The sequence below is a fragment of the Trachemys scripta genome, chromosome 1 (genome assembly GCF_013100865.1).
Source record: "Trachemys scripta elegans isolate TJP31775 chromosome 1, CAS_Tse_1.0, whole genome shotgun sequence".
NCBI lineage: Eukaryota > Metazoa > Chordata > Testudines > Emydidae > Trachemys > Trachemys scripta.
This window is the reverse complement of record NC_048298.1, coordinates 85035125-85179303: the sequence shown is the minus strand read 5'-3', so window position 1 is coordinate 85179303 and position 144179 is coordinate 85035125. Positions and strand designations below refer to the sequence as shown.

At 46.0% G+C, this 144179-nt stretch overlaps 3 protein-coding genes across 5 annotated transcripts in view; 1 reads left to right on the top strand and 2 right to left on the bottom strand.

The window, feature by feature from the left end:
* The window catches only part of WDR91 (WD repeat domain 91), a 23061-nt gene extending 3948 nt beyond the window's left edge, over positions 1-19113 (bottom strand). Inside the window, exons 1-12 of the mRNA XM_034773904.1 lie at positions 18891-19113; positions 14785-14964; positions 13701-13908; positions 11654-11736; positions 9918-10048; positions 7967-8144; positions 7517-7675; positions 5101-5300; positions 4580-4730; positions 2581-2675; positions 1528-1696; positions 426-534 (exon numbers count right to left, since the gene is read on the bottom strand). Coding sequence (XP_034629795.1) covers positions 426-534; positions 1528-1696; positions 2581-2675; positions 4580-4730; positions 5101-5300; positions 7517-7675; positions 7967-8144; positions 9918-10048; positions 11654-11736; positions 13701-13908; positions 14785-14964; positions 18891-19013 — 1786 coding nt within the window. The 5' untranslated portion in view covers positions 19014-19113. The remainder of the gene's footprint in view (positions 1-425; positions 535-1527; positions 1697-2580; positions 2676-4579; positions 4731-5100; positions 5301-7516; positions 7676-7966; positions 8145-9917; positions 10049-11653; positions 11737-13700; positions 13909-14784; positions 14965-18890) is intronic.
* Positions 19114-19920: 807 nt separating this feature from the next.
* Positions 19921-53241, top strand: STRA8 (stimulated by retinoic acid 8). 3 transcript variants are annotated; one of them, XM_034756995.1, is made up of 9 exons: positions 19921-19985; positions 23901-24098; positions 25966-26041; positions 27523-27607; positions 28050-28202; positions 36863-37133; positions 39721-39797; positions 42937-43048; positions 52961-53241. In XM_034756995.1, the coding sequence occupies exons 1-9, from the start codon at positions 19953-19955 to the stop codon at positions 53033-53035; spliced, it is 1080 nt and encodes a 359-aa protein (XP_034612886.1). In that variant the 5' UTR covers positions 19921-19952; the 3' UTR covers positions 53036-53241. The 3 variants fall into 3 exon arrangements, with proteins under 3 accessions (XP_034612886.1, XP_034612949.1, XP_034613033.1); XM_034757058.1 differs by lacking the exon at positions 19921-19985 and adding an exon at positions 21317-21390; XM_034757142.1 differs by lacking the exon at positions 19921-19985 and adding an exon at positions 21409-21492.
* Positions 53242-74720: 21479 nt separating this feature from the next.
* LOC117881721 (solute carrier family 23 member 1-like) lies at positions 74721-135828 on the bottom strand. Its single transcript, XM_034779746.1, has 12 exons — positions 135772-135828; positions 134315-134467; positions 132477-132634; positions 105306-105465; positions 102035-102216; positions 88365-88485; positions 86898-87054; positions 86365-86618; positions 79433-79597; positions 77033-77141; positions 76114-76209; positions 74721-75287 (listed from the first exon to the last, which is right to left on the bottom strand). Exons 1-12 carry the CDS (start codon positions 135826-135828, stop codon positions 75022-75024), a joined length of 1878 nt encoding a protein of 625 aa, XP_034635637.1. The 3' UTR covers positions 74721-75021.
* Between the last annotated feature and the right edge of the window lie 8351 nt (positions 135829-144179).

Below are 144179 nucleotides of genomic sequence, written 5' to 3'. Positions count from 1 at the left end.
AACAGCTGACGGGAAGGGGAGAGAACAGCTCAGCTGGCAGTCCTCATCTTTGGACCAGATGGTCATGCCCTACTCCAGAGCCTGGGCTCACACCAATGTGATTTTGTTGCTGTGTTAGGGGTAACTGCACTGCTTGAAGTGCCACTCTCCAGATGAGAGATTAAACTGAGCTTCCTCCTGTTCTTAGGGGCAGGAGGGGAAGGAGAAGGATTCTACGACATTTCAAGAAGCATCCAACTTCCCCTACTAAAAACCGGTTCCAATAAATCATGCTTGCCCTGAACAATAGCTCCCAGACAAGGGGCTGCCACATCTGCCTTTAGTCATGACACTACCCACGTGTACCTCATCGTGCTGAGGAGTACTCTGGGGACAGTTCAGCTAGGAAAGGCTGGAGAAAGTTGTCATCTGAGACCCCTGCTTACCAAAGAGACGAATTATTCCATCTGCTGCTCCAGTGACCAACAGGTTGCCATTGTGGTTAAAGGCTGTGCAGTTTGTGGCAATGGGCTCTGGTTCAAGAGAAAACTGGAGCTAAAAGATAAAGTCACCATTAGTGGATTTCACTCTGTGCTTATGTCCTTACAAACCTCTTCCATGGGGCAGATACCACCCACATATCAAGTTTGTTTAGCCAGACTTCAGAGTGACAGCCCTCCCTCCACAATCTGGTATCCCACTCCCTCACTTCCACCCTACCTTTGCACCCCATGACCACCTCTAACTGCACCCCAGGATGGTAGCTGCATTTCGTCAGGACATGTTAGTTGACAGCCAAGCTGAACAGTTGGTTCTGAGTCAGAGCTTTCTTGGTCATGGGCTCCAAGACGGTGGAACCAACTTCTGCCAGTTATTAGACAGAGTCTGAGCATAGCCTGCTCAGACTGGTCATTGGGGCAGGATGACAGGGCCCATGACTCCCCTTTGAGTCTTACCCTTCCATATAAAAAGCTAGGAAGCAGACAAGCCAGGAGAGCTATATCCCCTCTGGGAAGCTTCCCTTACACAAATACGTCAATAAAAGCATCCAGATGCTACAGGCACTTTAGAAATAAAAGGAATAATGTGTTGTATGTTGATCCCTTTATGTTCAGCCTGACAACCAACACAACCAGCCAAGGCTGTGGCACTGAGCGTTCACAAGACTGTGGTTTGCTGAGCTACCGCAGCACCAGTGCTAAGTGGAGAATGTGAATCTTGAACATGTCCCTCACATGCTAACCAGGCAGCACAGGGGGTGGCAGGAGCAACCTGACTCTGCTAATTATACCTCAGACTGGGACAATGGAGGCTGGAGAAAGCAACATTCAACCATATAAACCCTCGCAAGGGCTGGGGAAAAGAAGAAAACAAGGGGCTGGGGTATTCTGAAGGAACCCTCAAAAATAAGCCTGGTTACCCACCCAGTTGTGGTTTTATTTGGGAAGTGGAGGAAAGTGAGATTGCTAATTAAAGAGGGGGCTAGGAGAAAAAACACTTCCTTGTTCTTAGTGAGCAGATTCAAAGAGTGAAGACACAAGACAATACCTGCTGCTTCATGGTTTTAGTGTCCCACAGAAGCAGCTTCCCTGGAACTTGGTTCATGCCTCTCCCTCCAGTATCAGCAGCTGCAAGGTCCAGCTGGGTGATCAGGCTTGGCGCTGCAGCGGAACAGACAAAGGAGGCACCACTTGGGCTGCACGCAAGTGAGAGGATCCTGAAATACACAGCACCCACAGTCAGCTTGGTTCCTCTGGATAAGAAACCCAGAGAGGGAGCCTGGAGTGGGCACCTTTCCTAGCTCTCTCCCTCACCCAGATAGAAATCCCCCCCAGAAAGGCTGCTTTGGCAAGGCCTTCAGAGCAGCAGCAGGTGGCCATGCAGGGTTAGGACTTATGTGTCTCATGACTACCTGACATGGCAACCACACCACGCCCCCAACCCAAGACAATTCTTGCTGCTAACAAAAACAATCTGTGCTGAGGGGGTTTGGTGCTGCTAGCCAGAACGCACACACATTAGCGTGCCTTCAGCAGCATCTGCTCACCCACTGGAGGAGGGGGTTATTTCCGTGTTGGGACAGAACTTGATGTTGTGCATAAAGAACATAATTAGTCATGGCAGAATGGGGTGGCCACCAGGGTTAGTACTAGTTAAAGGAAATTCATACTGGACTAATTAAAAGAAGCACAAAAGAGGTCAGACTTCTCAGTTTAGGGATATTAAAGCCCACTAACACACTTTGGATTACAATAAGTGTCCTGCTTGTCTGCTGCTAGACTAGACCACATGCAGAGTTGATTTGTCACTTCAATGCTGTGTCCATCTTCTCGGCAAGCATCTATGTGATGACTCAGACTTAATAAGCATCCTGGAAAAAACTCTACAGAGGACTAGAAGCAGGTTGCTATCAAGAAGTAGTGTGCAATCAATCATCATCAACAATTCCTGTTACACAAGGCAGTTGTTTCACACAGGACCAGACAGAGACTGCCTTCGGAAACAGGGGCTGGGTAACAGAGTCATACGAATGCAGGAAAAACTTTGAAAGCCCATCTACTCTTCCACACACTGAGGAATGCAAGAGATTTTCAGGATTACCTGGGCATGTCTTCATCAATGTTAATTTCACAGAGATTCTTCTTGGCTTCGGTATCATAGAGACGAACTGTCCCAACCCCGCTGCCCAGCAACAGCTTGAAATCAAGCATGAGGGAAAGAAAGAGAAAGTAAGGAAGGGAGGATGATGGCTCTGTCCCTGAGCCACCACACCACATGGGAAGTCTTCTCTTTAGAACATTCACTTCTGACTACATATCAATCCATCAGAAAGTATCCTATCCCCTTGTGGATGTCCACAGGGGACTGGCTATAGTCCAAGGGAGTTTACTCTTAGAAAGCCCCTAAAGCGTGGTGTCAGTGAGAGGGGTAAGTTTATGGCCACTTAGGAAACAGGACTAGGTTAGGACCCTGGGGAGGAACAAGTCATCTTCCAGAAGCAGGATATACATTGCAGGGTGGAGCTTGGGGAGGAAGAAGAAATGGTGTCAGATTAAGAATAGAGATCTGGTGTTGAGGGAAAAGGTCATGGAGCCAACAGAATGAGTTAAGGAATAAGCAGTAGAGACTTCTAAGCAAGAAAGATTGCATTTGCATGAAAAGTCTCAGTAAGAACAAGGGAAGTGAAACGCCCAATTAAAGCTAGTTCTGCTGTTTGGGTAGCATTTCAGACCTAGCCGTGAGACATTAGCCACTCTTTAATAAGAACAAACTTTTCTCTGTCACAGGACCATTTCCCAACCGGGATGATATAAAATCCCATTACTGTGTCCCATAGAATCACAGATAATAAAAGTTATTCAGGTAAATGGACTGCACAGAAATTAAGCCTTGTCCTATTATCCAGTAGGATAAGGAGTAGTGCTCTTCACTTCCACAGGGCCTTTCTTCTGAAAGTCTCCAACCATTTAATGAAAATTAAATAAGCTTTAGCGTCCCTGTGAGAAAGCTGTTATCCACCCAACTCTGGAAAGTGGATAACTGAATTGGCCAAGGCCACACAGCAAGTCAGGAAACAGGAGCAGGCACCCCAACTTCCAGTCCTTTGGTCCACCTACTAAAGCAGGCAGCATTGAATTTCTGCTCAGTTGTTCCAGATATACTCCCACCCTCCCCTCTGTTTCAGCTCCTAGAGGTTTCTGATCTTCATCCCCTAAATTTACAACTCCCTTCCACTATCATAGATTCCAAGAACAGAAGGGACATTTGTGATCATCTCCTCTGACCTCCTATATAACTCAGGCCAGAGAACTGCCCCAAAATAATTCCTAGAGCAGATCTTTTAGGAGAACATCCAATCTGGATTTAAAAACTGTCAGTGATGGAGAATTCACCTTGGTAAATTCCTCCAATTGTTAATTATTCTCAGCATTAAAAATGTACACCATATTTCTAGTCTGAATTGGTTCATAATATACCTTTCACTGCTACATTGAAGAGCCCATTATTAAATATCCCTCCCACTCCCGATTACAGTCCTTAAGTACCTACAAGTTACCCTTTAACCTTCTCTTTGAGTCTATTTAGCTTAACAAAGACCACAATCTATCACTATAAGGCATGTTTTCTAAGATTCCTATAATTTTCGTGGCTCTTCTCTGAGTCCCCTCCAATTTATCAACATCCTTCTTGAATTGTCAGCACCAGAATGGGACACAATATTCCAGCTGTGGTTACACCAGTGCCAGATACAGAGGTAGAACAACCTCTTTATTCCTACTTGAGATTCCCGTCTATGCACTGCAGGATCGCATTAGCCCTTTTGGTCACAGTGTTACACTCAGAGGTCGCATTCAGCTGAATAGACCACAAGCCCCAAATCTTTTTCAAAGTCACTGCTTCCAAGGACAGAGTCCCCAATCCTGTAGGTTTGGCTACATTCTTTGTTCCTACATGTCCATGTTGACATGTGACGTTATCCTGATTTTATTTTAAGTTCAGTTAGCATGGATACCATACAGAACATGTCCGTGGATGCATAACCCCTATTTGTTAGGCATCAGTAGCAACTCTGTAGTACACAAGTAGATATGCTACTCACCAGCCTGTCCCGTTTGGTTGCCCATTCTAAAGAGAGCAGCGGAGATTTGGAAATAGACGAAGCTTTGGTCTGCATCATGGGGTTAAAAGACCACACCTTGATGACCCCGTCTACGTCCAAGCTGGCCACCCTCCGCCCAGAGCAATCCACCCTATGCACAGAAGAAAACATCAACGAGCATTCTCCTTCCTACGCCCATGGTTAGATATGCCTCCCTCTAAACACAGTTCAACAGTCTTCCTTTGCTAGAGCGACCTGCACCAATTTAAATGAAGGTGCCGAGATACCAGGTGCAGTACAAGAATGTGGACAGAATTTCAAAGCGTAATGCCCTTTAATGACACCCTCCTGCTTTCCCATGGGATTTAATTCTCCTGTGCATCACTGGCATTCCCCAGGAACAGAGGCACTGACACTATGCCAGCCACCTCAAAATGCTACCTTGGAGTAGCTCCTATACCCCCTCCCAAGGAGCTGATGATCCTATCACACCTCCACTGCATGAAAAGTGCCCCCACTACCTGCAGTGCATGATGGATGAGTGGTGCTCTCCGTATTCTTCCTGGCTCAGGACAATGAACGGCTGCTCCTGTCTGACACCTCCAGCCTCTGTGCTGAATGCGGAAGCTTTTGTGAGGGTTTCCGATTGCTCAATATGCAGCTCAGGTGAGGTTTCTGCCTCTGTAGCACCAGTCTCAGTCTTTTTCTCCACACTCTGCCCCTAAAGCAGGGAAAGAAGCCTATATAAAGTATAGCCAGGCAGCAGTACTGTGTTAAGCGACTCACATCCATCCTGACAAACTAGAGAACCAAGGAGCTGCACTACTAGAAGCACAGTTGCTGGTCAGTGGCTAAAATCCTTTTGCAAGAACTAGAAGGTTCTTTTGGAGAGAATAGCATTATTATAGTCACAGCATGTGCCTCTGGTGCTTTTCTACAACTTCCCTTGAGAAAAGAGCATCTCACACGGCATGTCAGGGAGCTTTACAAAAAGGGTTTGGAGTTCTAGTTTTAAACTGATATTTTTCTAGTGAAAGCCTATCAAAGTTGCAGATTAACCAGACAAGTTTGTGAAGGTTTTAAACACCAATGTAGATATGTCACCTCATGTTCCTCTTCATGCCCAGTTCTACCCGGCTCAGTTTTTATTAGTTATCCAGATCATTGTTATATTTGGATTCATTATTGTATGCAGGTTCTAATCAAGATTCCAGCTACACGATGGGAACACATGGGCACAATTCAAACACTTAAAGCCAAAGAACCTATAATCTAAGTTGACAAGATCGAGAGAGGGAAGGAGAAAGAATATTATGCCCATTTTACCGACAGGAAATGGAAACATGGTGATTAAATAATCCACCTATATTCACACAAGACGTCTGTGGCAGTCAGGAACTGAACAAAAGGTATCCAGAGTCCCACAAGACCATCCCTCCTCTCATGACAAGAGATGGAAAGCAGAAGAGCTGAGATACCTGGAGACAGCATCTTGTTACAGCATTATCTGGAGAGGTCAAGATATTCAAAAGTGTAATTGGGGATTTTTTTTTGCATTTATACTATTGGCCTGCTTTGGGCAACAGGAGAGAATCAAATCCCATCTGCAGTCATGTGGTTGCAAAGAGCTTGTGAAACAGAAGCCTCAGAACGTCACCCTTGTTCATGTTAGTTAGCTTGGAAGGATACACTGCTGAACGCCTGTGAAAAAACACAGCATCACCTTTCCTTTTTACCCAAGCGTGTCAAGAACACATTATACCTAAAGCAACCAGCTAAACAAAGCCAGGGAAAATAGGAAGGCCAGAGAAAACTTGTTGAGAAGCCAGCGGAGGTGCACCCAGTACTGCCAGGTTCACATAGTAATCTGGATGATCTGGCAGTGCCACCTCACCCAATCAAGTGCCACCTGGAAGGACTGATAAGCACTGCTGTCCCTACCATGTCTTCATAAGGGCCCTCAAGTCAGGGTCTCAGAGATAAGCAAATACAAGAAGCTGCTGTCATGTCCCTTTTACTGTAGGGTTTGCACCAATAACACAAGGCTGTTTTATGTGGCACTACTGACCTACAGGTTTTCTAAAACCTAAAATGTAGCTTTTCACTGAGTGGCTCCTGTTTTGCAACCTGCCTACCCACAGCAAATCCGCTCTTCTATACAAGAGATGTTGCTAACTCTTACAAGTAAGTATCAGAGGGGTAGCCGTGTTAGTCTGGATCTGTAAAAGCAGCAAAGAGTCCTGTGGCACCTTATAGACTAACAGACGTATTGGAGCATGAGCTTTGCATGCATCCGACGAAGTGGGCATTCACCCACAAAAGCTCATGCTCCAATACGTCTGTTAGTCTATAAGATGCCACAGGACTCTTTGCTGCTCTTACAGGTAAGGCCTCAAGCCTCTGCATTTCTGCCCAGGAAAACCCGTCAAACTGTTCTCCACAGCCCAGGCTGTTACAGTGAAGAAAGAGTTGTCACTGGAATCAGAGCTGCTAGCTTCTCTGGGACAGCACCACTTTTTAAAGATAGGGATTTTAATTCTGGCTGACAGCTGGTCACCAGCTTGTACTGAGGTCTTATCACTAGGTATCACTGCTGATGAAGTGCGATCAGAACTAAACATCATGCATTTGAAGATGCAGAGCTGGGGCCCACTGAAGATGGTGGGGACAGGGGAAGAGGGGGGAGACAGGAGAGACCACTCTTCTAACTCCTGCTTTACACCCAGATCCCTCCTCTATTCTGCTAGGAATCTGCAGAAATACTCTAAGAATGGGAAAAGAGTAACCGATTAGCGAGAATAACTGACCTTTCATACAGCTGAGCAGCATTAGAATATCAGGCTAGGGATTTTACAAAAAACGTGCATCTGCCTTACTAAGTTCTACTGCACTGTACAACAGTACAATGCCAAGACCACCTGCGATATCTCCAAATACCTGGGAAGTTACTTTTGATAAAAGCTCCTTTCTTTCCTTCCCATGATCCTGCAGACGCCTCTGACGCTGCGGTACTGAGCTAGGCTCACTTGCTGTCAGCCCAGTGAAGTGACTCTTTACATCCTTGCAGCCTGTTGCCACCTCCTTTCCTTTGGTGCTCTGGAAGGCAAAGAGAAGATCTGTAAAACCTGAGCCCTGTTAATACCTGTGCCAGACCTTTGAACAAAAAGCAAAACGGAAGGCAAAATTCCAGCTGCTCTCAGACTAGAGCAGCTGGTATTTTGCAGCACTAGAATGACTGCCATTCAGTCCTGGGATCCAGATGAGAACAAGACGGTAGATAGTAGGAGGCGTTTTCCAGGTTCAAGGATAAGCCAATAGCAGACGTGGCACAGGTTAGCTCCTTGGCTATTCAAGCATCATCTTACAATGAACCCACTGGAAAATTACCTGATGGTTTGATGGTTCTTTCTTCCCTAACAATATCCCACCAGCCTGCGTTGGGGAGACTCCAGTTGTCAGAGCTGATCTAGAAGGGCCCTTCTTACCCTGAGAGAGCAGGGAGGATAGGAAGCCCCCTCGGGATTGAAGGGAGTGTGCGGTGCTCCTCTGGCTGCGTGTCATATCACTGGTTTAAAAAAATAAAAATAAGAGACACCTGAAAGGGGTGTAACCAGAGCACCAACCTGGACAGAGATCTAATAACCAAGGAGTGGAGACTGCATTGCTTCTAGTTTCCAAAACACAGAGATTAATTCCCCAGTGACTGAACCACCCTCTGCTAAAATCAGGTTTTAAAAACAAAAACAAAACAAACACTCACAGTGTCAACACTCTCAGCCCAGGGGAATTCATTCAGAATTCAGCCAACAAACTAAAGCTGCCTTTCAAAGACCCTGGGAGGCACTGTGCCCATGTCAGGCTTTTACGGAGGTGTTTTCAGGGTTGGGAAAACCTTTAAGAAGATTCCAATCAGGTACTTAAGAGAGACTCTTGAAAACACTAAGGCTAAAGTTTTCAGAAGTGCCCACTAATCTTGGATTCCCAATGCGAGACGTCAGTGGGCCTTCCCAGCAGTGCTGAGCACCCCCAATTCCAACTGACTTCACCAATAATATTAATAAATAGCTCTCATAGCCAAATTCATGTTCCTAGGAGAATCTTGTAAAATGTAAACATGCAAACTGAATTCAAGTTTGAAGACTCGGCCTCACAAAAAAAAAAAAAAAAAAAAAAAAAGTTTAATTCAATACACGCCAGCCAGCTAGACAATCTTGCATCATCATTTGCATAGCCATAATCTCCACTAGGGCTCACTGGTTTCAGACTGGCCAACAGGCACACACTTTAAAATAGCATTTCTGGAGCCAGCTGATTGGTCTGGTGGTTCTGAGTGTCACTATGCAGCTCAGAAGAGAGCCTTTTGCTCACGTGAACAAGTGCTGCGAGAACTGTAAGGTCACCCCCTTGCAGCAGGGAAGTGTCTTAAGAACACAAGAACAGCTATATTGGGTCACACTAAAGGTCCATCTAGCCCAGGATCCAGTCTTCTAACTGTGGCCAATGCCAGGCGCTTCAGAGGGAATGAACAGAACAGGTAATGATCAAGCGATCCATCCTCTGAAGCCCATTCCCAGCTTCTGGCAACAGAGGCTAGGGACAACATCCCTGCCCATCTTGGCTATTAGCCATTGATGGATCTATCCTCAATCACCTTATCTAGTTCTTTTTTGAATCCTGTTATAGTCTTGGCCTTCACAACATCCTCTGGCAAGGAATTCCACAGTTTGACTGTGCATTGTGTGAAGAAATAAGTCCTTTTGTTTTAAACCTGCTGCCTATTAATTTCATTGGGTCACCCCTAGTTCTTGTGTTATGAGAAGGAGGAAAAAAAACAAACAAACCACTACTTCTTGCTCAACAGCAACCTAAGTCACTTAGGAACAGCATTCATATTATAGGCAGGTGCCAAAGGGTGTCCCCAGCTAGCAAGATACGTAGATGTGAGGCAGGAACTCCGCCCCTCAGAGACTACAGTCATGGTCCAAAACAACATACCTCACTGAGGTAAGATGTGGTTTTGGACCATGACTATAGAAAAGTCATTTTTATAATTTAAGGGCAGAATGGCTGCTGGCATGGGAATATCAGAGCTCTGACAGGGACACAGGATAATGGGCCCCCACCAAAAGGGAAGAACAGGAGAGACAATCCATTGCTTCACACAATTCATTTCGGAGAGATGAAATCCTATCCAAGCGGGATTCTATATGAAATCTCATCATTCCACATGCTAGGTGCAGAAAGGAGGGAAAGGGCTCTCATCACAGCACCAAAGCACAAACAAAAGTTTAAGAGGCTGTCATCCCCTGCAGCTGCCTGACCCTAGCGACACACTCACAGCTCACAGTCCCCCAGTCGATCCATGTTGGACACATAAGCAGGCAGTCTGTGGTGGACAACTGACTCCTCCTCCTCCTGCTGCAGCTCCTCTTTCTTCATTCGGTAGGTCTCAGCCTGCAAGGCAAAGAGCTACAACAAGGGAACAGAGCGGAGTTAGTTTAAGTTTCACTGGATTCCCCTCCATGTCAATGACAAGCAACATCAACACCATGTGCCATTTCTTAGCCCAGCAGCGCTAGTCCAACAACTCTAGTAGGTTGTGAAAAAAAGTGGAGTTGTTCTGACTGGCTCAATGTTGAATAATTATTCAGAGCAGCAGAGAACAATCAATGGTTTGTGTGCATGAAATCACTGCCTGCTAAAACCCCTCACTTTTCTCCACAAGCAGCTGTTCTAGTGTCACTTTCCCCTCTGCCAGCAAGAATTATGAAAGCAAACTAGCTAGAGTGAGCCAGTACTTCACGAAGCTTCTGGTTTTTCAGGTATAAGAGGGACATCGATAAGAATCATATTTAATTTCTCACCTATTAGTAACATCCTAAGTGACTGAAAATGAAGGGATCTTAGGAGTCTAGTTTTCTTATCATACTGTTCACTTATCATATGTCGCTCAGCTTGGACAGTGAAATCAGAGTGATCCAGATTCACTTCTTGCTCCCCATAGATTTCAAAAGAAAGCTGCCATTTATTCACAAAAAATGCAAATTAAATCTTAAAAAAAAAAAAAAAAAAAAATTTAAAGCTGTCCCCTTTCTAATTTGAATATCCCAAGCCAGAAAGAAGGGGGGGGGAAGGAGTATGGTTTTACTAAGTACAATTTGAAAGTTGACACTACTTCAATCTACAAACAAAGCCAAGTAACATGGCAAGGATAAAAGACAGCTTCAGTTTGGCTGACAAAAAAAGTGCAAGATAGTATGAATTTTAAGATATCAAATTGGAAAAACACCTCTATTACTCCCTGCACATGCACTAGCCATCTTCATAAATTCCTAACAGTAAAGGTTTTCAGCCCTTGTACTGTGCATAGTCACAGGCCTTCCTTTCCCCAGGAATGGCAGATAAACAGCAGTGTCAAAAACGACAATGTTTGGCATCCTTCGGAATCTTAGGACAAGCAAACAATACAGTAGATCAGCTTCCAGTAGAACAGGATATGCATATCAGGAAGTGGAACATCTGATCATAAAGCTTTTGTGAGGCAGAGGGTAAAGTTTGGAGCTTAAACTCCTAGACAGTGTTCCTTTAAAAACTAATTTTATTTAGCACATTTGGGGAACTAGACTACACTAAAATCTTGCAACACAAGAAAGGTTTAACTTAAGGTGTGATTCTAAACCAGTTTAGTGGAACTGGTGCAAAAGGCTATGTGGACACTTACTTCAGTTTTGCTTAAATTGACGGGGACCAGGTTTAAGCTAACCCAAAATAAGACATTCTTAAGCCAAAACAACAGTACTCACATAAGGGCTTGCAATGGTTTAACAAAACTAATTTTTTCAAAAAAAGTAAAACTGGTGCAACTTTCTCAGATAGACAAAGCCTGAATAAATCTTTTGAAAGCCAGAATCTTGTCAACAAGAAGCAAAGTTAAACTGAAGCAATGGTAGAACAAAAGTAGCAAGAGTCCATTAACCCACCTCAAAATAATACATTTAAGTATCTGATTTTGGCATCCTGTTAAATACAATACACACACACACACACACACACACACACACACACCCCTCTGACCTTTTGACGCAAAATATCATTTTCTTCCTGTACGAGAGCGCTCCTCTGACATTCGGCATCAAAGTTCAAGATTACTGGGACAGGTAAGGAAGGTTAAAGAGAAACCCAAGACAACAGTATTTGCACATCCTATTTAGCCAAGACATTTCCACATAAGTTAATGCACAGAACTCGTGTGGGTTTTGCCTGATAGGCAAGTGGTAGACAGAGCAAGTGTGCTAGTCCTTAGAGCAAACATGGATAGCTAGGGGCATGGCTAAAATCATGGATTGTTAATGGGCTTGTGGCCTATTCAACTACACCTACTTTGTACTTCTGCAAAACGTACTTCTCCGTCTGGGGATCTGCAAGTGTTTTTAAAAAAACTAAAGAATTAATCTCACAAAACCTATGCAAAGTAATAGTATTATTATTCCCATTTCTTGATGGGAAATGGAGAGCCACTGAGGTTAAGTGACTTTCACTCACTCAAACAAGTGTATGGCAGAGCTAGAAAAAGAAGCCAGCTCTTCCAACTCTGGCACAAGGCAAGCCTTCTCATCGCTCTATGAAGGGGGATTGGGATTGTAGCTTGTGAACTGTGTTTACTTTCTCTCCCATGATGCTTAGTTTTTCCAGACAATATAGCGAGGCTGTGCCTAGACCAAAATCCAATAGGCAATTCTAGTTTTGTTATGGGCAAAGACCAACTCTTTGTACATCTATTCATTTGTTCAGGATCTTAATCCCATGCACACAGACCCTAACATCTTGTAGGAGTTTCAGTGGTCTCTTTCCAGACTGAGGGTGTCTCCTGGAACAGTATAAAGAGCTGTTTTCCAAAACCAAAGATGGTCTTGATTTAAATGTGGATATTTGCTTGGAATAGTCTTAAAATGATGGTCGTTTTTAATAGAACTCCTCAGTCCTGCAGCCTCTTCTCCATCCCCCCCACAGAACTGTTATGCAAAGAGACACACTGTTAATATAAAAAGAACAGGAGTACTTGTGGCACCTTAGAGACTAACAAATTTATTTGAGCATAAGCTTTCGTGGGCTAAAACCCACTTCATTGGATGCATGTAGTGGAAAATACAGTAGGAAGATATATATACACACAGAGGACATGAAAAAAATGGATGTTGCCATACTAACTATAACAAGAGTAATCAGTTAAGGTGGGCTATTATCAACAGGAGAAAAAAAATTTTGTAGTGATAATCAGGATGGCCCATTTCCAACAATTGACAAGAAGGTATGAGTAACAGTAGGGGGGAAACTTAGCATGGGGAAATAGGAATTTGTTTCCCCTACTGTTACTCACAGGTGCCACAAGTACTCCTAGTTAGTCTCTAAGGTGCCACAAGTACTCTTCGTTCTTTTTGCTGATACAGACTAACACGGCTACAACTCTGAAAACTGTTAATATACAAATTGGAAGGTGACTTACAAGAACAATCATGTAACATCTCAACTATCATTTTTTTCCTTCCGTGTAAAACTGCCCTCAGCCTGATGACATGACAGTCTTCTTCACACTGGAAAAAGAGTGGATGGAACTCCCCAAAAAAACCAAAGTCACATGAGCAGAGGGTTGTACATCCTCCCAATGAGCCATCATGAATCACCTTGCAGCAATGCCAACCTCTGCTAGTCCAGAAAATGAGGGAAAGGGCTCAAGAACAAAACCTGCATCTCACAATAATTCTGTGGTCACTACACCCCCAGCCACTAACACTGGGCTAAACTCAGCTCTGACTAACTGGGAGTTACTTATGCGAGGGCCAAGTTTGGCCCTGTAAGTATAACACTAGTCTTCAATATAAAATCATTTTGTTTAATGAACTATCAATTATCTCTCCAACATCCATTGATGATCACCAAAGATATGGATTTATTTTTGAGCCTCCAATCTTAGCAACTGTCTTAAGGCAGCATTTAAAGAATTCTATACCATTAGATTCTTGGCAGTGTTGCTGTAATAAGCAGAACATCACTTTTACCCAGTTGAGGGGGTACGAAACTTAGCTACAAAACGGCAAGTATTCTTCTGAAACTAAAAGGATATGCATGCACTGAAATAAGACGCTAAGAAAGTTGTGCAGAGATACGATGAATGTGTCTGCCCACTGTCGTGAGAAATATGTGGCAAAGGCAGGGTTTGAATCTGGGGTGGGGAGGAAGGGCAAAACAAACCAATCCTTCCACTCCACTTGGTTCTGGAGTTCTGAGGCTTGCTTGAGAAAGAACTCCTGTGCCTTGTCGTTCCGGTTTGTCTGAAACATATGAAGCAAAATGTGACTTCAGTGACTTCTACTACAAGAAATCCAAAATATAGTTACCCTGAGCTCAGAACAGAGAGCAAAACCATACACCAGTCACACCATCAAATGGAGCAGTGGAAAGGCAACTCAAGTTAACACAAACAAAATGGAAACTATCATGTCTAAAGAATCCCAAATCTATACACTAAAAAAAATGCACTGAATCAGATCTCCTTTGTTACAATCACTAAGGTCTTGCCTATACATGGTTGGGTTTACACCCATTTAATTAAATTGATTTGAGTTAAACCAGTGCAGCTTGTGTGTTTAGACAAGGTCTAACGGCTTAAGCCCCTAGGGCAAGGAAGGGCATGTCCCAAGTTACTCAATACCTATACCTACAATTGATAGAACCCAAAGAGAATCCCATCCAGTGCTCTTTCACCAGAAGGATGGTGCCATAACATGTGTCCAGAGCAGGGGATTGGAGTGGGAGAGAACAGGTCTCCTGAAGACTTTGTTGATGGTTCTGACATCCCCCGCCCTCTCATCATCCAATTAGCCTACTGACAAGGTTCCTCATGAGCAAGTGATGTAAAGTTCCTGGTGTTGTCAAATGGAGTCACAGGGGAAGCATCACTTGTAACCTAAATCCATGAAAAAAGCACCCAGATACTACAGTGATAGGTGCCACAGAGATGCTTGTAATTAATAAAACCAACCCTTCTGCACATTGACTGTCTCGTTACTGACCTCACTCAACCCCTCCACACCTAGAGCCAAAACACCAGGGCCTCTGAGTTATCAGGTCAAATATGGTAATTACTCTTTTTATTTGCATGAACACTGTTTAAGCAGAATCTTGAAAACAAATGGACTAATAAGTACCTGAACAGTGTAGACGAGGTAGTAGCGGAATAAACTGGTTTTCAGCTTGTTCACCGTAGGCCGGTATACATCCTCCAAACGACTGAAAAGGCGCCGGTCGAGATAATTCCAGTAATCCCGAAGGGCAGCCAGATCATAAGTCTGAACAAACTGCTGCAGCTGTTCCACTATTTTATCCACCTGATGAAGGAAATGGGGAACCAAAAAAGTCTGTTTGTTAGTTTCAGTCATGTGACAGTTCCACTTACACAAGAATAGATACACAGCTTGATGCTTGAGGTTTAACTACAAAAGTACGGTTGGAATCAAAGCATTTTTTGCATTAGCTATTTAAGCCAGTAAACAGATAAATGTTTTCAATTCTATAGTAACATTCTCCCCTCGACAGTATCTTTCAATTGCAGAGGGGGTAAAAGGAATACTGCCAATCTTTGGGACAAAGTTCAAATTTTGTAAACACATGCTTTTCTAAAACCTATGGCCATCAGAAATGTTTCCACACTTTTCAAAATTTCATTGATAATGTTTTTAAACAAAAATATTGCCCTATAGTTTGAAATACAAATACAAAAACCTGAAAATGAAACTAACTTTATTTATCCAAGACAAGGAAAATGCAAAAGGTGAACGAAAAGCATCGTATCAAGTAAACTATATTTTTAACCTTCTTTCACTTTTAAATCACCTAGCACAAAGGTTCCCTAGCTGTGGGGCACGTCCACCTGGGGGGATCGCAGAGGAATATTCAGGGAGCTCGGAGGGAGCACCACCCAGCCCCGCTGTCCCCAGCTCTGCTCCGGCCCCAGCCTGGGCCTCTAGCCCAGACCTCGGCTCTGCTTCCAGCCTCGGATAGATCGCATTACTGGTAAGGGGTGGGGCGCAACGGAAAAAGTTTGGGGACCACTGACAGCATATTAGCAACATAGGCACAGAAGCTCATTTGTTTACAACATAGGAGCCTTATGTTGACAGTCCCTTTTAAATTGCTTCTGACACTTGAATGGTGTGGAACAATGATGTAGGACCAGGATTTCAGTGTGCTAATTTTTGATGGCCAACATGAGATTAAAAGAAAGATTCTATGCTGGTTACAAAAACACAATAACTGAACCTGCTTAAATTCTTGTTTACTTTTCACCAGCAGATATCATCACTTTACTTTTTGCACTTTTTTTTAGCAGCTGGACAGTAACACTTCAATCACAGTTGCTTGCTGGGTCCTTATGCTTGGATTTCACCTACTGCAGGAGGTTTTAATTTTATTCAATAACTTTATTATACGTGGCTATACAGTTGGTTGCAGAGAAAGTTGGTCATCTATAAAAATATCTAGATTTAGGACCTAGAACAAGGTTGCAGTGTCACTTATGCCTCAGGCAAACAAAGATAGACACTCACTAGCATTCACAGAAACCGAGCATGTTTAGTCCTGCGGATCACAGTAAAACTGTATCCAATACTGTGTTTTCAGAGATAAGTTCTGTATAAGTATCTATATTGTCTATCTAATGCTTAAAGCTTCCAAACTGTCCGTATAATATAATTTGTTAAAACGTCATGAACAAGAATGGCTTAAGTCAAAGTTGTTGATTCTCCTCCAGATCTTTCTGCCCATCTCGATTACATGGAAGGTTTGCATAGCAGGTGGCTGGACTCAGTGACTCAGGAGGTCCCTTCCAATCTTATGTCCCCTGTCATATTAGTACCGTCTCCAACCACAGCTCACTATGAAGCTATGAGCTAGTTAGCAGTCAGCTCAAACAGATGATAAAGTGATGGGGAGAAAGTGGGGCATATATTTATTACCTGAATGCAAATCAAATTATCTAGATTACAAAGCATTTATTGGGAACCGCAGCTTGTCTTCCAATTGCAATACAAGTATCATAATCATAACAACGGCATTTCTATAGCATCTGTCACAGAAGAATATTGCGTTCTGCAAAGGGTTAGTGCACTGCAATATAGGCGGACATCTACAGCTTTCTAGGAAACTCGGCTCCTATCTGCCCAACAAGGCTTTGGCCACAGCAATCCATAAATCTGACACCTCCAGTCTAGATTATTGTACTGTACTGTGTCCGGGAATTAATGTCAACAATAAAGAGGCCACACCATGGACAAAATGTGGCTGCCCACCTCCTCAGTGAGACAGAGCACCACTGGCTTGCAAGGTTCAGACTCTGATCCCGCCGCTTGCTCCCAATTCACTCCTGTTGCAGTACAAAGCCTTGGTCTTTAAAGTCCTTAAAAGATCAGGACCTAGGTACATAAGCAACCATATTTCCACCTGTGACCTGCTAAAACAGTTACCTCTCTCTGGAACAACAGAGTTTACAAAACCCCAGCTGAACCACACAGTAGCTGGAGATAAAGTGTTCTCAGAAGAGACGAATAAGCTATAGGAATAAGCTTCCAAAGGAAGTCAGACTAATCTAGAATCCAGTGACCTTCAGGATACATTGCAAGACCCACCTCTTTAAGGAGACTAGAAAGACAGATAGGTGAGGTAACGCCTGTTATTGGACCAGCTTCTGTGTGTGAGAGGGCTTGTCTACACTTACAGCGCTGCAGCTGCACCTCTGTAGTGCTTAGTGAAGATGCTATGCCAATGGGAGAGTTTCTCTCATTGGTGTAGGAACTCCACCTCCCCCAAGTAGCTAGGGTGATGGGAGAAGCCCAACACAGCACTGGCTACACCAGGGTTAGGTTGCTATCAATATGTCACTTAGTGTGGATTTTCCATAGCTCTGAGTGGCACAGTTATATCAACATAATTTGCTAGCATAGACCAAGCCAGACAAAAGCTTTTGCACTTACATAGAGCTCTTCTTCAGGTCTGGGAAACATACTCAGGTCATGTCTACACTAGCAATCTTACAGTGGCACTGCTTACCAATGTAGCTGTGCCGCTGTAAGATCTCCCATGTAGCCACTCTATGCCAACAGGACAGAGCTCTCCCATCGACATAATTAAACCACTCCCAACGAGTAGCAATAGCTATGTTGGTGGGAGAGCGTCTCCCGCTGACATAGTGTGTCCATACCAGCGCTTTTGTTGGTGTAACTTAGGTCATTCAGAGGAGTGTTTTTTTCACACCCCTGAGTGACATAAGTTATAGTGACGGAAGTGCTAGTGTAGATGTAGCCTTAAGCCTTGTCTACACTCCCACTTTACAGCACTGCAACTTTCTCGCTCAGGGGTGTGAAAAAACACCCCCAAGTACTGCACGTTTCAGCGCTGTAAAGTGGCAGTGTAGACAGTGCACCAGCGCTGATAGCCACTCCCTTGTGGGGGTGGTTTTTTTACAGCGCTGAGAGTGGTCTCTCCCACTTCTGGTGCCGCAACTACCCAGCCATGTTAAAACACTGCCGTGGTTTTGCTAGAAAAGACATACCCTTAGAGTGTCACTGCTAAATACACAACTGGAACAGAATTTGGCATAAGTAATTAGCACATATTTCAAGGAACCATTCAAGGTGAAGTTAACACCCCTTCAGTCATCCCTCTTTAAGGAAGCATTTCCACTAAAATCAGCATTATGATAAAAGAAGTTACTCCCTAAACAGAGCCTCTACCAGGGAGTGAAGAAGAGTAGAAGACTCTACAAAGTCCATTAGGGATCTCATTGTACTGATTTATACATCTCTAGCATCTCAGGGAAGTACTCACACACTGCAGTGATGGATGCTAAAAACTCTAAAATAGATAAGGATCTCCCAACACTAAATTCCCCAAATGCCACAATCCCACAGTAGCAGCAAACTGCCATGGGTCTGGCCTACCCATTACTCATGTAACCCACCTTGTGGTAGGTCACAGGGACACCCATCCCCTCACTGGCATTCCCTGCTGCTCCTGACACACCCACACCTTGCACCCATCACAGAGGGTACATGGCTAAGACATTGTTATTTATTACAAAGCATTTAACCTCACACCAAACCAAGAGGGCACGCTGGGCGTCCCACATTCAGGAGCTAACGTCCCGTCCTCGCCTACCTGCCCTCAGGCACCAGCCCCACTCCCTCCTTCCTATCTGCTCCCCCCGGCGCCGGCCCCATTCCCTCCCCAGCGCCCCCAGCCCCCGCCCAGGCGGCCTCACCCGGAAGCCCTTCTCCCTGTCCGCCTTGATCTCCGCATCCAACTGCTTCAGGGCGCCGGTGAAGCCGCGGAACAGCAAATACTCCCGCACCAGCTCGTCCGTGCGCTCGGCCGCCGCCGCCATCAGGCCGCTGAGCCACCCAGGCAGCCGGGTCGCGGTGCAGAGGAACCTGCCCAGGCTGCAGCGAGCCGGCGGCTCCAGACTACACCGCCCGGCCCGGCTCCGCCCCTCCCCGGGTAGCCACGCCTCCTCCCTTACACCCGCCCCTTGTCTCTCCCTGCCCCCTCCCATTCAAGTTCCGCCCACCTATTTCTCCTCCTGTCACATGCCTTCTTCTCCCTGAGCATCCTGGCGGGCACCGGGCGACAGGATGTGTTACCTGATAACTGCCCTGCTCAGTTCTTTCCCAGCCGCTGTGAGATGACAGGATACTGGGCTGGAGGGACCATTGGTCTCTGACCCAGTCTGGCCAGTCTTATGTACAGCCCCAAGGGATAGTTCCATGGAGCCAAAGAGCAAAATCAATCATTTATGCTTAGACACTTGACATCCCTCATGAGTAAGAGAACCTTTTAGTCACAGCTATGTTAAGCAAAGTCATGGACAGATCACAGGCAGTAAACAAAAATTCACGGCTCATGACCTGTCCATGACTTTTACTATATACCCCTAACCAAAACTTGGGCCAGGGGGCTTGGGGTGCTCTCGGGGGGAGGGGGGTGATCCAGGGGCACCCTGGGTGCTGCGGGGGTTGGCCCAGGACCCCTGCTGGTGCTGGGGGGAGGTGTGTGGGTGGCGTCGGGTGGCCCAGGACCTCTTCTGGTAGTGGATGGGGGAGGGTTGGCGGGACTGGCAGGCTCCCTTCCTGGTTCCCATCAGCATGTCCCTGCAGCTCCCAGGACGAGGGGTGGCCAGGGGGGCTCTGCACGCTGCTCCCACCAAAAGCACCTGCTCCGCAGCTCCCATTGGCCAGGAACCGCAGCCAATGGGAGCTGCAGGGGTGCCGCCTGTGGGCACGTGCAGTATGCAAAGCCCCCTGGCCCCTCCACCTGGGAGCTGCAGATGGTGGGAACTAGGGACCCCCCTCTCCCCGAGGTAAGTACCATCCCGCACCCCAAACCTCTGCCCCAGCCCTGACCCCCCTCCCACACACCCAAACTGCTGCCCGGAGCCAGCACCGGCTGCTGCAGAAGTCACGGAGGTCACAGATAGTCACGGAATCTGTGACCTCCGTGATAGATATGCAGCCTTACTCATGAGTAGTGGAACGGAGGAGGCAAGAAGACAGGAGCTGATCAACGTCCTTCTCCAAACTACTCCTGACACTAACTATGCCAATGTGACTTGGGGGGAGTGGTGGGGGCTGAACGTGACCCACAGAGTTCTAACATAGGGACTAACCACCCTCATTCCCAGTAAAGAAGTGTGGCGTACAGAGACTACAGTTCCCAGCATCCAATAGTTCACAATGCACACTGCAGGCTGCCACACTGCATGCTGGGATTTGGAGTATCTGCTGACCATACACCTTGTTGTTTTTGCTGACCATACTTTCACACAGCAAGCTGCTCCGCTTAATGCCAGTTCCGCACACCCTTACAGATCCCAGGAAGATGGCAGTGTGTCTTTCAGTGAGACAAAGCATGGGCACCCTCTTTCATCTGCCACATCCTTCAGCCGATCACAGTGGCAGAAAGAAAGAAAGAAAGAAAGAAAGAAAGAAAGAAGCACCAGCCTTTTAATTATTGGGCTATCTGTAAAATGAAGAAGGGGACCTTTGACAGCTCGAATAGGGCACAAAGGAGCACATGGGGGTGTTCATTTCTCCCCCGCCGAGTTTACACCCAAACACACGGCTCTGGTGTGCACAAGAACATCGATGTACACAGCCACGGGGCCGACAAGCTCCCGTGGAGACCTGACCACACTGAGCTATGAGTGGGATGGTGGCACAGCTCCTGACATGTCCTGACAGACCCATGCAGGCTCCCACTCATGCACATCGCCCCCTACTGTGCGCCCCAATACTGCAGACACCCCAACACTCCTCGCTACCCTCCCCCCCCGCCGTTCCTACCTCACCTTTCTCTTCAGACCCCCTTCCTCTCCCCTTTCCCCTCCGACTCCCTCCTCCTACCAGTTTCTCCCCTTTCTCTTCTGACCCTCCTCTCCCCCCACCTCCTCCCCTGTCCCCTCAGACCCCCTCCTCCCACCTCTCTCCCCTTTCTCTTCTGACCCATCTCTCCTCCCCGTCCTCCCTTCACTCTTCCAACTCTCTCCCCCACCTCCTCTCTCCCCGGCTCTTTCCCGCGCTTTTGTTGCCTTCTCAGGCAGTCGCTACAATGCCAACGTTCTCGCTCCCGTCGCAGGCACCTTCCTATTGGCCTGTGGGGCGTCCCCCGAGCTGTGATTGGCTACCTGCCACGTGCTGCCGGTGTTGCTGGGCCGTGGCGGCAGCGCAAGCGAGCTGGCTTGGGGGAGCCGCAGCAGGAGCTGGGCGGTGGGTACGGGCGGGGAATGGGCGGGCTATAGAGCCACTCGGGCCGGAGGAATACTCCGCAGAGATGCCTGAGGCCTCCAGCCGCTCGGGGACTGTCTGACTGTAATTGAAGAGAGCTGGGGAGAAACCGGGAGCAGAGCCAAGAAGGGGGAAGAAGCCTATGGAAGGGGGGCAGAGCTAATAGGAGAGAGGGCAGAATTCCCAGAAAGGTGGCAGCGCCTATAAAAAGGGGGGCAGAGCTTATAGTGAAGGGGTAACGCCCATAGGAAAGGACTGAGCCACAGAAGGAAGTACAGAGGCCAGGGAAATTGGGGCAGAGTCAGAGAAGGGGGCAGAGCTCACAGAAATGAAGGAAAGGCCAGAGCCTGTATACATAGTGGGGCAGGACCCAAAAAGAAAGGACAAAGGCCATAGAAAAGGGAAGCCAGAGCTCTGAAGTTGCGAAGGTTGTTGCTGAACAGTTCCTAGGGAGCCTCTTGCTATGCATTTATATGGTTTAAAATCATGTGAAGAGCAGACTTAAAAAAAATCCCTCTTTGATTCTTTAAAATGTCTCTTTCTGGGAGGATCTGAAGGAGGGATTCAGGCTTTTTATAACGATGACAGTTCTGTTTGATCTGATCTTTTTCTTTCAGTTGTGGAACTTCTGGAACCATTAGTGATAATAAATAATTATTAATAATCTCTCCCCCCTGACTGGTCTATAATAACAAAAATGTCAGCAAGATTCTAATCAGGATCTTCACCCACAAATTTAAGGGAAGGGTGAAAGCAAGGGCAAGCTAGTTTCCCCTAAATGAGTGGAAATTTAGAAATTACCCTATACATAATTTGTTTTTTTTATTATTTTAAAATAATTTAAAAGATGGAAGGAGATTTTAAGGAACAGAATATGTAGGGGTATGAAAATGTGAGTGGTCGGTACTTTAGAGACTGCTCAAAAAGGATGCTTATTATGGCTCCAGTCTGGCAGTATTTAGAGAAGGAAAACTTCTAATGACTTCCAATAGTGTAGTAGTTTTGCCTGTGTAAAGATTGTGGGATTGAGTCATATTAAATTGCCTAGTTCACGTTTGCAGGGTAATTGCAGCAAGCCTTTTCAGACTTTTTTCTGGAGGATATGTTATGTCCTCAGTATGCTTATTTCTGTGCCTAAATCTATGTGTAAAAGTCATTGATAGTATCTGGAAAAGAAAATGTGAACTTTGTTTTTGATATTCATTACACATTAATTTTTTATTTATCTGGCTTTTGCCATGACTGAGAAATTCATACAAATTCATTACATCAGAAATAATAAATGGGTACCTTAAAGCATGGATACTATTCCGTAGTACAACACAAAATCAATATACCAGATATTTATTCCATAAGGAAACCAATTACCTTAAATATAATTTCCTACATGTCAGTATTATTTATGACCACCCTAATGCAATTTTAAACTATACTAGTCTATTTTAGCAACATAGGGTCTGCTCCAGCTTTCACTGAAATCAATGGGTGTTTTTCCAGTGATTTCAATGGCAGTTGAATTGGGCCTTTAAAAAGCAGATGACAGCATAAAAAAGTCATTTCTGCTTCTGTTTAATATAATTTCTGTAAGTATTTTCCTTTTTTCTTCACTACTAGCATTTAACTTAAAAGGGTATTTAGGTGATTTTAAAAGGTCTGCTTCTATTGTGTATTCTCCCACCCCCACCTAACATCATAATTTACTGTGACATCCCACTTGACTGAGAAAATGATTATGATGTCACAAAGAACAGTGTCTTCTAGTGACTTCAGTGGGAATTGAGAGCACTCAGCACATTGCAAGATGGAGCCCAGCGCATGTTATGGAAAAAGATTAACCACATCATTTCAGGGCAAGAAATAACTGCCTGCCTGCCTGCCTGAACGTAGTGTGTTTCAAGCCACACTGTACAACTAGCCCACCATTGTGGTAGATCAGCAGTTCTCAAACTGTGGGTTGGGACCCCAAAGTGGGTCACAATCCCATATTAATGGGATCACCAGGGCTGGCTTAGACTTCCTGGGGTCCAGGGCTGAAGCCTGAGCACTATCGCCTGGGGCTGAAGCCCAAGGGCTTTAGCCCTGGGTGTTGGGACTCAGATTACAGGCTTCTGCCTGGGACTGAAGCCCTTGGGCTTAGGCTTTGGCCCCTCCCCACCTGGGGCTCCAGCTGGCTCAGGCTTCGGTCCCCCCTTCTGGGGTCATGTAGTAATTTTTATTGTCGAAAGGGGGTTGCGATGCAATGAAGTTTGAGAACCTCTGTGGTAGATCAAGTTTTACTACATATTGATAGTTTGCTTTCATAGGGAGAGGAGAAAATCATTTAACATTCCCTTCATAACCTCCTGCGGGAAATGAGCTGGATTGTTCTGCTTCAACACTCTCAACTTTACTTGTTCATCAACCCAACACACATACTGTAGTGTAGACTCACTCTATTTTTAAGTGCTATTTATTTATTTATTTATTTCATAAAACTTAATGTTCCATTGCAGCTTTTGATGGAGACATCTGGCGACTGTAGCAGCCCATATGTCAGGGTGACTCCTGGGTTCCTGACACATCTGCAAGATTTGGAGCCCCAAGTGGCAAGAAGACGCTTATCTCAGGCACGACACCGGGCTACGCTGGCAGGACTCTTCAACAACCTGCGGGAAACTGTGTTTTCTCAGTCAGACAATTCAGCATCAAAGGTATGGAGAAGAAACTCGGTTTACCGATAAATATTTGAAATACAAAGTGTAGTTAACCAAAGTAATCATTCTGATCACGATATCTTTTGGGGTTCATGTATGTGTGTAATCTTATCATGTGCAACTTTCCCTGTGTCTCTTCTATTTGTATAAATATTCTCTTCAGAGCAAGAAAACTAAGTGCCTTCTATTGTTACTGGCATGAGTTTATCATGTGACTTGTCTCCACTTTGTAGATTTTGAGCTTCTTCATAATGGCAGTATTTTGGAAGCTAGTCAAGGAATACCATGATTAAATTTCATCCTTGACGGACAGCTGTGAAATCAAAACTAGTGGGTTGTGGTTAGAAAGAGGGGAAAGTAGTTAATTCAGCCTCATGAGTTAATTTATACAGAGGGGGGAAGCAAACTGGGGAAGTATGTAAAAATAAAAAATCAAGCTGTAACATTTACTGTGTTTTACTAGTTTTAGAAAATGTTTAAGCAAAATGGACTATATAAAAACAAGTGAAACAGCGCTGGTTTGGCACTAAAATGCTACCAGGGAGGAAGAATGTTATTGTGGTCAAGGCACAGGAAAAGGTATCAGGAGTCTTGGGTTCTGTTCCTAGCTCTGCCACTGACTCCCTTCAATAAATCATTTAGGTTATGTGTGCTTCAGTTTCCTGGTTTGTAAAATGGGGATGGTAATGCATATTTCAAAAGGGTATGTCCTTGTAAAGAGCCTTGAAATCCTTGGATGGAAGGTGCTTGAGAAGTGCAAAGTATTGTTATTTAGGGATTTCACCTGTTTGGACTCTAACTGTAACTTAGAGTGAGGTAGGAGCTCTGATTGTTAAGTTCTGATGCAGATGCAGCCAAAGCTAATAATCATCATGGTCTCAGAAGCTAAATCCCAAACAGGATTATTTGTTTTGTCTAACAGGATTTACCATTCATTTATTATTGCTTGGAATGGAGGACTTCTGACTCTCTTTTAGAACTTTGATGAGTCCCATTGGTTTTTCCCAGCTTTACGCTGCTACCTTTGGAAGTATCACATCACAGCCATGATCCTTTTGAGTCAAGGAAGACTGGATTTCTTCAAGGGCCTGTGCACTGAGGAAGTCATTTCCTAATCCTTGTCAGTTAGTGATTGGCTTATGCCCTGAAGCATTGGATTTATATCCCCTACAAAAAAAAATATCTCTAAAGTAATTATGGATGTTCTCATTAACCATGTAAATGTTTAATCCTTTCTTGTATCCTCTGTGTGTTTAGTCACAAGTAGACAAATTCCACCTGGAATAATTGCACTGAAGGTTGTTAGTTTACTCCAGTTTTAGATCAGTGTAACAGAGCAGAATTTGGCTAAAGAGGTCTCCTTACATAGTTCCCACTGGAAATGATCAGGAAAAATGTATGCCTACAGTCAGAAAACATCCAACAATAAGCCATAAGGTGTAAAATAGAATCAATTATGTTTTTATTATTCATTATTAATTTATTATTATTAATAATAATAGTAAATATAGCACCATTGATGTACATGATATTTTACAGATATACCTCAAAGAGCAAACAGTCCCAAAAGGAAGGAATTCCAAAAAGGAATTGTTGACTGTAGAGAATGGTCAGAGTAAACCTCAAACCTGTATGTGAATAGGTACAGCATGTAAATTAAAATCTTCATTTGTATTTGCCCTGATTCTTGGTTTCTTCCCTTTTTTCACATTCATCAGTGCAGTGGGCCACTTAATTGTTTTTATGGAGACATGGAGATAGCTAGTCAGCAAAAGGAAAAGGTGTAAAAGACACTTAAGGCATGTTAAAATGTCAGTCCAATCTGAACACAGGAAGATTGGTTCTGTTTTCTCTTTGTATTTAGTGTCAGGTTTTGCGTAAAGCTAAGAATTATATCCAGGAGCTGGAGCAAACCTTGGGTACCTTGCTGAAGATGAAAGGTACTGTATGGAAATATATACCTGAAAAAGTTTCCTTGGGCCTGCCTTTCATTTACTTATTAAGTAGGAACAGCTAGCCAAGTGGCTGAGCCAGTATTAAAGGCAAGATGGGTGCCTTTAGGCATAGCACCAAGCAAGAGATAATGCATAAACTGTATCACCCAGGAATAGCCCGAGGAAGCATTGTGCTTCAAAGATATCCCTCTGACTCTCTGTTTCCTCCCTGCTTCCCCCTTGAACTGGTGGGCGAGGGAGGGCGGATTCAAATAGTAGTTTGTTGCTGGCCTACATCAGCAGCAAATTAAGGCTGCTCCTTTCTTTCCTCTCCGCACCCCATTTATTGCTGGCTCATCTGCACTGGCAGTGGATTGGGGAACTGTGCCCACTCCTCCTCACCCACATATTCCTGGGGTCAGTAACAGCATAGAGTGCCTTTATACAGCTGTGCACCCAAAATCCAGCTAATTAACAAAAGAGACAAAGGGAGCTTCTTCCTCCCCTTATTTTCTCTGCATAGGTGCATAGTTCAGCACACAATCTGGCCCTAAGTGTACAGCTTCTTGATTCACAAACATAGCTGGGGTCCATGTTTGGACTGGAGGGCACAGAGAGAATCTATTCTGGGCTAAAAGTAGGGTAGGAGGGGGACAGAAATCCCATTCAGGGTTTCCTCACAAAAATGTAGGAAGTGAGAAGTTTTAGTTAAGGAGTTACTCCAAGGGAAATGATTAAGACAGGTAATGGTGGGTTTGTTAGTTTTTTGTTTTTGTGGCTTATTGGGTCCTCCACACACACTTTTCCATTAGCCTATCCCAGCACTTGGAAACAAACACATTTTTTTCTTCTGAATGAGGACAGTACAATGTGACTCCCTTCAGTACCTGTCACACCCTTTAATCAGCTGGATCAGTTCCTGGTGAGTGGTGTGAGGTACTCCCTCCGCTAGGTCAGAATATGCTGGTTCTGCAGTGTTCCCAGTCCCATTTCCTTGCCGCCTCACCTGACTGAGGATCTGGGAACCAGAACTAAAAATCAAGTATGTTTTCTGTTTTCAATGGTAGAGATTTGAACTCCATGGTGATAGTTTAAAGCCGCTGAACACATTTTTCATGTTTTAAGTGGTGTCAGAAAGACTCCCAAAAGCCTGAAATATCAATACTTCAAAGAAAGAAAATAACCACAAAATATAGTATTGACTAGTAGTCACATGGACTTTGCTTCACTGGCTGTTATTACTGAAAACCAAAGTTATCAGTTCATTGATGAGGCCAGCATTATGAAGATATCAGTGCTCATAAACTGCTGACACAGCTGGTCATGTTATAAGGAAGGACAGAATGTCCCATCCAGTATTATTTTTGTCTAATCAAAAACTCTGTGTGACACTCAAATTGTCACCATTACTCTTTTTGATTGGGCTGGACGGTGAGTGAGATGCCAAATGCTCCAGTCTGTGACAGTTATCTTTCTGCTGACAATAGAGTCCTTCAATCTGGAGGATGGGAACCCGTCCAGCTTAGAGGAAGTCAAGGAGGAATATGTCAAGATGTACTTCAGCGATCACAGGTAAGGACTCACACAGATCAAGAAATGATAATACTTTGCACTAGCTTCTAAAGCACAAAGCATCTCAAAGCACTTTGCAAATATTACGGAGCAATGGTTGTCTGTCCTTGTGAGGGAAGAAAATCACAGATTGAGATGAAGAGGTTTCAACTGGCAGGCAGGAAAAAAATTATTAAAATTGGACCCTTACAGTAGCTCAGTGCGTGTAAGCTCTGAGCACGTTGTTGGTCTCATTCCCAGTCAGTGCATGTATTTGCCTTTCTCTCCCCGTGTAGATCATCTCCACTTAGGGGCTTTCATTAGCCCTGCAAAGCAACAACAACAACAAAAAAAGTCACCTGCTCCAAAAGAATCATTGCGACTCCAAAGTGTTCCTGGCAGGGACCGTTTTAAATTGGTTGGGAAGCCATGCATTTGGCCTTGTCCCGTGTTTTCTTTCCAGTACTGCATCCCCTTCAGATGCCATGAGTGAGAGTGGCTCTACGGTCTGGTATTTGATTCAAGAATATGAAAAAAACTCAGTGGAAGAGGATGGGAAGCCAAGACTTATCCAGTCCCCAGCCACTTCATCTCCTGATCTGATGGAGTTTGAACGGTAGGAGTATAAGTGTGTAGTATTTTAGTAGTCTTCATGTGAAACAACCCATTCAGTCACTGCATATCATGTAGCTTTCCTGGGGTCTGACTTTGGATCCCAGGATCCCCAGGCCAGCAGAGACATCAATCTCAGCCCCTGTTGGTGTGGAAACTGAGCATCTTCCATGACTCTCAGTTGATTCCCTCACTCCTGGCTGGCACTCGGCGCCTGAATACTAGCATGTCCAGCCCTCATCAGCCACAGGGCATCTCCCTGCTTCACAAGCCTTTGAAAATCTTTGAGGGTTCCCCATCCTCAGGAAAGAGATGTAATGTTCTTTCAAGTATGTCAGTGTTCTAGCGTGAAGCATGAGGGTTAATATCCCTTCTAAAATGTTATAATTAATTATAAGAAGTCTGAGTATTCTTGTTATCCACATAAGTGTCTGTTCTTTTTTGAATCTTTAACCTTCTGCAATCTGATCTCACTGTCATGTTGTGTATTGGGCTTTTTATAAAATTTCCTGTTGTTGCTGATAATGGTTTCATAAAATTGGGAATGCAGTTGTGCCAGCAGGTGGCACAAGTCTGCTGCTTTCATTCTACAGTTTTATCCTTTACTCCTGTAAGAATCAGAAAAAAACAGTGCTTGTAGGCAGGTAGTGTGTACAGTACCTTGAAATATGCTGTTTAATGATTTTTGTGGACTAGTACCATTAGCTCCTCATGGGTTTCCCTTTCCTCTCCCTCACTGACATATGCAGAGCAAGACCTTTGCAGCAATATGTGGGATCTGTGGCATTTATCTTGAAGTGTCATGGCAGATTACAACTGCTGTATATTGAATCCTTCTCATGGGATCTCTCCTGTCTGACACAACACAGCAGTGATCTGTCCTTTAGGAACAACTTCACCCCTTTAGTAATGTGATACCGTAGCCACGTTTTCCATCCAACACCAGGAATCACAGCTTTTTTGAATAACTGTTTGTGTCCATCATCTAAGTCATCTGAACTGGTCATCCGGGGCTGATAGCAGCACAAAGTACTATCCCCTCCAAAATGTTATCAATTCTTGCCAGCCTCTAAAGAGATTGGCGGTCCATGATTCACATTTAGGTTTTTAACACAGCCGCCTGATCCTAGTTCATCCGCTCATAAGGATCTACACCAGCCATTCCTTACCAGTCAAGATCAGGACCCCATTCTGTTAGGCACTGGACAAAGGTATAGTGAGGGACACAGTTCCTTCCACTTAAATCACACAATAATAGGCAAAGGGTAGGTAGGAAACAGAGGCACGGAACAGTACTATACAGCTGGCTTCCGGGGCATTTGAACCCCAGCAGCAGCTACTTGTAAGTGCTTCGGCTCAAATATCCCTGTATAAATTGTGCATATAAAATAAAAAAAACACTTGAAACATATTACAGTATTATAAGGGGGTCTGGATGGTTCCATGTCCGTGGTTGTTTGAGCAGAGACAATGTGATTAAGTGGCTAGGGACCTGTAGTGGGAATCAGAGGACCTGGATTATATTCCTAATTCTGCCACTGTTCAGCTGTGTGACCATGGGCGAGTCACTTCTCTGTGCTTCTGTCTCCCTGCCCACCAATCACCTACCTCATCTATCTAGACCAGCGGTTCTCAAACTTCATTGTACCGTGATCGCCTTCTAACAGCAAAAATTACTACATGACCCCAGGACAGGGGACTGAAGACCGAGCCCGCCCGGGGCAGCGGGGCGGGGGAGGGCAAAGCTGAAGCCCGAGGGCTTCTGCCCTGAATGGGGGGCAAGTAACCCTAGCACTGAGCAGTGGGGCTTGGGCTTCAGACTTGCTGGGGCCCAGGCCCAACACCAGCCTTGGTGACCGAATTAAAATGGGGTCGCAACCCACTTTGGGGTCCCGACCCACAGTTTGAGAACCCCTGATTTAGACTAATGTTTTTGATGCAAAGACTGTCTCATTGAGGGTGTGGATGCATACATATATATGTTATCAGTGCCTAGCACAATTAGGCCTTGATGGGGCCTCCAGTCATTATTGTCAGGAACCGGGGTGTGGACAGTCACACAATCGATTGGAGCAGGAGTCAGGAGCTGGGAAACAGAACCAAGGGTCAGAACCAGAGTCAGAAGCTGGATGCCTGAGCCAACGGTCGAACCATAGTCAAAGCCAGGAATCAGAGCAGAGCACCAGAACCAGGGTATCTGGAGTCAGAGAAGGCAGGAGCAGATCTGAGTCGAAGGCAGGAGCAAGGCTGGGACAGGGCGAGGAAACAGGGACCAGGAACAAGGCAAGGATGCAGGAACAAGGCAGGGTCTGTCTCAGCAGCAGGTCAGGGATCTACCTTGTTGCACAGACAGGTTTCTGGATGCTTAAATAGTGTGTCTGAACCAATCAGATGTTACAGGGGGTGCTTCCAATTGAGTTTCCATAGGCGGCACTTCCTGTGGTGCCTAGTCTCCCAGGGTTTACAACTCATTGGTCATGGCTCTGCCATGGCTGCTGGGGGGTGGCATGAAAGCACTGGTCATCGGGTGCCCTCCAGACCTGTATTCTAGCTCACTGGATCCTTGTATCACTCCCCCCACCCTTTAGGGGTGCTCCTGGGGCATTGTTGGGCCAAGCTTCTCTGCATAGGCACCGACTCCGTGGGTGTGGCAGGGCTGGAGCACCCATGGGGAAAAATTAGCGGGTGATCCATATCCATCGTCAGCCAAGCTGCCCCCACTCCCTCCTCACCTGCTCCTCCCCTGAGCGCACCGTGGCCCCGCTCCTCCCCCTCCCAGCGTTTCCCACCCGCCGCCTAACAGCTGTTTGGCGGCGCTTAGGACTTTCCGGGAGGGAGGGGACGCGTGCTTGGGGGAGGAGGTGGTAAAGAGGCAGGATGGGGACGGGGACTTGGGAGAAGGGGATGGAATTGTGGTGGGGTGAAGGTGGTGCAGAGGTGGGGGGGGGAGGTTGAGCACCCAGGGGGCAGAGGAGAAGTCAGCACCTATGCTTGTCTGAGTGATCCTTTTGAAAGCTCTGTACAAGTTCAGGTGTGTGAACATTACTAGCAGATTCCCAGAACTGCTCCTTGTGGTTGCAGCCTCCCCAGTCTTTGTGCTACCATAGCCTGCCCTGTTTCAATTTGGAATCCAATATGGTATGGACTTCACATTATTTGTTGTCTTGAGCTGTTCAGAGGTGGGCCTTGAGCGACCAGACAAGTTTGGCGGTTTTGCGAGGCGGGCTGGCATGCAGGCTATTCGCCCCAAGAAATATGGGATAAAATGCTGATAAAAATTTGCAAAACATAGGAAGCGCTGTACCTCCTGAGTATTCCAGAGTACTTCCCAGTTGCAAATGGCTTCCACCTTTTTTTTGGGTCCATCCTAATGCCTTCCGGGGAGAGGATGTACCCCAAAAACTCAGTGGCAGTTTGGACAAAGATACCTTTCTCTAATTTTGTATATAGGCTGTGCTGTCGCAGCCTCTTCAGTACATACCTGACAAGGCATTTGTGCTGCTCATGGTTTTCTGAAAAAGACAAGTATATCACTGAGGTAGATGACTACATACTGGTCCAGAAAGTCTCTAAACACATCATTAACAAAGGTTGAAAGGTTGCAGGGGCATTAGCCAGTGAAATGGCATCACCACATATTCAAAATTCAGGTCCAGAAGGTGCACTTATCCCCCACCCGGATACACGCAAGGGTCAGAGCCAGGAATCAGAGCCGAGAGTCAGAACCAGGGAATCTGGAGTCAAGGAAGACAGGAGCAGAGCTGGGTCCAAGGCAGGAGCAGAGCTGGGACAGGGCGAGGAAACAGGGACCAGGAACAAGGCAAGGACACAAGAACAAGGCAGGAGCCTCAGCAGAAGGTCAAATCTGCCTTGTTACACAAATGGCTTCCTGGAACTTCCTTCATGCTTAAACAGTGTGCCTTGGCCAGTCAGAGGTCATGCGGGGTGCCGCTTATTGAGTCTTCCCTGGGTGGCATTTCCAGTGGTGCCTTGTCTCCCAGGGTTTACAGTGCATTGACCACAGTTCTGCCAGGTGGTGGCATAGAAGTGTTGGTCACCTAAAGACATGGGTCCTAGCCCACTGGATTCTTATAACTATTGCAATACAAATACATAATGATAATATATAGTCTTTTCCTTCTTTAACTCTCATTCAAATTCAGCTCAGGTGAATAGTCACTGAAAGTTGCTATCAACAGGTGGCTGTTCAGTGCTTATGTCTCTCTAATCTATCTAGGTTTCAGAGTAGCAGCCATGTTAGTCTGTATCCGCAAAAAGAAGAACAGGAGTACTTGTGGCACCTTAGAGACTAACAAATTTATTAGAGCATAAGCTTTCGTGGACTACAGCCCACTTCTTTGGATGCATATAGAATGGAACATATATTGAGGAGAGATATATACACATACAGAGAGCATAAACACACATACAGAGAGCATAAACAAGTGGGAGTTGCTATAAGTATGCTCACACTTCTTATCAAACTGTCTGTACTGGGCTATCTTGATTATCACTTCAAAAGTTTTTTTTCTCTTAATTAATTGGCCTCTCAGAGTTGGTAAGACAACTCCCACCTGTTTATGCTCTCTGTATGTGTGTATATATCTCTCCTCAATATATGTTCCATTCTATATGCATCCGAAGAAGTGGGCTGTAGTCCACGAAAGCTTATGCTCTAATAAATTTGTTAGTCTCTAAGGTGCCACAAGTACTCCTGTTCTTCTTTTTGCTAATCTATCTAGACATCTACACCGAGTTCATCACCGTGTCATGTCTCATCACTGGGCCTACATGAAGTGAGTTTGGTGATGTTATTTCAGATTCCAGTAGACAGGTGTCCAAACAACCACCCTGTTAAGTGGCCATCTTATTGGCAGTCTAAGCAAAAATAGCAAGGATTGAAGGGACGTGGAAACTGAACTCCCTTTCATCTATAGACTGGTACCTCTTGGTTTGGTTAAAGAACATCTGTTTGGGAGCTATTATAGCCATCAGTCTCCAGGCTGACAAACCAGCATTTTCTATGAGCATAACAAATTATGTGAAAATACTCCAAAATTATAAAGCCCCTATAAGTACTGCTACCTCCAGGAACAGTGGAACAACCTTAGGCAGTTGAGTGATTGAACACTGCTGGTCTTAGGTTTTGGTGGATTTTTTCCCTCAAGCTTTACTATCTTGGTTTGTCAAAATATCAGTTTTTAAAAGATTGAACAGCTTTGAATTGCTTTCTCATACAATACACTCTGGTGAATCAGGAAATCTGTTTAATTGGAACATCTTCCAAAGAATCATTTTAAGCCTGATAAAACTTAATAGCAATGACTGGTGCATACACTGTCCTTCATATTACTTTGAACTTGAGCCTTTCATGATCTGAGAGCTCTAAGCACTTTACAAACCTTAAATTAGGGCTTGGTTTATATTTGAAAGTTAATTGTGGATCAAGGTAGCGTGTCAATTTAAAGCACAATAGCTGTTCTTGATTAACTGCATGTGCGGACAGGCTTATTCTGGAACAAGAGCGCCTTGTCCCTGTTTATGGTAATCCACTTTGAAAGTGGATAATGCTGAACACTAACAAGGCACTCTTGTTTCAGAATAGGAGTGTCCAAACATGGAGTGAATCAGGAACGGTTGATCAGAAATAATTCTAGTGTAGATGAGCCCTATGCTTTGCAGCTCCTTTTTGAGGTGGATATTATTATCCCCATTTTACATTGACAAAATGGAGGTCCTAAAGAAGAGGAAGGATTGTGTAGGAAGAAAGACAGTTGTGTGGTTCAGACAGTGGACTAAAACTCAGGAGCGTTGGATTCAACTTTCAGCTTCACCACAGATTTCCTGTGTGACCTTGCACAAGTCACAGTCTCACTGTTGCATTATGATATAGTCTTTATTCACATGACATTCCACGGGACGCCTGCCTCATTCAGTGCACAGGATGGATGGTGCTCAGCTAAGGAGCAGCTGTTCAGTATTTTGTTTTGTCCTTGTTCAATGTGTGTCCCTAAGCTCTATTTACTGCGCACTATTCAAACCTTGCTTTGCAGACAGAATTATAAATTTCCCCATGAGCTTTTCTATGGGAATCATCACTATATTGTCCGAGTGCTTCACAAACATTAATACATTTATTTTCAGAACTCCTTTTGAGATGAATACTCCCATTTTATAAAGCTAAGTAACTGAGGCAAAGAGAGATTAGGTCAAAAGTATCTGCTAATTTTTGGTGCCCAATTTGAGATACATAGTGCCTGATTTTTCAGGCTATTCAGCATTATACAGCACTTTAAGCACAGCTCCCATTGACTTCAATCACATCTGTGAGTGCTCAACACTTCTGCAAATCAGACCCCAGGTAACAAATTGGGCACCCATAAAATGAGGAACACTCAATTGGTGCCTACTTGTGAAAAGTTCAGATTAGGTGACTTGCCTAGCATCACATAGGAACTCTGTGGCAAAAGCAGGGATAGAATCTAATTTTCCAGAGCAGGATTTGTCTGCTTTAAACATGAAACCATCCTTTCTCTTCCTGCAATCTTATGCCTCATTCACTACATGCCTTCCAAATTCTGCAACAGAGGATGCATGGTCCTACAGACAACAGTCTCCTTCATTATACAGTCCTGATTCATCCCCAGAACATGTCCACCCTGTGCACTGAAAAAGAAAGGGTCCTATGGAAAAAATAGGTTGTGATCATGTAATTAAAAATGTTTCATAATGGATATGCACAAAAGGGGTGAGTTAAGATTGTACAGACAGCCTTAATTCTGGCATTTCCTAAATTTTGAATGCTTAACTTTACAACCTAATAATGTTTTTAAAAACATTTTATGTGTAATTTTCCAGATTTTTAATAAAAGCTAACTGAAAAAACAAAAATTCCAACATGTGGCATCATATTGACACCCACAAGGGTGATCAGCAGGGTTGGAACCTTTACATCCACTGCATAGGCTTCTGCCACTTGAGTTGAAAGAGTAACTTATAGCAGTAGTAGGTTGTTATCCTCTATGTGAACCACCACTAGGAGGGATGAGAGAGACATGCTTTGTTAGTGGGTTTCACAGATGTTTGCTGTCAGTAGAGGAATGGGTGTGACTCAGGAATCTTGAATTCCAGTCCAAGCTCCAGAGTTGAGCGAGTTCTATTGGGCACAGATTCTTCTGCCCATTCACCCCAAGTGTGATCCTATCCCCTCAAATCTGTTTTTTATCTTAGTCCTACCACTTCCTGACCTCTGGCTTCTCATATCAGTCCCATTCTTCTCTCCTAGCCAGTCTCCGCTATTCAGGCTGTTCATCCCTGTCTTAGTCTCCTTGCCCAGCAAGTCCTAGGATCACTCCTCCATGCTCCCCATCCCGGTTTCCCCTCTCAGTCCCATTCTCATTTCCTCCTCAGCCCCAGTTCACCCCTGCTGGCTCCTCATCCAAGCTGTCTCTCTCCCCCACTCTGGCCTCCAGCCACTCCCCCCGCCATCCACATTCCTTATCTCTACTGGACGTCCCAGTTTCAGTGTCATCTCCCCTGCCCTGACTTCTTGTTCCAATCTCTTTGGCCATCCAGTGCCAGTCTCCCCACAACTGTCGGGCTCTTGGTCAGATCTGTCTCCCTTCTCCTTACTTCCTTTCCTACACTTCACTGGTTCTCAGCCCCAGTTGCCCAGCCCAGCCTCCCCCTTGCTCCTCTGATCTCAGTGTCTCCCTTCCCCATCGCCTACTGGCTCCCCGTCTCGTTATCCTCCATTTTCTTCCCCAGTTCCCAGTCTTCTTGTCTAGCCAGCTGTAATCTCCTTGCCCAGCAAATCCTAGTTTCCCTCCGTCCCACCAACCTCTAGTCCCCATTCCCTCTCCCGTGCTCTTTGTCCCAGTGTTCTCCTCCTGCTCCTCCCGCAGGTCCAGCTCTTGTCCCCTCTGCATGGGAATAAGGTTGTTTCCTCCTACACACTGCTTAAGCCATCCGTGAGCACACAAGAGAGACAAGCTTCCTGCTCTCAGTTCTAGTGCTCAGACTTGGACACAGCAGAGCCTGCAGCAGCCCACAGCTGCAATGCAGGGAAAATCCTGCTCAACCCTGGGCTGGAGCATGCCCAGTGTGGATGGTAGCTTCAGGGAATTTAGCTGCTAAAATCTAATTCCCTACTGAGACTCATAACTTCGCCAAATTTGGGCATATTTTCATGGAGCTGGCAAAGGCCAGACCTTGCCAAATTTCACATCCCTGCTCCAAAGCACAAGAGCACTAGACTCTTTCAAAGAAAAAGTTGCCAGAATTTTTTAACATGGCCAAAACAATGTATTTTTCCCTAGCCTTGTTCTCAGAAACAGCTGAATTGTTTTGGCTGAAATTTTCCAAAACAATTCAGCCTGAAGCAGACACCCAGCATGGAAAATTTAGCCCAGTTAAAGTTTGGCAAAGTAAGCAGCAGCTGAAAACAGAGTCTTATAATAGTGAACGTTGGGCAACCTTAATAACAAGTGGTGCTTCCAGCCCCACCTGTATGAACAAGAGTAATTGTGCAAAGTCCTGTTGTGAGTCAGCAGCATTGGTTGGAATAGAATCTAAGACTTATTTCCCAATCGCTTGCTGGTCTAACCATTAGGCTGCTCCACCATAAACTGTTTTTAAGAGATGCTTCCCTTCCTCTTGTTACAGGTACCTGTATTTTTATAAACAGACCGTGGACCTGCTGGTTGAGAATGGGATTGTGTGTACCGAAGAGGTCACTCTTCCTGTGGTCTCCACAGCTGTTTCCCACCTATGGCAGAATCTGCCAGAGGAAAGGAGAGACAGCGTCTTGCAGTACTGTAGTCAGAGACAAAATATACTCCCAGATCCTAAGGCAGCCTGCACTGAAGGCAGTGTGAGGAACAGCAGAGCTAATAGTCAAGAAGCCAGTGGTTCATTGGTATCCACGCCCGAGGAGGTAGGTGGCAATTACTACTAGGCTTCCTGCTTCAGAAGTTCCAAACTGCAGGAAAGTTGCTAGCTACACTGAGTGTGCATCTCTTAAAGGGAAACACATTATTTTAATTAAACCTTTCCATAAGCAGCATAATACACAAGTGAATATCATTAACGGCATGGCGGTAAATGTTTACATTGAATTCTCTTACTCCTTAGCAGATCCGTAACCTTGCTCTCCTGTGGCTGCCAGTTTTTCAGTTTTGTTAAGGTATCCCCAAGTACACTGGGCTTTTAATGCCAGTAGTACTGCTGTTCTGCACTGAAGTGAGGAGTCTGTAGGTAATGGTTAAGTTTGCTCCAACGTATGAGAGAGGGAGCAGGGCATCACAGTTCAGGGCAACTACACCCATATTCCCCCTCTGTGGTGTAACAAGGGCATACACTCATGGGCGGCGCATGAACCAACCGTTGGGGGGAGGCTAGTCCCTGCCCCTTCTGCCTGAGGCCCCGCCTCTCCCCCACCAGTAGCCCCTGGGCCCTCCACCCCAGCCCTGGGCCGCCCGGGCACCCAGAGTCCCAGGCAGGCGGCGCAGCCCCAGCACTGGAGAACTGGGTGGGCGGCGTGGCCCCGGAGCCCCATCCCCGGTGTCTCAGCCCTGAAGCACCAGGCAGCGTGAACATCGGCCCCAGCTGCAGGCCACCCTAGCCCTAGACGGGGGGAAGAGCAGGAAGCCGGAGGCGGTATGGGAGTGGAGTGTGGGCAGGGCCACACTGGGCTGTTTGGGAAGACTTAGCCCTGGCCTGTGATACCCGCTGCCCATGCACGCACTGTAGGCTCCCTGCTCCTCAGGCGTCACCTCTCTTGGGTGAAGACGCACATCTCTCTCCTTCCTGACTGGGGGTTTTCCACGCTGCACAGTTCCCTGCCTGCACTGTGTTATTCCCACCGAGCCAGACTAACTAAAAACAGGCCATCACCAGTGCTTTGCCTCTTCAGAGGCTATAAACAGAGGTTATAAGTTACCACGCATCTCTTCCTCAGCAAAAGTTCCTATATGCATATTACAAGCTTACTAGTCTTGTGGGGTCTCAGTAGGCCAAAGTCCTTCCAGCCATTCCCAGGAAGGATTGGGGACGCCCTTGGACAGAAGGTCCTGTCCGTTTGCCGGGTCAGAAAGCAGGCCCTGAGTCAGTTTAAACTCAGGCTATATATCCAAAAGTCCATCCTTTGTTGGCCTCTGGAGAATCCAGTCTGAACCAGTCTGTGTGGGCCTCTCTGGGTGGTGGTACTTCTCCAGAGGTGTTATAGCCTGAGTGAATTTGCCTAATCACCCCCACTCTTCTTAGTTCTTGAAAGGCTGTGGTCACCCTCCCCCATGGAATTACATACAATCCCTGGCCCATAATGATATGTAAAATTAATCCCAAAAATATTGCAGGAAATGGCCATATCTGTCAGGGGGCATAAGGATAAAGATGACATACACCTACCTTCGCCTCACAAATCCTGCTTAGAACACAGCTATGCTGGACCCAACGATCAGCTCCCAGATCGTAAGGGTTTTCTTTATAATAGCATTTTGTAACAGTGGGTAATAAAACTGGTTTAACTTTCATACACCAGCTTCCCCACTCCAGTGTAGTCAATTGTACAACTGAAACTGCCAGTCCAATGCATGGGGGGGGGGGTCTCAGCTGAGATGGGAAGTCAGTGACCACATGATGGCTGGAATTTTTTAAAGAGAATAAGCAGAAGGTAATTGATTGTAAACATTTGTTGAAATGCTGTTTATTTGAGTGCTCAGCTGCTCAAAGAAAGATTGGGTACTTTTTTTAGTGGTGTTTTAGTAGTATTTACCTTTAATGCATAAGTGCATTGCAGCAATAAGTCATCTCAACTGGAAGGAAGTTAGGCCATTTATGTAACCAGCCTACTTACAAAATGGTATTGGAGGGTTATATGTACACCATGTGTCAGTATATAATGCCTGCATCTGTAACTTTCACTCTATGCATCCGAAGAAGTGAGGTTTTTACTCACGAAAGCTTATGCCCAAATAAATCTGTTAGTCTTTAAGGTGCCACCAGACTCCTTGTTGTTTATGTACACCAGGAGTAACAATGAACATAGCAGGGTGGGTGGAGGAGCTCATGGAATTCTACAATGCAGTGTTGGAATTTGGAGCACTCCAGGCTTCGTTGCAAGCTGGAGCACACAGCTGAATGAGATTGTGTGGGCACTGGCTGATACAGCTGAGATCTTTGGCTGAGCACATCAGTAACAGCTAGCAAAATAGACTGGGAAGCACTTGTATAATCCCTGCTTTTCATTGAGGTATTTGTAAACCATGGGCCTAAATCCAGTTCCTGGAAATTAACAGTCTGGATGGAACTGATGGACCTTTTGCCCCATTGTGTAGTAATGAAAGTAATTTATTTCTGCCTTTACAATATATTATTGGTCCAGTCTAGGAAATAAGCACACCTGTCTAAAGGGAAGAAAGATTTCCTAGATTTTAAAGACTTAATTATCCAAAACTGTCATAGACTGGATAACATTGTGCAGTGGCTGATAGTTTTGACATCTAAAATGTTTTCTTTGGTAGATACTATTTGAAGATGCATTTGATGTTGCTGCTGGCTTCCTTGACAGAAACGAGACTCAACAAGCATCCAGTCCAGGGTAATTATAAACACACCCAGTCTGCTAGCCAGCATCCTCATCCTTTGATGCACGTTAATAAGGCAGCTTCCATATTTATGTCCTCCTCCCTTAGGTCTGTTAAAGACAACTGCTTGCAGCAACTTACTCATGATCATACCATTTGTTAAGGTGTAAGAATTGGTAAGCTTGCAATTAATAGACATTTTACATTAAAATGGAAAGTACCTTCTGTGCTAATCTCAAGAATGCCCAGTTAGCTAAGGATAAGTTAGCTAATTTTGAACTGTGTTCTCCTCCAGTGGAACAAAAAAAGTCTTTTTAGTAGGGTTATCGATTAATCGCAGTTAACTCATACGATTAACTCAAAAAAATTAATCGTGATTAAAAAAATTAATCGTGATTAATCACACTATTAAACAATAGAATACTAATTGATATTTATTAAATAGTTGAGATTTTTTTTACATTTTCATAGATATTGTATTCTGTGTTGTAATTGAAATCAAAGTGTATATTTTTATTACAAATATTTGCACTGTAAAAATGATAAAAGAAACAGTATTTTTCAATTCACCTCATACAAGTACTGTAGTGCAATCTTTGTCATGAAAGTGAAACCCACAACTGTAGATTTTTTTTTGTTATATAACTGCACTCAAAAGCAAGGCAATGTATAACTTCAGAGCCTACAAGTCTACTCAGTCCTACTTCTTGTTCAGCCAATCGCTAAGACAAACAAGTTTGTTTACATTTACAGGAGATAATGCTGCCCTCTTCTTATTTACAGTGTCACCAGAAAGTGAGAACAGGCGTTCGCATGGCATTGTAGCAGGCATTGCAAGGTATTTATGTGCTAGATATGCTAAACATTCGTATGCCCCTTCATGCTTCGGCCACCATTCCACAGGACATGCTCCCATGCTGATAATGCTCTTGAAAAAAATAATGCGTTAATTAAATCTGTGACTGAACTCCTTGGGGGAGAATTGTATGTCCCCTGCTCTGTTTTACCTACATTCTGCCATATATTTCATGTTATAGCAGTTTCGGATGATGACCCAGCACATGTTCATTTTAAGAACACTTTCACTGCAGATTTCACAAAATGTAAAGAAGGTACCAATATGAGATTTCTAAAGATAGCTACAGCACTCGACCCAAGGTTTAAGAATCTGAAGTGCCTTCCAAAATCTGAGTGGGACGAAGTCTGGAGCATGCTTTCAGAAGTCTTAAAAGAGCTACACTCCGATGCGGAAACTACAGAACCCAAACCACCAAACAAGAAAATCAACCTTCTGCTGGTGGCATCTGACTCAGATAATGAAAATGAACATGCGTCGGTCCGCAATGTTTTGGATTGTTATCGAGCAGAACCTGTCATCAGCATGGATGCATGTCCTCTGTAATGGTGATTGAAGCATGAAGAGACATATGACTCTTTAGCGCATCTAGCACATAAATATCTTGCGAGGCCGGCTACAGCAGTGCCAGGAGAACGCCTGTTCTCACTTTCAGGTGACATTGTAAACAAGAAGTGGGCAGCATTATTTCCTGCAAATGTAAACAAACTTGTTTGTCTGAGCGATTGCTGAACAAGAAGTAGAACTGAGTGGACTTGCAGGCTCTAAAATTTTACATTGTTTTATTTTTGAATGTAGTTTTTTGTACTTAATTCTACATTTGTAAGTTCAACTTTCACAATAAAGCGATTGCACTACAGTACTTGTATTAGGTGAATTGAAAAATACTATTTCTGTTGTTTTTTTACAGTGCAAATACTTGTAATCAAAATAAATATAAAGTAAGCACTGTACACTTTGTATTCTGTGTTGTAATTGAAATCAATATATTTGAAAATGTAGAAAACATCCAAAAATATTTTAATAAATGGTACTCTATTATTGTTTAACAGTGCAATTAATCACAATTTTTTTAATCGCTTGACAGCCCTGCTTTTTAGACATAGTCTCCTTCACCTTTTTTAATATTTGAATGCAATAACAAATATCTTACAGAGCAGAAATGTAGTTTGTTTGACCTGAATAGTAACATCAGAGAAAGGAAAGATCTATTACATCAAGTCCTTCCCTGTGCAAGGGCTGTGTGTAGTCCGTCAAGAGAGGACATGTCTTCACTCTTGATCTCAGCCAGTACCCCTAGCAAGGGCAAGGATTGTGTTTCTTAATAGAAAATCCATGTGATGGCTCAGCTCTGAAGTACTTTCGCTGCAGGTTGTGTCTTGGGTGGGATTTTCTCTCCTTGCAAGTTGTAAGTTTAGGAAAATAATTGTCCAGAAGTTTAGAAGGTCCTTTAACATGTGAGGTATGATTTGCTTTTAAACTAAAACTACACATCACACTGCTTGAGCAATGTAAATGAGAATAAATCCTTTTAGATTAACCAAAACACACTCAAATATATAATAAAACTAAATTAAATGTGTACCAGTTAAACAACAAGTGATTGTTTTTTAAAAAATGAGGGGAAGCATTCAGGCACATTGAGTTAGTGCCCAATCTGCACATGTCCCTAGCCAGCTCTTACTTTAGGACAATTGGGTCTTTTTTTGTCAGCCTGTGGTTTCAAGCAACTCAGGCCCAGAATAAAAAAGATTTACTCTGTGCATTGGCAGAGTTCTCTGGGAGCTCAGGAGAAGATGCAAGGCTGGAAGTCAGGTTCAAGATTGGCAGAGCCTGCCGGGGAAGTTGCCCAGCATATGGCCACAGAGTGGCTGTTGCTAGTTGATATTCTCAGTCAACTTGTGTGACAACATAAAGCTGTCTCATTCACTCAAAATGTAACATAAAAAATAAAAGGCCTTAATTTGAACAAGGTGATGCTATAAAACATGCAGCCTGCCAGATAAATATGACTGTTACTTTGCATTATAATTAGCATACATTTTTCTCCTGGAACAATATTATCACATCTGCCATGTATCTCTGAATTTCTTTGCTTTGATAATTGTTTCTTGTATCACATTTCTATATTTGTATAATTTATTGTGTAATGATATCCCCGTTGTTCAGTTGTTTGCTTTTATTTTATTAATCCTGAAAATAATTATTAAGGTTTGTAAATAAATAAAAAGGAAAAGAAGCGAGCAGGAAGAGACAGGAGACTGGAAATTAAATATAATTTCTGTTTCCATTTTCAGCTCCATGTTCGCAGGCTGCACCTCAGAAAATCCAGAGGATAACCACCGGCTCTACTTGCAGATCACTGGTTTCTTAAAGGGTCTTTTCTTTGCTAACACACAGTTTCCCCAGGTAGGCCTTGCCAAAGTGTTTGTTATAGATGAGGCAGCGTATTCCTCTGAATAACAGATTGGGATTTCCATTTGATGTGCCTTTGCTCATATTCCTCAGGATCATCCAAACTGGAATCTTAGGCTTCATTATTTTTTTAATTCCTTCCATTCCAAAGATTAATAAACTCACCATTTAGGGGGCAAGGTTCAGTTGTTTTATTTTAGATGCTACAAAAGACATGGGGGCCAAATTTAACTCTTGAATAACTTCACTGATATCACTGGAGTTGGCTGGCCCAGTGGACAGAAAGTCATTCAGATTGCAGGTTGTTTCCTCCCCCTTTTATCCCACTACTAGACAGGGAGATTGGGTCAGCCCCTGAGCTGCAGAACTTGCATGGGATGTGGGGACCCAAGGGAGTCCCTAAGTAAATCCTGTTTGCTCAACATCAGCTGTGCCTCTCTGATAGTTGCTGCTACTTCTGCTTCCTAATTTCTGTCACTTGATCATCCATGATATAAAAGATGAGGAAGGAGGGGAAAGAAGAAATAGCTGCAACCAAAATACATATTTTCTTTATTGGCTGTAGCTTGTGGGAGGGTAAACAAGTATAGCATTTATGTCTGTCTGTATCAGGTAGTCACAATGTGCTCTCCCTTTCCTTTTTTCAAAACAATGCTATTCGAGTGTGAGTGATTTTTGTCATGAGTCTATCTCACTGCACCCAGACTGGGGAGAATGGGAAGGGGTGGTGAGACATTTAGGTCATGAAGAGACAAGCAGTGGGAATAAGAAATGGAGCTAGAGTGTGAAAGACAAAAAGATTTGTAGCATCAGAGGAAGCTATGGATTAACCTGTAGGCAGTTGACTGAGGTTGTTCATAATTCAGCTGGCACAGCCCTCAAGATAAAACCAACACGCTGTGCACTTTCATTCCTCAGGAATACCAGGTTGTCAGTTAATAGATAATTAGAAGGGAAGCCAAGGAGAAATCACATAATAATGAATATAAACAGGCAAATTAGCCATGGCATCTGATTTAATGTAGATAACAGTACACCTAGGGAATAATACTACAAGGCAGAATACAACCTGCAAGATTTTTGGTTTGAGAGCAGCGATGCAGCTCCACATCCCAGTAGCCACAGACTCTCCACCCTGCCCCTGGCACAGTGGCTCCTGCAGGCACTCCGTTAGCTCAGGAAATTGGGCAATGCTGATGGCATAAAACACTCAGGACGGATGAGCTAGTGTCCTTAAGGTTCATGCATATGACAAAGGTGAGGTGGCAGATATAATTGTAATCAGGATGCACAATGTGTAGCTGACTGAATAATAAAATACAGCCCCTGGTCACCTTTCCCTGTAACTGTGGCACAAGAACAATACTGATCAGCTGATGGGTTTTAAAGCTGGTCAGTACAAACTAATTAGTGCTGCTTCGACCCCTCAAAGAATGTACAAATTTATGACTGTGACTATTTATACATATATCAAATGCAGCTGCTCTGGACAAGTTTCTGGTCGGGTTCTCAGTGCGGCGAAGGCACCCCACCTGAAAAAATACTTGTGAGCAAACCATGCAGAAGAATGGAAAGAACTGTGTACAACACAGTGCAGAAGGGGAGGCCTAAAACTGAGAATGGGAATGTTTAGATTACATGGAAGGGAAATATTTTTAACAGGGAGATCAGTTATGCAATTATATAACTTGTCCAGGGCTGCTGGTTTGAGGCCTTGTTGTAAGAGTTGCTCAACTGCAGATAAGATAAAACATTTTTAGATCTAGGGTAGAATTTTCAAAACTGTGTTAAGTTAAAGTCAGTGGGTGTTAGGTCCTGCTTAGGTGCTTTTGTAAACTCACTTGAAAGCTATCTAGGTGCATAGGTATGTTTGAACATCTAGCCCTTAGGAGCCTAAGTCACACTGAAAGTAAATGGGACTTAGGAACAGAAGTGCGTAAGTCACTTTTGAAAATAGGACTTAAGCTCCTAAATCACTAAGGTGCCTTTAAAAATGTTAACTTCCCCCTCCTCCCCACAGTGTACAGAATCTTGCACTGGTGCGGTAGGAGGGACTAGATGAACTATGGGTGTGTCTAGATGTAATGTAAGCTCAGGCTCAAGCCATACCTCCCTTCTGTCTGCACAGAAATGTGTCTGACTCCGGGCCAGCAAGCCCTCAGCATCCATGCCCTAAGATGGGCCCGAGTCCCATCCAAATTGCACCATTTGGCAGCATGGATGCAGTTCGGGCCCTGATCTGCCAAACTCATCCTTAGAGTCTGCCAACGCTGTCCCACAATCCCTTGTTCCTAGCCTTTCTATCCCAAGACTAGCCAATCAACTCCCAGGAAGCAGACGCAGTCCCCTGGTTCAAGTTCAGCTGCTCAGCATTTAACCCTTCCATTTTATTCTGATTGCTGAAGTACTAAGAGAGTGAACCATCTCCTGCATAAGCTATGGCCACTGAACAGAAGTCCTTGTCAAGCGCGCTGCTACCTGGTCATAGGCCCACTGTCAGCTTCTGGTAGATCTGTGGTGTGAGGCGAGCAAAATGTTCCACTCCAGTAAGAATCCCAGAAATGACCGTGTATTCCAAGAAATAAGCAGACAGTGCTGGGATTCAGCGGACTGGTGACCGTGAAGGGAGCAGATTAAACGGCTGACGAGTGACTACCAGAAAGCCAGGGATGAGAATGCACACCTCTGGGAACTCCCCATCATCCTGTCTCTTTAATGCGGACTTTGGGTGCTGGGTACTGAGCCCCCAGCAGTTCACGATAGCCTGGTCAGCTGGGATGGCAGCCTTGTGACCCCCCAAATCTAGTATAACACTGGAGGGGAGCCAGCAGACGCTGGATCAAGTGACTGGTGCTCATACCAGTCCCCAAAGAGGTTTTGCCTCCAGAGCAAACACAGCACATTCTGGGTCCATACTCAGAGGAGCTGTTTGATGACACCCGGCGGCCTCCCCCCCCGTAGGAGCAGCCTGCTGTGGAACTGGCAGCAGAAGCAGAAGAGACAGACTGTAGCCCCAGAGACTGGTAAGTGTTTGGCTCCATGTTTGTTGTTAATATGCCAATAGGAGGGGTTTCTGGGTTATGACCCACTGCAATTTTTATTACAAGTTGTGGGTAGCTGTATGTGTCCACTAATGGCAAAATGCACACCAGCATCTTGGCATCAAGATGTAATTCACCACCATATGGTGAATTCAGAATGGATACCGGAAAGCGCAAACCATAGTTAAACAAGCATTTAAGATTAAATTTGTACTAGTTTCTCACACATTCTTACAGAGATGTGCTGGGATGTTAAAAGTAAGAACCGTCTATTGCTTTCCCTTTTAGTACATCACACTGTACAAATCAGCCACAACACAGCATAGTGAGCCGTCTGTAACCAGTAAAACGTATAGGGAAACGTAGTGCATGGGTGATGAAATCAGTGGCCAAAATACGGCAGGAGATTGTATGTAGTCAAGAAATTGCCAGGGAAGGGGGGGCTGTCTGTGCAGTTTTATGAGAGTTTGTATTATTGTATGGGCTTGCATGTAGTCCATGGGTCGATGTAATTAGAATAGGCTGTATTGTAAGCAATAAGAAGGCAGTAATCCATGTGGGTGCTAAATTAGCATCCTGTTGATTCCCCCCATGAATTGTGACCCAGTCTCTGATGGTGATAGCTGCAAACTTTTCCTGTAGTAGGAACGCCAGATAGGGGAAGAGCATATTTTCCAGGCCCACCTTTATAGGACAGCAGCTCACACCACTCACAGATTTGTTGCTCAGTCACCATAAGCTTGAAAATCTGTGGCATACACAGCTGACTTGCCACCAGTGGCATGGACTAGATCAGCAGTTCTCAAACTCTGGGTTGGGACCCCCAAAGTGGGTCTCAAGTCCATTTTAATGGAGTCGCCAGGGCTGGCTTAGACTTGCTGGGGCCCAGGGCCAAAGCCAAGCCCAAGGGCATCAGCTCTGGGTGGTGGGGCTCAGGTTACAGGCCCCCTGCCTAGGGCTGAAGCCCTTGAGCTTCGTCTTTGGCCCTGGGCCCGCGAGGCTCGGGCGGGCTCGATCCCCCCTCCTGGGATCGTGTAGTAAATTTTGTTGTCAGAATGGGGTCATGATGCAATGAAGTTTGAGAACCCCTGGACTAGAATGTCTCCTTGCCATTCAGGACCCTGCAGGATTGTTAAGTCCTGCAGAATGTGGAAAGCCTGAAAGCACTGACAAACCCCCAAGCTACAGTCGTCTGCATTTTTTAAACATACAGCATTTTAAAATTATACCTCACAATTGTGTGTCTGCCCTTTTCACTCTGTTTAACTGAGTTGTGTCTAGGGAGTTTCTGGGGAACCAAAGCATTCCGCTGAGAAGATATTGGAGCTGAGTTTTACAAAGGGATTAATTTTGGCCTTGATATTTCACAGACACTTTTTCTGAGGAAGCACCGAAGCTTTTTTGAAGTACTGAGACGATATGTACTGTTTGATGTCTGCTTTCAGGCCCTTCCACCTCTGCAGCCCAGCCACAGTCTAGCAAGCGCCTGGGATTTTGAACAGTCATGAGTGGCGAAAGAGGAAGCATTTCCATGATGAACTTACGGTGGACATCCTGGACAGAGCCAGCCATCAGGACCAATACCAAAGGGAAAAGGATTCACGGCAGATGGAAAGACGCCAACAGGTTGCAGAGCACAAGGAGAGAATTGCAGCACATGAGGAGAGACTTCCAGGACAGTTTGTGGCGCAAGAACGGCCCTTGAGGGAGGAAGATAAAGTGCAGCAGAAAGACATGTTTGAGAGGCTGCTTGCGCCAATGGCCGCAAGACTTCAGGCTCCTGCCCCACCCACACTATGTCCTTAGTGCCCTCCCTGGTACCATGTCGTGCAGACCAGAAATACATTAGATAATACCGTGGTTGGGTGGCCCATGCAACCAGGACTGAATTCTAGTTGGGCAGGACAAATGTACCCCCAGCAGTCCTCCACACTACTGCAGTCCTCCAGCCCCGTGCAGTGGCACCAAGTGCACACTAAACAAGCTAGAAAGGGAAAGGAGAATGGGCAGCTGGGGACACGCAGAAGTAGGGAATGTAATTGTTTGCACTTATTTCACTGTTTTGCACTGTTCCATGTTGGAGTTATGCACTTTATTTTATCACCGGTTTTGATGTTGGTTTATTACTGGTGTTTTAATGGCAGCGGGCCTGCCTGACAATATTGTTTTTTGGTAATACTGCCAAGTTCACAAATAAACACTTATTTTATTTTAACTTGTATTTCCATCACTGCATCACATCATATAATGTGTATTTCAAAGAATAAAGACGAGACATGATAAGACATAGCTGAGAAGTTGTGTTCAAGCACAATTTCTCGCTATATATATTCAGATCAATCCATAAAGAAAATCCACAGTTTATGCCACACAAGCCTCCGTCCCCCGCCCATGTTGTATAAGTAGTCATCTCCTCCACAATTAACAATTCATGACAATCACACACACGGCCATTCATAGCATACAGCATCCGTACTTCATTTATGTACAAATTGTTATACCTAACAATAAATGTACCAGTCTCCCTCTTCCATTGGTCTAGGCAAGTCCATAACGTGGGCTCACACAGCATCCCTGATTTCTATTGCCCAGGTGCATCCTGCTGCAGCTGTGACAGGCGCACCTTCTGGCTGAGTGTACCAGTTCAGCAATCCATTACTGTCATAGGTCCACTCAGTGGCAAATGGCTCACCTTTGGATTCACAGAGATTGTGAAGAGCACAGAAAGGCACAATAATGCAGACAGCATTGATGCCACTGTAAACAGCGCTGGCGGGATTTCAGTCTGCCAAGCACACATTCAACCACCATTCTGCAACTACTGAGAGTGTAATTAAACCTTCTTTTGCCAAGGCCTTTGAGATCAGGATACAGTTTCATAAGCCAAAGCAAAAGGTGGTACGTGGAATCCCCTGCAATAACAGTGGGGACAAATACTCCATAGGACAATGTCATTTGATGGCAATAGTATCCTGGCCTGTCCATGAAGACAGACTCCCAGGGAAGACCCTAGCATCATCAACTTTTCCGTGCAGCCCACATTGGTGTTCATAAATCAGCCTCTGTGGTCTACAAGGACTTGCATAACAATGTAGTAGTACCCTTTGTGTTTATGTACTCGTGTGCTTTTTTGAGGAAGGCAAAGAAGTCCCTTCAAAGGCCCCAGCACAGTTTGGAAACCCCATTCTCTCAAAACCAGCAGTTACTTCAGGGACATTGTTTATGCCTACTACCTGCCTGATTGCCTCAGAAACCTCTGCCACCACTTTAGTCTCAGTTGACTTCCCAACGCCAACCTGGTTAGCAATGGACCTTTAGCAATCTGGGGTAGTCAGCGTCTATATGGTTATAACAACCCACTTCTGGACCGGCATGGTCACCTTCATGCATGTGTCATGACACTGGAGGATCAGGACAAGCTGTTCACTTGCTCCAGAAATGTAGCTTTCTTCATGCAAAAGTTTTGTAGCCATTGCTGGTCATCCCAGGTCCACATGACAGTGTGCTCTTAGCAGTCTGTGCTTGTGGTCCTGCTCTGAAAATGTCAGTCTACTGAGGGAGCATCAGAGTCACATGCAGCCTCAGCCAATGTGAGTCTGCCGTGTCTGTATTGTCCATATCCTCCGATAGGTGCCTTCAGTCGTTCAGAAAACACGACCAAACTTTCCACTACTGTCTCATGGATGCTGTGCCTGTTTCCTCAACCGGGTGAAAGCCCAAGCAGGACACCTTCTTCAAATGCTGATGCCTTCATGTTGCTGGCTCCAGTTGTTGGGGTTCGGGGTGGGTGCAGACCCAAAAGACGGCTTGGCTCGATGAGTTGGCAGGCCATGACAACTTCCTGTAAAGTGCCATGGGAAGGACAGTCATGTTTTCCCACAGTGCATCATGAAGAAGAAGCTTGAGTGGCTACAGCTGGGGAGGGTGCTAAGAAGCCTGAGATGGGCTGGTTTGACTTGGGTCTGAATATTGCAGTGTGGTCATGTGTGCACAGGTGTGAGATCCAGGTGCAGCTATTCTAAACCTACAGTCAGTCACTATGGACACTCAGTACCAGGCTTACAAACACCAAGCCTGTGGGCTTGAGTCCCATAGACCCTGGGCTCACATTGCAGTGTAGACATATGTCAAAAGACCACCAGCTTTTTCACCTCTGCTTCACTGACCTCCCAAAAGGCACTCACTTTCCTTAAGTCTGTCCATCTCTTGAGTTAAGGGAAGTAGGGCCTGATCCTGAGCTACTGAAGTCAGTGGGATCCACAGAGCTAGGTGCCTTAGTCCCACTTTTAGGCACCACTGCGATCCACAGAACCTCGCTCAGCTGCTGTCTATTCCTGTAGGCGCCTACGTTTTTACTCTGGACATGCACACTGCAGCCTCATACTAGGCACCAGGCTACTGCCTGAGCACAGCTGCCTCACCGTGGTGTCTAGACAGCCAAGCGCCAGGGGAATTCACTGAGACAGGTTGGATCACAGAAACCCCCTTGGGGCTGCCAACTGGTATTCCAAGACTACTTCTGCCCCTGCTTTCCCTGCCAGCTTGGGACTCCAGCACCCTGTCTTGTTGAGCCAGACACACCAGTCTGCTCCAACACAGACCCAGGGGCTGAATCATGTGCCCCAAAGCTGCAGACTTAACTGAAAGCAACTTAAGAAGTGTTCTTGTCTTCAATACTCAGATGCTCAACTCCCAATGGGGTTCAAACCCCAAATAAATCCGTTTTACCCTGTATAAAGGTTATACAGGGGTAAATTAATAAATTGTTCACCCTCTATAACACTGATAGAGAGATATGCACAGCTATTTGCCCCCCCTCCCCAGGTATTAATACATACTCTGGGTTAATAGGTAAAAAGTGATTTTATTAAAAACAGAAAGTAGGATTTAAGTGGTTCCAAGTAATGACAGACAGAACAAAGTGAATTACCAAGCAAAATAAAATAAAACACGCAAGTCTAAGCCTAATACAGTAATAAAACTGAATACAGATAAAATCTCACCCTCAGAGATGTTTCAGTAAGTTTCTTTCACAGGCGGGATGCCTTCCTAGTCTGGGCACAATCCTTTCCCCTGGTACAGCCCTTGTTCCAGCTCAGGTGGTAGCTAGGGGATTTTCATGACTGCAGCCCTTTTGGGTCTGTTCCACCCACTTATATATCTTTTGCATAAGGCGGGAATCCTTTGTCCCTCTCTGGCTTCTCACCCCTCCTTCTCAATGGAAAAACACCAGATTAAAGATGGATTCCAGTGCAGGTGGCATGATCACATGTCACTGTAAGACTTCATTACCCACTTGCCAGCATATATGTATACAGGAAGATTTGCAAGTAAAACAGAGACATCTACAGTCAATTGTCCTGGTTAATGGGAGCCATCAAGATTCCAAACCACCATTAATGGCCCACACTTTGCATAACTTCAATAGGACCTCAGAGTTATATTTCATATTTCTAGTTTCAGATACAAGAGTGATACATTTATACAAGTAGGATTACCACACTCAGTAGATAAGCTTTGTAATGATACCTTACAAGAGACCTTTTGCATGAAGCATATTCCAGTTACATTATATTTACAGCATTAGCATATTTTCATGAAATCATATAGAGTGCAACATCACATTCACAACCCGGGAAAGATGGACTTTTGGCTGCCTAAGTTGCCTGTAGGGACCCAATCTGGAAAGCAGCCTCTGAGCACACCTACCAGATTGGGGCCTCAGGTGAGTTCACACAAAACAGGTGGCGGGGGGGGGGGGGGAGAGGAGGGTATCAACCACTGTTATATCTTTGTGGATAGAGTACTTAACCAGGCTCTGTGAGTCGTCTGTCCCCTGCAGTTCAAGTTCCCCCTTCTGAGGGAAGAAGGGATGTGAACAGGGATTGCCACATTGCACGGGATTGCCATAACCACTTGGCTATGGAGCCATCTTTCTCTAGCCCAATCAATATGTAAATATTGCATTGTAACAAAGTGGAACAACTTCAGCAGGAGAGCTTGAGGGAGACCCACCTCCGACTATTCATAGGCTAGTGGTCAGGGCAGTCTCCTGCTATGTGGTAGATCCCTATACAAATCCCTTCTCTCTTCAGGCAGAGGTGGTACATGAAGTGGGGGTCTTCCACATCCCAGGTGAGTACCCTATCCACTAAGATGAAGATTGCAAGGGAGCAGTTCCTCCTTCCACCCCACCTTGTTTTGTTTCAGGTCCTGCACCTACTGCCTAACTTCCCCCAGTTTGTGGATCACTAGCAGAGCTCCGCGTAGCCTAGACTTAGACACCAATCTTCAAGAGAGGGATGGGGCTTAGGATTTATCCCTCTGGTCGGTGTCTCCCATTGGCTAGTTTAGGTAGCTTGCATGCTAGCTTTGTCAATCGCATTCTTAGGTGCCTGTCTCTCCCCATTCAGTGTATAAGTGCCTAGGCACCTAAGAGGGCTTTTGGATCACAATGTTGTTCCAGTGATTGCTTAGGCAGTTAAGCGCTAGGCAGTGTGACCCCGAGCATTGTAACACCTATGTCCCTTTGTGAATCTTGCCCACAAAATCTTGTGGGATGTACTCAGTCCGTCGCAGATTAAGGACCTAAGAGGCAACCATGTGCCCATTGCACTCAGTGAAATCTCTAAATGATGTCAGCTGGACCAGGACTGACCCCTACTTCCTTAGCAATTGGTTGAAACAGATAGACTGTTGTCTTCAGACTGCCAACACACTTCTGCTGGCATGTGTCAGTGGCTGACTGAAAAGGGAGGGAGTGCTCACTGTCCCTTTGCTGAAGTATGCAGGTGCCAGATCACCAGGTTTTCTAATGACCACAATCAGCTTCTATCTCCCCCATTACCCTGCTTGTGTTTTCCAGGAAGAAGCTCTTCAGTTTGACTATGAGACCGTGATGCTGCAGTGCACGGAGACCTTTGATGATGAAGATTTGTAAATACAGGTGTCTCCGTTAATGAAAACATTACAGAGCATTGTTTGACGTGCCTGGCCCGTGAAAAGATGCTGCACCCGTTTCAGTGAGCTGCTTCAGGGCATGGATGGAGAAACTGTGTTGAAATGATTTGTTACTGTTTACTGTACATTCCCTCATCAGTGCTTTTGTGCATCAGTTACATAATTTATATGTTAAAATGTTTTAGGTTACAGCTATTTATAAAGTTTTAAAGAAAAGAGATGGTGTAGTGCATCTGTTTTCGTTTGACTGGTTTTGTTTGGGGGGGGGGTTGTTTTTGTACAGTGGACTTTGCATTTCATCAGCAATAAGGTTTTGTCAGATCTCTTGTTTTTACAAACCAAGGACCAACGCCAAAATCAAAAAGTATTACATGTGCAGAAAAACTTTCATGTCATGTACAAATGGGGGGAGGGTAATGTGTACTGATCTAATATATCAACTTGGCCACTAATCATGTCTCATATTCTTAGCATTTATGGCCAGAAGGGACCATTAGATTATCTAGTCTGACCTCCTGTGTATCACAGGTCATTAAATTGCACCCACTTACCCCTGTATTGAGCCCACTAAACACATTTGACTAATGTATAATTTGTGTTTGGTCACAAGGCATAAGTTCTAGAAAGGCATCCTGTCTTAATTTGACAACATCAAGAGATGGAGAATCCACCGCTTCCCTTGGTAGTTTGTTCCATGGTTACTTACCCTCACTTAAAAAAATTGTGCCTCATTTCTAACTTGAATTTTTCTGGCTTCAGCTTCCAGTCCTTAGTTTATGTTCTGCCTTTCTCTGCAAGATTAAAGAACCCTTTAGTACCTGGTACTTTCTCCCTGTGCTTATACACTATAACCAAATCACCTCTCAAGCTTCTTTTTGATAAATTAAACCGATTGAACTCTTAAGTCTCTCAAGATAAGGCATTTTCTCCAGCCCTCTTAATCATTTTTGTGGCTATTTTCTGCACACTCTCAAATTTTTCAGCAGCTTTTTAAAAACGTGGAAACATCTTTTTTTGGAGGGGCTGGGAATGCATCAGTAAAAAACTGCAGCCAGTGATGGTTGGGATCGTCAGCAATCTCACCTAACGATGAGCTAAAAACAAACAAAAACCAAAACAGGATTGGCCAAATGTGCTCAAGCAATCTGCTCTGTTCGGTGCATCATTGACAGGTTGCTGAAGAAGAACGATGCATAGAGATCTTCTCTCAAAATAGTGAAGAAATAATTCTCTTTTGCACTTGCAAAGCACCTTTCAGTCAGGGATCTCAAAGTGCTTTACCAACATGTGAATTAATCATCATCCAGTTCATACGTAACCTAAGGCCCAGAGCAGTTAGGTGACCTTGCCCACAGTAAGTCTCTGGCAGAACTGGAAATAAAGCACAGCAGTGCCATCTCCTAGGTCCCTGCTCTAACCAATAGATTAGTAGTTCCCAAACTGTGGCCCTCAGCAAGCACAAGGCACATCATAACATGGAGACCCACCCATGACTCCACATCTGTCTCTGTGCCCACCCCCACAACTTGGAGTGGCAATGGGCCCCCCCTTCCAGCAGCATAGGGCCCTTTCCCCCTTCAAGAGGGACAGTAGCTGTGGTCCCCAACTTTCCCTGAAGAGGCAGGGGTGGTAGCATGGGGGGTCCCCAATATCTTAGCAACCAGAGTGCATCAGCCTGGGGGGGGGGGGTGAGCCAGACCCACTACACACATCTACCACACATGGTCCTGTCTACTGGTGTTGGCAGAGGCGCCCCAGAGTAGTGGGGTCTTGGAGTTAACATCCCATTAGGATAAACAGGGCACTCACAACTCTCTGAGCTATTGTTTGAGGCTCTCTGCAAATTCAGGCAGATGTCACTCAGTTCACATTTTTGAGTTTTTCGTTGCAGCCATGAAGGCTAAAAATCATTTTTAAAAAAATGAAACCTGATAGAGTTTACTCCTGGGGGAATTTTGTGCCACTGTACAAATGCAGAATTAATGTCCCCCACAGATCCCCCTACCCCCTGCAAAATAATTGATTCTGACGGGGAGGCAAAGGGAAGTTGCAATTACACCTTTTGCCCACCAAAGGCTGATGTGCCAGAAGAGAGGACAGCTGGCTATGGGCCAGGACAGGCAACCGCTGCAAGGGAGGGGGCAGAGGCTGCACCCTGCCTGCGGGGGCCAGATGAGGAGGCATGGGCTATGGGGGGGAGTGGACTGAGTGGGGCACACAGGACTGCTGGGAGGGTCACACAGAGTGGTTCACAAGGACTAGTGGGGGGGGCAGACTGAGCAGGGGCACAGGAGCTATTGGCGTGACAACATTGAGCCAGGGCTGAATGGTAGTGCGGGGTGCAGAGCCACATGGGGACAGGGGCAGCAAAGCCTGGCTGATTGAGGGTGCAGGGACACCTGGAGACGGGAGGTGGGGGTGCAGGGCCACATGGGGATAAGGGCAGCTGTGCCTAGCTAAATGGTGAGTGGAGGTGCAGGCACACACGGGGATGGGGGCAGATGTGCCTGACTGAATAGGAGAGGCTAGGGGTCAGCCAGAGGCTGCATTGGGGAGGCTCCCCCACCCCCAAAAAACCTGTTCCATAGTTCTCCCTCCACACTCACACCCAACAACCATCCAGATTAACTCCCAGGCTCTTTCCCATCAATCACTTCCCTCTCCCTCAGCTCCTCCATTACTCCTGACTCCCCCAAGCCTTTGCACTGCTTCTGAGGTATGCAGGAAATACGTTTCTTCTTTGAGTGATTGCTCATGTGCATTCCACAATAGGCGTGCATGCTCACCACGTGCACCAGCGCCGGAAGTTTTTCCCTTATCAGTACCCATAGGGGAGCACCCCAGCGACCCCTGGAGTGGCGCCACCATGATGCGGATAAGGGGCGCTGCACGCTCGTCCCACCCTCAGTTCCTTCTTGCCACCAGTGAAGGTGCTTCGGAACTGCTCTGCTCCAGCTCTGCTGTAGCTTTCCCTCTTGGACTCTGTTAGTTCATAGTTATTAGTGCCTGTAGTTTAAAAAAAAAAAAAAAGTTTTAGTTAGAGTTAGTTTAGTGCGCCTGGGTCGGGGCATGCCCTGTGCCCCGGACTTTAAGTCATGCAACACTTGCAAATGGCCCATGCCCGCAAGTCATCTGCACACAGACTGTTTACGCTCTCTGGGGGAAACTCAGCTCAGCGATCGCTGCAAGATTTGCAAATCCTTCAAACCTCGGACCAAGAAGGAGCGGGACATTTGGCTCCGAGCCATTTTGATGGAGTCGGCCCTAACCCCAACACTGCTGCACCGCTCTGAGTCGGCACCAAGCACCACGGCATCAGTGCACGGTGACCCAACGGTGCCCTACACCAGTCGGCACCGCTCCCTGTCCACGGAACACTCCAAAAAGGCAAAGAAGAGGTCTTCACCATAGCACCAGAGCAAGAGTGGGGCAGAGACTAGACCCATGTTGGGCAGCTCTCGGTCCCCATCGGCCTCGCAGCCTCCAACTTAAGTTGAGCGGAGTAGCCCGGCCCACTCCGAGCCGGCCTCCCCGGATGCCAGTGGCCACATTTGGGTGCCCTCCATGCCATAGGCCCAGGTGGCTCGAGACATTATGTCTTTGCCGGTACCGGTAGCACTGCCGTTGTTGGCTCTCCAGTCCAGAGGCAAGCCACCGCTCAGACCCCCGCAGTCGCCGCCTGGATGGTACCGCTCATGGTTGAGGGAAGGTTCCCAGCGCCATTCCCCGCTCAGTGACCCCCATGCGCAGTCTGCGCTGGTCCCTGTCAACCCCCACCAGGTTGTCTGGCTGGGTACCGACTGGCAGAGGTTCCAGGCACCACTCCGCCTTGAGGGAACGTAGACCTCACAAAGAGAGTGTGCCCCGTCGAGACCAGGACAGATGGCAGGTGCAGTGGCACCGGGCTCCTGGCTCGCTCAGTGGCTGGAGCCTCGGAAAGACCGTCGGCCTCCCTTTCTCAGCCTCCAAGAAAGGAGTCGGTGGAGCATTCATCCCTGGTCCCGTGCTCAGAAGGGGTCCAAGTGGTGGGACCTGCGGCACCAGTGGGGATGCAGAGTACCACACCCCCATCCTTGTCCTCCTCCGATGAGGCAATCACAGCCCCTCCTCCGACTGTCCCGCAGAAGGACATGAAAGCCCACCAAGAGCTGTTGAAAAGGGTGGCATCAAGCCTCAACCTACAAGCTGAGGAGGTGGAGGAACCCTTGGACTCCCTCTTCAACATGCTCTTGGCTCCGGCACTGGGCAGGGTGGCTAAGATCTGGAACACCTTGTGGCAAACCTCGGCTTCCTTGCCCCCCATCTCTAAGAGGGCGGAACAGAAGTATTTCATGCCCACCAAGGAGTGCGAATATCTGTATACCCACCCCATCCCCAACTCTCTAGCGATCGAGTCGGTCAACCATAGGGAGTGGCAACGTCAACCCACTCCTACTCCTAAAAATAAGGACTGAAGGAGACTAGATCTATCTGGTAGAAACGTTTATTCATCCTCGAGCTTCCAACTGAGGGTGGCGAATCACCAAGCCCTGCTGGGTAGATACGATTTCAATTTGTGGGGCTCCCTGCCCAAATTTGCGGACTCCCTCCAGGAGTATGATAAGAAAGAGTTCAAGGCTCTTGTTGAGGAGGGCACGGCTGCTGCCAGGGCGGCCCTTCAGGCAGCCTCGGATGCCGTAGATACGGCTGCAAGGTCTATGCCTCCGCGGTGTCCATGAGGAGAGTGTCATGGCTCCTGCTGTCTGGATTGCCTAGCGAGGCACAGAACTCCTTACAGGACCTTCCGTTCGATGGCAAGGCCCTGTTTGCGGAACAAACAGACGTGAAGTTACATGGCCTGAAGGACTCCCACATGGTATTAAAAATCCCTGGCATCTATGTCCCGGCCCCAGCCAGGACCAAGTTTAAACCGCAGCAGGCTCCCAGTCAGGCCACCCACTCCAGATATGAGCCCTCTAATAAAAAGTCAAGGGACTTTAAAAAGTGCCCGCAAAGTCAATCCCGGCCTGGACCCTCTAAGGGTAAACAGGCAGGAAAGCGCCAGTTTGATGGGACGCCTGGGGGCGACTTCCCAGGTCATACCAGGGATCCACCCGCAATAAAGCTTCCCTTCTCCAACCGGTTGTGTGCTTTTCTTCTGGAGTGGTCGCGGCTGGACTGATGGGTCCTCAACACCGTCTCCCAGAGCTACACCCTCCAGTTTACTTCTACCCCACCCACGCACCCTCCATCCCCATCCCTCTTCAGGGACACCTCTCACAAGAGCCTACTCAAGCAGGAGGGGAGGCAGCTCCTTGGCTTAGGAGCAGTGGAGTTGGTGCCAGCGCAGTTCAGACACAAAGGGTTCTACTCCCACTATTTCCTTATCCCGAAGGCCAAAGGGGAGCTCAGGCCCATTCTGGACCTGAGAGGCCTGAACCAGTACATGGTAAAGCTCAAGTTTCACATGGTCTCTCTATCCTCCATCATCCCCTCCCTGGATCCCGGGGACTGGTACGCCGCCCTCGATCTACAGGACGCGTACTTCCACATTCATATATTCGAGGGACACAGGCGTTTCCTCCGTTTCACAGTTGGGCAGGAGCACTACCAGTTCACTGTACTCCCGTTTGGCCTATCCATGGCTTCCAGGGTATTCACAAAGTGTATGTCTGGGTTTAGTGGCCTACCTCAGATGTCAGGGGGTCCAGATCTTTCCCTACCTCGACGACTGGTTGGTCAAGGGCAGCTCCAGGTCGCAGGTACAGGATCACGTATCACTCCTCCCATTCACATACACTACACTGGGCCTGTTGGTAAACGACACCAAGTCCATGTTAGTTCCAGTGCAGCGCATAAAGTTCATTGGGTCAATTCTGGATGCAACGTCAGCCAAAGCCTCCCTCCCACTGGACAGATTCGAAACCATAAGGGAGCTCATCAGAACAGTCACAAGGTTGCCCATGACCACAGCCAGAGCATGCCTCCAACTCCTGGGTCATATGTCAGCATGCACATACGTGGTTCATCACACCAGACTCAGGATGAGGCCCCTCCAGCTCTGGTTGGCCTCCGTATTCTCCCAGTCCAAAGACAGGATGGACAAAATCCTCACTGCCTGAACTGGTGATAGCCTTCCTGTACTGGTGGCCCTCCCCGGGAAACATGCTCCAAGGGGTCCCATTCAGGGGCCAACCCCCGTCTGCGGAATTGGTGTCCGACACATCAGACCTAGGGTGGGGAGCCCATGTGGGAAACCTCCAGACCCAAGGTCTGTGGTCCGCACAGGACCTTGCCCTGCACGTACATGTCAAGGAGCTCAGGGTGGTCCATCTGTCATGTGTGGCCTTCCACTCGCACCTGGCAGGCAGAGTGATCAGGGTTCTCACGGACAACACGGCCTCGATGTTCTACATCAACAGGCAAGGCGGGGCCCCCCTCAGCCCTCTGCCAGGAAAGTGCTCAGACTGTGGGACTTAGAATCATTGAATAGAATCATTGAATATCAGGGTTGGAGGGGAGCTCAGGAGATCATCTAGTCCAACCCCCTGCTCAAAGCAGGACCAATCCCTAACTAAATCATCCCAGCCAGGGCTTTGTCAAGCCTGACCTTAAAAACCTTTAAGGAAGGAGATTCCACCACCTCCCTAGGTAACCCATTCCAGTGCTTCACCACCCTCCTAGTGAAAAAGCTTTTCCTAATGTCCAACCTAAACCTTCCCCACTGCAACTTGAGAGCATTGCTCCTTGTTCTGTCATCTGCTACCACTGAGAACAGTCTAGATCCGTCCTCTTTGGAACCCCCCTTTCAGGTGGTTGAAAGCAGCTATCAAATCCTCCCTCATTCTTCTCTTCTGCAGACTAAATAATCCCAGTTCCCTCAGCCTCTCCTCATAAGTCATGTGCTCCAGCCTCCTTAATAATTTTTGTTGCCCTCCGCTGGACTCTTTCCAATTTTTCCACATCCTTCTTGTAGTGTGGGGCCCAAAACTGGACACAGTACTCCAGATGAGGCCTCACCGATGTCGAATAGAGGGGAATGATCACGTCCCTCGATCTGCTGGCAATGCCCCTACTTATACAACCTGAAATGCTGTTAGCCTTCTTGGCAACAAGGACCTCCTTCTCTTTTGGGTGTACAATTACAGTACATAATACAATGGGGTGCTGATCCATGGATAAACAATACTGCAATGCAAAGAAAGAGTACTGAATAATAATTATACCGGTGAATCGGGCATGTCTGGCCAACTGATTAGGGAAAAAGCGGTGAGGTTGCAGAATGCTGCACTGAAGTATATTTAGATGTCCATGTCTCATGAAGGCAAAAGAATATGCTCATTTGATGGACATCATCTGTCAGCTCAAAACACTCCTAGCGCTGCTTACATAAGAATACGTGAAATAGGGAGGGAAGTTGAAGTTGAGAGGAAGAAGAAATGGAAACAGCTTGCTCTTTTCCACCTAACGCAGCCTGGAGTTCTTTACGGCCAGCGAGTCGGGAGCTTGCTAAAGTCAACGTTTTCCAAAGCTTTGGCACAAATGTAATGCTGACATAGCAGGTGCGACCCCACTGACGTCAATGAAGCTGTGTCAGCTTATGCCAGGGCTACATTTGGGCCTTAATCTTTGGTAGGGAGGGAAGCTCAGAGAGATCTTTCATTCATTATACTCTCCTGACAGAGCCACTTTTATAACCGCTAGCCCACGCTGAAATGGGTTTATCTAGCATACACAAACAGCCTCTCCAGATATCGCTCAGCACAGAGCCCCTGAGCAAAACGCTGCCACTTTCATCCCATCTAAAGTCACGATTTAGCTCTTCAGCAAGGCATGGCCAATAGGGTCACAAAGTTTCCCATGGATTATGTTTGGCCGCCCTTTGTGTATGTTCTCATTGTGATGCCAGGACGAGACCCTTGCAAAACCCTGATGCATCCAGAGGAGGATGTACAGTATATGCCCCTTTAGGGCACCCTCACCCAAAAGGTCAGACTAAAAAGGCATTCATTTCTATTTAGATTGCATGGCCTGTTCCCTGCTCAGTCTTTGGAGAAGATGGTCTCAGAGGAAAGACATGTTTGCCGACAAGAAGCAGCTTCTCAAGGAACGTAGGCACAGCAGGGCGGCGGATGGCTCAAGGGGCGGTTGGTAATGGGATATGAAGCCTTTCATCTCTAAGTCACTAGTCTAAAATTGGCCCCCGGTTGTTAGTAACGGAAAGTTACCATCTGACACTGGCTCGGTGACCTAGTATATATGAAACGAGTTAGCAGGTCTCTGCCCAATGCCTGCATAGCCCATGATATTTACCTGGAAGCCCATCACTTACTGGCCATCTGGAACTCTCGGGCAGATCGGCTGAGCCGGGACTTCTCCTCTCAGCACGAGTGGACACTGCACCCAGAGGTGGTGCACAGGATTTTCCAAACGCGGGGCACTCCCCAAGTGGACCTGTTCGCGACCCGGCAAAACCCCCGGTGTCCCCACTTCTGCTCGGGGTGGGGAGGGGAGTGTGGGGGCGATCTCTGATGCCTTTCTTCTGCCCTGGTTGGGCCAATTTTTCTATGCCTTTCCCCTGATTCCCCTGATCGGCAGGGTCTTGGAAAAGATAAAAACAGACAGGGCCCGAGTCCTCCTGATCGCCTGGGCATGGCCCAGGCAACATTGGTTCGGGACTCTCACGAGCCTGGCAGTTGCCCTGCTGTGGCGGTTGCCAACCCGCCCAGACCTGCTCTCCCAGGACCAAGGTTAACTTCTCCACCCCAACCTACCGGCACTCCACCTCATGGCGTGGCTGCTCCATGGTTAGGCCGGGAGGAGAGGACTTGCTCAGAAGGGGTTCAGCACATGCTCCTGGAGAGCAGGTGTCCCTCCATGCATCAGGCCTACCTGGCAAAATGGTCTTGGTTTTCCCGGTGGGCTGCTGATCGGGGCGTCTCACTCGTGGCTGCTCCGATCCAGATTATATTAGACTACCTCCTTCATCTTAGAGCCCAGGGCCTAGCGTCCTCGTCCATCAAGGTACACTTGACGGCCATATCGGCTTTCCACCCGCCAGTGCAGGGTTACACGATATTCTCTCATGCCATGACTGGCCGATTCCTTAAGGGTTTGGATCGCCTCTTCCCGTATGTTAGGCCCCTAGTCCCACAGTGGGACCTGAACTTTGTGCTGGCCAGGTTAACTGGACGTACATTTGAACTGTTGGCCACATGCTCCTGGTCACACCTCTCATGGAAGATAGCCTTCCTGGTGGCAATCACGTTCACTAGATGGGTCTCGGAGCTCCAGGCCCTGACCTCCGAACCCCCGTACACAGTGTTCCATAAGGATAAGGTACAGCTCCGACTACATCCTTCATTCCTTCCTAAGGTGGTCTACGCCTACTATATGGGCCAGGACATCTTCCTGCCGGTGCTCTGTCCCATACCTCACGTGTCCAGTGAGGAGTGCCGCTTCCACATGCTAGATGTGAGACGGGCTCTGGCTTGTTACCTAGAATGTACAAAACCATTCAGGAAATCTTCACAACTGTTCATCGCCTCAGCCGAACGCATGAGAGGCCGGCCGATTTCCACTCAGCAGCTCTCCAACTGGATCACCTCGTGTATCCGTACTTGTTATGACTTGGTAGGAGTCCCCCCACTGCCGATTGTGAGGGCACACTCAACCAGGGTGCAGGCCTCGTTGGCTGCCTTTCTGGCCCATGTCCCTATTCAGGACATCTGTAGGGCTGCCACATGGTCATCGGTTCACACGTTCACCTCGTATTACGCGATCATCTCCCAAACCAGGGGGGATGCTGGGTTCAGCAGGACTGTGCTCTGTCCTGAGTGTCTGTGAACTCCTACCCACCTCCAACAGATATAGCTTGAAATCACCTCTTGTGGAATGCACATAAGCAATCACTCGAAGAAGAAAAGACAGTTACCTTTTCCGTAACTGGTGTTCTTCAAGATGTGTTGCTCATGTCCATTCGATATCCCACCCTCCTTCCCCTCTGTCGGAGTTGTCTGGCAAGAAGGAATGGAGGGTGGGGGAAGCGCGCAGCGCCACTCCAAGAGTCATTAGGGGCGCTCCCCTACTGGTACTGCTAAGGGAAAAACTTCCAGCACCGGTGAACGTGGCGAGCATGCACATCTATTGTGGAATGGACATGAGCAATACATCTCGAAGAACTCCAGTTACGGAAAGGTAATTGTCTTTTCTGTACTGTAATTTAAATGAATTATTACTCAGAGTTCTGTATTAATATGCCTAGTAAGGAATCTATTTGTCAAAAAACATTTCCTGAATCTTTTTTGTTGTCTGTATTGTTACAGACATACTTGCTGACAGGCATTTTGAAATAAATTACCAACATAATTGAAACTACCATGATTATATTGTGTTATTTTGATAAATAAAATATGCAGAATTTTGCAGAATTTTAAAATATTGTGCACAGACTTTTTAGGCACAGAATTTTTAATTTTTTGGCACAGAATTCCCCAAGAGGTTCCTGCTTGACAACAGGAACAGGGACCCTAGGCATTGACTATAGGCCTAGATTCACAAAGGTGCTTAGGCATGATGCTGAGCAATGCACCGCCTAACTTTGGGGGCCTACGAACTCACAGGAACATACTGATTCACAAAGCCTGAGTTAGGTGGCTAGGATCCCTATATACTGAATGGGGAGATAAGTGCAATGCACAAGAGCCAACACCGTAGGCACGGAGCTGCCTAAGCTAGTCAATGGGAGATGCCAATCAGAGGAATGTGTCCTAAGCCCCATGCCTGCCCAGAGATAGGCACCGAACTCTGGGCAGCAGGGACGCGTCTATTTCTGCTAGCGATTCATGAACAGGAGCCTCTCTCCTGGAATCAACTGGCTTAGGCATCTAAATAATTTCTTGAGGGAATGAGTTAGGCTCCTACCTCACATCACACAAAATGTCCGGGGGGGGGGGGGGGCCCACATCATAGCTTTCAGCCCAGTGGTTTGAGACACCTGGGTTCAAATCCTCTCTCTCTTCCTCAGCTGGAGAGAGGAGGAAATTGAAGCTGGTGGATGCTCTAGCTGCTAGGCTGAAAGACCAAAGCAGGTCCCGCATGCGACTTAGGCAGACAAATGCCTATCTTGCCCCTGTTCATGGATCACACTAGGGTTTAGGCAGGAGATGGGCACCTGGCTGCCTAAGGGGAGGTAGCAGAGCACATGCCCAGAGGCAGAAACTTAGGCACCTAGGGAATTTTTACCCTGGGCGGGCAGGGGGAATAACTTAGGTGCTGAGTGAGTTTAGGCACCTGAAGAGTTCAGTAGTTTTGTGGATCACAGCAGAGCCAAAACAGGGACTTAGGTGCCTAAACCCAGACTTAAGCAACTCAGTACCTTTGTGGATCCAGGCCACAGTGCATGTGTGTTAATCCAGCACTGACAGCCAGACATGAAACACACTGCATGCGGCTGAATACTAAGCAAAGCTGAATGAACAAGAACTGCTTGCATGTTAGTAGCAAATGGAGAAGTTCTGTCCCATACCCTTTTTTTTTTTTTTTTTTTTTTTTAAACAGAGCATCTTACATACATAGCACCACACACTGCTTTACAGGGACAGGATCAGTTTTAAGGTAAGGCTTGAAGGTGAAGTTTAAACCAAGGATGGACCTGGGTAGGGAAGGAGCTTTGTGAAAGGAGGCTAAAAACAGTAACGGACACCACAGAAAAATGAAGAGAAGGTTATTTTGTTTCTCCAACTGAATGATTATCTATTGAGCACCAATAGTGTGTGGTCTGTATCTAACAAGCAGGAGGGACAGTCCGTATCACACAGAGCCTACAGTGTAAATGGACAGCACACAGTGCTAACATACAATGCATCAGGTGAGCTGAGGGTCACTATCACAACAGAGGGAAGGATTTTTAGTTTCTGTCCTGGACATTTTTGATTTTTTTACAGAGAGTCGGTTTGGCAGATGTGAGATGGTCGATTTCACAAGAGATGCAAGGATCTGAAAACATAGGGTGGCAGGCTGGGACACTTGGGGAGGAAGGGAGTTTGAGGCAGATGGGCAGCAGGGAAGAAGGCAGGAAGAAAACAGTGGGCAATGCAAACAAAAGTGGGAGGGTAGGTTACACAGCATGCATTCGAAGAAGTGGGCTGTAATCCACGAAAGCTTATGCTCTAATAAATTTGTTAGTCTCTAAGGTGCCACAAGTACTCCTGTTCTTCTTTTTACAGCTGCAAAAGGTTATAACTGGAGCATATGATGATGGCCTCTAGAAATTAAACACAGGGAGAGAGTAATAATTCATTACAGCTCTGCTACAGACTTAGAGTGCGGAGATTTCTCTTTGTAGATGTGAGAATTAGCTAACAATAAAGCCATAGAAGCTAGAACACAAAACGGGACAGCTAGTTACATGCAAACACATTTCATGGCCTGTGTTATACAGGAGGTCAGACTAGAGGATCACAATGTTCCTTTCTGGCCGTGAAATCTATTTCTACAAGGCCAGCAACAGTCTTTGCCTATAGCTCATTTACTAGATGCCTGTACAGTGCCTAATGGCCTCCCACCTGGCTGAGGCCCTAGGCATTACCACAATATAAAACAATAAACAAGAAGAGGCAATATGTTTGACAGTGAAGCTGGTGTTTCACAGGCAAGCTAAAGCTCTGGTCTAGATCCAACAAATTCTGTTTTACTCTGAGGATGCAGATTTCAATTTACAGTATGTATCATATGTCTACACTACAAAATTAGGTCGAATTTATAGAAGTCGATTTTTTAGGAAGCGATTTTATACAGTCGATTGTGTGTCCCCCCACTAAGCACATTAAGTCAGCAGAGTGCGTCCACACTACCATGGCTAGCATCGACTTTCAGAGTGTTGCACTGTGGGTAGCTATCCCACAGTTCCCGCAGTCTCCGCCGCCCATTGGAATTCTGGGTTAATGCCTGATGGGGCAAAAACATTGTCGCCGGTGGTTTTGGGTACATGTCGTCAGTCGCCCCTCCCTCCGTGAAAACAACGTCAGACAATCGTTTCGCACCTTTTTTCCATGAGGACGCCATACTGCTTTCAGCAGATGGTGCAGTAGGACTGCTAACCATCGTCATCAAACGACTGCTTCCGCTGCAACTCTGCTGTCCTGGTGCCATGAATACACCTCACAGATCCTCTGGTCATTCTGAATAAATATCTATTCTTGTGGCATCCACTGCAACTCTGCTCTCCAGCTGTCCTGGTGCCATGAATCCACCTCGCAGGTCCTCTATATGATCGTCATCATCCACCGCTTCTGCTGCAACTCTGCTCTCCTGCTCTTGTCTCGCCATACCACAGTGTAGCAGGGTGCTGGTGTAAAAGCACCTAATTACCTCTGCTCAGCCAGCTCCAATCAAGAGAAATAGGTTGGGGCTAGTGAAACAGACCTGATGCCTGGCCTGGGGATTGGCTCCACCTGCGGGCCTGACAAGCCAGCAGTTATAAGGGCTGGGAGCCAGAAGAAAAACCCAGCAAAGGAAAGGTCAGTCTCCTAGCTGCGGGCTGACTGCTTGGAAAAGAGGGAACTAACCCTGTAAGCCTTGTATATAGCTCAGCACTGGTGGTGGGAGAACTGTGTGTGTAAATAAAGCCACGCGTGCTGCATAACTGGAAGTCTCCCTGCACTTTATTGGGACAGCCAGCGGGTTCTGGAAGAGGGGCATGACAGAGAACCTGCCACACACGGCAAGCGTGCAGCCCACTCAGCTAACGGACACCACTGCTGTTGTGTCCTGGTGCTGCTTGCAGCAGATGGTGCAATAGGTTTGCAAAACTGGTCTTCCAACCACTGCTTCCGCTGCCACTCTACTCTCCTGCTCTTGTCTCGATCGATAGCGAATTTCTCCATGTTGGCTGTCATGGGCTCCCACTTCCTCTGCAACTCTGCTCTCCTGAATCCACCTCGCAGGTCCTCTCATTGTTCTCTATAAATGTCTATTCTCGTGGCATCTCTCTATAACTATCTATTCTCGTGGCATCCGTCGTCAGCCACCGCTTCCGCTGCAACTCTGCTCTCCTGCAGACGCCACACCACGGCAAGCATGGAGCTTGCTCAGATCACCGCAGCAGTTATGAGCATTGTAAACACCTTGCGCATTATCCTGCAGTATGTTCAGAACCAGAACCTGCAAAAGCAGGTGAGGAGGCGAAGGCAGCGCAGTGACGAGAGTGATGAGGACATGGACACAGACTTCTCTCAAAGAACAGGCCCCAGCAATGTAGACATCCTGGTGGCAATGGGGCAGGCTCATGCCATGGAATGCTGATTCTGGGCCCGTGCAACAAGCACAGACTGGTGGGACTGCATAGTGTTGCAGGTCTGGGATGACTCCCAGTGGCTGCGAAACTTTTGCATGTCTAAGGGCACTTTCATGGAACTTTGTGACTTGCTTTCCCCTACCCTGAAGTGCAAGAATACCAAGATGAGAGCAGCCCTCACAGTTCACAAGCGAGTGGCAATAGCCCTCTGGAAGCTTGCAATGTCAGACAGCTACCAGTCAGGCGGGAATCAATTTGGAGTGGGCAAATCTACTGTGGGGGCTGCTGTGATCCAAGTAGCCAATGCAATCACTGAGCTGGTGCTATCAAGGGTAGTGACTCTGGGAAATGTGCAGGTCATAGTGGATGGCTTTGCTGCAATGGGATTCCCTAACTGTGGTGGGGCGATAGACGGAACGCATATCCCTATCTTGGGACCGGTGCACCAAGGCAGCCAGTACATAAACCGAAAGGGGTACTTTTCAATGGTGGATCATAAGGGACATTTCACCACATCAATGTGGGATGGCTGGGAAAGGTACATGACGCTCGCATCTTTAGGAACTCTGGTCTGTGTGAACGGCTGCAGCAAGGGACTTACTTTCCAGACTAGAAAATAACCGTTGGAGATGTTGAAATGCCTATAGTTATCCTTGGGGACCCAGCCTACCCCTTAATGCCATGGCTCATGAAGCCATACACAGGCACCCTGGACAGTAGTCAGGAGCTGTTCTACTATAGGCTGAGCAAGTGCAGAATGATGGTAGAATGTGCCTTTGGACATTTAAAAGCGCGCTGGCGCAGTTTACTGACTCGGTTAGACCTCAGCGAAACCAATATTCCCATTGTTATTACTGCTTGCTGTGTGCTCCATAATATCTGTGAGAGTAAGGGGGAGATGTTTATGGCGGGGTGGGAGGTTGAGGCAAATCACCTGGCTGCTGATTACGCACAGCCCGATACCAGGGTGGTTAGAAGAGAACAGCAAGGTGCGCTGCGCATCAGAGACGCTTTGAAAACCAGTTTCATGACTGGCCAGGCTACGGTGTGAAAGTTCTGTTTGTTTCTCCTTGATGAAAACCCACCCCCTTGGTTCCCTCTACTTCCCTGTAACCCAGACGACCTCCCCCCTTCGATCACCACTTGCAGAGGCAATAAAGTCATAGTTGTTTCAAATTCATGCATTCTTTATTAATTCATCACACAAATAGGGGGATAACTGCCAAGGTAGCTCTGGAGGGGTGAGGGAGTAGGGAAGCACCGGGTGGGGTGGGGGAGGAGGGAAGGACAAGGCCACACTGCACTTCAAAACTTATTGAATACCAGCCTTTTGTTGCTTGGGCAGTCCTCTGGAGTGGAGTGGTTGGGAGCCCGGAGGCCTCCCCCCCCCCACCGTGTTCTTGGGCATCTGGGTGAGGAGGCTATGGAACTTGGGGAGGAGGGCGGGCGGTTACACAGGGGCTGCAGCGGCGGTCTGTGCTCCTGCTGCCTTTCCTGCAGCTCAACCATACGCCGGAGCATATCAGTTTGATCCTCCAGTAGCCTCAGTATTGCATCCTGCCTCCTCTCATCATGCTTCCGCCACCTCTCCTCTTGCTCCTGCCACCTGTCCTCGCATTCATTTTGTGCTTTCCTGGACTCTGACATTGTCTGCCTCCACGCATTTTGCTGAGCTCTTTCAGTGCAGGCGGACTGCATGAGCTCAGAGAACATTTCATTGTGAGAGCGTTTTTTTTTGCCTTCTTATCTGTGCTAGCCTCTGGGACGGAGATGATGGGGGAGCATTGAAACATTTGCAGCTGCGGGAGGAAAAAAAAGGGAGAGTAGTATTTAAAAAGACATTTTAGAGAACAATGGGTAGACTCTTTCACGGTGAACCAAGCTGTTAACATTACATAGCACATGTGCTTTCGGTACAAGGTCACATTTTGCCTCTTATATTGAGGGCCTGCCGGTTTGGTGTGAGAGATCACACACACAGGGCCAGGCAACAGAATTCGGCTTGCAGGCAGCCATGGTAAGCCACAGTCTTTTGGCTTCTTTAACCTTCATTACATGTGGGAGTGAATGTCACCTTAATAAAATTCCCCTATTTCAACCAGGTGACCATGAATGATATCACTCTCCTGAGGATAACACAGAGAGATAAAGAACGGATGTTGCTTGAATGCATTCCAATAGCTATACCGCAAATGCATCCCAAGTCTTTAGGGCAAATTAATCATTAAACACGCTTGCTTTTAAACCATGTATTTTATTTACAAAGGTGCCTTCTCTGCCTTCAAGGTCCAGGAGCCCGCCTTGCGAGGGTTGGGAGGGTATTGTCTCCAGGGTGCTAAACAGTTCCTGGCTGTTGGGGAGAACGGTTTTTCCGCTTGCCTGCTTTCCACTACCCTCCTCCTCCTCATCTTCCTCGTCCCCAAAATCCTCATCCCTGTTGCGTGAGACTCCCTCCTTGCAGGAGTCCATGAACAGGGGTGGGGTAGTGGTGGGGCACCCCCTAGAATGGCATGCAGCTCATCATAGAAGCGGTATGTCTGGGGCTCTGACCCGGAGAGGCCGTTTGCCTCTTTGGTTTTTTGGTAGGCTTGCCTGAGCTCCTTAAGTTTCATGCGGCACTGCTGCGGGTCCCTGTTATAGCCTCTGTCCTTCATGCCCTTGGAGATTTTTTCAAATATTTTGGCATTTTGTCTTTTGGAATGGAGTTCTGATAGCATGGATTCGTCTCCTCATACAGCGATCAGATCCAGTACCTACCATTCGGTCCATGTTGGAGCTCTTTTGCGATTCTGGGACTCCATGGTCACCTCTGCTGATGAGCTCTGCACGGTCACCTGTGCTGATCAGCTCACCACGCTGGCCAAACAGGAAATGAAATTCAAAAGTTCGCGGGGATTTTCCTGTCTACCTGGCCAGTGCATCTGAGTTGAGAGTGCTGTCCAGAGCGGTCACAATGGAGCACTCTGGGATAGCTCCCGGAGGCCAATACCCTCGAACTGCATCCACACTACCCCAAATTTGACCCGGTGATGTCGATTTCAGTGCTAATCCCCTTGTTGGGGAGGAGTACAGAAATTGATTTTAAGAGCCCTTTAAGTCATCAAAAATGGCTTCATCGTATAGACGGGTGCAGGGTTAAATCAATCTAACATTGCTAAATTCGACCTAAACTCGTAGTGTAGACCAGGGCAGAGAAACATATACGAGATTTTGCTGTGAATTGAAATCTATGCTTATGTATCTCAAGTAATTTGAATCAATAATAGGGAGTGTTTTTGACAGAGTTTACAACTGGCAGAATTTGATTTTTTTAAATAATTTTGATGGATAATGTCAATGTTTATTTTTAAAGTCTTTTTATTTTTATCAATCAGTTTTCACAGTTGAGGGAAATTATGTGGCATGGCAGACAATTATTTAATGACAATAGAGCTTGAGATTCAAAAAGTTAAAGCTTTATAAACCATTAAAACACAAGTTTTCAACATCACACCAAAAATACAAAGTAAATATCCTTAAATCAAACTCTAATTAGTTCTCAAGCAGCATTTTTCTTATTTTGTCTATCTATACATTTCAGTTATCAATAGAAACATTTTGTTGTTGGTTTTCTGTGTATGGTGAAATTGACATTTACCAATAAAAATCTAATCCTTCCAAATCTAGCTCCAACAAATATAACATCAGAGACTGAAAATGAAAAATTGCCTGATTAAAAATAAAGAAGTCTCCAGAGGTTTTACTCTGAAACAAGAGAGGAGATTTTCAGATAACACACACTAAATACTAATAGGACCAGATGAAATTTTGAAACCCTCTAGCATTCCATACCAAGAGTTTTCTGCCTCTTTTTGAATTCTTTTAAATAAGATCTAGGTTACATTTATTATTTGTAGTGCAGTAGTTCTTTAAAGGCCCAGTCAGGGATCTGGGCCTCATCGTGCTAGGTGTCATACAAACATAACAACAAACAACAACAAAAACAGGTGGATACAACAGACAGAATGGGGAAGATCAAGTTAACAGTGAGACAGTTATGCTAAGTGATACACAATGATCACAGCAGTGTTCATACAAGAAGAGTGACTCTCCGATATCATATTTTCTTTCTATCGGATCTAAATCAAATCTGTACCAGATTTTTCTTTCACATCATGCTATATATAAGCTCATTTAAATTAATGTTGCCCACTTCATGCCTACACTGCACACATAATATGCCTCCCTAAAACACAGTCTTCGAACTCTAGACTTTCAGCTCAATGAATTGTTAGGAAAACAAACTCTCATATCTGCAGTCTCCAAAATTACAAGGAGCCTATATAAACACTGAATCCTTACAGTACATTCCTCGTGTTCTGTTTCCATTCTATATGGTTCTATACGGTGATCCCAGTTTAAACAATGGCAGTCCTGTAGGAAAATATCTCACACTGAAGCTTCCAAGATGTTAGTAGACAGTTTATCTAATATATCAGTACTGGTCTCCCGCCTTCATGATCTGTAGTACGCCCTTCTGTTCTAGTCTTGGGTTCCCCAAACAGCTTTGCCAATGCACCTCAGTTTTGACCTGCAGCACCTCTGCTACTCCATCCTGAGCAAAGGCCTTGTGAGATTAATAGATTTTAAGGCCAGAGAGGACCACTGTGATTGACTCCTTTGACCTCCTGTTTAAGACAGGCCATAGGATTTCATTGTATTAATTCATGCGTCAAATTCAAGGGCAGTTTTTTAAAGGAAAACAAACACCCAATTTTGATTTTAAAGTTTCCAGTGGTGCAGAATCTATCACAAACCTTGTTCCAAAGGTTAATTACCCTCATTACTTAAAATTTGTGCCTTATATCTAGTCTGAATTTGTCTAGCTTCAACTTCTAGCCATTGGTTCATATTATATCTTTGTCTGCTAGATTGAAGAGCCCACTATTACCTGATTTGTTCCCCATGGAAGCATCTATAGATTGATCAAGACATCCCTTAACCTTCTCTTTCATAAGCTAAATAGATTGAACTCCTTAAATCTTTCAATATAAAAACATGTTTTCGAATCCTTCAATCATTCTTGTGGCTCTTCTGTGAACCTTCTCCAATTTATCAACATATAAAGATCTTTTAACTTTTAAAACCTTCTTTTAACTGTGGACACCAGAACTGGACACAGTATTCCAGCAGCGGTGGCAGCAGTGCCACATATATAACCTCCCACCTTCCTACTAGAGATTCGCTTGTTTATACATCCAGTGACATTAGCCCTTTTGGCCACAGTCTTTACACTGGGAGCTCATGTTCAGCTGATTCTCTTCCAGGAACCCCAGGTCTGTTCCCAGGATACAGTTCCCATTCTGTAAGTATGGCCTGCCTTCTCTGCTCCTAGTCTAGTCTTGGGTCCCAGTCCTGCAAAGACTTATGCATGTGCTTAACTTTACATACTGTGAGAAGTCCCATTTTTCAACGGGACTACTCACAAAGTTAGACAGATGCATATGTTTTTGCAGGATCAGGGCCAGGCCTGGCTCCAGGGCTTTTGCCACCCCAAGTGGCGGGGAAAAAAAAAAAAGGCCGCGATCGTGATCGGTGGCAGCTCCACTGCGGTGCTTTCTTCTTCAGCGGCAATTCGGCGGCAGGTCCTTCCCTCCGAGGGAGCTGAGAACACAGCACTTAAATAATGAATGACGATGTTTATGTGATCTGTACCGTGGGACTTTCATCAAGACTTGTAAAGAAATCTTTTCCATTCACAGTTTGATCTTTATATGCTGCTATTAGGCCCTGCATTCACTATTGTGTCTCTTTTGTCTGCCCACACTCCTTTCAAAGATCACCAATTCCACAGCCTCCCTAGATTCCCCTAAGCCTTTTGGGGGGGGGGGGAGGGGTTGCTTTCATGGAACCCAGAAAGTCCAAGCACATGCGTAAGTTTTTGCAGGATTGGGGCCCAAGACTAGACTCCTAAAAGCACCAGAATTTCTCCTCTAACCAGAGAGCAGATACAGCCCCTTGGATGATAATACCAACAAGGAAACCAAGAGGAAAAGTACAATCATCTGTAGGTTGCAAACCAAAACACATTTTATGACTCCTTTGCTTTTGTCAAAACACTTGAAAATCAAACTGAAAGGTTTCATTTCTGTATCACCGACACATTCCGTTCATCTGCTTGACTTTTCAATTCACCCCACAATTTTGAAAAATGTCATTTTTGGTTCGACCAAAACAATTCCCTCCCCCTGCCCTAATTTTTTAAAACTGCTTGGAAACTGAAAAGTCTCTTCTTCAGCCAGGTCAGTCACAAGGCCACCTTTCTCTAGAGCAGTGTTTCTGAACCTTTTTGATACCAGGGACCAACTTGCTGCCTCCTAAACTTTGTCAGGGAGATCTCAGGGACCAGTGCCAGTCCATAGACTTGTTGTTGAGAAACACTGCTCTAAGGGTACGTCTAAGTGTTCGATGTATCGGGGATCGATTTATCGCGTCTCGGCTGGACACAATAAATCGATCCGCTAATCGACGCTCATACTCCACCTCGGCAGGAGGAGTAAGCAGAGTCGACAGGGGAGCCGCGGCAGTCGACTGGCCACCGTGAGGACGGCCAGGCAAGTCGAACTAAGATACTTCAACTTTAGCTACGTGAATAGCGTAGCTGAAGTTGCGTATCTTAGTTCGAACCCCCCTGCTAGTGTAGCCCAGGCCTAAATCACACACACAAATGGAGCTAACTGCCTTTTTGTTCTTTCTCTGTCCCTTCCTTCATTTTATACTGGAATTTTCTTTCCCAATTCCCTTCTTCTCCTGTCTCTTCCCCATACAGAGACATCATACGACAAAGTTCCCCTTCCTCATGGTAGTACTGAGAGGAGCCCATGTAACACCTGACAGTCCTGGTTAGGGCCCAAGTAGCATATGCACTTTTCTGTCACTCCCAGTGATCAGCTAGGGATGGAAGGGAGCTGTCACAGCTCCCAAACAGCTGATCAATGGGAGAGGGAAACACTGCTGTGTATATGCTATTCAGAACCTGATCAGGGCTGTCATGGCTCACAAAGAGAAAGTCTGGGGCAGGGCCGCCCAGAAGGGGGGCAAGTGGGGCAATTTGCCGCAGGCCCCGCAGGGAGAGTTTTCAGGGGCCCCCATGAGAGTTTTCGGCGGGTCTTCGGCGGCAGGTCCTTCAGTGCTGCCGAACACACCTAGAGTGAGTGAAGGACCCGCTGCCGAAGACTCAGAGCTTCTTCTGCTCCAGGTCTTCGGCGCAAATTTGGTGGCGAGGGCTCCTTCCGCTCCAGGTCTTCGGCAGCAGTTCGGCGGCGGGTCCTTCACTTGCTCCGGGACCTGCCGACGAAGTGCCCCGAAGACCCAGAGCGGAAGGACCCCGCCGCCGAAGACCCCAGGCCCTCTGAATCCTCTGGGTGGCCCTGGTGTGTGTGGGGGGGTGGGGGGAACAAGCTCCTTCATAAGTGCTGATGGCCTCTGGCCAGGCTGTTCCCCAGTCAGTATATTTTTTGCTACATCTTGATAAATGGAGGCAGAAAGAGGTGAGGTACTTACTCAAGGTCACATAAGGAGTCAGTGGCAGAGCAGGGAATAGAAAACAAGTTTTATCACCTATTCTCCTGTTCCAACCTCTATCAGGTTGTCTGTAAACATGGTTTTCATGGCACGTGCTTTGCAAATGAGTCCACCTCCTAACCATGGGCTTATATCTTTGTATCAATGTCTAGCTCTGGTTCTCTTTCTGAGCTTATTTTGAAACTGTTTTCCTGTTTGAGGCTCTTTGGTTCTTCCTTTCTCTTGGATCCAGATAGCCTTTTGGGGCAAGTTGGGAGGTGCTGAACCCAAGAAGAGGTGCAGAACTTGGTGCCTATCCCAAATGGAAGACCGTAGACTTCCAAAACGCGCGCCTCATCACACTCCTCCTGGCAGGTCTCTTTCCATGCTAAGAGTCCTCGCTCTTCCTGGCTTCCTACCAAAAGGAAGTGAGAGGAAAGTTACTGAGGAACCATTAACACAGACTTAAGCATATATTTAGCGCAGTTTCCTAATTACACACAGTTCTGGAATCGTACTACTCCCAGCCTAGTCTCTCAGTGCAATACGATATATTGATACTTTACACTTCACTAGCTCTTCCTATGTTCAAAGCATTCAACAAACATTAACTAACACTATTAGAAGATACTTTTCTTCCTGATACAACAGCATTGTAAGCTGGATTCTCCATTGATTACAATGTGGATCTATCACATGCCATGCATGTTGTCTACAGTTAAAATAATCCCTTTTAAAACTAGCCTGAGTGCACATTTCCTCTCCCCATGTCCCCAGCTCCCCCCTTAAGCTTGCTCAAAACAGAAACCTTTCTGTTATCAGTAGACATTACAGCCTATCTTGCCAGGGCTTTGCGCACAGTAGGTATTTTTCCTAACATGTCCCACCATTTCCATTGTAAACCCCTAGTGGGTGTGTGTTACAGGTCCTCCTTTGTGTTGGTGCACAGAGAATATGAGTTGTCACAGCCTCCTCGCTGTGGAGGTTTGACTCTTTAGCTCAAGCTGTAGCAGCTCATGCTTTTAACTCTGGAGGTCCCAGGTGTGTCCGGCAAGATGGCAGCCATGATCACACTACCCCCAGCTCTGCCTCAGATGGCTGTCGGCATTTTAAATGCCAGCCGCACCTGGCGCCCTATACGAGCACTCCCACCGTTATTCCCACCAGTGGAGCTTAATTGTTGGTGATTACGGTGGGAGACTGTAGGAAGCAGAGCGCTAGACCGCTACAGCTGATCAGACCTGGAATCGTGTTATCAAGGATAAACGCCAGGAATCCACCCACAAACATGCCAGTGGTGAGGAGCACTCGGATCACTTGGTCTAGCTGGAGAATTCCTGAAAGAAAAACAAAACCTCATTATGGGACCCAAAGACACACATTTGACCAACAATAGAACCAACGACAATCTGCCACAAGTCACTCACTTGCCAAGGAGAGACATGAAGCTCAACAGCAGAAAATACCATGCTCTCTTCCAAACCAGGGCATGAGATTTTGCTGCTTTACAATTTAAAATAGCTTCATCCTGCTGATAGTTTCATGTGTATGTTTTTAATCCATGTTACTAATTTATATAATGGCCAGAGCATACAAGGTGACTTACTAATTCATAAAAAGACACTTGTAAGATCTTGGGGGCAGACACATTAACTGCAACAGACACAATGTGTGGGCTAACAGTTCAAGGACAAGAAAGGGACTAGAGTCACCCTCTTGTAATCAGCAAGAGGTTCTGGCCCTTTGTTTTTCCAAAGGCAGTATTTTACTGCAGGGAGATAGCCACAAGGATGTTCCAAAGACAGATATTCCAATCAGAATTCAGCCATGATAATAAGCCAGTTCTTCCTCTTACTAATTGCTTCTCACACTGGAGTATTCCAAAAGGAATGGGAGCCATGGATTCCTTGCATTGCAAAGTCTGTATTTGTTAACATGTATTCATTTAGCAGTGAGAGATTGCTACATCTAAAAATTCCTTACAATGAAAGTGCTACAGCAGCACATCCAGAAGGCAGGATTGCCAGCCGCTAGGCAACTTTCATGGGTTTAACCCATAACATTTGTAGGCTGTGTTTCAGGTGACTTCTCTGTATCAGTATTGACTTTAGTTTCATATTTGGGAGGATGGTCCCAATAAATGAGGATGCTCATTTTTACCTGTTTCTAGCACTTGAGAATTTTTGTTTACCCAGTTGGGAATTGCCAGACCCGCATATATAGAAAATCCAAAGATAAACAGGTTTCTTGAGGAGTTCATGTCCACATACTGTACAGAGAGATTACATATGTTAATACATACTGCTCAAGATGATCAAAATCTATAAACTGCTTGGACCTGCTGATGAATCCTTGTACCCGCATACACATATGCAGTGACAGTTACTAGGGGCAGAATTTCATACGCTATTGCAGAAACAGCTGTTTAAAGTAGAATTGAAATTAACAAATGTATACAGAAATACACTGATATACACAGAGCCATGTCATCAGCTGGCATTTATTAGTACTGAATCAGAACTCTAGGACTGGAAGGGACCTTGGGAAGTCATCAAGTCTAGTCCCCTGTGCTGAGGCAGGACCAAGTAAACCTAGACCATCCCTGACAGGCATTTGTCTAGCCTGTTAAAACCTCCAGTAATGGGGATTCCATAACGCCCCTTGGTAACCTATTCCAGTTCTTAACTACCCTTAGAGTTAGAAAGTTTTTCCTAATATCTAACCTGAATGTCCCTTGCAGCTGATTAAGTCCATTACCGCTTGTACTCCCTTCAGTGGACATGGAGAACAATTTATCACTGTCCTCTTTATAACAGCCCTTAACGTATTTGAAGGTTGTTATCAGGGCCCCCCTCAATCTTTGTTCCTCAAGACTAAAGATGTCCAGTTTTTTTGTTTTGGGTTTTTTAGTCTTTCCTCATAGGTCAGGTTTTCTAAACCTTTTATCATTTTTGTTGCTCTCCCCTAGACTCTTTCCAGTTGGTCCACATCTTTCCTAAAGTGTGGCACCCAGAATTGGACACTGCTCCAGCTAAGGCCTCACCTGTGCTGAGTAGAACAGGGCTATTATCTCTCTTGTCTTACGTACAACACTCCTGTTACTACAGTGCAGAATGACATTAAACTTTTTAGTAACTACACCATATTGTTGACTCATATTCAATTTGTAATCCACTGTAACCCCCAGACTGTTCTCAGCAGGACTACCACTTAGCCAGTTATTCCTCATTCTGTAGCTGTCCATTTGATTTTTCCTTCCTAAGTGAAGTACTTTGCATTTGTCTTTATTTAATTTCATCTAGTTGATTTCTGACCAATTCTCTAATTTGTGTAGGTTGTTTTGAATTCTAATCCTGTCCTCCAAAGTGCTTGCAACCCTGCTGAGCTTGGTGTCACCTGCAAGTTTTATAAGCACACTCTCCATTCCATTGTCCAAGTCATTAATGAAAATACTGACTAGTATTGGACCCAGGATTGACCACTGTGGGAACCCAGCTAGATACATCCTCCCAGATCAACAGCAAACCATTGATAGCTATTGTTTGAGTATAGTCTTTCAAGTGGTGGTGCACCCACTTTATAGTAGTTTCATCTAGAGCACTTTTCCCTAGTTTGCTTATGAGAATGTCATGTGGGACTGTACCAAAAGCCTTACTAGCATCAGGATATATGATTCCAGTGGAACTAATGGAGTTAACCAGAAAAAAAAATAGGTCAAGACAGCAGCAATCCAGGCTTCCCTCCTCCCTACACCAATGTGCTTCAAATCAACCAGTCAGGAAAGACTGCCTCTGGGGTGACGGTAGGGATCACCAGTAGTGTAACCATGCCACTGTAACTTTGACATCACTGGCCAATTAGGCCTGGTCTTCACTAAGCCCCCACTTCGGACTAAGGGTATGTCTTCACTTACCGGAGGGTCCGGCGGCAGGCAATCGATGTTCTGGGATCGATTTATCGCGTCTGGTTATTAACGTAGCTGAATTTGCGTACCTTATGCCTGGTCTTCACTAAGCCCCCACTTCGGACTAAGGTACGCAAATTCAGCTACGTTATTAACGTAGCTGAATTCGAAGTACCTTAGTCCGAACTTACCGCGGGTCCAGACGCGGCAGGGAGGCTCCCCCGTCGATGCCGCGTACTCCTCTCGCCGAGCTGGAGTACCAGCGTCGACAGCGAGCACTTCCGGGATTGATCCGGGATCGATTTATCGCGTCTTAACCAGACGCGATAAATCGATCCCAGAACATCGATTGCCTGCCACCGGACCCTCCAGTAAGTGAAGACGTACCCTTAGTAGTACTGCAGTCCCACAACAAGTTAACCAGGGGACTCAGTTTCTGGTGACTCCACTACAGTTGAGCCTTCTTCTGGTCCATTCATTGGCCTCTTTGATGAAATTGCCAACATGACTGCTAACTAGTGTGAATTACAGCAGTGGTTTTTGTGATGAGGCACTTGTCTCAGTAAACAACTGCACTGAACGGGAACCTGACTGCAGACCAAAACTCTCTCTCAAGAGTATTTGGTCTTGTAAATTAAATCCTTTGAGGCCGTTACCTGCAAATTGGAAACTCCCACAGCAGTGATGATTCCAAACATCACAAGGAGCAGTCCTCCAATCAGGGGTGTTGGTATGCTGGCAAACACAGCGCCGATCTTCCCAAACATGCCTATCACAAGCAACACGCAGCCACCAGCAACGATCACTATTCTACTTCCTACCTGTGTCAAGAGGGACAGCACAGAATCACTGTAAAAAGTACACCGAACTGGAGGATGGAAGGCTGTAGAGATTGCATAGTCTGACCATGCCCAGATTTACAAATTAGATTAGATCGTTCAATATCAGGTTAAATTCCAGGACTCAAACTGCAGCCTGAGAGGTTTTTACTGACATAGCCACCTCACAGGATCTGGTACACAAACTGCACGGTAATTGCAGATTTATAAAGAATACTGTATAATTAACACAACCTGGACTGAGAACAATCATGGATTTACCTTGTTGCATGAGATCCTTTAGCCTGGAAATACCCTACCACCGTCAGCCACTCTATCATGTAATAACAGTGAACCGTTACTGTTAGTTTGGGGCCGTGCACAAAAAGATAATAAATAAATTACAGTGTTAATGACTTTTGCTGGAGGCTTTGCTATGACACCACTCTAAAAACTCCAAGGGCCAACTGGAACTTACGTTGTAACTGTTTATTTGGTTTTTTTGAGTCTAGTTTCACATGAGCACAGAGCGATGCTTACGAATTGCTTCCAAACTTGGCGGCCAACTCTCCTCGCACTGATGTTAATGGCCTTTGGAGAGCCGCGTTTGGACGCTGGAGAGAGTGTCTGCTTTGATCTCTCTCTTTCAATGACAGATTGAGCATTTGTTAAAGAAAACTGGGTAGGTACTTTGGTTTGTCCATATACACCATAACCCAAATATATTAAGTGAGGAAGCAAGATTTCTCTCACTTTTCACTGGATAAAGCCAGGGAGATTCCTAGTCAGGCAATGCACCAAGCACTAAGAGTTTCTCCTCTCACGCATATCTGGCAAAGTATGTGAATAAGAAAGAAAAACAGAAACTGTGGAACAAACTTTAAAGATGTTCAGGAGAAGTGAATGGTTATGTAAATTAAGGGAGAAAGACTACCAAACCCTTGTTGGACCTTCAACTAAAAGTAGCATGTTGCTTCATGGAAAGTTTTAGAGAACCACACTAAGATATGAAATGTTCATGTTTTAAGCAGAGGAATTATATAATCCTTGTTGGCATTTTAAAATTAAATGAATAATTTTACTCCTCCCCTACTAATATGTGAAGAATTTCATGTTTCAGACAAGAGGGTTTTTTGGCTAATGATGTCGGCAAAACCAGTTTCAGGAACTATTATTGTCCCTTTTCAAACACCTTTTGGTGTGTGAGATATTAGTAAATCCATTCTGGGGAGGTGGTGATACGGTGTTTCAAAATAAAGCAATCCATATTTTTCTGTTCATCTTTCAATCTGATTTTTCTGTCCCCTGGTTTTAAGGCCGCAGTATTCTTTCCATTTAAAAACAAAAAAACACAAATCTATCTAAGTAAAGGCCCAAATAATTATTTATACTAGATGTGACACTGACAGACCAGCCAAGCCAACCTGTCTATGATCCATAACAACTTAACAGGAGGCCTTACAATTGTAATCAAGACAATCCACTTATGTATGGGTATCAAAGAAATGTTAATTAGGGTAGCAAGCCCTAACTCATTCACTTTGTATTGATAAGAATCCAAGGGTAGATGCTAAGTGTATATGTTTGTGTTTACCTATATCTTGTTAGAAGTATAACATAACAATGTAAGCAATGTTTAACAATGTTAAGTCCCTTTCATATCTTAATTATATATGTGACTATGTCCAAGTAACCTTAAGATCAAAGATGTGTAGACTGAAGGAAACTAATAATATTATCTACATTGTCTTCAGCTTAACTGGTTTCAGAGTAGCAGCCATGTCAGTCTGTATCCGCAAAAAGAACAGGAGTACTTGTGGCACCTTAGAGACTAACAAATTTATTTGAGCATAAGCTTTCATGGGCTACAGCCCACTGCATTGGATGCATAGACTGGAACATACAGCAAGAAGATATTTATACATACAGAAAACATGAAAAGGTGGAAGTAGCCAGACCAACTGTAAAAGGCCAATCAATTGAGATGAGCTATCATTGGCAGGAGAAAAATCAAAAACTTTTGAAGTGATAATCGAGATGACACATAGAAGGTGTGAGGACACACCTGTCATAACTATAAAGGGAAAGGTAACAGCCCTCCTGTGTACAATACTATAAAATCCCTCCTGGCCAGAGACTCCAAAATCCTTTTACCTGTAAAGGGTTAAGAAGCTCAGGTAACCTGGCTGACATCTGACCCAAAGGACCAATAGGGGGACAAGATACTTTCAAATCTTGGTGGGGGGAAGGTTTTTTTTGTGTGCTCGTTGTCTTGGGGAGAGTTTGCTCTTGAGACTAAGAGGGACCAGACATCAATCCATGCTCTCCAAATCTTTCTGAACAAGTCTCTCATATTTCAGACTTGTAAGTACAGCCAGGCAAGGTGTGTTAGTTTTATCTTTGTTTTCTCAACTTGTAAATGTACCTTTTACTAGGGTGTTTACCTCTGTTTGCTGTAACTTTGAACCTAAGGCTAGAGGGGGGTCCTCTGGGCTCTTTAAGTTTGATTACCCTGTAAAGTTATTTTCCATCCTGATTTTACAGAGATGATTTTTACCTTTTTCTTTAATTAAAAGCCTTCTTTTTAAGATCCTGATTGATTTTTCCTTGTTTTAAGATCCAAGGGGTTTGGATCTGTATTCACAAGGGAATTGGTGAAGAGTCTCTTAAGGCTACCCAGGGAAGGGAATTAGCACATTGGGAGTGGTGGCAGTGGACCAGATCTAAGCTGGTAGTTAAGCTTAGAAGTTTTCATGCAGGCCCCCACATCTGTACCCTAGAGTTCAGAGTGGGGAAGGAGCCTTGACAACACCATACAACATAAACACTAACCCAGGAACCTATCCTTGCAACAAAGCCCGATGCCAACTCTGTCCACATATCTATTCAAGTGACACCATCATAGGACCTAATCACATCAGCCACGCCATCAGGGGCTTGTTCACCTGCACATCTACCAATGTGATATATGCCATCATGTGCCAGCAATGCCCCTCTGCCATATACATTGGCCAAACCGGACAGTCTCTAAGCAAAAGAATAAATGGACACAAATCTGACATCAGGAATCATAACATTCGAAAACCAGTGGGAGAACACTTCAACCTCTCTAACCATTCAGTGACAGACTTGAAGGTGGCAATTTTGCAACAAAAAAACTTCAAAACAGACTCCAAAGAGAGACTGCTGAACTTGAATTAATATGCAAATTAGATACAATTAACTTAGGTTTGAACAGAGACTGGGAATGGTTGGGTCATTACACTAATTGAATCTATTTCCCCATGTTAAGTATCCTCTCACCTTCTATGGGTCATCTCGATTATCACTTCAAACGTTTTTTTTTCTCCTGCTGATGATAGCTCAATTGATTGGCCTCTTACAGCTGGTATGGGTACTTCCACCTTTTCATGTTCTCTGTATGTATAAATATCTTCTTGCTGTGTGTTCCAGTCTACGCATCCGATGAAGTGGGTTTTAGCCCACGAAAGCTTATGTTCAAATAAATTTGTTAGTCTCTAAGGTGCCACAAGTACTCCTGTTCTTTCAGATTAACTATCAATGCTATAATGAAGTACTGGCTAATTGCCTTATGTGAATGAATGCAACTAGTTTACCTGTGTATGCATAGGAAATAGGAGATTAGCTTCAAAGCAAAGAGCTGTATTGTCTATTTTTTCTCAGGGGAAGGCCCTGCTTTGCTTTGACAATTTCTGTGAGGAGTTTTGTCAGCCTGCTTAGAAGAGCTATAAAGGAAAGCTTTGAGCCTGATCCTGTCATCTGTAATCTGCTTAAACTTTTAACAGGGAAAGTCATAAGACAGATCTTCGCAATTATTATTTGGAATAGCCTGGAAAATGCATGGAAGGACTCTAGCCAGACTAACAGACTCTACATCTGGGCTGCTTATTGACTATAAACCTTTAAATTGATTCCAGAAAGACTATTACAAATTAATAGCCTCACCATCTCTCCTATGAAACAGACCTAAGGACTGTACACATATTTGTATGTATGTTGATCTTTTAACCATTTACAACTCTCTTCTTTCTTTTTCCTTTTATTATTAAACCTTTAGTTTTTAGTTACTAAAAGACTAGCATCAGCATGCTTATTGGGTAAGACCTGAAACTCATATTGACCTGGGGATAAATGTCTGGTCCTTTGGGATTGGTGAACCTCACATACGGTGAATCAGGTTTTCAGTAACCCTTCACTACAGGCGAGTCTCATCTTACACGGGGGTTCTGTTCCACGGTTAGCGCGTAAAGCGAAAACCGCGTATAATCAACATTACATTGAGTTGAATGGCGGGCGGAATCGCCCACACTACACATACAGTATTAAAATTGTTATTTTTCTCTTTTTTTTGTTTTTGCCGACCGCTTAAAGCTGAAATCGCGCATGTTAAATGCTCGTAAGATGCAACAGACCTGTATATTACTTGGCTGTCTAGGTGGGAACCAAGGGCTAGGATGCCTAAAGGGGACTGTGTTTGCCCTCTTGTTACCCAGTGTGGTACTGCAGAAGCTGTATTGTTACTAGCTTGGTGAATCCAAGTATAGAATAATCTACCAGTTTTAGGAACTTCCTGCCCTATTTCTTGCAGTCTGCCCTGAGTGAGGCACTCAGTCTGGCCCATCCACACACCCCAGTCACACTAGGATTATTGTGAAGCCTAATATTTTTAATATACTTAGGTGACATATTATACCGTGTATGAAGCTGACACCAAGGTCAACAATCTACTTCACTGGTGCCATGAGTTTGAGTGCTTGATTCCAAAGCCCGTTAACAGTCTGTTTCAATAGTGTCAGGGAAAGAAAAAAGAAGAACAGGAGTACTTGTGGCACCTTAGAGACTAACAAATTTATTAGAGCATAAGCTTTCGTGGACTACAGCCCACTTCTTTGGATGTCGAAAGCTTATGCTCTAATAAATTTGTTAGTCTCTAAGGTGCCACAAGTACTCCTGTTCTTCTTTTTGCGGATACAGACTAACACGGCTGTTACTCTGAAACTTGTCATTATGCAAGGGAAAGAAAAGAAAGCCCAATCATCTTGCTGAAGTGAATATTTTAATGGGGTGAAAACATGTCTAGTTTACTGTTTGTTTGCAAGGTGATTCTGAAGTCTTCATCAAGACTCTGAAATCCTATTTATGCTTTACAAGAAATATGGCTTGACACTGATGTCTTGTTTCTATATTGATTACTGAAAGATGTATTTCCTGTGAAATGATAAACACATAAAAACCAAAATTCAAAATATGCCTTAAGGGCCAGCTCCAACTCCCACAGACATCAATAGAGCTTTTCAACTGACTTCACAAAGATTTGGATCAGGCTCGAAATTAAAGTGGTCCCCAAATTTGTGAAACTGACTAACCTTACAAGAAATGGGATCCCAAAGGAAATTTCTGCCCTAACTCAGAAGGGCTGACATCACTGCACTGAAGCTAGATCATGGTTATGAAGAGAGGGAAAGTGGGCTACTTGATAATATTTTGAGTGTATTTTATATATTTTCAAATATGTTCATATCCCATATATACGACGCATGCACAAATCACACATTTAATGAATCATTTAGCCAATGCATAGGAAACATCACTGCATTGACCATCTAGTAACAGTGTACACTGGGATACAGAGCAGACTGCTTCCATGCATGTGCCCACATATCAGCTATGCTGAAAAGAACCAGCAGCTGGTATCTGTGGAAATGACGATTCTTCATGGGGTTTATAAAATGCAGTGAAATAAACTAGTTTGTTACTGGCCAACTTCTGCCTCTACTTCCCCTATGCAGCTCCCCTGACAGCATTACATAATTTGTTCATGAATGATTTAAGAGTGGTCACCACAGCCAGAGTTTTCTGATTGGCTGTCAGATGTATTAATCCCATAATATTCTGAATAACTCAGAGCTGACTGCTAAAGTGAAATATATCCACACAAATGAGTTTAAGAATGCAGTGTAGTTATAGCTGTGATGGTCCAAGGTGACACTTGGAGTACTTTTCCCTGACCTGAAGAAAAGCTCTGTGTAAGCTTGTCTCTCTCACCAGCAGAAGTTGGTCCAATAAAAGATATTACCTCACCCACCTTGTCACTCTATAAGAATGGGAGTAAAACAATTCAGAAAATAGTGCCAGTTCAAAATGATTAAAAATGCTTAACCTTATGGCTTGACATTTGTAGTTATCAAGAAGTGTGCCACCTTTAATATCCCTGTCATTGCTTAGTTCTAAGTATCATGGAACATGAGCAGTTTTTAAAGACTATATATTGCTTATTTCCATTTTTTCCACAATATTTTTGTTGAATTTGGCTCTCAGGGAAAGTCCCAGATTGCCAGCCTCACAGCATGAAGGCCTCTCTTTATCCCCAGAAAGAGTGCAGAACAGATAATCACCATGTATGCATCTCATGTACCATCCCCAACAACATGCCTCCCCCAAACTGGAGCAACCCCCTGCCTCTAGGAATGGAACAATAGTTCAGGTCACGTGGCCCATTTGAGCCTTAATCTCCCTGAGAGCCAATTAGAAATGAATGTGGTAGTGTTTTTTGTGATGAGGACATTTGTACTTGAGATGGACTGAGATCACTTCATAGACCCAGCAATAAGACTTGTTGTAAATGTGTGTAATATATTTATTAAAACCACAAGTATAGCCACCCTTTGAAAACTATTGCATTTTTCCATACCGGTGACCTAACCCGGTGCAGCATTGCTGTGGGCTGGTGGCACTGCAGTAAATCTTACCCGGGTGATTCCCAGCGCTCCAACGTTCTCACTGTAAGAAGTGGTGCCATTCCCTGTTCCCCACGCCCCAGCCAGAAGACAGCCAATTCCCTCAACTCCAATTCCACGGTTGATAGCATGCTTCGGAGGGGGCGGGGCACCAGACAGTCGGGCGCAGGCATAGTAATCGCCTACCGACTCCACCATAGAGGAAATCACTCCAGCTATGATGCCAAATATCCCAGCCAAACTGATTGTTGGAACTCCCCATTGGCCTGCAAATTAAAAAAAAAAAAAAAAAAAAAGCGAGTCAGATCACTGGGGTTAGTTTTGCTGTAAAATCCATTCAAGTAAATCACTAGTGACTTTTCTAAGTGTGGGACCATGCTTCTAGGCCAGCCTTCCCTGAGCTTTACCATTTGGGTTCCACAGTGTCCTCATTTTCCACTATCATTCAAGATCCTTAAAAGCAAAAAGCATACACACAAAGCAACACTGGGAAAAACAATGAGAAGGAACAGTAAATAATCCGCAACATGCTACTACAACTATACCTGGGTATGGGAACCGGAACCAGGGTGCTTGGGACAGAACATCTCCTTTGATGTCAGTCCGAGCCAGATAGCCATAAACTGCAGAGTCCGAGGGGAAGGCATTGGAAACAGTGAGTGCAAAACATATCAGCCAAGTAATGGCGAGGCCAAGAAGAACCTAGACAGTCACATAAAGTGCATTCTGATTAATGGCCATCCTCATTTCCTTTATAGAAGTACTCTGCCTCCTGGAGCACAGACAAACAAGGCCTCCATTGCATTCTGAAAGCGTATTCTCTTTTTTGTTCCCCCATTTGCTTGTTCATTCAATAAGATGAAGGTGACATGGCAGAGTGTCGTTCCCCCCCCGACCCCCTTGCAGGTTTTTGTCTAGTTTAGAAGCTTCACTGGAGCAGTGGCTCTCAACCTTTCCAAATGACGGTAGCTGATTTGTCTTGCGTACTCCCAAGTTTCACCTCACTTAAAAACTACTTGTTTACAAAATCAGACATAAAAATACAAAAGTGTTGCAGCCACACTATTACTGACAAATTGCTGACTTCCTCATTTTTACCATCTAATTATAAAATAAATCAATTGGAATATAAATATTGTACTTACATTTCAAGTGTATAGTATTGAGAGCAATATAAACAAGTCATTGTCTGTATGAAATTTTAGTTTGCACTGATTTAGCTAGTGCTTTTTATGTAGCCTATTGTAAAACTAGGCAAATATCCAGATGAGTTGATATACCCCTTGGAAGACCTCCGCGTACCCCCAGGGGTACATTAACCCCAGGTTGAGAACCACTGCACTAGAGAATCCAATTTTCTCTGTTATCCAGAAAGTTTTATTGGAAGCAGCTGTGAATATTGACAAGCGATTACTAGCCAGGCTTACCATCTTCACCTTGGAACAGACTCCCAGAATCCTTAGCTACATTGCAGTGCATTACATCATTACTCAGACTTGGTAAAAACATCAGTCTTGTGAGCACGGTCATGGCAATGAACTGCTGCTGACTATTGTTTTAGAAAGAAATAGAACTGCCCTTGGTTTGTGGTACAGACCAGTCGGGATCATCAGTTACTGGTAAGGGTCAGTGTCCACAGTATGGTGACCAGATATCCTGAGTCAAGAAGTAGGAAGCACCTATTTTCGTGGTTGCAAAGATGGTTGCGTGGTTGCAAAGATGGCCCTATCTTTGGGCACTTACACAGCCAGGATAAAAACACCTGCACTTTGGGGGAATTCTACCACAAAAATGAGTTTCTAACAGACTAAACCAAATGCAAAACATAGTAGGAGCCTAACTGTGAAGCTCTTACTCCCAATGGGGAGCAGTTACTCACCCAAGTAATCTCACTGACTCCAGTGGAAGTGAATGGGAATAGGATTATTTGGGTGTCTAAACTGAACATCATTTAGTCCAGTTCTCGTAAAAGTGGATCATCTGGTCACCCAAGTCCAAAAATGATAACTCACGGGGAAGATCTGGAAGAGGTAGACCTTAGAGAAGTGGCACTTCCTGGATCCTTGGTAAGATGGCAGTGGCACAGGCACATTTTTCAGGTACTGAGAGAACAGAACTATGAAGAAAATGGTCCTGGAATGAGACAAGAAACAGAGAGAGATTATCTGGGCAAAAGAACAACTGCTTCGTTCACTTTATCCCACTCGGAGGACCCGACTTTCAGAAGTTCTGAGCATCTTCAGCTCCAACTGATTTCAAAGCACCTCTGACAATAAGGCTCTAAGCGCATGTCTGCACTGGAGCTCAAACTGTGTCAATCCCAGCTCAAGAAGACACTGAGCCATTTGAGCGAGCACACTAAAAACAGACGTGTAGTGCTGCAGTGGTGTGAGCAGTGGGAGGGGCTAGCTGCCTGAATACATACCTAGGATCTCAGACAGGATCTTACGTGAGGTGGCTAGCCCCTCCCACCACTGCACCACCATGACTACACTTCTATTTTTAGCATGGATATGTCACCATGTAATTTATAAGATGTAATTTATACCATCCACCCCTAGTGTGGACATACTCTTAGTGTCATGGGAAGACACATACCAAAGTTGAGATTGAACCAAGCCTTTGGTTATATTTTAAATATGGTTTTGTTGAGGGCTTTTTTTCAATTCTGATTTTTTTTTGCCTCAAAAACCAGCCAAACATAATTACATACTATGAACCACTGAGTATGACACATCTGCCAGAAGCTTAAATGTGATGTTGAATAGAATAGAGGCAGAATAGAGAGATCAGTTATGTCCAGGCAGGCTGTATAGGAAACTATTCTTGGGCGCCACTATTTTCACTATTAGTTTCATGATTTAAAGTTTATTCAATGTCAATTTTTTTTAAATGGCAAAGTGAACCCATATGGAAAGGAGAAAAGGATCAGTCAAGAGAGAAATCTCAGGCTTTCAGTTTCCCACCACATGCAGGTATGGCCCACCTCTGACATCACATCCAGATGGTCCAATAATACCTGTTCAAGTTCTTGTTTTGAAAGAAACACAAGAATGAAAACCAAGTGTCCGTATGCTCTACCCGGTTACCGCTTTTCTTCAGCGAGTGAGTTTAGTTTGATTTCCCATTTTTAGGTCTATATTTGTGACAACTGAATGGGGTCTGCCCATTTATAGATGTTTTCTGCGGTGTGATCTGCACTGCTGGATTTATGTAGCTAATTCTCCAATGGGGCATACAACCTTGCAGGCCATAGCTCTCCCAATTAGATGAGAACGAACAAACAAAGATATTTATCAAACAGATGCTGAGCAGATGGGATACGCTGGTAGACAGATGAAGACATTCTGTTACTATGTGTTAGTTAAACCTTTGAAGAGTCATGCAGTTTTTTATACCCAAATTTAATGTATTTAAAATTAAGGGATTATTCTAGATAGGAATCGGTGGGGAGTTGATAACATTACCTGGCCCCAGCACTAGCACCTGCTGCAGTTGAATTATTGAGGTGCTATTAGGACCTGCAGCTGTGATGCAGCAGCATCAAATGCTGGCCTGGAAGGGAATAGCCAAAGGGACAGTAGCTTAAGCTGCGGCAGGGGCTCAGATGATGGTGGAAGGAGAGGCAGTTGAGACAAGCTGTTGGAGAAGAAGAAAAATCTAGCTACTGAGTTAGCAGATGAACTGGAGCTCGGTAGGAGATGAGGTGATAAAATAAGAGAACAGGAGAATAGAAGTAGGGGATTTGGAAATGAGAAGGTTAGGGTACGTCTTCACTTACCGGAGGGTCCGGTGGCAGGCAATCGATGTTCTGGGATCGATTTATCGCGTCTGGTTAAGACGCGATAAATCGATTCCGGAAGTGCTCACCGTCGACGCCGGTACTCCAGCTCGGCGAGAGGAGTACGCGGCATCGACGGGGGAGCCTCCGTGCCGCGTCTGGACCCGCGGTAAGTTTGGACTAAGGTACTTCGAATTCAGCTACGTTATTAAGGTAGCTGAATTTGCGTACCTTAGTCCGAAGTGGGGACTTAGTGGGGACCAGGCCCAAAACTAGGAGAGGTTTCTCAAGTCAGTAGAAGCAGAAAAAAAATTGAACTGGGTAAGCGAGTGCCACTCTTAGAAATGGGAAGTAGTGGGAAATAAAATCTACAGCCGTACTGGAGAGAGTGACTCAAGGGAAAGAACTGAAAGGAAATATAACTGGTGGAACAGGGAATTGATCAGAAGCTGTGTTAGATTAAAAAGATCCTGAAAACAGTACACGAGAAGCCCACCCACAAAGGAGCTAAAGTAAATGAACAGAGAGAAGGACTGTTTGAACATCTATTGAAGGAACAGAGGTCAAAGGCACCTACTGGACAAGTGAGGGCTACTAGGTGAAGAAACCCCTCTTGTAGAAAAACTCAGCGAAGAGAGGGACAGCCCCAGGAACATTGAATCTAAGGAGCACTTCAAGCCAAAGAGACACAAAGGATAGGACAGCAGGAGTGGAGCTGGACTTAGAACCAAGGAGAGGATAAGTTGATTCTTTGCCAAAATGACACAGTATATTAAGTAATTTCCTTTGTTCTTGGTAATAACAATGCATTTGTTATTAACTGCACAAAGGAAGAGTAGCGTGTACAAGCTCGCAAAGCTTAATGTGTTGGAAACTTATAATTAATTAATATAAGAAGTCAGTACTCAGTAATATTCTATATTATTTATGCTTCTGCTATAAACTTTGTGTTTTCCCTTATAAAGTTCTAAAAATTCAAAATTCTCTCTTTTGTCTTGGTTTGCCTCCACACAGTTGGCACAGCCTAGTTTAGTCTGGGTCACTGCAATAAATGTAATAATGTTCTAAGCACTATGAAGTGCGCGGATGTAATGAGATGAAGAAGTTTTCTAAGAGATAAAACGTGTAGAGAAAACACTCAAGATAAGGAAGATATTTAAAGCACATATAGGAACCACTATACTTGTTACCATACAAAAATATGCCACGACACAGTCAGAGCATTGAATAACTGGTTAGGCATGAAAAGCTCTCACAGACACTGGTTTCTTTCTCCCAATTTCTAAAGCTACAGAACCCAACATATCTGCCCTTTTGTTCATGGACTTCTTTTGTGCACTTGAACCAATGAAGATTGTTGGCAGGTTTATGAATTGTTTGAAAAATGGTATTTTAGGTGGGGCTGGTAGTACTTCCTGTTAAGGTTACCCAACACCTCCTATTATAAGACTGGCCAAGTTTTATAATCAACTGAAAACAACCTACAGTCATTCAGGCTGAAGTTTTGCATGATGGTTGTCTGACTCAGGATGCCTATGTTTGAAAAATTTCAGCCAAAACAAATCAGCCATTTCCAAGAATGAGGCTAGGGAAACTTAAGTTGTTTTACCCATAGTAAAAAGTTCTGAAGACCTTTTCTTTGAACAACTCTAGCACAACCATGCTTTGGAGCAGGGACTTGAAATTTGGCCTTTGGGTCAGGAATGTGCCTTTTGCCATCCTGTGAAAATCTACCCAAATGTAGCCAAGTTATTAGCCTTTGGGGGGAAAAGATTACAGTCTGCATATGCTCATTAGAAAGTTATTTGATTATATCCTCACTGAGCATGCTCCAGCCTCTCTCAGCTCTTAGTGCTGACCCAACAGCATATACACTATTCCCACAGAGCAGGCTTTCACCTAGGCATACAGGGACAAAGATAAGACTTGCCCTGAAAGGATGCTCCCAGCTGCTCTGGGCCAGGGTGAAGCTGGGCACCAGATTGGAGAGAAGGGAACCTGTCTCTCCTGTACTCTCAGTGATCCCACCCCCCACCGGCATTCAGGCACTGTGGAGGAGGAAGCCATCTGATGCGATTGTAGAGGGGACAAGAGCCATACCTGGGGGCAGAAGTGAAAGTAAGCGGGTACGGTCCGGTACAGCATACTTGCAAGAGCCGGTACGGCGTGCCAGACCCGACCGGCTTCCCCAGGCTGGAGATTTAAAGGGCCCGGGGCTCCCTTCAGGGCCGGAGCCCAGGGCCCTTTAAATTGCCTCCCAAGCCCCACTGCCGTAGCCCTGGGGTAGCAGCAGCGGGGCTCAGGTGGCGCTTTAAAGGGCCCAGGGCTCCCTGCAGCAGCCGGAGCCCCTGGCCCTTTAAATCCCCATGGGAGCCCTGCTGCCACTACTCCAGGGCTCCGGTAGCTGGGCTCAGGCGGCTATTTAAAGGGCCCGGGGCTCCTGCCACTGCGGGGAGCTCTGGCCCTTTAAAGCACCACCCGAGCCCTGCTGCCGCTACCCCGGGGCTCTGGTAGCGGGGCTCCAACGGCGATTTAAAGGGCCCGGAGCTCTGCTGCGGTAGCAGCGGCCAGAGCCCCGGGCCCTTTAAATTGCCCCTGAGCCTCTGCAGCTGATAGCTCTGGGAGTGATTTAAAGGCCCCGGGGCTCGCAGCCACAGCCGGAGCCCCAGGGCCTTTAAATCTTGATTTAAAGGCCTGCCTCTTCTGGTTGAGGCCATGTCTCTGCCCAGGACTCTGGCATACTGGTAAGTTCTTTAACTTACTTTCACCCCTGCCTGGGGGGAGGGAAAGGAGTAGATTGGGACAAGGGGGTCTAGTGAGACTGACACTAGGGGGTGGTTGGTAGACTGGGAGCCAGTTAGGGAAACAGAGGAAGGAATAGGAGCTAGTTGGCTTGGAGGAAGGGGCAGGAAGACCAAAAAGAAACTAGGAATTTGAGGGAGGTTGGGATTGGCAGGACAAGGAGACTGGGGCTAGGAATGTGGTGGAGGGAACTGGGGTGGCGGGGGAGGGAACGGGACAGATCTAACAAGGATCTGGGCTGTGCAGGGAGAACTAGGACTGGCTGGACAAAGACTGGGACAAGGATGGGGAGGAGGTATGGGCAGGACAGACTGGATGAGGACCCTGGAGAGATAAACTAGGACAGAGCCAGTCTGTGCACATGAGGGAGAGAGACAAAGAACCAGGAGTGAGGGGACTAAGACTAGCTAGGCAAGGAGTCTGGGCCTGGGATGAGAATCCTGAGGAGTGGCGCCTGGTACTGGCTAGGTGAATGGGACGGAGACAAGGAGCCAGGGGTGGGGAAGAGACAGGGACAGGTTGATGGGGACAGGGCAGAATATTAAAACATTAAGATTGTAAATTTAAGCACTTAGAAGTTAGGAAACGCCAGCAGTAAGGCTGCCTGTGCAACCTTAATTCAGCCCCTTAGTGCATATACGTTATGATACAGCCTATAGTCACATGATCACATGCTCTTTTTTTTCCATAGGACCCCAGCCGCATTCAGTGCACAGAGTGGACCTGTTCTGGGGATGAATCAAGGCTGTTGTCTATAGGACCCCCTTCTACAATGGCTGCACAAGTTGGAAGGTGTATATCTGGGACAGGTGGGTCTCAACCTGCCCAAAGCTAAAGACCTCCCCCCCCCCGAGCTAAGGGGGAGGCGCCGCTAAGCCCAAGCTACAAATGAGGGAGTGGGACAATGCAGGGGGGAGGGGTGGAGAGGAACAGGAGTGAGGTCATTGGTTGAAAATCAGAGAACCAAAAGGAGCCATCAAATAGAGAATTCCGGACGGCACCCACTGCTCCTCAAAGGCACCAAAGGACTCAGTGGACACCAACCAGAGGAACTCAGCCTGGAGACATGATCGAACAAGGAAATGGGAATAGGTCCCACAGATGCAGAGTATTGCCCCCATCCACCTTCCTCCTCCTGGCAGGATGGATGGCCATCTTGGCCAGCCCCAGGAAGAGGTCGATGAGGAGGTTCTGCAACTTTGTGGGGGAGCACACATCAGGAGGTAAGGGGAAAGTACAGCTAGAACCTCAGTCAGAGGTTCTGAAGGAGTCGGAAGAGGGGCTGCCACCTGATGCACTCTGCATAGATTTGTGCCAGGGTCTCCCTCTCGCTGCAGAAAGGACAGGTGTGGCAGAGCCTGTGAACCATGCCAGGTATATACCTATGCTCTCAGCTCTGTGGAGGAGCTGCCAACTAATATCCCTGGTGGGCCATGGCACCAGAGTGGAGTATAGGCTAGCCCCAGGGGGTTCTTTGCCTTCCTCAGGTGGCATCAGGTCAGGAAACAAGGGAGAGGAAGTGGATAGAGTGAAACATGAGTTCATGAAGGTGTTCTCTGGGCATGGTACAAGATGGACCAGCTGGATTGCAAGATGTGTCCCGTCTCCAGAATCCCCACACTGGACCCTGCTGTGAGGGGGACCACCGCCACCTCTCAGGTCAACAACTTGACCAGACGCCTTAGCGACCTCATAAAAACCATCCAGCACAACACGGACACGAAACGCTGCAGCGCTCCCCCACAGGTAACCTCATGCCGCCCTGCTGTAGGAGCAACTAGCATCGTTCCCCAGGCTGCACGGCGAGATCCAGCCAATGGAGGAGCCTCCTGTAGCCCCCAGATCCCACAGCCAGACCCCACCCCCAGGAGACCCAACACCTCCTCCAAGGTTACCCAAAGAGCCTCTGACTGCCAAAAACCCCATGCCCCACCGAGGACCCACCAGCCAGATGCCGCCCGCAGAAGAACCAGAACCATCCCCAGTGCTTCCAAACACGACCGCGCCCCAACAAAGCCCAGCACCTGTGCTTCCAGAACCTCACTCCCTCCCGGAAGATCCAGTGCTGTCTCGGAGACACCGAGAGCTGCCCTCCCCCCACCACACCAGGACCCCTGCCTCAAGACCCACCTGAACACCGCTCCACAGTCCGAGGGACAACAAGGCCACAAACCATCCCCGCAGCACCTGAACCTGCAGAGACAATGCAGCAGGAGGAGCGATGGCCATGAGCGAGGGTGGCGCACCGTGGCAATCCGCCTGGATGGAGGAGCTGGCAAAGGCTGAGGACTTTGAGAACTTCGACACCCTGATGGACAGACTGACTGCAGAACTGTCTGCGGAAATTATGGCCAGAAGGAGGGAACCCCAGGAAGCCGCACGGGCCACTCGCAGATTCCCTGCGCCGAGCCATAACAACACTGCCAGAGAAGGCAGGAGAGGGGACGTCGGCCGCCGCTACGATCCGGCGGCTGCATCCCGTATTCAGAAACTATACAGGATGAACCGGATGAAAGCCATGAGGGAGATCCTCGACGGGACCTCCTCCTACTGTGCCATCCAGCCCGAGAAGCTCTACTCCTACTTCAAGGATGTGTTTGATCATGAGGCCCAGACCAACTTGCGACACCCAGACTGCCTTTCCCCGCTACCCCAGATCAACCCCATGGAGGACTTGGGGCGAGATTTTTCCCCGCAGGAGGTGCAGGAGAGGCTGTCAAGGATCAAAAACACCGCCCCTGGAAAAGATGGCATCCGCTACCTCCTGCTGAAGAAGTGAGACCCCAGCTGCTTGGTGCTCGCTGCCATCTTCAACAAATGCAAGCAGTTCCATCGCGTTCCCCGCTCCTGGAAAAAGTCCATGACCGTGCTCATCCACAAAAAAGGCGACCGAGATGACCCCGGCAACTGGAGGCCCATCTCCCTCTGCTCCACCATCTACAAGTTGTATGCCAGCTGCCTCGCGGCAAGGATCAGACTGGTCAGTGTGCGGGGGCCCCGTCAGCTCAGTGCAGAAGGGTTTCATGTCCTGCGAGGGATGCTACGAGCACAACTTCCTCCTTCAGACGGCCATCCAGGAGGCCAGGAGGTCCAAGAGGCAGTGTGCAGTAGCATGGCTTGACCTGACCAACGCCTTTGGGTCCATACCCCACCCTCACATCTTTGCCACCCTGGGAGAGTTCGGGATGCCAGAAACCTTCATCCAGATCCTCCGGGACCTCTACAAGGACTGCACCACCACCATCCGCGCCACGGATGGAGAGACGGACGCCATCCCCATCCACTGTGGCATGAAACAAGGATGCCCCCTTAGCCCCATCATCTTCAACCTGGCCATGGAACCACTCATCTGAGCCATCTCCAGTGGCCCGACCGGCTTCGACCTGCACGGCAAAAAACTCAGCATTCTGGCCTACGCGGACGATCTGGTCCTGACCGCGGACGACCCAGAGAGCCTCCAAGGTATGCTAGATGCCACCAGCCGAGCTACTGACTGGATGGGGCTCCGCTTCAATGCGAAGAAGTGCGCAAATCTGCACATTGACGGCAGCAAAAGGGACTCGGTGCAGACAACGGGGTTCCAGATCCAGGGTGAGCCTGTCATCCCCCTGGCAGAGGGGCAGGCATACCAGCACCTGGGCACGCCAACAGGGTTCCGTGTCCGGCATACACCCGAGGACAACATCCAGGAGATCTTGCAGGACGCCGCCAAGTTTGATACCTCCCTGCTGGCACCGTGGCAGAAGATAAACACCCTGAACACCTTCCTGATCCCATGCATCTCGTTCACCCTAAGGGGATCTGCCGTGGCGAAGGTGCCCCTCAACAAACCAGACAAGATCATCCGGAAGCTGGTGAAGAAGAGGCTGTTCCTTCCCCAGAGAGCCAGCAACGAGCTGGTCTACATTGCCCACAGGCACGGCGGCGCCAACGTCCCCCACATGGGTGACCTGTGCGACGTCACGGTGATCACCCACGCCTTCTGCCTGCTGACATGGCCCGACACCACGGTGAGGAACATTGCGGCGAACGCCCTGCGTGATGCAACAGAGAAGCGGATCAGCAGAGCCCCCTCGAACCAAGACATCGCCACCTTCCTGAGCGGCTCCCTGGATGGGGAATTCGGACGGGACGGGCGCGACATCGCTTCACTGTGGTCCCGCACTCGCAACGCCATGCGTCGCCTGGGGAAGCGCATCGGCTGCCACTGGGAGTGGTGCGAGGAGCGCCAGGAGCTGGGAATCCGGGTGCCGCAGATCAGGTCCGACGACGATACCGTCATTACCCCGATGGCCAGGGGATTGCGGGAGAGGACTCTGAAGGCCGCCATCCGCTCGCTGTACGTGGAAACCCTGAAGCGTAAACTGGACCAGGGTAAAGTCTTTGAGTTGATCAGCAAGTGGGACGCCAGCAACCACTTCCTCGCCGGGGGCGGCTTCACCTGTTTCACCGACTGGCGGTTCATCCACCGTGCCCGGCTCAACTGCATCCCGCTCAACGGAGCCGTCCGCCACGGGAACCGAGACAAGCGTTGCAGGAAGTGCAGCTACCCCAACGAGACCCTGCCCCACGTCCTGTGCAGCTGCAAACCCCACTCCAGAGCCTAGCAGCTGCGCCACAACGCCATCCAGAACCGCCTGGTGAAAGCCATCGCGCCACGCCTGGGGGAGATCTCCGTGAACTGCACCATCGCCGGTACTGACAGCCAGCTACGACCTGACATGGTCGTCACCAACGAGGCCCAGAAAAAGATCATCCTCGTCGACGTCACGGTCTCCTTTGAGAACAGAACTCTGGCATTTCGCGAAGCCCGAGCTCGTAAACTGGAAAAGTACGCCGCCCTGGCTGACACCCTGAGAGCGAAGGGCTATGAGGTGCAGATGGACTCCCTGATTGTCGGAGCCCTGGGCGCCTGGGACCCCTGCAACGAGCGTGTGCTGCGGACCTGCGGGATCGGTCGACGCTACGCACGTCTCATGAGACGCCTCATGGTCTCAGATGCCATCCGATGGTCCAGGGACATGTACATCGAGCACATCACCGGGCACCGACAGTACTAGGAGGCGTGAGCCAGAGTGACATCGTTCTCCCACTACGAGAAAGGGACCAAGTGACCTTCTCTGTTGGATCATGTGAACTGGAACCATAAACTCCCTGAACATTAAAACTCACCAAATGAGGGTCAATCTATCCTCATCATCATATCCACTCATTATAATCCACACCTGAACATAACCACTTTATGAACTTCATATCCTCATATCTCAATGTCTGTACTTTGACCCATCAACTTTTTACCCCCAATCGGGGATATTGCAGATTATGTATTCCTCATGCCACCTTATCTTAAACCAAACTTTGCACCCTTGATAATCTGTATATTATTCCCTGATAACCAGAAACTTCTATGCTCAAACTCTGTTCACTATTTTTTTTAACATCATCTTAATAAAATTTTTAAATCTGAAAAAAAGAGGCAGGAGATTGCAGGAAAAGAAAGGACAGTCTCATGGTTAAGGCAACTGAATGCTGTCCTAGTGAACTGGATGCTATCCCTGTCTCTCCCACAGAGTTATATGATGCTGGGAAAGTCACTTAATCCAAACTTTTCACAGGTGGGCACTAAGTGGCTGTGTCATTTTTGGATGCCTGACTTGAGATCCCAAGGTTTGTTTTGCAGAAATGCTGAGCAATCACAGCTACAACTGAAGTCACTGGGACCTGTATCAAGTCCTAGGTGTCTCAAATTGGGAACCCAGACATAGTAGACACTTTTTAATTTGATCTCTCTGGGCCTTAGTTCCCCAGCCATAAAATGGGGATAACAGCCCCTCATCTCACTGGGGTGTAGTGAAAATAGGTCCATGAGAATTTGTGAAACACTTAGATACTATAGTGATGAGCTCCACAGAAAAGTCCACGGGGAAATAAATAATTCTCTCTGCAGAGAAGGGCTTGAATAGTGTGCAGGAAATAAAGACTAGGGCCACACTATTTACCAATGAGAAGACAACACAATATTGAATAGTTGCTTGTTAAGTGAGCACCATCCTGTACAAAGAATGAGGCAGGTTCCTATGGGGAAAAAAATTGTGATCATAAGGACGGCCATACTAGCTTAGACCAATTGTCCATCAAGCCCAGTGTCTTATCTTCCCACAGTGGCCATCACCAGATGCTTCAGAGGGAATGAAAAGAACAGGGCAATTATACAGTGATCCATCCTCTGTTGTCCAGTCCCAGCTTCTGGCAGTCAGAGGTCTAGGGACACCAGAGCATGGGGTTGCATCCCTGACCATTTTGGCTAATAGCCATGTTGGACCTGTCCTCCAGGAACTTATCTAATTCTTTTTTTAACCCAGTTATACTTTTGGCCTTCAAAACATCCCTTGGCAATGAGTTCCACAGGCTGACTGTGCATTATATGAAGTACTTTCTTCTGCCTATTAATTTCACTGGGTGATCCCTGGTTCCAGTGTTATATGAAGGGATCAATAACACTTTCTTATTCACTTTCTTCACCCCATTCATAATTTTATAGATCTCTATCATATCCCCTTAGTTTTCTCTTTTCTAGGATGAGCGGTCCCCATCTTTTTAATCTCTCCTTCTACGGAAACTGTTACACACCACTAATCATTTTGTTGCCTCTCGCTCTACTTTTTCCAATTCCAATATATCTTTTTTGAGATGGTGCTACCAGAACTGCATGTAGTATTCAAAGTGTGGGCATAATGCTAAATATAGTGGCATTATGATATTTTCTGTCTTATTATCTATCCCTTTCCTAATGGCTCCATTCTGTTAGCTTTTTTGACTGCTGCTGCACATTGAGCAGGTGTTTTCAGAGAACTATCCATAATGACTCCAAGATCTCTTTCTTGAGCAGTAAAAGCTCATTTAGTCACCATCTTTTTGTATGGATTGTTCGGATTATGTTTTCCAATGTTCATTACTTTGCATTTATCAACACTGAATTTCAGTTTGCCAATTTGTTACCCAGTCACCCAGTTTTCCCTTTGTAACTCTTCGAACTCTGCTTTGAACTTAACTATCTTGAGTAATTTTGTATTATCTGCAAACTTTGTCCCCTCACTGTTTACTGCCTTTTCCAGATCATTTATGAATAAGTGGAACAGCACTGGTGCCACTACAGAACCTTGGAGGACCCTGCTACTTACCTCTGCCCACTGTGAAAACCAATCATTTATTCCTACTCTTTGTTTCATGGCTTTTAACCAGTTACTGATTCATGAGAAGATTTTCCCTATTATCCCATAACTGCTTACTTTGCTTAAGAGCCTTTGGTGTGTGAACTTGTGAAAGCTTTTCCAAAAATCTAAGTGCACTATATCCACTGGATCACCATTACATGCTTGCTGACACCTTCAAATAATTCTATTAGATTGGTGAAGCATGATTTTCCTTTACAAAAATTGCTTTGACTCTTCCCCAAAATACTATGCTCATTTAGGTATCTGATACTTTCATTCTTTACTATAGGTTCAACTAGTTTGCCCAGTACTGAAGTTAGGCTTACCAGCCTGTAATTACCAGGATTGCCTCTGGATCCCTTTTTAAAAAAAATCAGTATTACCTTAGGTATCCTCCAGTTATCTATTACAGAGGCTGATTTAAGTGATAGGTTACATACCACAGTTAGTAGTTCTGCAGTTTTGTATTTAAGTTCCTTCAGAACTCTTGGGTGAATACTCATCTGGTCCTGGTGACTTATTACTGTTTAGTTTATCAATGTGTTCCAAAACCTCCTCTGTTAACACCTCAATCTGAGACAGTTCCTCAGATTTGTCACCTAAAAAGAATGGCTCAGGTATGAGAATTTTCCTCACATCCTCTGAAGTGAAAACTAATGCAGAGGATTCATTTAGCTTCTCCACAACAGCCTTGCCTTCCTTGTGTGTTCATTTAACACCTCTATAGTCCAGTGGCCCCACTGACTGTTTGGCAGGCTTCCTGTTTCTGATGTACTTAAAAGTTTGTTGGTTTTAGTTTGTGTGTCTTTCGCTAGTTGCTCTTCAACTCCTTTTTTGCCTACCTAATTATACTTTTACACTTGACTTGCCAGAGTTTATGCTTCTTTCTATTTTCCTCACTAGGATTTGACTTCCCATTTTAAGGGATGTCTCTTAACCCTTAACTGCCTCTTTCACTCTGTGTAGACATGTGGCACTTAATACTTTTACTATTTATTTAGAAAAATTGGGTATACATTTAGCATGAGCCTCTATTATGGTGTTTTTAACTAGTTTTCATGCAGCTTGCAGGCATTTCATTCATGACGTTCCTTTTAATTTCTGTTTAACTAGCTTCCTCATTTTTATGTAGTTCCCTTTTTTGAAGATAAAAGCTACTGTGCTGGGTTTCTTTGGTATTCCCCCCACCTCCCCACACACAAGGATTGTGTAATTGAAGACTCTCATAATACGTACAAACAAGGGGGCTGAATTAAGGTTGCACAGGCAACCTTAATTCTGGCATTTCCTAACTTCTGACTGCTTGACTTTGCAACCTTAATAATGTTCTTTTAATGTAGTTTTTATGGGTAATACACCTCTACCCCGATATAACACGATTTTGGATACAATGCAGTAAAGCAGTGCTCCGGGGGGGTGGGGCTGTGCGCTCTGGCGGATCAAAGCAAGTTCGATATAACGCAGTTTCACTTATAATGCAGTAAGATTTTTGGGCTCCCGAGGACAGCATTATATGGGAGTAGAGGTATACATACATATATATACACACATATAACATAACAACTGTGACAGAGCATTTGTACATTGAAGATGCCACACAAAAATCACAATTTGTTTATTACTGCTGTGGAGTTTTAAAAATCAAATGCATTTTCTGTTTGGGGAGTGTGTGTAAGTGTAAAGGCTATAATCTCTTTGGGGCAGGGTCTGTGTTACCACCAGTGTCTTGTGCAACACTCAGGACCCTGTCAGCACTTAACTAACAGTGCATTTAGAATCTAAAGGCCATTTCCCCACCAGCTTGTAATACCTGATCCAATTTCAGATTTAGACTATTTATCCCATTAATCTGCCCCCAATTTCGCCACGGTGAAGTGTTACTTACATGGCTGATATGCCCCAGTGTGAGCCAGCCTCATCTCCTGCAGAGTTGAAGAGAGGCAGCGCAACCAAGGTTATGGTTGGGGCGATGGTCAAAGGACCGATGAATCGCATCAGAAATCCAATCAGGCCAGAAAATCCAACAAAGATTTGGAAACAGGAAGCGACCATGATGGCTCCCTGCAGCTGAAAAACAGAGGGAAAGAAAGCAGCGATTTAAAGGCTTTCTTTTTGAGTTAGTCCATTTTAGTTAAGTGGGCTCAAAAGCACTTTATGGGCCTGATTCAACTCCCACTGAAGTCAGGGGGAGTCTTTCCACAGATTTCAATGGGAGTTGACTCAAACCTTAAATGAGGGCAACACTCAAACAGGAATGCAGGCCCATTAACTCTCCCCCTGACTTACTTCCTCTGATTCTATCTCCCTAATTGCCAGCTGTCCAAGGGGAACTGGACTGTGAGAAGCCAAGAGCTCTAAACAGAATCAAGTCAACCTGGCATCCACCCATCCTTTATTAAAGCCTTTGAGTACAGGTTAGTGTTCATAAAAAAAGGGAAATTAAGTAGCAATTACTATTACTGGCATTGACCAAGGGTCAGATACTGCACAAGCATCCCTAACCCGGCTCTTCCAGCACCTTAGTCCTGATCAACCAACTCCACTGTTCTAGCCTTGGATTTTCACCCGGCTCTGCCAAAGCGCCTCATGGAGAACTAGAATGTGCACCCACCTAACTCATTTCTAGTCAGGTCCTGATCAGGGCCCTGAGCCTGCAGACGCAGACTTGCACAAGTCAAGGTTTGCAGAGTCAGGCCCAGTGATTGTGTGACAAGCCAGTGCTCTGATCTCCTGAGGACCGGTCAGGGCAGCAAAGGGAATCATCAGCTGGACACAGAAATTAAATAAAATTTTCTATTTAAATTTTCAAAGTGCTGGACGACCTGGAAATCCCTTCTGTTTCTCTGTGTGGGTTGCAAATATATCAGCAGGCAGACCAGTACAATAAACTCCTTAATTATCAGAATCAGTAGGGTAACACCAAACATGTTCAGATAATCAGGAGAAAACAGCCAGGGAACTATAGCACACCAGCAGTTAGATTAGGAGATCTGGTTAGTGGGCATGCGGATAGCCAGGCTTCTGTTTTACCTGAGTATTGCTTTCCTCTGCAGGACACATTCATCACCATGCAACCTTTGTGTGCTTCGTAAACACTGTTTAAATCAGGGGTGGGTAAACTTTTTGGGCCGAGGGCCACATCTGGGTGGGGAAATTGTATGCAGGGCCGGGGCAGGGTTGGGGTGTGGGAGGGAGTGCGGTGTTCAGGAGGGGGCTCAGGGCAGGAGTACAGGAGGGGTGCGGACTGTGGGAGGGGCCTCAGGGCAGGGGGTTGGGTGCAGGAGGGGTGCAGGGTGTACGAAGGGGCTCAGGGAAGGGGGTTGGGTGCAGGAGGGGTGCACAGGGATGCGGGGTGCAGCAGGGGGCTCAGGGTAGAGGGTTGGGGTGCAGGAGGGGTGTGGCAGGGGGCTTGTGGGAGGGGGCTTGTGGCAGGGAGTTGGGGGGCAGGGTGCAGGAGTGGTTTAGGATCCGGGGTGGCAGCAGCACGCACTGGGGCCAGGGCAGGCTTCCTGCATGCCTGCCCTGTCCCTGGCCCCGCACCCCTCAAGGAAGTGATGCGGCCCCTGGGAAGGGGGGGCAAAGGGCTCCACGTGTGCTGCCCTTGCCGTGCCTCCAGGTACCTCCCCCGAAGCTCCCATTGGCCGCAGTTCCCCGTTCCCAGCCAATGGGAGCAGCGGGGGGCGGTGCCTGGAGGCAAGGGCCCGGGGGCTGCAGGGACGTTGGGCCGGCCGCTGCTGAGAGCGGTGCGGGGCCCATGGTGCCATGGGGGGCAATCCCATGGGCCGGATCCAAAGCCTTGAAGGGCCGGATCCAGACCACAGGCTGTAGTTTGCTCACCCCGGTTTAAATACACAACAGTTATTTACCCTACATATGAGTTATTAGTTACATTCGTTAATACCACTAAATAATGAATGAATTACTAGGTACCTTGGCTCTTGTGATAAGGCTTGACCCTGTGAGGTGCTGAGTGCCCTCAACTCCCACCAGGTATAGTGAGAGATGAAGTCTTTAACACCTTGAGGCTCAAACCCCTGAATAAGGGGTTTCCAACCTGGGGTCCAGGAACCCTGGGGGTCTGCAGACTATGTCTAAGATTTCCAAAGGGGTTCGCAACTCCATTAGAAATTTTTTTAGGGGTCTGCAAATGAAAAAATGTTGAAAACCACTGACATAAATGAAAAGGCAAGAAAACAGTTACCCTGTGCCTGCACTGTTTTTACTTGGATCAATAGTGACCATAATACCAACGCTTTGCACTGTACTGCAGCTTTCAGCCAGGATCTCAAAGCTCTTGACAAACCTAAGCTGTTTCACAGCGCTCCAGCAGGCAGGTAAATAGAGGCACAAAGCAATTAAGCAACTTGTTCAAGGTCAAACAGTGACTAAGTGACAGATCTGAGATAAGATCACAGGTGCCCTGACTGCAAGTCCCCATGCTTTAGCCAGCAGAACATATTCTTTGCCTTCTTGTTTATGATCATTTGCATCCTCCATGTTCTGTTAACATGACCATTGGCTATAGTGGTCCAGATCACATCTCTCAGATCAATACACAGGGAAGGACCTCTGCAGAAGGGGATGGAGGTATCAGCCACCTCTAAAATACCTTCCTCCTTCCCTTCCTAGGGGGAAACTCCTCCCTCTGTGGAGATCTGCATAGAGGGAAGAGCTGGGGGTTGAACAAGCTAGCACAGTAGAGATTACACAGAAAGCGTAATTCAGCTCTAGGCTGTATATCCTTTTCTATGGACCCTCTTCATGCTGAAGAACCCCCTCCATTGAGGGAGGGTGTTCGAGGAAGCCACAGCAGGGGAGCAGCACAGTTATATTGGAACTCCACTGGAGAAGGGATTCCTAGCATAGATGGCTCTGTGATGGTCACTAGTTACCACAGAAATGGCCCTGACATGGAATATGTTTTCCCAGAAAATAAAATACTCTAACAGCATGTCCACAGCCTTCGGGACGAGTTCATGAGCAAAATCTATAAACCACAGATATCTGCAGCGTTGCAAGTTAGAACGTAGCCTTGTATTCACTAGTAAGCAGGGGTCTCTCCTGGGACTTGACTTCCCTCTCTGACACCTCAAGGCCCATTCAGACGATCTCAGGTTTTTATAGCTGCCCTTCTGGCAGTAGCTCACAGGGATTACCTCTCGCATCCTCGACTGCCAGACTTCGATGAACTCCGGTGAAGTAGCATTCACCTGGCTGGCATTCTGCGTCCACGCAGGGCATCTCCAGTTAGGGAGGGAGAGCATGGCAAGGGTAGGAGTCAAGAACGCAAAAGTCCCTCCTTGGAGAATGGGCAACCTGGAAACAAGCCAGATGGCAGAGACTTAAGCTATTTGATCTCTGGAAGCCCCATCCCTGTCAGGGGAAAGTATTTGGTTAGTAGTACTGTCTTCCTGCAGTGAGATACAGAAAGGATATTTCAGAGTAATTGACTTGGGTGAACGGGGTGGCTCAGTAAGCACCTCAGCATACAGAGAATCAGTGGAAATCCATAGGTCTCAGCAGAGACCTGACAACAAAGAGGTGTCTTAAGCCACCTTTATTATTTCAAAAGGGGGATTCGGCCTCTCTCATGTTTGCCTTTGGCAATTTCCTTTTCAATACACTGATGTTTCTGTGAACCCTGTCACCAACAATACCCAAGAGCCAGTATGTATTTTGACACAATAGTAGTACCCCAAGCATTGGGAAATGCTGCTTCTGGACTCAAACTTTGGGTCCCTCATCCCTATCTGCGGCACTGTTTTTAAGGAAGGAAAACAGCCATCTTAAAGCATGTGTCTGTATGTTTCGGATCAGGTCTTTGTGCTACAAGATGGTAAAAGAACAAGGGAAGAGAGAAGAGAAAAGGGAAGGAACCAAAGCAAAGAAAGAGTAACTGACTGACAGAAGTTTGTGGCTAAGTGTGAAGGGGCAGAAGGGGAAGTTCTAGGAAACAGCAAAAGGGAGGGGAAAGAGACCCAATCTGAGACTTAAATAAGGGGCCTGATTCTCCGCAAACAGGCTACAAGTAACTCACAGTGAAGCTGTGATCTACTGGAGGGGGCTGCTGAGGGTCCCTGGTTAAAATTCTGCCACCAAATTGAAGGCATGTTGGAGTGATGGCCCTTGATGGAGTCATCCCCTCTGAACGCGGTTTGTCACGTCTCCAAAGTGCAGATTGCACCAAGTCCAGATTTCTCTGAAAAGGTTTCCAGTGTTGCAACTCTCACCATTTTATTGTGTTAGCTGGGATTTTTCTTAAAAGCCCAGTTTCGGGGATCAAGAGACTGCCTGAAAATATCAGCTTTCATTGTGTTTCTGACCCTCATAGTTGCAGAGAAAAGCATGGAAACATGACGTAAGTGCACTCTAAAGGCTCAGAAAGCCAGAAGGTAACTAAATGATCCTCAATTTAACAAAAACAAAAAACAAACAAAAAAAACCTTGTGATTTTGGCAGGGCTGACATGATTTTTGAGTGTGTGGGGCTGGCAATATTGCGTTTCCTAGAGGAGGATGCCACTACCTCACCTAAGAACTCACTACAAGGGTTTCACTCCCAACTAGCATATAATTAATTCTTTGGCCCTTCAAACCTTCCTCTGCAACACCCACACTTCTGTCCATTTAAGGTACTTATGTGGCCCCCATTATTGTAGTATCTGACCTCTTCACAATCCATACTGTATTCGTCCTCACAACAGCCCTGTGACGTAGGGAAGTGCTATCACTGCCATTACTCACATGGGGAACTGAGACACAGAAAACATTAAGTGGCCTGCCCAAGGATCCCCAGAGTCTCAGACTAGAGCCCTAGCCACTGGACCATTCTCTGTATACTTCTGGCCCACAAGGCTTATCAGAAGCTAGAAGGGGAGACGTGTTGTGGTATCTGCACATGATTGCACCAAAGTGAATGGAAATTATTTGTACCCCCTCCCCACACACACACTATAGTTTTGAATAAATAATAGTACTTTGCCTTCTATAATGCCTTTCAACTTGGGATCCATACTTTACAGAGATTAAACAATCGCCAGCCTGACATACTACACAAACAGCTTAATCTTTTTTTACGCCTTTACCACCTACATTAAATTGCCTCCACAGGGACTTCATTTACATGCCACTGGGATACAGATGCTCTCTCCTTAAATCAGACCTCCCTATTCTTTTATCCCCTCCCCACCCTTCAGCCCCTTCTTCAAGTTTTATTACCTTGTTATCCCACAGAACAAGGTTGTATCCACACTGAGCTCTTTCTGAAAATCGCCCACTGATGCTGCAGCACCAGTCCAGGTACCTATTGTGGGAGCATTAGCATACACTGGGCTCAGGGAGTTTTACTACCATGTCATTATATAATGCTGCTTAGAGCAGGTCTTGACAATACGGTGATATAAATGCTCTGTAGCCCCCCCCCCCCCCCCGGCATGGCTTAAGCCTTCTTCTCTCCCTGGTGCTTGCTAAGACCAATATTTGGAGCAGCTTCTCCCCTCTTCTTGAACAGATCAGGTCCTGGGTTCTTCTTCTTGGCTCATGGTGCCTCAAGTGATTCCTTGCTGTGCCAGAGACACAGGGGCATTGTTCCTTGATAAATTAATGGCCATGTTTGTAGCTGGCAAGGGGTGCCAAGCCTAGTACACAGGAGACAAAGTAAATAAAACAAACGTCAATGGAATAATACACACCAAACGTAACCCTATAACTGGAAAGGAGAGACAGGAAAATAGAACCTGGTGAAGGAAGGGATTAAAAAGGTTAACTAATACTTAACCAACGTTTGTAATTTAACCAACTCCCCACCTCCTAACACTCACAAACTTTTCCAACCCGCCACTTCCTACCTAGCACCTTCCCCAGGTGATAGGCCAGGGCTGAACATCCTGGGATTCTGTGTCATAGTGCTGGATCATTGGCCTGCTTTTAAATAAACGTCATTTTTCTCCACCCCTGGGTGGGGCAGGGTCCTCTCTCAATTGGGATCATCTGTTCTCTGGTCTGGAATCCTCCTGTGGTCTCAGCTGGCTCTCAGTAGCTGGTTGAATCTTTCCCTGGTGGATTCTCATCACTGCAGTGCTGGAAATACCTGGTCCATGCAGCTAAAGACTCAGAGCTGTACAAACTCCCTCCAGGGAAGTGGGAATTTAGCAGGGACGCCCTGAGCCATGTCGCATCTTTCTCAGCTTCCAAACAGAAAAACTGCAGCCCTGACTTGACATTGGTTCAGTGGCCTGCTCATCCAGATCATCTCATGCAGAAACCTCCTTAACTGGTTCCAGCAGGGGTTTCTAGTTCCTTCACTCCCCACCTCTGACTCCAAGCACTCTGGGAATGGGGTCTGAGGGCTCTGGCAGCCATCTTAGTCATAACCCTTTCAACAGGGCCCCATAAGGTATGTCTGCACCGCCTACGGCAGCAAGCCTCCCAGCCCAGTTGATAGACTTGGGCTGGCAAGGCTCATGCTAGAGCTCTTAAAGCTGCATAGCCAGTGCTTTGAAGTTGCAACTTGGGCTGGAGTGTGGCCCACTTCCCCCCTTGGGCTTCAGATCCCACCCTCCAGCCCAAGCTGCAGCTTAAAAGCACTGGCTATGCAGCTTTAAGAGCTCTAGCACGAGCCTCGTTAGCCCAAGTCTATCAACTGGGCTGGGAGGCTCACTGCTATAGGCTGTGTAGACATGCCCCTAGAGGCTCAGCCCAGAGGTCCAGGGGCCAGGAAATCCCAAAAGAGAGTTATGCCATCCCCCACCTGAGAAATATCAGATGTCATTATCAAGTACTTCAGCATAAACATAAGGTAGTACATAATACAATCAAGATATACTTTTGAGCTCATACTCTGATTAAGAATACCACAAAAACAGGCAATATAACATACACAAGCACAATGCCCTACTAAACTTTGAGGATAACAGAGGGGTTTCCAGTACTGGGCAGCACACTCCCAACACCCATTTGTGGAACACAAGAGACACCATCAGGAGATGATCCTGCTTTGAGCAGGGGGTTGGACTAGATGACCTTTTGAGGTCTCTTCCAACCCTCATATTCTATGATTCTATGAGTCATAGGTTAACCAGACGATGGGCTTCAGTTCTCACCCAGAGCACCTGGGTATTGATGGATCTCCTGGGGAAAGAGGTCATGTACTCCCTACCTCAGGCTCCATGCCACTGTCTGCAATTCCTCCCTCTGTAGGCTCTTCCATGCTATCCGGGGCTGTTCCTTCTGGATATTTTGGTGGTGTGAAAGGTTTGGCTACAGGGTTCAGCACACGCCTATGGGCATCACAGATGGACTGATCAGGTATTAGAGTTCTTCTGGACCTGGGATTTCAGGTTTTCCAGTGAGCCTGTACCTCAGAACACCAAATAAGTGATGCATTCATAGACTAGCCTTCCACATGGGAAGTTGCACTTTCTGTCATCTTCAGAAGCAAGAGGTCCCCCCTCCTCAAGTGTAACTAGCTGAACAATATTAGATGATAGAAGTTTCATCAGCAGATACGCCAAAGCACAAGTCTACAGGACGTCTATTTATTGTGACGGGGGAAAGTGAGACAGAGAAGGTAAAGCTGAAATTCTAAAAGCCAAAAAAGGGGATTTAGGCACATGGCTCTCGTTAATTTCAATGGAAGTTATGTGGCTTAATTCCTCTAGTCTTCTTTGAAAATCTCAGCCTCTATTAGTGGTGTTTTAGGCATATCCAGGAGCCTAGAAAGCATTTTGAGATTAAACATGCTATATAAATATACAGAACTGTCTCCTTCCCTTATAAATTATGCATTTCTGCCTTCATGGTTACTTGCACACTGTGAGATTAGGGTTTGTTTGTTTGTTTGAACACTTCCAGAAACTCACCAGCAAGTTCTTGTGTAAAGTAGTCCACCCAAGCAGTCATTTATTGGTACTGCACTGACCCTATTTCAGACCTCAGAGAGGTTTTTCAAGGTAGTAGTTTCGTTTGTCAGTTTTATTTGTTTAAAGAAGGCCCAATAACACCCCTGTTGAATAAAGAATAGATTTGTTGCTCCGTGGTGGGTGTGTTTGCATGGCATTACAACATAGTAGTTCACAGCTAGCTCTGGTTTAGGACTGAGAACAAACTGTAATGCTGAGGCTACGCTTGATAGTTCACAGAGTTCTTGCCAGTGTGGCTTGCAAGACAACTGTCTGGAGTTTACAGGAAAGAATTGTTATACTGTGCTTATGATTAATTATAAAGCACCAAGCATGCACTAGGTATCTCAGAACAGTGACAGGCAGAGAGGGTCTCTGCCTCAAAGAGCTTCTTTGACATTCCATGAGTAATTTTATGTATGGTGCACAAAGGTGACAGATAATTTACTTGCGGCCAAACTCTAATTTTACTAGTGGAAGGATCCACTGCTTTTGGCTCCCAAGTGGGGGAAAGAAGGTGAAGGACGAGTGTTCACTCTGCAGCCTGTTCACACCACCCATTTGACCCGATCTCATGGAAGCCCATCCGTGGATGCCCTACCCAGCTTATGTTCTACTTCCCAGGCAGACTACTAGTATAAGTGGTCTCAAGCCACACTAATTGGCAGGCCACTCGCAACCTGCTTTGCCCGCACAATCCTTTGCTCATAGAGGAATTATTGCAGAAGGATAGGCCTGGGAATCCTGTGCACAATACACCTCCTAGGATCTCAAGACCTTGCACATTTGGCAAGATCCTGTGTCTCCCCATTATCATGCTTCTGGAAGGGACAAGGTTTTGGTATATGTCCCTGTTTTGCACACAGAGAACAAATCAAGGCTAAGCTGTGGGCTACCCTCTGGAGTCTGGGTGATTGTCCTGCTAAGTCCACATCTCCCCCCAAATTACATTCCATCATGGGACAGAATGTGCATGCCAGGATCTCCACAAGCACACACGCAACAGGAAGGGAAACATCCTTTTCAGCTCCCCCAAGGCCCATTAGTTTTCTTCCAGATGGTTCCTTGGTCTGTCGCACAGTTCATCCTTCAAGTCTGGGCTGAAGCCATTGCTATAGGGCAGTGGTTCTCAACCCACGGGCCACTTGCGGCCCAATCAGCACACAGCTGAGACCCATGTGATAGCTTCAGGGCCATGCAGGTAGTATGGATATATTGGTGTGTTATGTGGACTACATAACACATAGAGAACTGCATATGCAGCCCATAATAGGTTGAGAACCACTGCTTTAGGGTCTCTCTGCCATCTCAGTCTCTATGAAGCCTTCTGTGTGCCACAGAGCCCCTGCCAGCAAAGATGACTGGTGCTGGCACACCCAACTCTGCCCCCTCTCTGGCAGGCTGTCTAAAAAACATGTGAGAGCAGCTAACACCATCAGGTCTCCCAAAGAATCTGGCCTGAGCCACTTACTGACACCCCATCAGCTAATTGCTGGGTAAAGGAATTACAAGACCCCCTAGGAAGAGGGTTTCCCTCAGAGGGGATTCCATCTCCCTTATGTCCAGGTAGGATAACAATCCACCTGCCTCAGTAACTCAACAGAACCCACTTAACATTCTCCAGTTGGATCAATTCCTGAACACTCGCTAACAGCATGGGGATATTTCAGACAAACACCACTAGATAGGTATCTCCATCTAGTCTGGTATCCTGTCTCTGACAATGGCCAGTGCTTGATGCATCTGATAAAGATGTAGAAATTCTGGAATAGACAGTAATGGAATAACCTGTCCACCCACATGGGAGGTTGTTTTCCTAACCTATGTCATTTAGAGGTCACTATATGCCCTAAGGCATGAAGGATTATACCCCATCTAAATACATATTTCTCACTCATGTGAGCTCTTGGTGGTTTTATCTTCCATATAAAAGCCACCAGCCATTACAATCTTTTCAGCACCAATTGGGATGGGGATCTGTTGCTGATCTCCTTCCTGACAAAGGTTGAGTCACAGCTAGGGAGCACTGGTCTCGCACTCTCTCCTCTCCCACCAACTCCTGATGTACTTGCCCTTCATGAGCAGCCACTACAGCAATGCTGGGAGCTCCTCGAAACTTCCAAGTAAGAGTTTATCTTCCAGATTAAATGCACCAGGAAGTAGCCACTTGGTGCAAGAAGATTGTGATTAGCAGATTTCTCTTGGAATCAAAAGGGCCTTTGTGCTGTTGAAAAGCAGCTAAAACGAATCAGCCTTAAGCATATTAGGGAGCCTTGCCTGACTGTGAACAAAGAGACTCTCTGTCCCTTCGGTAGTTTTTCTTGGATGCTATAACACAAACATTGTCATTTCATAATCGTTTGTTTTTTCCCATATTCCCCTGTGTGACAGAGCGATGCTCTGTCCCCATCCTCTGATGCCCCCAAAACTGCTCAGACCCACTTCCTTTCAATGTTCAGTGTGTATTTTATTCCAAACCCTTTCACCAACACCAGGGCCGGATTAGTCTTTTGTGGGCCCCAGTGCCTGGACCATGGCCCCACCCTCCACCCAGAGGCCCGCCCCCACCCAGCCTCTTCCCTCCAAGGGGAGGGAAGGGGGCAGAGAGGAGCAAGCAGGGGGCGGGGTGTTGGGGGTGGAGGAAGAAGATGGGATGGTGCCCGATTGGTGTGGCTGTGCTGAATGAATGGTGTGAGCACAACTTGACATGACTTAAACATGGCTGAAGAATTGCAGAGGATCCTGGGATCAGGGTCCCTTTAAGCAAAAGCAGATTTGATAAAGGACTGGAAAAGCCTGCGTGTGAGATCGATATTGAACCTATTCGTTGGTAAATACAGGCCCATTCAAAAGTAAATATCACATGCACAAAGTTTCAGCATGGAGCACAGGCCGACCTGGTTATAGTGACCCTACAGCAAGGACACCACGCAGAGAGCCAGAGTGAATGATTGATGAGTGAGTAACGTGGAGTGGTTTTTGTTTGATCTCCACCCCCCAGCCCCTTCCAAAATACTAATCACCTAAAATTAATAGCTACATGCTGGGCATGCTTTTGAGACATGTGACTCCTTTGAGGGAAAAAGAGCATAAGAATCAAACAAAGTAAATTACTGAGAGACGAGAAGGAGGAGAAGAGGGAGAGGGGATTCCTTAACTGACGCTTGAAGACGCTGCTAGATAGAGTAGCCAAAACTCTGCTCCATGGGCTTGAGTAGGACTGTGACCACAGGAGTTTCCAGGCAGCCAAGGCCTTGCCGTGAGGGAATCCGAGACAGACCAGACGGCTGAGAAGATCAGACCTGGAGGGAGGAAGTTGTCCATAGACTTGGTAACTACCTTCTCTGTTTGCCAAGCAGTAACCATGTGAGGCTAGCACAGGGCCTGTTTGTGTATGTTTGTGAAAGAGAGGCTCACTAAGAGGAATGTGTAGCTCTTAATGTATAGTTCTTTAATGTCTAACAGGAGTTATGTGCTTAATGTCTAACAGGAGTTATGTGCTTAATGTAACCCTTTACCACATGTAATTCCTTCTCAAATAAACTGCAGTGTATGCAAGTTAATTACTGTGGACCTTTTTCATTGGTATGACAGTTATCTGCTCCGCTGGGAGCCATTAAAGATCCATCCAGGGATAGTAACCCCAAGGGCCCAACATTTGGTAGCAGAGGATGGTTACTGTCGTGTCCAAGAAAAAAGGTCTTTAAACTGAATCAAACTGTTTTCTGAACTGCTGGCCTTTGAGGAGCTTGGTATCCTGAATCACTGGTGTTAACCAACTAATTTAAATATTTTCTGAATCAGTTCTGCCTTATATTAATATTTGCTTGGGGGACCAGATTTAGTTACAGTACACAGAGAAGGAAATATACCAGTGAAGAGGGAAGAGGCACGCCGGGTTAAACTAGCAGCACCAAGCCCTAAAGTTCAGGTGACTGGGCCACCAGGAGGGCCCAGGTGGAAAAAGAGAGAGGCTGAAGGCCCATCAGAGGCCACAAAGAGTCGGAGCACTAAGGGAGAAGAGGATCGTGATATTAGACTGCCCAAACCAAGAGACTGGGGAACGCCTAGGGCTCCATACAGATATTATGCCTGCGGGGAGTGGGGACACATAGCTGCACAGTGTCCCAATGCTGAGGAGCCTATGCAGTGTAACCTGGGGAACTGGGCAGATCCATGCTCCCTAATTCACCTTGTGGGGGTATCACTAACCCCACATATGTATACCAGACCAGTGAAACTAAATGGGGTAGGGACCACGGCACTGCTTGATTTGGGGAGTGCTATCACGCTTATCTCAGAGAAGCTCGTGAAACGTAGTCAGCTGCTGCAGGCTAAACGTACAGGGATAACATGTGTCCATGGGACAGTTAATTACTACCTCACCATCCCAGTAAAAATCAAGATCCAAGGGAACACTACTGAGGTAGCAGCAGGTGTAGTCCCTAAACTCCCATATCCGGTGCTCATAGGGAGGGACGTCCCAGGGTTTGGAATCTTACTCCCAGTAGGGGGATTGGAGAAAGATGGGGACCCTAAAACTGGTGAGGCATCCACAGCAGACTGTCAACCCCCAATCTTCTCTGAAATATCCCCAGATTTGTTCTCCACTCCCAGACAGTGTAGAAAGACAAAAAGGGAAAGAAGGGCAGCTAAGGCCTTGGGAACCCGAATACTGACCCAAAGCCAGAGGGTCTCTCTTGTAGGTAGGCAGACCCGCGCAGCTGAAAAGAAGGCCACGCAGGAGGGAGAAGTACCTGAGTCTGACCCCCACCCTAATGCTTCTGAACCAGTAGAGGCAACAGAGACTGGGCCCCTAGGTCTTGGGCAGATTAGCCCTGGGAGAGGAAATTTTGGACGGGACCAGGCAGAAGACCCAAGGTATGACACATTAGGAAGGAGATGACTGAAATAGATGGGGTCCCTGTGGAAGGAAAAACCCAGGGACCAGGACCCTACTTCATAATGAAGAAGGATCTCTTATACCAGGTTGCACCAGTACAGGGGCAGAAGGTACAGCAGATCCTAGTACCTCAAAAACACCTGAACGCTGTATTAAGTCTTGCTCCTAGTCATCTTTTTGGGGGGCATTTGGGGGTAGAGAAGACCCTGGCACGAGTCCTACAATAGTTCTTCTGGCCCGGAGTACATGAAGAAGTGCGGAGGTACTGTGCCTCCTGCCCGGAGTGTCAGCTGCACAGTCCCCGTCCCCACTTGAGGGCACCTTTAGTACCCCTTCCCATCATAGAGGTCCCCTTCGAGCGAATAGCCGTGGACCTAGTGGGACCCCTGGAGAAGACGGCTCGGGGCCACCAATATATACTTGTTGTTTTGGACTATGCTACTCACTACCCAGAAGCCGTCCCCCTGCAGAACACGGCCTCTAAAACTATAGCCAAAGAGCTGGTGGGGATCTTTGGTGGAATGGGACTACCGAAAGAGATATTAACCGACCAAGGAACCCCATTTATGTCGAAGTTAATGAAGGACCTCTGTACGCTGCTTCATATACATACCCTGAAAACTTCGGTCTACCATCCGCAGACTGATGGGTTGGTAGAAGGGTTTAACCAAACCCTCAAGGCTATGATAAGGAAGGTGGTAAGTCGGGATGGGAAGAATTGGGACACCTTACTACCCTACCTTATGTTCGCTATCCGAGATGTACCACAGGCCTCAACTGGGTTTTCCCCCTTCGAGTTATTATACGGGCGTCACCCCCGTGGCATACTAGATATCGCCAAAGAGATCTGGGAAGAGGAACCCAATGAGGGGAGAAATATAATACAGCATGTAATGCAGATGCGAGACTGGATAGCCCGGGTTACCCCTATTGTACGGGAACATTTGGAGAAGGCACAGGAGGCCCAGTGAACCCATTACAATCGCCAGGCAAAAGTGCGACCGTTCCAACCAGGGGATCGGGTCATGGTGTTGGTACCCACGGCAGAAAGCAAGCTTCTGGCCCAATGGCAGGGGCCCTATGAGGTGGTTGAACCCATGGGGGAAGTAACCTACAAGATGCGGCAGCCAGGACGCAGAAAACAAGAACAGATTTATCACATTAACCTTCTGAAACCCTGGCACGCACAAGAGGCATGCACAATGGTCCAAAAAGACCTAACCCAGGAAAACAAGCCTTCCAAACAGGTGAGAGTATCTCCCGATTTAACACCAGATCAGAAGAATGAAACCAAGATGTGTTCTTGACAAAACTGGGTCACACAACCGAGACATATAACCACATCGTCACGAATCCTGGGGCCAGAGTAACAATGAGGTCCTATCGGGTGCCAGCGGCAAAAAGGGAGGAAATAAAAGCAGAAGTAAAAAAAATGCTGGAGTTGGGGATCATCGAAGAATCCCAGTCAGTGGTCCAGCCCAATCGTGCTGGTGCCCAAACCTGATGGTGCCACAAGATTTTGCAACGACTTCCGGCGACTAAACGAAGTATCCCAGTTCGACGCATACCCCATACCTCGCATAGATGAGCTAGTGGATCGTCTGGGTAATGCCCGGTACTTGACTACCCTAGACTTGACAAAGGGGTACTGGCAGATTCCCCTTGCAGAAGACGCAAAGGAAAAGACTGTGTTCTCTACACCAGAGGGTCTTTTTCAATATACTGTCCTCCCTTTTGGACTACATGGGGACCCAGCTACCTTCCAGCGCCTCATGGACAAGCTATTACGCCCACATAACAGTTCTGCTGCTGCCTACTTGGACGATGTGGTCATTCATACCCCAGACTGGGAAACCCACCTAGAGAAGATGGAGGCAGTCCTCAATACCTTCAGGCAAGCTGTCCTTACAACAAACCCTGCCAAGTGTGCTGTAGGGTTTACAGAGGCCAAATATCTTGGCTACATTGTGGGAAAAGGTCTGGTAAAACCCCAAGTGAACAAGTTAGAGGCCATCCAAAATTGGCCCGGACCAAGTCGCAAGAAACAAGTCCAGGCGATCCTAGGTGTGGTGTGGTATTACCGACGATTTATTCCCCACTTTGCCACAAGGACAAGCCCCCTGACAAACCTAGTGAAAGCCCGTGGACCTGATCTGGTGAGATGCTCTGACGCAGCAGAGGAAGCATTCACAGACCTACGGACTGCCCTCTGCAGTAACCCCATACTGATAGCCCCTGATTTCACCAAGGAGTTTATCCTGCAGATGGATGCATCGGAAGTAGGGTTGGGGGCCGTTCTATCAAAGATGGTCGGGGAGGAGGAACACCCAATTCTATACCTCAGTTGGAAACTCCTTCCAAGGGAACAAAAATATGCAGTGGTGGAGAGAGAATGCCTCGCTGTAAAATGGGCCCTGGAAACATCACGCTACTACCTGCTCGGGCGCAGATTTGTCCTCGTGACCGACCATGCCCCTCTTCAATGGATGCAGCAGAACAAGGAGAAGAACACAAGGGTGACCAGATGGTTCTTATCCCTCCAACCTTTCCAGTTCCATGTGCAACACAGAGCAGGGAGCCGTCATGGCAATGCCGATGGCTTGTCACCTGTGCACTGTCTGGCGTCCCAAGCTGCCCAATCCCTTGGCGTTGAGCAGGGGGGAGGGATATGTGACAGACCCAGACCAGTGGGGTACAGGAGTCTGGTAGAGGGCAAGTATACTGGTCACTGGATGAGTAGTTTTCTGTTCCCCGAGTGACCAGAGCAGGGGCTGCACTAGAGTAATCAGGAACCTGCTAGCACCAGTTAAGGCAGGCAGGCTAATTAGGACACCTGGAGCCAATTAAGAAGAAGCTGCTAGAATCAATTAAGGCAGGCTAATCAGGGCACCTGGGTTTTAAAAGGAGCTCACTTCAGTTTGTGGTGCGAGTGTAAGAAGCTGGGAGCAAGAGGCGCAAGGAGCTGAGAGTGAGAGGGTGTGCCGCTGGAGGACTGAGGAGCACAAGCGTTATCAGACACCAGGAGGAAGGTCCTGTGGTGAGAATAAGGAAGGTGTTTGGAGGAGGCCATGGGGAAGTAGCCCAGGGAGTTATAGCTGTCATACAGCTGTTACAGGACACACTATAGACAGCTGCAGTCCACAGGGCCCTAGGCTGGAACCCTGAGTAGAGGGCAGGCCCGGGTTCCCCCCAAACCTCCCAATTGACCTGGACTGTGAGTTCTTCCAGAGGGGAAGGTCTCTGGGCTGTTCCCCAACCCACATGGTGAATCTCTGAGGCAAGAAAATCCGCCAATAAGCGCAGGACCCACCAAGATAGAGGAGGAACTTTATCACAGAACATATACTGATGGGAGCATTCTAATCAAGGGACTAAGGACTTTACGATAATCTGATAATATAAATGCCTTCGTTTTTCCTTGATCCTTTGCAGATGGACTTATGAGATGTATATGGTGCAAAGTCTGTTCTAGTCTCATTCATTGCTATCTCCCTTGCAATGGATAAAGATCAGATGTCTGCTGACTTTCTCACATAAGTCAGCAGCTTTTGATACCTGTGGTACAAGCAACATAGACCTTGCTTGAGCGGGTTTGTTCTTTGCTCTCCAAATATCAAAGCCTGTTCCCATTGATCTCAATAGAAAAACCTCTTTTGATTTCAATGGGAACAGGATTTGGCCCCAAGAGATCAGAGAATGTGATTTTGATCAATTACTTATCTGTCCAGAAACAGTTCTCATGCATGTTGTGGCAGGCTGATTTTGATTGCCCCTCCTGTATGTCATACTGAGGAAAACAATAAAATAATTTGGGCTGTAGTTCTGTCAAGATGTACAGTACATAGCACACACAGTTCAATGCCTCTTTTCCATCAAACCCAGATGGCGCAGCACCTTTGCTTTCCTAGTGCCTGGCGGAGAGCAATACTTTGGCCTTGTCTACACTGCCACTTTACAGCGTTGAAACTTTCTCACTCAGGGGTGTGAAAAAACACACCCCTGAGCACTGCAATTTTCAGCGCTGTAAAGTTGCAGTGTAGACAGTGCCCCAGTGCTGGTAGCTACTCTCCTCCTGGGGGTGGTTTTTTTACAGCGCTGGCTCTCTCCCAGCACTGGTGCCATGACTACACAGCCACGTTAAAGCGCTGCTGTGGCAGTGCTTTAATGTTGGTAGGGAAGACATTCCCTTAACACACTATCAGTGCTTCCCTTATGTCCAAATTAATCTTCTGCCAGCTTCCCTTTATCTAAGGGTAAGTGGGGTGATTGTTCTTCCTATCCTTCTTTCATTTAAGAAGTTTTCAATTTGGGGTGCTGCTGGATCCTCAATGACACCTGGAATTACAGGTGACACGAGGTGCCCAAAGCATCATTTTACAACTGCATCTGTTTAACAGATACAGTTGTAACATTTTAGAGAGGTCAGGGGGATGACAGAGGGGATAGGGAGAGCGTGGGGGCCCCAGGATGGGGACGGGGTGGGGAGGAGTCACATGGAGGATTATGTGGGGAGGTCACGTGCTCCCCCGTTGTGTCCCTCCCATGAGTGGAGTACCAGCAAGAAATTATTTCTACTTGCACCACTGGGTCTAGTTCTTACAAGGAAAGTCAACTTGTTTGTTCAGCAGCAGTTGTTTGTTTGTTTCCAGAACAAGAACTGGTGATCCCATGTGAAAGGATGTCAGCCCAGAGATGCGAAGTGGCAGCAGTCAAACTGGCATTTGAAGCAACTCCCTTGGACTGTGATGTAGTCATATGCTCTGATTCTCAATGGACTGTGCAAGGAGTGAGTATATGGGCACCCATATGGGAACGACAGGAAGGCAAAGAAGTTGCATACTGGGAAAATCATTATTGATATTATTCGGAAAAGGACTGGTTCCACAGAAATCAAGCACGTTAAGGCTCATGCTAAACAGCATACTCTAGAAGGATACTACAGTGCTAAGGCAGATAACATGGCCAAGGAAGCAGCAGCTACAACATCTTCTGGTTCAAAGTGACATCAAAGCAGTAACTCAATCTCGAATGAAAGAAGCAAATCTAGAAAAACTGCAAACACTGATACAGCTGATTCAAACCTTCTGGAACACCACAAAGCAATCATACAGTATGAAGAAAAAGAATGGAAACAAGTGGGACAAAGGATAACAGGAGTAGAAGGAGAATGGAAAATAACAAGAGAACAAGAATGGTCATAGCAAAGCAAGGAGATCAAGAAAGAGGAGTACCTCCAGAACAATATGGAGAAGAAATAATCCAATTTGCACATGAACAAGGACATTTTGGGGCTAAGAGAACATTAGCACAAGTAAAAAAGGTAATGTGGTGGCCAGGAATGAACATGCATATTAACAGATTTTGTCAATAATGCTTAGTGTGTGCCCAAGTTAACTCTAAAAGCAAGAAAGAAAAAATACTGAGACACCAACCTGACACTAAGGGCCCATGGCAAAAATTACAAATGGATTACATTGGACCTTTGAAAATAACTCCTACAGGAAAAACCTTTTGCTTGGTGGTCATAGATGATTTTTCAAGATGGGTGGAAGTAATCCCCACAACAGATAACACAACTCAAACTATAGCTCAGGCTTTTTGAACCCAAATGCTCAGCAGATGGGCTATATCCTTGATCATGGATAGTGACCAAGGACCTCACTTCGTGGGAGCAGTGGTCAAAGCATTATTATTGATGATGGGAATCAAATAAAAATGGCATGTAGTCCAGCAGCCACAGAGTGCAGGAAAAGTGGAAAGGAAGAATAGAGAAATAAAAGCAGCCTTGACCAAGCAAATTCAAACACAAGACCGGGATTGGGAAACTGCTTTACATGCAATCCTAATGACCATGAAAGCCTTGGGACAAGCTGGAAGTAAGTACTCACCGTTTGAGTTAATGACAGGTCAAGCTATGAGAACCCCTGAATTCCTACTCCCACCTAGAAAACAGACACCAGAATGGATACAAAAAGAAGTTTGGATAGCAGATTTGGTACAAACAACTGAAGAAATTTGGGCACAAGAAAATCAGCGAAGACAAAGGCAAGAACAGAAAGGACCATCTGGGTACCAATGGAAGATACAAGACCAAGTGATGATCAAAGAATTGGTAAGTAAAGGTAAGCTAAAACCCACATGGAAAAAGGACCATTCCCTGTGAAATATGTGGCCAGTCCTATAGCTGTTCTGGTGGCCACTCCAAAAGTGGATGTATGGAGGCATTCTGATCAAATCAAACTGTATCTGTCAAGAAAGTTTTTCTCTTCTTAACTGCGGGAATTGATATATCATTCTCTACACACATTTTCACACTGTCATTCAAAATAGATTGAAAATATTCTGGGCCACTTCTCATCGCAGCCAAAGAGTTACGCAAGCGTTTCACCCCTGTCATTGCAGTAAGTAAGTTGAGATCTGGAGCTTGAAGAGCCTTACTCACTTTGCCACCATCTGGAGAATAGGGTGCATCATGTGAAGGGCAAAGATGAACTTGACTGAATTTAGTTCATGGATAAGGCCCCTGGCTTTTATTTTAGTGTCAGCAAGGCGAATTGTTTCCATAATCTCTTGTAAAGCTTGTAAAATAATGGAGTAGTTTTGTTTTACAGCAGCCACTGCTTCTGCTCTGCATGCCCATCTTGTGTTTGATAGTACCCTGTTTCCCCGAAAATAAGACATCCTCCGAAAATAAGGCCTACTTACAGTTTTGCCTCTCGTTGTAATATAAGGCATCCCCCCGATAATAAGACCTCCCCGATAATAAGGCATCCACCGATAATAAGGCATTTTTCATTTCTGAAAAATAAGACATCCCCTGAAAATAAGACCTAGCGCATCTTTGGGAGCAAAAATTAATATAAGACACTGTCTTATTTTCGGGGAAACAGGGTATCAGAGGGGTAGCCGTGTTAGTCTGAATCTGTAAAAAGCAATAGAGGGTCCTATGGCACCTTTAAGACTAACAGAAGTATTGGGAGCATAAGCTTTTGTGGGTAAGAACCTCACTTCTTCAGATGCAAGAAGTGAGGTTCTTACCCACAAAAGCTTATGCTCCCAATACTTCTGTTAGTCTTAAAGGTGCCATAGGACCCTCTATTGTGTTTGATAGTGACTTCAAAGTCTTCAACTGGGATCCTACTTCTTGTGAAATCTTCTCCATTACTGCATGTCACACAGGACACCCCTCCATGAAGGCAGAGAGTCTGAATAACAACAAAAAAATCAAAGACAGTTCTGTTCTGTTTACTTGAAGTGCATGCATCTACTAGGACGAGGTTCAAACAATGCACATAGCAGTGTACATAGAGTATTTCACTGTTTCTTTCTTTACATTTCATTTGAACTCACGCAGTACATCCAGACATAGTAGATGCGCCATCAAAACAGACAGACAACACTGATGACCAGTCAATTTTAAGAATGCCAAGGACATCATTTAACTGGTCAAAAATAGACTGAGCATCAACTGTTAATAGTCTCTGAACAGACACAAAATGTTCAACTGGACTATGTTTTTCATTGTCAAAATACCGCACCACAATGGACATCTGTTCATGGTGTCCACTGTCAGTAGTGTCGTTGGCAATTATTGAGACCATTTTTCCATTTAGTGAAGACACAATCTTTTGTTGCACAACATTGTGCAAGGCCACAATTAAATCATTTTGGATGTGATTACTCAGATAGGTAGCATTTCGAGGAGATTATTGCACATGCTTTGCCATTATGGGATCATATTTTTGGAGCATATTGACAAGATTTAGAAATAAACCTTTCTCAAAACTGTCAGCTTTTTCATTGTGACCCCTGCATGGTCTCCCACCTTTCGCCAAACACAGAACAATGTCAATCAGTCGCTCCATTACACTTGGGTTATGGCACCGTTTTTCTTCTTGTTTAGACAGATAAGCCTGCTTGCCCTCAACCAACAATACATCAATAGGTTTCCCTTCATTAAAACTTGACCATGAAGAACAGCTCAACACATGAGATTTTGACATGGTGGTTTTTAAAACATTCGTTAGCCCTATGCCAGTTTCTGAATCCCTTATCAATAAATTCTGGATCAGTGTGACCTTTGTTTGCTGCATCATTAGAGGAGAGGAAACGGCAGTCAGGGCCGGCTCCAGGCACCAGACGAGAAAGCACGTGCCTGGGGCGGCACATTGTAAGGGGCGGCATTCCAGCCAATCTTGGGGCGGCCAGCCCAGCCCTGCAGGGGCACGGACCCCGGCCCGGGGGGGGGCAGGAACTAGCGATCTCCGCTGCTCACTGTGCCTCCGGGGTCCCCGGGACATGCCACTCCCCGCCGCCTGCACCGGCCTCCGTCTCCCGCACCCCTCTGAGCCCGGCCGAGCATCCTTTAAAGGAGGGTCTGAGCCAGCACCTCCTGCAGCCCCTGGGAGCCCCTCTCGCCCGGCTGCAAGCGGGCTGCAGCGCCTGGCTGCCCACGGGCGGAGGGAGTGGGCGGGTGCTGCCTTTCACCCCCTGCGAGCCACCTTGACCGCCCTCCACGTGCTCCCTGCGGCTGCTGGTTTTTTTTTGCTTCGGCAATCTGGCCATCTTTTTTTTTTTTTGCCTGGGGCGGCAAAAAAGCTAGAGCCGGCCCTGACGGCAGTAAAAGCAAAATGCTGAGTCCTTTGATGGACTATATTCTAACCACCTATACTTTTCATACCATAAACTTTTTTGTTTATTCCTTATTTTACTTCTAGGAAACATGCTCAATCTAGGCTGATAAGGACCTCTAGATAATCAAGACCGGCATTCTAATCTATTTTTGGAATATCACAGACTGGGTCATCAGATGGAATGTTTGATGGCTTTGAATAGGAACTACACTGACCTGAACTAAGAGACAAAATCTGTTTCTGTTGGTCATTACTCAGTTTATTGCACGCACTGGAACTGGTGGTGGCATTATCCTCATGTAAGTTCTTAACCGAGGAGTCTGAGGTATTTGCACTACTACCAGCGTATTCATTATAATTCAGTTTGTCTGTTCCTTTTCTTATCTTAACAACGAACCAATCCATATTTTAAAATTAAAAGGGGGTATCATACCATTGAATTAAAACGTAAAGCCACAGGCTTGTTATGCTATTTCAGTAGAGTACACACGACAAAGATTACAAACACAGTAGAGACTGCGCTGGGCACGCCTGACGTGGCCACTTATATAGGCCAAAATATTTTCTAGAATAGTAGTCAGAGGGGGAAGGGAGGGCCAATGGTAATGCGGCGCTGCAGGAGGGGTGCGGCAGGGGGCTCAGGACAGGGAGTTGGAGTGCAGGAGGGGTACAGGGTGCAGGCAGGGGGCTCAGGGCAGAGGATTGGGGTGCAGGAGGGGTGCAAGGGGCCCCAGGGACATGGTGCCGGCCGCTTCTGAGAGTGGCACTGGGCCTGCGGCACCACGGGGGGCAAGTCCTACGGGCCGGATCCAAAGCCCCGAGGGTCCAGATCCAGGCCGTAGTTTGCCCACCCCTGCATTGCCCACCCGGCCCACCCCATGCACATGCCTATGATGATCAGTTAGAATCCTGAACCTCCTATTGAAGAGGTAAGAGCTTAGTTGTTTGACAGCCCACACAATGGCATAGCCCTCCTTCTCTATGACAGAGTAATTCTGTTCAGCAGGGAACAACTTTTTGCTTAGGAAGGCAATGGGATGCTTCTTGCTCTCTTCCCCTGTCTGCATCAGCATAGCACCCAACCCTGTGTCTGATGCATCAGTAAACAATTCAAAAGGCTTATCAAAGTCAGGGCTGGCCAGCACAGGCTCCGCAGACAAGAGTGCTTTTACCTTGTTGAAGCCTTTCTGGCACGCCTCTGACCAAATTACCTTATTAGGTTGATGCTTTTTACATAGGTCTGTGATTGGGGATACGTCACTGAACCCCTCCACAAACCTCCTGTAATAGTTTGCCAAGCCTATGAAGGATTGGACTTGCCTTTTAGTTTGGGGTATGGGACATTTTACAATGGCTTCCACCTTAAGAGCGTCAGGGGATATTTTGTCCCCCACCCCACCCAATGCCCCAGATAAGGGACTTTGGCTGCCCCTATCTTGCACTTGGAGGGTTTCATGGTTAGCCCAGCTTCTTTGAGCTTTGATAGTACAACTCCCAGGTGCTCCTTGTGGTCACCCCAGGTATTACTGAATACAGCAACGTCATCTATGTATGCCCTAGCATAATTCTGCAAACCATTTAACACTCTGTTGACCAGTCTCTGGAAGGCTGTACCAGCATTTACCAGACCAAAGGGTAACACCATAAATTCATAGAGCCCTATGTCAGTGATAAAAGCTGATTTTTGCTGTGCCTCCCCCTCCAAAGGGATCTGCCAGTAACCTTTGATCAAATCAAAGGTACTAAGGTACTTGGCTTGGCTCAGCACATCCAGCATGTCATCAATTCTTGGCATGGGGTAGGCATCTGTTACAGTGACAGCATTAAGTTTTCTATAGTCTACACAAAATCTAATTGTGCCATCCCTTTTGGGGACCAAGACCACAGGGGAAGCCCACGCACTGTCAGATTCCTTAAACACCGCCAGGTCAAACATGCTTTGTATCTCAGCCTGAATTTGCTCCTTCACCTTGCGGGTGGCCCGGTAAGGCCTGGAAGGGGGTGAGGGGGGCTGAGCCCCTTTCATGAGGATTCTATGGGACAGCAACTGTGTCCTCTCTGGTTTGTTGGAAAATACCTCACTGTACCTTTGCAGCATTGACAACGCTTCCCCCTTTTCGACTGGTGTCAACTCACTATAGATTTCCATACTTTCCAAAGTTGACCCATTTTGGCATTAAGCCATCAGATCAGTGAGTAGGTGTGCTCAGTTTCCCTTTCGACAAAACAAATATCTCATTGCATTTACATAAGCCACATTACTCAATCCAGATCCCCTCTTAAGACTCCTGAATTTAACCCTGTAGCTTTCAGGTGTAATCTGAAACTGTTTCAAAACCAGTTCCTTAAATTTACCATAGTTTGAAGCATCATCAATAGGCATCTTGTTGAATATGTCCAGTGCTCTTCCAGTCAATTTTGCCATTAAAATAGTCATTTTTTGATCGTCAGAAATTACATGGAGGGTGCACAGTCTCTCAAAGGTGATGAAATATTCGGCAATATCACTGGATTCATCATATTGTGGACATAGTCGCTCCCATTTGTGGATTTTTGAGGAAGTGGAGCCAGCTGCTGAAGGGTTTTGTCTCTTCCACTCCATAACAGTCAGTTCGTGCTTCTGGGTCTCAATCTGGGCCTGTATTTCTCTGTCTTTTAACTCCAGGGCTAGCCACCTCTCTCTTTCCTTCTCCTGCTGAACATCTTGCTATGCTAGCCTCTGGGCTTCAATCTCTTTGTCTTTTAACTCCAGGGCTAACCTCTGGGTTTCCATGGCTCTTTTGTGAGCAGCTTCCTCCCTGGCTGCCTCTGCCTCCATAGTCTTTCTGTGTGCAGTCTCCTCCCTGGCTGTCTCTGCTTCTTTGAGCCTCAATTGAAACTCACAGTCCTTTGCTTTCTCTTCTGCTTCCAGTCTGGCCAGCTCTAGTTTTGTAGCTGCCTCACTGGTAGTCATTTTCCTGTGTTCTTGTGCTTATTTCCTCACCCAAAATAAACAAACAGAAAATAACAAACCAGTAACCACGTTGTCAGGTCTCCAGTCACCACACTCAAAACTCACTTAAAATCACTAGTAGTATCTCAAAGCAATCAGCTGTGCACAGATCCTGCTCGACTACGCCACTGTGACGGGTTGGGTGATAGAGACCTGTGATGTTTAGATGCTGCATGTGATTATTGGAACTGGGAGCACTGGCTGTTGGGAGTCTGAAAGGACAGGAAACAGGAAGGAGGGGGGAGGAGTTGAGGAGACTGGGAGAGTTACAGAGTGTGCAGCTACAGCTTGGAAAAGAAACTTCCACTGTAAATAAAGTTCTGTTGAAGTTGTTGATACTTTGCTTGGTGGATACAACATTTTGGCGACTACAACATTTTGGCGATGAGGATGGATCTTCTGCCCCTGAACCCACCTGCACCCTTTCTGCAAAGCCCAGGTGAGCCTCCAATTGCTTTTACTGCCTGGATCCGTATGTTTGAGACTTATCTGCTTGCAATCAGTGCTACAGAAACTTCTGAAGTAAGAAAGCGTGCTCTGCTAATCCACTGCCTTGGAGCAGAAGGGCAGCGTATATTTTACACTTTTCCCCTTGCAGATGATAAATATGAGACTGCACTCACTGCATTAAAGAACTTTTTTGTGCCAAAAGTGAATGTAGTAGCTAATTGCTACAGATTTCACCAGCGTGAGCAGAAACCAGGGGAGACTATAATGCAGTATATGGCTTCCCTGAGGAGTCTGATTGTAACTTGTGACTTGGGGAATATGGCAGATGAGATGATTAGAGACCAGCTCATTGAGAAAACAACAATGCTTCATGTAAGAGAACGCTTACTTCTAGAAGCACAACTTACACTAGAAAAAGCAATAACCATTGCTACTCAGATTGAGTCAGCTACAGCTGAAGCCAAAATAATGAGCCAGGGTACAAGAGACCCAGTCCAGGCTGTGACTCCTTTGCAGAAAAATTCACTATCGCTGCAGACAAACAATTGCAAAAGGAAAACTAATGAAAAGCCACTAAATCAGCAAATGCAAAATACAGTAAAAGCATGGATCCCCACAACACCTTGCAAGCTACACAGGATGTCCAGCAAAAGTAGCTCAGTGCAATCATTGCAAAAAGATTGGGCATTTTGCTAAAGTATGTCGCAGTAGCCAGTTCAATCAACAGGTGCATGCAGTTACAATACCAGATGTTACTGTGCTGAGTGTAAACAAAATCACTACTGCACATATTCCAGAACAGATAAAGTGCAACGTAAATGTTTCTGCCATACCCTCAGGCAAATCACACTCTATTCAGCTAATGTTGGACACTGGCTTAGCAGTATCTATATTACCTGATTCCATCTATTTGCATTACTTTAAAGATGTGCCTCTTACTGAACCCAAACTTCACTTGATATGCTATTTGAAAAACCATATTCCAGTACATGGCTGCTTGCCAGCAATAGTTACTTTTGGTGATCGCTGTGTAACTGCAGAATTCTACATTGTTCACAAAGGCACTCCTATCCTTGGCAGAGATTTATTAGCTGCTTTAAATCTCAGGGTAGTTAATGGACAAATTGATCTTCCTCAGCAAAGCACTCTTGCGGTACACACACCAGTTTCAGCTGGGACCCAACTCCAGGTTGAGGAGAAACTCGGCTGTGCTTATGGGTTTCTGCATAAAGTTAAAATGCAGAATAATGTGTTGCCTCTACGACACAAATTACGGCGCTTACCATTTTCAGTCAGGGAAGCTGTTTCAGAGGAACTTAGAAAACTTGTTCAAAAGGACATTATTGAAGAGATTAACTTCTTGGAATGGGTTTCACCTATAGTAGTGACGCAGAAGAAGGGTGGAGACATTCGCCTTTGTGTGGACTTAAGGGAGCCAAATAAAGCTATTGTGATTGACAGCCATCCTCTTCCTCACATAGAGGAAGTATTTGCAGAACTCCGTGGAGCAAAGATGTTTTCTACTCTTGATTTGCAGAGCACATACCACCAGGTTATGTTGCATGAAGATAGCAGAGACCTCACAGCATTTACTGCACCTGAGGGACTATTTCGTTTTAAACGTGTTCCATACGGTCTCGCATCAGCCCCAAGTGCCTTTCAAAAAATGATGTCATTGATTCTGAAGAATCAACATGGAGTTCAGTGCTAGTTGGATGATATTGTGTTTGGAAATACTACTGAGGAGCATGACAATAACCTGCAGACTGTACTAAACTGCATCAGCAAAGCAGGCCTCAAGCTCAATAGGTCCAAATGCAAATTTAGACAAACTGAACTCTCCTTTCTGGGGCATACAATTTCACAGGCTGGACTAAAACCTGATCCAGATCATATCCTGGCAATTTCAAATGCTCCTCCTCCAACAGATTTGCAAACCTTACGTTTCTTCTTGGGTCTTACCTCCTAATATGCAAAATTCATTCCCAATTATGCTTCTGTCATTGAACCGTTACGAGAATTACTACGGAGAAGTTCAACCTTAGTGTGGACAACGGATGCACAAGTTAGTTTCTAAAGGGTGAAAAACTTGATTGTACATAGTCCAGTATTTGCATTATTCAGTCCCGCATTGCCCACAATTGTAACTACTGATGCTTCTGATTATGGACTTGGGGCTCTTCCTCACACAACTTCATGAGGACAACACAGAGAGGACTGTTGCATTTGCTTCAAGGACACTAAGTAATGCTGAGAGAAAATATTCTACAGTTGAAAAAGAAGCACTTGCCTGTGTCTGGGCTACTGAAAAATGGAGAACTTACCTGTGGGGCCGCACGTTCAAGTTGCGCACAGACCACAGCCCTTTGACAACGTTGCTCACCGCGAAAGGACTGGGAAGAGCAGGATATCATATTGCTAGATACGATCTGCAAGACTACTTTCTTTCAATTATGAACTGGAATATAAGCCTGGAAACCAAAATATGGTAGCTGATTGCCTTTCTCACCTGCCTTTGCCTTCACCAGATGGTCCACCGGAGGATAAGGATGTAGTAGTTGCGCTTATTACAAGCACTCTTACTGCAGTTACAAGAGAACAATTTCAAGCTGCTTGTTCAGCGTGTCCAATTCAACAAAAATTAATTTCTGACAAAGAGATGGCCCAGTAACCCTAAAAACCTTGACCCAGTTTTGCTGCCTTATTTTAGAGTTCGGGATGAACTTTCTTTGCTCGATGGCTGTGTGCTACGAGGTACACACCGGCTACTTGTGCCAGAAGAATTACAGTCAAAACTCATACATCTGGCACACGATACTCATCAAGGAATTGTCAGAACCAAACAACGACTATGGGATCTGTATTGGTGGCCAGGGATGGACTCTCAAACTGAAGCACTCATAAAATCCTGTGTCACTTGCCAAATGCATGATAAGACAGCAGTGACATGTACCCCTCCATTACAGCCTATTCCTATTCCTGAATCTGCATGGGAAAAAGTGGCAATTGACATTGTAGGACCCTTTGCTACTGCTCCACTTGACTGTCATTATGCCATCACTTTAATAGACTATTTCAGCAAATGGCCTGAGGTGGCGTTTACATCGCAAATTTCTTCTGCTACAGTAATTAAGTTCCTCTCTTCAGTTTTCAGCCGGGAAGGTAACCCCAAAGAATTGGTTTCAGATAATGGTAGTCAATTTACTTCCCTGGAGTTTGAAACTTTTCTAGAAGAGAGGAACATTTTACACAAGAGGTCATCCCTATATTACCCTCAAGCCAATGGGGAAATCGAATGATTTAACAGAAGATTGAAAGAGAGTTTGCAAACAGCTAAATTGGAAGGGCAATTGTGGATACCCTTCACTACTGATTTCTTGCAAGCATACCGGGCTACACGACATGCCACAACGCAAAGATCACCCGCAGAGTTACTTCATGGGAAACAGATGACTACTAAATTGAACCTTGCTGGATTGTTAAAGGCACGACCTGATGCCCCACACAAGGATGATGTGAGAAAGACAGTTGAACAGAACCAAGCAAAGTCTAAGGCTTTCACAGACAAATGGCGGGGTGCTAAGGAACCAAAGTTTGAGTGTGGTTCCTTTGTTAGGATATGAAAACCTGGAATCTTACGCAAAGTGGACCATAAATTCACAGCTCCTCTTAAAATCATAGAGAAGAAGGGACCTTACACCTATCGATTTTCTGATGGGCAGGTATGGAATGCTTCTTATCTTGCACCTGCCTATGCACCAAGAGGAGATTATGCCAACACCCAGTTTGCATTGGATGACTTCACTGTATAACCAACACAACAAGACATTGCACTGGAACCGGGGCTTGAGAGACAGCCTGTCAGACTTAGTCTTTAGTCCAGGCAGGTGGTCGTCTATGTTATGTAGTATCTACAGTGTTTTCAGTGTAATATTCCTGCCAACAGTATAGTGTCTTGTTTCATATTTGTTCCTGTGGTTAGAACAACAATGTTTATTTTAATTTGGAAAGTTTCTTAAGAGAGGAGGGAATGTGATGTTTAGATGCTGCATGTGATTATTGGAACTGGGAGCAGTGGCTGTTGGGACAGGAAACAGGAAGGAGGGGGGAGGAGTTGAGGAGGCTGGGAGAGTTACAGAGTGTGCAGCTACAGCTTGGAAAAGAGACTTCCACTGTAAATAAAGTTCTGTTGAAGTTGTTAATACTTTGCTTGGTGGATACAATAAGACCCCCTTGGGACTGCCACCTGATGTGCTGAGACTACCTCTGAGCCCATTTTCCCTGGCAGCTTGGGACTTCAGTACCCTGTCTCGTTGAGCCAGACATGCTAGCTTGCTACAAACACAGACCCAGGTCTGAAACACGTCTCCCAAAAGCTGCAGACTTAACTGAAAATGGCTTAGAAAGTACTCCTGTCTCTAGCACCCAGATACCCAGCTCCCAATGGGATCCAAACCCCAAATAAATCCGTTTTACTCTGTATAAAGCTTATACAGGGTAAACTCATAAATTGTTCACCCTCTATAACACTGATAGAGAGATATGCACAGCTGTTTGCTCCCCCAAGTATTAATTACGTGCTCTGGGTTAATTAATAAGCAAAAAGTGATTTTATTAAATATAAAAAGTAGTATTTAAGTGGTTCCAAGTAATAACAGACAGAACAAAGTAAATTACCAAGCAAAATAAAATAAAAACACGCAAATCTAAGCCTAATAAAATAGGAAACTAAATGCAGGTAAATCTCACCCTCAGAGATGTTCCAATAAGCTTCTTTGACAGACTAGACTCCTTCCTAATCTGGGTCCAGCAATCACTCACACCCCCGTAGTTACTGTCCTCTGTTCCAGTTTCTTTCAGGCATCTCTTTGGGGTGGAGAAGCTATCTTTTGAGCCAGCTGAAGACAAAATGGAGGGACTTCCAGGGCCTTATATAGTCTCTCTCTTGTGGGTGAAAACCCCTTTGTTCTCCTGTGTAAAATTCCCTCAACAAGATGGAGTTTGCAGTCATCTGGGCAAGTCACATGTCTATGAATGATTCAGCTTTTGCAGGCCGACACCATTGTTTACATGTTAGTTTGACTATTCCCAGGAAAGCTCAGATGTGGCTCAGATTGGCATCTCCCCAAGTCCATTGTCAGTTAAGTGTTTCTTGATTGGGCACTTACTGAGAATAGCCCTTTCTCAAGAAGCGGACCAAATGCATCACAGAGGCTACTTAGAATCAAACAAGGACATAGCCAATATTCATAACTCTGCATACAAAAATGATACACACATATAGACAGCATAATAACAACCAGCAAACTACAACCTTCCCATAGACACCCCACTTGGCCTTTTCTGTACAAAACCTGGTGCAACCATAGGACCCTGGTTGCAACAATGATCTATACGGTCACAATTCATGTCAATAATGTCATAAGGTTATATTGCAAGTCTTTTGCCTACCTGACTCCAAAGAGGACTTGAAGGAGGGTACAAATTCCTGAGACAAAGAAGATGGTGCTGATCAGGTGACCCTGGGTCAGGGGGTCGTGCTGCAGGCAAAGCTCTTTGGACAGGATCAGAGGGATGGCTACAAGACCACCCAGAGCTGTCAGGTAGTGCTATGAACCACAGAGAAAAGACCCGGCATGAAAAAGGGCTCAGTACTTGTCCAGTATAACTATTCTACTGTTGAGGGAATGCGAAATGCCATTTGTAGATCTGGACTCAAATGACACCAATAACACTAATTCTTGATAACCTTAATTTTTTCTTACAAGTTTCATTTTCTGGTGGGGCTGTTCTAAAGTATCTGTCAGAGCTTTAACAACCCATCCCAGCCTTATCCATTTTTTTCACCTTACCACCACTTGGCACTCTGTAGAAACAACAGAACCTAGTTCCCAAGGGCTGTCTGATGGGAACTAGCACATTTCCTAGCTTTGAGCAGCAGGTTGCACTAGATGACCTCCTGAGGTCCCTTCCAACACTGATATTCTATGATTCAGGGTCTGGAGAAAGCTATTTTGGGGGCTCTCTACCAAGAAAGGGGGGCAGGTTACTGGAGGGAAGTATCAGGTTGGATTTATGCCAAATGTGTGTTTCAAGCCGCTCTGCTTTGCTCTAGGGCACCACGAACTCCCTCAGCCTGCAGTATTCCTAATGACACTTCTCATGCTCCCTTAGGCCACAAGCCAGTACTGGGGGAAATCAGCGAAGTTGGTGCAAAATACTACCAAATTAGAACTGTCCACTCATTTACCCTGGTGGTAGTGTTTTATACTCTGTTTGCATAAGTGTAAATAGCTACGTAAGATGCAAAGAAGTGGAAAAATCAGGCCCCACCTTTTTAATAAACCCAGTATACGTATGTGTGTAAAGACCTTTAATTAGTCATCCACACTAAAAGAATCTTTAAAATCCAATTTTCTTTTCACTGTTAATGCTGATTGTGCAGTTCACTCAGCTTGGGCAATGAAAATAGAGCTTTTGTTCCTTGTCAACATCACTTTCTGCTTCCCATGCACTAGTATGGTGCTGCAACGTTTGGGGTGCTAACACTGCAGGAAATGATTACGTTCCCCCCAAAATAACTGTTGCTTTCATTAGAATCTTTTTAATTAAAAAAAAATGATGGAAATATTTCCAGTGATCTTGGGTTTCACAAAACCTTATTTTTACAGAGCCCAAGGTTTGAGTCTAAACTAAACTGACAAGATCACTTTAAGAAATGAACAAAGCACAAACTATTCATCAGTATCCAAACAAAGTCAGCATCACTATCTTAGCTTAATCATTGGTAAGCATCTTACCATACAGATATTCTACTCCATTGGCCTGCAATGTATCACCCCAGTTGGGTGTATTTCTCTCGCACAGTCCTATAAACTGATAGAAGCTGTACAGTTTCTTTTTCGTGCTACTTCTGCTTAGCTTTTATTGTAATGGAGTCACAGAGGGCCTGGAGCCTTTAGATATTTTCCATAACTCTGTAACACTGGCGTTATTCATGGGCTATCTGTTCCTGTTTGTCCTTAGAGCGCAAGCTCGCTGGGTCTGGGACTGCATCTGCCGGTTTGTACTGCATCGAGCACAATGTAAATAAATATCAAACGAAAACAATCTGGCCCCATGCACTTAACAGAGATGACTTGACATCACCAACAGCCAATCAGATGGTTTCAGGCATGGCCAGTAAATATGAGCCATTTCCTAATTCACATTTTACTTGTTAAGCAGGGCTATGAACAAGCCAATAAACCTCTGCCCACCCCATTCCACCATGTTCTTGCTAGTCGCACCTGAATCCCTAGCATGATGCAGAGGTACCATGGTGGAATGTCAGTGACAGAGTACACTAGTGTACTGCAGTTCTTGCCCTGGTCTTTCTTCTTTTCCTTTAGGCCCTCAGCATCGAGTTCAGACAAGGCACTGTATTGGTCTCCATCTTCAACCTGTAGGAACCAGGACAGAACATTCCTAGTTAGAGCCTCATTCAGAGAGTTACCCATCACCTGCAACTCTCATTGACTTCAGTCAGATCTGTGTATGTCTCTCAGGTTCCTGTCAACATGTGGGAAGGGGGGTAATTTAATTCACACTAACTCCAACCTGGCTGGGATGGGAACAAGAAGTGCATTTAAAAACAATGTGAAAACTGTGAGTGAGTGAGTGAGTGTGTATGTGTGTGTGTGTGTGTGTGTGAGTGAGAGAGAGGGAGAGAGAGAGAGGATCCAATCAAACTCTCGTCATTTTGAGATGCACAGTCCTCTGGGTTACCCCGCCCCCCCCCCACCCCGCCCATTTCTTCCTTTTATCCTTCCCCTTCTTACCAGGCCAAACTGTGTGCTGACCTACCTTTGTAGCTGAGAAAAGCCGAATGTGCTGCCCACCCCACTCCTGTGTTGGGCTATAGCAGTGGTTTTGTACCACCACAAGGCACGTTCTTCCTCCTTCCCACTCCCCCTACATGGCCAAGCATGCTATACGCACAGACAACCCAGTGCCCACCAACCCAGAACTCTGCTCAACCAAAAAACAAAGAGACCCAGTGAGGTGCTGGCAGGGGAGCCCTTGTTAAAGCTGCACCGCCTAACTGAAGGGAGGCTGGGGGCCACTACCCTGCCGCACTCCTAAGGCTCACCCCGCCCTGACAAGAAAGAAAGGCTCCCTCATGGAACATCCCTGGACAGAAGTAGGTGTGCAGAGCAGCTCACCTTCCCTTTCAGCCAGACCTCAGCATGCACAGACGGTGGGGTGCAGTAGGGGAGGGGAGTGTCTTGCACCCACGTGAGCAGCTTTCACAGTGGGAGCTGGGACTTTGGGGAGAGGAGGAGCAACAATGGCTGGGGAGGGCCTGGAGTGGGTCTTTATGATCGCAGGCATGAGGGAGCTGGGCAGGTGTGTCTGAAACAGCACCCCCTCCCCCCTCCAGAGAGAGATAGAGTCTCCCCCTGAAGGGAGCAAAGCAAATGATACTGTAGAGTGAAGAAACTGGAGCAGAAAATAAATACAACTTTTCAAATCAAAATAAAAAAGACAAATGATGCACATATTTCAAATATGTAGGTGTGACATGGCATTATTTGCATCAAATATCCAGATATCTGGACCTTCATCCTCATAGACAAGCTAGTCTACTGTAAGCGCAAAGGCCTAAAACATATTGGCTAATGCATTTTAAAACACTCTCTCTTGTCCTTATGTAGACAGGCTGGGAGCATTAAAAATAGCTGGGTCCAGACAGAAGCAAGCTCACTTTCCGGAGCTCTTGTTCAGAAAAGAAGCTTATAGCAAAGTAACTAGTACAGTGCATGTACCATTGCCAGTTCCACATGAATGCCTGATCCTGCCTGGGAACCTTGGGAAGGAGAGAGCCCGAGGCACTGCTGAATGGAATCGACCTCTCGTTTTGGGAGAAGCGGGAACAAGCAGAAGTCTCTGTGACAGGACAAGCCCTTGCCTCTTCTGCAGCAGGGGGCCTGAGCAGGACAACTCTTGGATTCTGTCTTGTTGCCTGCGGCAAAAGATTCATTACCTATCCATTACAATTATTAGCCTCAATCCTGCGAGCTCAGACATCCAGGTCGACCCCCACGATTGCCTGGTTCGCAGCATAAAATCAGAGCCATCATCATTATTTTGAACAAAAATCTTCTTGACAGAATAAAAACTGAACTGCTTGAAACACAAAGAACCCAGACGATCAAGGTAAGGGAGGAGTCAATCTTTAGGGAAGTTAGAAGCCTGAACTGAGCTGTGTCTGGGAGCATTTTAATAATAAAAAGAATAACCCTTTGTATTTCTACAGCACCTTCCACGTGAGGCTCTCAAAGCCCCTTACCTGTGTTAACCCATTTACCCTCATAGCCTTCCTGGAAGGGAGCTAGGTTTTATTTTTCCTGCTTTACAGATGGGGAAACTGAGGCACAGAGCAGTAACTGATTTGCCCAAGGTCAAACAGAACAGTTTGTGGCAGAGTACAGTATCCAGATACCTAATTCTTAACCCTCTCTCAGGAGATGAGCAACTCTTCTTGATTTTAACGGAAGTTACTTGTATCCTGAAGGAGAGAAAGTTCCCCATCTCCTTAGTTCCCAGTCCTGTGGTTTATCCACAAGACCATCCCTTCTCCTCCTCCTCCTTCTAATATGTTTTCCAGTATTTCCAGCACTGTTACACACCTGCTAGTAACACCGCATATAATTCACTCGTGAATTTGTTACTGTACTGGAAATCTGCAGGGCACTGTGCCTAGTTCACCCCAAATTCTCTCCATCAACCTCTCTGTCAATTTACCTCTTTTGAAATAGACCCATTTAAAAAGAAAAAGAAAAAAAAAACAAATCCTTCACCAGTTTTAATTTTCTCTGCCCTTGTCATCACATAAAACCTCCAACCAAGGGACACAGTAACAAGAGGCAGAAGGTTTAATCTCTTCTGAAACAGATATGTAGACTATAGTAGAATCAGGGTCAGTTCATCACCTCTCATCTTTTCTCTCTTATTTACAGAATACAAGAAAAGCACTCCAAAGAAGCAAAATAGCCTTTAAATTACTATTGTACAAGCAACAGGATTTAGTGAAGAAGATACCAGACCACGTCAGCCTCATCTTTACAAAGGACCCTAGAAAGACTGTTCAATCTGTCTTTCTTCCCTCCCCCTTTCAGTCACTCTAACACACCCCTTCTCTCTCTCTCTCTCTGCTGCTTCTCTTTCCCCTTCCCTCCCTTGCTCCTGTTAGCTTTCCTTCTCAGAACTCATACAAACCGTATGCAAGCTATATTTTTCTTAAAGCAATAAACTCACCATAAAACTGGGGTTCTCCAGCCCATTGACATCTTTGACTGCTGAGTGCATCATTCCTTCCAATTTTCTTCAGTGGCTCCCTTTAAAAAAGAAAGAATAGAGGAAGGGAATCTTCAAAAATCACTTCATGCTCCAATAAATAAAATCCTGAACAAACAACTATTCAGCAGCACAGGAAGTCTGACTTCCAGGAGCCCAAACTCAGTCCCAGCCATTCATGTAAGAAGAATTATAAAGAAATTTTCTTTTTTTTTGTCCTGCGTAAATCATTTACTGTCTCCGTTGATTAGAAAATCAGTGCTTGGAGCACGTTGATAGGCTGCGCTTCCCTGGATAGATTGCATCGTAAAAGATGACAGAAAATCCTTCCTTGCTAGGTAAGGGATTGTGTCAAGCAAAACGTTTCCTTGTCGGCAACATTGTTGATTCAGCTCAGATTAACATCTTCCACCTGGGTTGGGTCCTCTAAAAAAGCTTTCATTGTTCTTTAATAAACTCAGTTCACAGAAAGCTTCCCTTATTCTACATGATGAATAGGGTGGAATGCATTATTGTAGTTTTCGACTCAGGTACAACCCATTCATCCTGTATGTGAACCTTCTTGAAACATGAAGAGAATGAAGAACATAGGCAAACTAGATCCTATCTCAGACCACAACCAATATCTGAGACTTCAGTGGAAGATGGAAAAAACCCATAATGCACTTGGTCAATGGTGCAACTCTTTACATGGATATGAGCTCCTGACCACTGATATAGTTGATGACTTGAAGCATGAGATTTATTTACCCTGTTCTTAATAAGTGCAACTGATACATATTATTGTTCATAAATTCATTCAGCCCCTCTAAAAGTCAATATTTAACTCACTGGCTTCCTAAGGCTGTGAACTACATAGACTGACTGCTCCCTGTATGAAGCACTCCACCTAAATATACTGATCACTAATTTGGAATGTGTCTTTGCTTTTGTAAGCAGAGTCAGGATAAGCTCTACCTGGTGAATTATGGCGAGGATGGAAAAGAACTTCAAGGGCTGATCTTGTTTGCATAGGCACACCCACCCGCCTAGCCTGGGACAACAACAACTGAAAGTGGTTACTTTGGCTGGTGTGGGATCCCCAGTTTCTCTGTTACTGGGGCAGGAAGAATAAAGTGTTGTTACCCTGATTCTGTGAATCAAGGCCAGTGGAACTGTTGTATGACAGAGGGACTCACCAGTAACTAAGTAGCACTCGCTAGACAAGGGGCATGGGTTACAAAACCCAGTGAATTGAGAGAGGTTGGGGACAGGTATGTATACTGGATGGGCCCCTTTTGAGGGCCTGGGCCACCAATTGCACTACCCCCCTCACCCCCCGCACTGTTGAATAGCAGAGCTAAGTTTGCTTCCATTAGGAGTCTAGCTAGAAGTTGCTGAACTGAATTTGCTTTGGGCCAATGGTGCACCAGCACTGGGGCTCCCCTACTACAAGCTAAAATCACTAAAAGAGCTAAAATTGCTGAGCTGAGATCACTGAGTGCTGTGTTAACCAGTGGGGGAGCCTGAAGATATATTGCTAAGCAGCTGGCAGAGCCAAGCAGTTTGTGGGATGGTTGGAGCGGCCCGTGGAATGGGGAACAGAGCAGAGCAGTTTGCGGGGACGGCTGGAGGAGCGGAGCAGCGTGGCGCAGCTGGTAGAGCAGAGCCATTCGTGGTAAAGGCTGCAGCAGAACTCCACGGAGAGGTGGGGCAGTCGGCCTCGGACCACGTAAGGTGCCCCTTAACATCCCGTGTTGCCCCCCCCCATTTCCGCCCAGGCTGGGGGGGGGTAAAACTCTGCAGATAAACTTTTGAACTCTGGGGTGGCACTGACCAGGGACAGAGACTTTGGGATTGTTGGACTTTGGGGTGATTGAACTTAAGACCCTGAGGGGGAAAGGACACTGCCAAACTTACTTGGAGGTGGATCTTTTGCTCATGGCTTGTGTTATGAATCCTGTTTGTGGTGTTTCCCCAACATAATGCCGCATTGTTTCCCTCCTTTATTAAAAGGCTTTTGCTACACTACGACTCCGTGCTTGCGAGAGGGGAAGTATTGCCTCCTAGAGGTGCCCGGGGGGGTGGTATGTAATTGTCCCAGGTCACTGGGTGGGGGCTCGAGCCGGTTTTGCATTGCGTTATTGAAACGGAATCCCTAGATGCTGAACCCGGCCCTTGTTGCTGCCAACTCAGAGGGGCCGAAGGGTTACACTTTCATATTATGAAGTAGCATTTTAAAAAAGTGGTTTTGTCTGACGTTGACTATATACCGTTCATAATCATAAATGTTCAATCATGTCTCCTGTAACTTGTTTCCTTCTCCGGTTAAATAATCCTATGGCAACATTTTCAAAATTACCCACTGATTTTGGGTGCCCAACCTGAAACACCCTTGGCCTGAATTCCAAAGCTGCTGGCTGAGTATCCACACCATCTATTCAATTGGCTTCAGATAAGAGCTGTGGCTACTCAGGACTTCCGAAAACCCAGGCCTCCAAACCTTGAGGTACCTGAAATCAGGGAACACTTGTGAAAACGTTGGCTCTAGACTTTGCAATTTTATCAGATGAGACTCTCATATCTTTAACCACATGTATTGCCCTTTTCTAGAACTTTGCAGCTTGCGGATACAGCTACACCTATCTTCTTTAGAGGCCACCAAAACTGGATATGACCCCCCAGGTCAGCTCCATTTCCTTGTGCACCAACTCTGAGATCCTCAGAGGTGCCTAAGCAGCCTTGAGAATCAGAGCCCAAATAACCACTCTTTAATCATGCAAATCCCTCAAAACACCTCCTCCATGAAGCCAATCAATGCTAAACCACCATAAAAAGAGCAATATGCATATGGTGGTGGTGGGAGCATGGAAACTACACTGATTTTGAGACTGGACCATCTCCTGCACTGCATGTCTAAATCACGTTGCCTACTTCTTATTTCACACACATCAGGTACCAGGGCCGGCTCCAGGCACCAGCCTAGCAAGCAGGTGCTTGGGGCAGCCAACGGTGAGGGGCAGCATGTCCGGCTCTACGGTGGCAATTCGGTGGCGGGTCTCTCACTCCCTCTCGGAGGGAAGGACCAGCCGCCCAATTGCTGCCGAAGACTGAAGCGGCAGCGGTAGAGTTGCAGATCGCAATTGCGGTGCTTTTTTTTAATAGTGCTTAATAAATAATACCCAGGAGGTTGTATCATTGTTAAATTATGAGACTATGATTAATACTTTTCCTTTTTTTTAAGTGCATCTACCCCTCCCTATGTGCTCTTTCATATGTTGTCACACCCTCAGCAGAGGCCCTCATTATCCTTCTGCGTTGACTCCCTATTAACCTCTTTCCATTCAAAGAAGCATCCATTTGCTGGGATTCAATGTTTCCTACCTCTTCATATTTTTTTCAGTCCTTCACAAGACTTTGCTCCTTCTGTGATTATTCGATCTCCTTGACATTATTTTATGGAGGCCCTCATCAAAAAATCTTTGGCCTTACTCCAGCATTTATCCAGTGATTATTTCAGAAAAACAAAGTCTTGTCACAACAATCTCTCCAGTTGACATTTGGACTCTGATTAGCCAACGTTCCTTTTTTTCCCCTTAGATAATATAGCCTTGCACATCCGCATGATACAAATGCATATCATCCCCAGCTCCGTTGCCAAGTCCTCTCGCTTAACTCTCCATACACCATTATTAAGCAAATTGCAGAGGTGGGGGGGGAAAGAATTATTTTTTAAACTTTTCTCATTAGTTACAGTGTTAGCCAGAGAAGATTTAAAACTGAACTGTTCCTGACTGCTCCTCCTTATTAAAGACCCCAAGGGGTGTCCTGGCCAAATTCCACCCTGGATAATTACATACTGGTGAACTAAATGTCCCCGCAGTTTAGAATGGAGACAGCAGTTGTCTTCACTTTGGGTCTCAAAACAGTATCTGAGCATGCTAGGCACCCTCCATGTTATGTAGGAGCCAAGGCAGAAAAGATTTTGTCACCATGTCCTTCAGCAGAGAGCAGGAGATGTGTAAACTTTGTGATGCACTTTGGGATCTTTGATGAAAGTGAAGTTATCATCAATACAGCCATTCATGGTTCTCTAAGGGCACACTGTGAAGGCACAGATCTTGGTAAATTTAAAAAAAAAGTCCTCACAACATTTGACATGAATAGATATATATTCATAATTGTTTAAATTCAATAAAAACAGTTCACAAATCACACACTTAAACCTCACCCCTCATAATGGAAAACCAAAAAACACAAGAGTAGTGTGCTGGTCCCTTGGAACCAAGTGACTAACTATAAACGAACAGCAAAGTCAACGGGGCTAATATCAGGAACAAATGTTCCAAAAAAATAAAATGGTAATACAGTCACAAAAATACAAGCAGATGTGACAGCAGAGAGCTCTGTACAGCTCCTCACCAGTAGGATCTGATGCCCCTTATGGGATACGTGCTCCCCAGTTGTGAAAACATTGAATTATAGGGCAGTCAGATATGAGAAATAAAAGTAATGTGGCTTGGAAGTAGAGCTAGTTGGAAAAATATGCACCAGAAAATAGGAATAGTTTCATGGGAAATGTTTCCTATTTTTCTCAGCAGCTTTGGTTGGTTTAGATAAGGAAAGAACTTCAAATATGCTTCCCATAGCTGAGCAATAGACATGAGCAAATAATTAACAACAAATAATGTACCCAATAAATGTAACCCTGTTCTTTTACTTACAGAACTTTTGCAATCAGGATTCCCTCAGACATACTTGCAGTTAATAAATAATGTAGTTTTTTTTTTTATTTTTAAACTCTAATGCTTGTTCAAGAGTATATCCTAGCAGAACTGCATTGATCACTTGTGATAGGTCAGAGAAGCCACATGGTATGTCCCCTGATTGGATAAGTGCACAAAGATTTGCAGTGTGTATATTTTTTCATTGATATTTTAATTTTTATTTCTGCAAATGCCCACATGTGAAGTTTCAAAATTAGTTCTCACTAAACAGCAACGCTTGACTGCCTGAATGAGCACAGAAAGCAAACACAACAAGGAAGTGAGCCTGGCCAAAGTAAATACAGTTAAATAGCCAAAATTCAGAGCTTTTGTAATGTTTGTCCATTACTACCATTTTTCTGACAGTAACATGGTAGTAAGAGACAGTTCCCGTCCAAAGAGCTAGAAATAGAAAAAACACTGTTATCCTCATGTTCAGATGGAGGAACTCAGGAACAGAGTGATTAAGGGCATGTCTACGCTGGCAAAGTTACAGCACCAGCAGTTACAGCATCACTCAGAGATTGTTGAAGGAAAACCACTGTTGTGAGTTCACACTGACAGCTGCCTGTGCAATAGCGTGTTCACACTTGCAGCGCTATTCAGATCAGTGCATTCTGGGCAGCTATCCCACAGAGCACCTTTTTCTCTTTTGCCGCTAAGACTTTGGGGAAGGCAGAAGGGGTCGTGGGGCATCCTGGGTCCTGTCCCAATGCCCTGTGATGCATTGCTACGTATCCCAGGAATCCCTGTGTTTCTATCCACATTTGGCACCATCTTTCAATGGTTTGTGTACTGCACGCCCTGCCCTGCCTCTTTCTGGCTGCAGGAATGTTGCTCACTCTAACCAACATGTCACGAGTGACAGTGGAGTTATTCCTTAAACTACAAAGGCAAGAGGCGTGCGACATTGATCTCTCCACACATACTAGCTATGACATGAGAATGCTTGTGGCATTCACAGAGGTGCTGACCACAGTGGAACGCTTCTTTTGGAACAAGCACTAACTGGTGGGATCACATCGTGATGCACGTCTGGGATGACGAGCAGTGGCTGCAGAACTTTCGCATGAGGAAAGCCACATTCATGGGACTGTGTGATGAGCTCACCCCAGCCCCGCGACGCAAGGACACGAGAATGAGAGCTGCCCTGTCGCTGGAGAAGCGCATGGCGACAGCACTGTGGAAGCTGGCTACTCCAGACTGCTACTGATCAGTCGCTAACCAGTTCGGAGTGGGAAAGTTGACTGTTGGACTCACGGTGACGGAAGTGTGCAGGGCCATTAATCGCATCCTGCTCTGAAAGACCATGCCTCTGGGCAACAGAGACGCCGACTCCATGGGTGCTCCGAGGCTAGCGCACCCACGGAGAAAAATTAGTGGGTGCTCTGCACCCACCAGCAGCCAAGCTCTCCTCGCCCTCACCCCCTCCTCCTTCCCTGAGATTGCCGCGTCCCCACTCCTCCCACTCCCTCCCAGCACTTCCTGCCCCCTCCCCGCTGCCTAACAGCTGTTTGGCGGCGCTTAGGACTTTCCAGGAGGGACGGGGAGGAGCGAGGAGGCGGCACATTCTGGGGAGGAGGCGGAGAAGACACAGGGCAGGGGTGGGGACTTGGGGTAAGGGGGTGGAATGGGGGCAGGAAGGGGGCGGGGCTGGGGTAGGAAAAAGCAGGGTGTGTGGGGACTTTGGGGAAGGGATGGAATGGGGGTGGGGCAAGGGTGGGACGGAACAGGAAGAGGCGGGCCAGGGGGTCAAGGGGAAGTCGACACCTGTGCTGGGCAACGTGCGTGAGATTGTGGATGGCTTTGCACAAATGGGCTTCCCTAACTGCAGAGGGGCGATAGATGGCATGCACATTCCAATTCTGGCACCAGACCACCTAGCCACTGAGTATATTAATCGCAAGGGGTAATTCTCAATGGTTCTCCAGGCGCTTGTGGATCACCATGGGTGTTTCACAGACATTAACGCAGGCTGGTCCAGAAAGGCGCATGACGCATGCATCTTTCGGAACACTGGCCTGTTCAGGAAGCTGCAAGCAGGGACTTGCTTCCCGGACCAGAAGATCAC

What these genes read in the sequence shown, in the direction of transcription:
- STRA8 (XM_034756995.1), top strand. Translation starts at nt 19,953, where the DNA reads ATGGTGGGAACTAGGGACCCCCCTCTCCCCGAG. An exon ending in TACCTTGCTGAAGATGAAAG is followed by an intron (nt 26,042 to 27,522) that starts GTACTGTATGGA and finishes TGCTGACAATAG; the next exon opens with AGTCCTTCAATCTGGAGGAT. An exon ending in CTAACACACAGTTTCCCCAG is followed by an intron (nt 43,049 to 52,960) that starts GTAGGCCTTGCC and finishes TGTGTTTTCCAG; the next exon opens with GAAGAAGCTCTTCAGTTTGA.
- LOC117881721 (XM_034779746.1), bottom strand. Translation starts at nt 135,828, where the DNA reads ATGCACTGTACTAGTTACTTTGCTATAAGCTTCTTTTCTGAACAAGAG. An exon ending in GTTCCGGTTCCCATACCCAG is followed by an intron (nt 86,619 to 86,897) that starts GTATAGTTGTAG and finishes TTTAATTTGCAG; the next exon opens with GCCAATGGGGAGTTCCAACA. An exon ending in CCTTGATAACACGATTCCAG is followed by an intron (nt 75,288 to 76,113) that starts GTCTGATCAGCT and finishes TCCTTTTGGTAG; the next exon opens with GAAGCCAGGAAGAGCGAGGA.